Source organism: Hesperophylax consimilis, chromosome 25, assembly GCF_061612785.1.
Source record: "Hesperophylax consimilis isolate HC1 chromosome 25, BYU_Hcon_1.0, whole genome shotgun sequence".
Taxonomy (NCBI): Eukaryota; Metazoa; Arthropoda; class Insecta; order Trichoptera; family Limnephilidae; genus Hesperophylax; species Hesperophylax consimilis.
This window is the reverse complement of record NC_142860.1, coordinates 5,797,452-5,941,630: the sequence shown is the minus strand read 5'-3', so window position 1 is coordinate 5,941,630 and position 144,179 is coordinate 5,797,452. Positions and strand designations below refer to the sequence as shown.

General features: G+C 33.1%; 1 protein-coding gene and 1 non-coding gene across 2 annotated transcripts; both read left to right on the top strand.

Annotated features, from left to right (window-relative positions):
• Positions 1-30,013: 30,013 nt before the first annotated feature.
• On the top strand, positions 30,014-139,729 carry LOC149411473 (tyramine/octopamine receptor-like). Its single transcript, XM_089646663.1, has 5 exons — positions 30,014-30,154; positions 50,630-50,782; positions 52,793-52,941; positions 77,508-77,655; positions 137,802-139,729. Exons 1-5 carry the CDS (start codon positions 30,014-30,016, stop codon positions 138,405-138,407), a joined length of 1,197 nt encoding a protein of 398 aa, XP_089502789.1. The 3' UTR covers positions 138,408-139,729.
• On the top strand, positions 110,065-110,138 carry TRNAP-GGG (transfer RNA proline (anticodon GGG)). The gene has a single exon. It is a non-coding gene; the product is annotated as a tRNA-Pro (tRNA).
• Positions 139,730-144,179: the final 4,450 nt, after the last annotated feature.

Sequence of the window (144,179 nt, the reverse complement as noted above, 5' to 3'; positions counted from 1 at the left end):
CTAGATTTGATATTTTTTTAAAAGCATCTCTTTCAATTTCACTTTTGTTTTCGGTAATGAATGAATGGAAAAATTGAAAGCTGAAATTATCCCGCTTCCCGACATCCGATCGAGCTGAAAATCGACAGATAGACTCGTTTTTGATGACAAAGCATTATATAAACTTATGGTGGACATATACTAAATATCGACCGACGAGGCTCAGTTGTTAGACCAGTTCAGTTAAAGGACAGTTAAATTTATTTTAAACAGTTTTATATTTAATAAAATGAGTGTAATATTGCATAAGAATTTTAATATTTCCGTCAGATTTAAAAAATGCCAACTAATGATAAATCAAGTAAATTGGGACCTACAGTCCACAGCCTCTACACTCACTATTCTCTCGGACGACTAACCGTTACTATTATATTCTGTGACTTAGAGTAAGATCACCAGCAGACTTGTAGTTAAAGCAAGGCTTTGAGACCTGATGAAGGTTGTGATGAGAAACATTATTTATATATTATACGAAACCTAGGACTTTTCGGAAGATCAACACACCAAAACTTACAATACACCCACCGATGTGGCTACAACTATTGCTAATTATATTGTTCAGTTTGCGGCATGAGGTAGGAATTAGACCGTGAATTATTACCGAGATCAGCCATTCTTCTTCTCGTCCTTTCAGTGTTAGAAATTTTTATTTATCGTTTTCAAGTTTAATTTGTAGAACTCCAATTTAATTTTAATCCCAAAGCCAGATTGGTAAATTAGCCAAAAAATAATTTCATTCCTATATATGTTCAAGATGAGTTCAATTATTATAGTAGATACAAATATTGATGAGACGTTGAAGGATAACACTCTCTTATTTGACCAATTTTTGTAATATTTCACAATTTATTAATTTAAAATAATATATATTATACAGGATTTTTCAATAAGAGTTGTTATTTTAAATAGCCCGCTATTTCGGTATATGTTACTTTTAAAGCTGTTATTTTTTATCATTTGACAATTAAAAACTATGCCATTAATAAAAATGGAACGAAACACGCTTTAACAACGCATTGAAATTATTAAAATTTACTTGAGTGAATCAAATGCAAATCATCTTGAGTGATGAGGCCCATTTCCACCTCGGTGGCTTCGTCAACAAGCAAAATTGTCGCATCTTGGGCTCGGAAAACCCATAAGTTATTGTTAAAAAGCCTCTCTTTCCTCAACGTGTGACTGTTTGGTGCGGTTTATGGTCCAGCGAAGTCATTGGACCTTACTTTTTTGAAAATGAGGCTGGAGCAATAGTTACGGTGAATGGATTGCGCTATCGAGAGATGATTAATGTTTTTTTATGGCCGGAATTGGATGGTATTGATTTGGACAACGTTTAATTTCAACAAGACGGCGCTACGTGCCACACAAGCAACGAAACTATTGATCTTTTACAGTTGAATATCAAAATAACACCTCTTATTGGAAAACCCTGTACTTCCGGCACTTTCCAGAGCGCAATATACTCTCAGTATCGCCCTGGTGTAAGACCACGATTCAGAATTGAAACGTTAGTAAAATAATAAAAATCTGAATAGCCAGGTACTTTTTAACCTTTATCTTCCCCCAAAATCCTTACCTCCCCACTAATTTTAGCCTCACAACATACCCAATTGGGGATGCAATAGTCTCACTGGCTACAGACGGCTAAGAGCAGTTGGGACTCTTGTGCAGTATTCACATAAAAAGGTATTGACCTAGTATTAAATTTATAGTCTGACTTAATGTTTTACTATAATAAATCCCTGCATATTTTGATCATTGACTTCTAATGCTGCTCACATAACTAATAGTTTATTATCGAAGGAAGCAAACACTTTGTGGCTTGACATTATTACACAAATGAAAAAATATCTTTGTTTTAAACCACTTTATTACATTTATAGACGTCGACCGGTTTCATTAAGTAGACCCCACTACCTACTCCGCTGCCCTGATGCTCTCTCCCTCACATTTATATAATTTCTCTTTCTTTATTGTTTACTTAATAATCTTCCTCTGTATTATATTTTAGTTTATATTTGTACTGTCCTGATAAAGGTTGAGTTCAACCGAAACCGGTCGACGTCTATAAATGTAATAAAGTGGTTTAAAACAAAGATATTTTTTTAATAGTTTATTAATTTCATTAATAATAATTCGGATGATTTGTATAGCGCCGTTTTTAGTCAAAATCTCCTCAAAGGCGCTGTACAAATATACAATACATTTCTAAAATGATCTATGTGAAAAATACTAACTATAGACTAGTCAAACTATTATCAATTTGTGTCTAACAGATTGCACCCACCGGTAAGTCGATCACTAATACAAAGCTATATATACAATGCATTTAATTGATGAACGTGATGCTAGAATGTTCATATGTTATTATTCTAATTTATTTATATTTTTTACGGGCAGATAATATACAGGATCATACTTATCTGGCAGGGTGCTTGAAATTAACAATGCTAATTGTTTATTAGAGAAATTTAGACACGGTTCGTACGCACGCGACGTAATTACAAAATTGGACGTGATTGGACGATCCGGTATTTATTTTAATAATAAATATATATATATTAGCTTGTTTGGCGCCTTAAAATAGAAAGGTATTACTTTATTTGAAGATATCTTTTTTGCAGTAGGTTTATATAACACTTCTAGGGATTTTCTATTCATCGCATCGTACCTAATCACAATTAACCATAAGCAGGGGAGTGAATATATAGTTACTAGGAATTGAGAATGCCTTAGCCACCTCAACTCCGTTAATTTGCAATTTCTTATTAGGTAGTATCACTAAAAACACATGCTTTAATACAGGTTGTGGGCCTTTGTCGGGTACTGCGCTTTGCGATGAATGTAATTAATTCGCTAAATATTATTATTTCAATTATTATTTTTCTACATGCTGTAACAGCGCGTACCCGAAGTATTTTAACAAGCAATTTAATATTTTCAGCCAATTAATTTTTTTCTAAAAAACAAAACATATCTTTTTCTACCACGCTTCGCCTCTGATGACACTGCTACAAGTCGCAATGGATCGCGTGATGCGTGCTTTCTCTCATCTATTACTGTACTGATAGAACGAGATAGAGTGCGATCACGTGATTCGCTAGGCTATTCCCAATAACCCAGAGGCGAGGAGTGATGGAAATTTTTGTTGTATATTGGAAAATAATATCATCGGACAGCCAAATGACATGCACGTTTTTAACTCGAAATTTGGTCAGAAATCGCTGGTTACAATCCTTCGGGTACGTACTGTACGTATAATATAATCATTCATAACCAAGTAAAAACGTTTACCAGCCATAAGAATTTTTTTTTAATAATGTTTGCCGTTAAGAATCAGGTTTTCTTTGTTGGAAAAGGGCGCGTCAATGTCAGTACCTACCCTATTAAATTATTCTGAATTCTTTCGAAAGGGCGTTGATCTTATCTAAAATGTACGAAGAATTATGAATGATGGGTTGAAAAATGATTTTTTTGCTGGCCAAAATGAGAGAACTGGAGATCAAATTATTTTTCTCACTTCCTGGCAACACTTGATTCTATTATAAGGAAAAGGTTAAACTGTCGAAACGCAGAGTTAAAGTTCAACATTTAAAAGTAATCAATTAATATCCGTTAAAAAGTCCGTTGTTTCATAAAACAGAAATAACAACAGAACTCGAATAGAACCTTCACAGAACATGAAAATCAACTTTGTAATTGGATGAATTTTTCAAAATCCGTGAAACAACTCTTCCAGTGCTTGTAATTAATTATGATTTAAGGAAATATGATTACTAAAAAAAATATATAAATAAACAAATTAAAATTTGTATTAATTAAGAAGATAGTTTACAGTAGGTGTTTATCGATTTCGATTATTTTGAAATATCTCAGTTAGTAGAGAAATATTAACTGAAGAGCTAGTCTATTTACTTGGACAATATTTAAATAAATTAATATTATTTACTCGTGTAATATGATTGCTTAAAAATAGTAGATATATCAAGTTTAAAAATCCAGTAATTATCTAAAATATTATGAATATTTGGTAATGAAATCATTGAAAACGCATAGGCAAAAGCATCAAAATAGCTTAATAATATATCTGAAAATCATCTGTAAAATATCTGAAAATCATCTGTAAAATACCTGTAAATCATCTGTAAGATATCTGAAAATCATCTGTAAAATATCTGTAAATCATCTGTAAGATATATGAAAATCATCTGAAAAATATCTGAAAATCATTTGTAAAACATCGGAAAATCATCTGTAAAATATCTGAAAATCATCTGTAAAATACCAATCAGTATGTTGGTTTTAGATAATACGATGTAATACGTATGTAACACTATTTTTGTTTGTAAATTTGGTTTTGTGAATTTGCTTTGGGCCCAAGTATTTATAGTTATGTTGTGCAGCCGTCGTGTTACATTTAGGTATATACATATTCCCTGATGTTCTAGGTCTTACACTAACGCGTTAAGGAGGACATTTCGGATTCTTAAAAACTATTAAGATTATTCAAGAAAATTTACAACCGGTAGAACCTTAAATTTATCAAAAAGTTCACCGGTTGGAAAAACTCTTGCTTTTTTAAGAATAACTTTAATGATCATTTTTTCGTGTTATTCCTATCAGATACAAGTTAGTGTTATAATGCTCCTCCATGCAATTAAGCCGTACAGTAACACCAACGACCGAGAGCATAGTTAACCATTGCAATATATTAAAGTTACATATCTGAGTGGTATATATAAAGATGTACATTTTTTTAAATTTTCGTTTGTTTTACGTGAATTTATTCGGCAAAAAAAACTTTAATCTTTATTTGATTCATTCATAAAACTTATTGTTGTTCAAATGTCTTTCAAGGTACAGTTGTACGCATAAACCACCAGCACGATTTGCTTGCTTGTTTAATTTATGTCAAATAGTTGAATCGAATCACTTCAATAGCTGTAATAACATACTAGCATTTTGATGATAAAGCAAGTAACAAGTGACAGGGCAAACTTTTGTAGAGTTTAATATTTTATTCCCATCTTTTGCAAGAAATCGCGTGTTAGTTAGTTACTAAACAAGATATCATCCACAAAACCTGTCACATTTTAACTTAATACTCGTAAACACACCTTTCACAATAATAAATCGCAACTCCGAGAGATAATAATGGTGTTTCATAAAATAAAGGTTTTCTGGCGCTTCGTGTCCGTAACAGAATGTGCCAAGTAATATAGGGCACGTATTTTGAACATATTTCCCTGTTTAACCTTCGTCCAGCAGTATAATTTTATAACTCTTCAGAGGCGGTACAGGTACAATTGTACCTTCATAGATATCGTATGAAAATTATTGAAAAAAAAAAAAAATGCTTGTGGATTAAATAGGAATAAGTCGTCATCGAATCCGCCTCCTTCACAAATGCTATATTTACAAGCTGTTTCCCCTCACCACTCCAGTCTTGCAATTGAGTTGAATTGAAGTTATTTCATTACCTATTCCATCCTCCTATGCGTAGTTTATTTACTCTGGGTTGCCTCCACTGGGGCTCCTTTACAATAATAATAATGTTTCCTATAATCTGTATTTCTTTCTACATTTCTAGGGCAATGCTTTTTTTGGGACAAGAATTTTACAATGTGTTATGAAAAAAATATTTCTGTAAGTAAAAATGACTGTTTTCCTAACATTTCATTTCACAAGATTTTTTAATTCACGGTTTATCTTTATCCTGTAAAGTAGATTTATTGGATAGAATAGCATCTCCACTAACATGAAATGTATAGTGTTTTCAATGGAGTGTCCAAAACTTTGTGTGTCTATAAAATTTATTGATTAATTAAAAGTAACTAAACCAGACTCTGTATCTTAACTGCTTGTACATACACATGAAAGTTGTTAAAGAAGTTTATTATTTATAGTAATTAACAAGCTATATAATAAAACCATTAAAAATATATATTTATTAAGCGCTGAAATTATCACAGTGTTCATACTATTAGTGACCAACATAATCTAACTAAAATTTAGAGTGTCAATTCTATAAAAAAATAACGTGTTTAAAAACGCGAAAGTTACAATTGTGCCCATGCCGCCGGACAAGGGTTAAAACTTACATTAATGTTCATAATATTTAAACAGTGTCGTGCCTTTTTATAGCCTCCGTGACTCTTCAGGGGGTGAATAAAGCGGCACGCGTGATGGTTGAACACGCGTATCGCTTGTGGCACGCTATTTGCTCTGTCTTGCAAAAATTACCTGAGGGTGCACTAACTATTTAACAAATCATATTAGTTTGATTTTACAAAGAAGTCTGTGTAAAATTATTTGCTTAGTTACTTTGTCGGACACGGTGGCCCATAAGTTTTTGTTTATGATTATAAATACTATCGATCTAATAATGTTGCGGGAGAGACGTTCGTGGTACTAATACCTGCAAACCATTTAGATGGCGATTAAGAAGAAGCTACAAGCCAAAAACGTGTATATTCTTGGTATACCTTATATCGTAGGTAATAGGCATTAATATCGCTTGACAAACGGAGTCTAGAAACGTCGATTTCAAGCAAAAAACTGTTTTTTATTTATTTTGTAAATAATTTTATAAGAAAGAAAAAAAGTTATTCAAGTGAAACTGTCACAGATAAAATATTAGCTATAATACCGTATTTTTTAAAAGTTGTTTCATTTATGCGTTCATACATTTCTATTGAAAAAAAAAATTGTAGTTTGCATTTATATTTTTTAATGAGTAATTTATTATTTTATTTGTTTTCTACTCAAGCAAAGCGATAAGAAAACCTTCAATTTATCTAGAACATATTTTTTGCTATTCATAATATACCCCATTTCATTATAAAGATTAATCAAAATAGTGATTTGGCATTAAGCTTCGCCTTAAGCGTTTTAGTGTCAAAATTTATAATATGCCATACTAATTGTTTTATATGTTTTGTCAATTGTAAAATTAATGAAAATGTTTTAGCTCACTAAAATAGTTTTATTTATAATAGTATTGTTAATTAGTTTAACCAAGCAAACAAAAATTGCAGAACCTCTTTCAAACCTTTGAAAAACATTTTTATCGTTGTTATTTATACTGTAAAGCACTTTAACATAATAAAATTTAACTTAGACAACCACAACTCTTAAATGTATGAATTTTTAGTTGCGTTCTCAAATAACAGGAAAAAATATTTGAAAAAATCCCAAAAATGTAAATAATCATGAAATAATGTAATTATAAACAATAGCAAAAAACTCTCCCTTTATGTTTTGAAAATGGAAAGATTTGAAAATTCCCTCACATACAAAAAACAAGGTAAATACTTGGCAAATCACACGAAAGTTACAATTTTGTAAATATATCATGTGTCTATTTTTTATAACATATTATAAATTTAATTATAACATATTTTTCTGCAACAATATGGAGTCTGGTGATATTTTGCAGCAATATGCAGTTTGGTGATATTATTCAACAATATGCAGTCAGGTGATATTTTTTTTTTTTTTTTTATTAACAAAATTTTTGATACATATTCAATTCAGGTACATACATAGTAATATAGAATGAAAGAGTAACAAAAAAATCCCACAAAGGCGAAGCCTGAGCGTGGGTATTATAGTGTAAGGATAAAACAGTGGTGTTTAAAATATATATTTTTTTAAACTTGTTAAATGTATCTAAAGAGATCAATGTGATTGGTTTTTTTTTTTAGAGAAGCTTTTATTTTTTCTATATTATTCAACAATATGGAGTCTGGTGATATTTTACAACAATACGTAGTCTGGTGATATTTTGCGACAATATGCAGTCTAGTGATATTTTGCAACAATATGCAGTTTGGTGATATTATTCAACAATATGCAGTTTGGTGATATTTTGAATCCGGAAAATCTCGTAGACGATATAATTTAATGATACTTGCATAAAATAATGAAACAATTTCAATTTTTATCCATTTATTTTATTTTTTTACCATAACCGGTTTCAGCTTATTATAGCCATCTTCAGATTGGTACAATTATTCCTTAAACTATGGTTTATATACTTAACATTTTGGGGAGGGAGTGGGGGATAACAGGAATGGCATACAATGATTTTATTACAATTATATAGATTTTCCCTACCTTCGTTACTATGTGGTGTTTCACAGCTGAATTTCCAACTATATAATTATAACCAGCAGTTATAATTAACTTGGTTTTAGAAATTAATTTACTTTTTATTTAGGGAATACCTAAATTGCACAGTTTTCAACCAATTACAGTTGTCAGGCAGGTATGTATAATATGTATGTAATGAACTATAATTTAAGAAATTACATACATATTTTTGAAACATGTGATAATATTAAAATGGTTTAATTTTTTGTTCATCACAAAGTCACGATATACTTTTAAGTTAGGCGGGTTATTTTTTATGATGTTATTCTACATCGTTTTAGTCCTTTGTTGTCCTGTATTTAATTTTATTTATTTTATAACATACACGATAATTATTTAAATTAACATAATAAGTACATATTTCAAATTATAATTAAACATTTATTTATTTATATCATAAATTTATCATTAAGTGAGTCTAACACTCGTGTTTAAAGGGAAATCGACTTTTGTAGTTTTTTCTTCGATTTATATAATAATGATTGGATAGTTTGTATAGCGCCGTTTTCATGAGAAAATCCCCGCAAGGGCGCTTGACAACCTAATTTATGAATTTAATTTATTCCTATCACTTAGACTCATAACTTATTACTTTTGGCTTATAACTAAGTTTCATAGCTAGAGACTTATAACCAGTGGCTTATAACTTAGATCAATGGCGAGTGATTTACAACTATATTACAACATAATTTACGTTTACAAATATAGATTGTTACGATTTCTGCCCGTGGTGTCAGTGTTAAGGTATAAAATGTTAAAAAAAAAACAGTTTATACGTAGTAAATGGTTATAAGATTAAAGTGGATAGTCAAGGAGAAAAACATCTTGGACTGAGCTATGAAATACTACTGAGAAAAAAAAAACAGTCATTATCCTGGATACGACAAGTTGAAAAGGTGAGACTTTAGTTTTGCTCTGAATTCAGATGAGCTATCAATCTTTTACAAATGTGAAGGGAGTTTGTTGCAAGAAGTTGAGCCTGCTACTGCAAAAGCCCGGTCGCCAAAATTGGTATTACTGAATTGTTATTATTGGTTACTGGAAGTCTACCTATGGCTGTTGAAGATGCTGATCGAAGGGTTGCTTGCCTAACATTAACATCGTTTGGAATGCACAGTTCCAACAAGTAGGGTGGCGCCATGTCTTGTACGGCTTTGAAAACCATCCAGCAGAGTTTGAATTATTTATTTTATTTATTTATATTCTAAATGCATATTTACAGAATAAAAAATTCCAATAACACAGATACATTATACAAATACACAATCATAATTGTCTAATTAGCGATATAAATTTATTAATGCTCAGGTGGAAAATGTCGATGTCAGAGGCTAGTGAGTTTAGAAGGACTATCATTCTTCCGAGAGGCATTGCTAATGGTAAGTTATTCCTACATCTCGGAAGAATGAATGGTTTGTGTCTACGCGCTCTTGCAAAGTTATCAGGGACGTAAAAAAAAAATTATTCAAAATTTCTGGATTGTTGATGTGACCGTTCAACAAGTTATAGGCCATCATCAGCAACGCAACTTTCCGCGTGTTGACAAGACTATCGATACCTAGCATTCCGGAAAGGAAGGCTGATGGGTATTAATAGGGATAGTACCCGAAGTCTCTAAGATAAAGATAACGTAGAAACGTCTTTTGTACTTTCTCTACCATAGAAGTGTACGTTGCATCCCCTGGTCCCCATATTATTGAGCCACTTTCCAAAATACTACGTACTAGGCTAAAATATAGCAAGCAAACCACGGCAGAGCTGCAAAAATGCCTGGAGTTACATAGCACAAATCCAAGCATTCTCAAAGGCCTGCTGCATATCGTTTCAATATGAACGTGAAATGTTAAGTGTGGGTCAAAGGTTATTCCCAAATCTTCCGGTTCAGAAATATGTTTAAGAGAACATTGGGACATCCTATAGTTGAAGTAAATCACAGTGTTGTCTCTAGTATAGCACATTATGGCGCATTTCTTAAAATTAAAACCTAATTTGTTAATTTCACTCCATACCACGATAGCATTTATTTCTCTCTGGAGCTGTGCGCAGTTTTCTAAGGTCCGGATTCTTAAAAATAGTTTCAAGTCATCTGCAAATAACAAAAATTTCGCAAACTTTATAGCATGATGAATGTCATTAATAAAAAGGGAAAAAAGTAATGGACCAAGATTAGACCCTTGAGGAACCCCAGAGTTTGTAAAAAAGTACGTCGAGTTAGAAAAACCATACGTTACGTATTGCTGTCTACTTGATAAATAGCTCACAAATAAATTTAAAATTTTAACCCAGAATCCAAAACGGTCTAATTTATTTAAGAGTATCAGCGGGTCTACGGTATCAAAAGCCTTTGCGAAGTCGTTGTATGATACGTCAACTTGGTTGTTACCGTCAAGAGCTTGAGATACATATTCCGTAAAGACCATCAGATTTGACACAGTCGATCTGCCAGATCTAAAACCATGTTGTTCGCCTATTAAATAAGGTTCTACTTGGGCTTAGATATATTTATGAATTATTAGTTCGAACAATTTTGCCGGAGAGGATAGGATCGCTACTGGTCTGTAGTTAGAGACCAAATATTTATCTCCATCCTTATACAGTGGTGTTACTTTAGAGATCTACCATAAATTAGGAAATGTTCCCGTGCTAAGAGAAAAATTAAAAATGTAAAGTAGGGGTATTAATAAAGGCTTTATACAACCCTTTAATAAAAATGACGGAATAAAATCAGGTCCAAATGAAGTTTTCGCTTTGAGTTTTTTAACTGCAGCTAACATATCGGATTTTGTTATGTTGGGAATATCAACATTCTGCGCTGCTGATGATGTATAATTCCCCGGTATAAATGAACTTAAATCCGTAATTTGCTGACTGTAAACCGATTTAAAATAGTCCGCGAATGCTTCGGGAATATCAATTCCCGAGTGTGATTGTCCATTCCAAGTGACATGGTCGACAAACCCACCATCACTTCTTTTGGATGAGACATATTTCCAGAACGACCTGAGATCAGATTTGATGTTTTTTTCAATGATATTAATGTAATTTGTATGGGCCAATTGCATACTGCGTTTAAATTTAGATCTAAGACAACAAAACATTTTACGTTCTCTTACTAGTCCAGTTTTCTTCCATTTTCTAAAATGTCTGAACTTTAGCTTTATATCACTAATAATTTCATTGGAAAACCATTGAGGATACTTTCTTTCATTCTTCGGAATGCGTTTTCCTTTTGAAGCACATATCGAAATAATTATAAATAGTAGAATAGAAACAGTCTACGGCTAAATTAACGTTATTTAAATTCATCAAAAGTTGCCAATCGTGCGATTTTAAGTGATTATAAATCTGTTTAAAATTGTCATTTTTGAATTTCCACCCGTGCATTTTACTCACAAATTTATTATTATCATTAACTGGTTCATTTTTACATTTTTTTTTCATATATAGAAACTCTACGTCCAGTGATGGATGATAAGGATCTTCGCTAACTAGCGAAAAAATAGACTTGCACACATTCAAATCAAAGTTACTCACAATTAAATCTAATGAACATCCTTTCGAATTTAACACAAAGTTTTTGTTAGACATTGGAAACAAATCCAAAACATACGAAAATTCAGAAGTAGTGTTTTTGAAATTTAAACACGAGTAGAAATAAAAATCACCTATTAGCAGTATTTTTTTGTAATTTTGTAATTTGTGATTTGAGATAATATTTTCAAAGAGGCTAGTATACCTTTCAACAGGTGATGCCGGTGGAATGAAAACAATAAATGTGTTTATTTTCAATCCATTTAAATTAATTTTCAGCCACAAATTTTCTCCGTCAGTCTCGAGATGTTGAAGTCTCTCGGCACGAGGTCCATCGTTATTCCGCCGCAAGGCGACCAGTACCCCTCCTCCTCTGATTCTCTCAGGGTACTTGAGCCAATGAAGGTTACGCAAATATTGTGAGATGTGGGAATGTTTTTAAACACTGATTATCAGCCCTGCTGCAGCATTAAAAACTGATTGAAGTCTGTCAGTTTATATTTTTGGGATATCCTTTCTCGTATATTGTAGTTCTATAACAATGTGCATTTAAGTGTTAAAAACTTTTGATTTAAAGAAACACACAGTGAGAACGTTACAAAACTGTGTAAAATGTATGAACTAAAACAAACTATTCCTTACTATAGGTGCATTAACGTAAGTTATGACAAGAACACATTGGTGCAGTAATGAGGTCACGTCTCCAGGTCATTTTATGACTTCTGCTGCACTTTATTCCGTCGCGTCAGCCCGAATTCCGACCCCTAAACTGCAGATTTTATTACTTGCCTAATCGTGAGCTGTTTGCTGAACAAACGGGATGTTATTTTAAATTCAGATAGGGGTTTATGACAATTTGTAACAAAGTATTGATTTTTATTTAATAATTCTAGAGATAAGAAGTTTATGTGAGTTCTCAGTGATGGTAGCCAGTAGATTTACGGCACCCGTTAAGAGAATGATGTAGGTAGAATTTGCGAATCCCGCGGGATTGCGGGATATAAATTAGATATAGGGATTTTTATTATGCGATATCAAATTGAAATCATATCAACATTCTGTAAAGATCTTTTATTATTTGGTATCAATTATCTTTGATACTTGAATAATAAAAAAAAAATACATTGAAAAGGTAACATTACTCAAGTAATCTTACCTTTAATTTATCAGACTTTTTGTATCAATTATTTTTGTTACCGGTAATATTATAAAAATATGTTGAAAAAGACTTTGACATTTGAGATCAGGCGTCTTAGGTACTAGTAATATTTTTAAAAGGACGTTGAAAATGTAACGTAATAAACATTTTAAGAAGACTGATAAGAAAAAGATTGTTAAAAACATAGACTATGGAGAGTTTTGTCACCATACATTTAGTGAACGGACATATTTTGTGCACCGCAGCCCAGCAGCGGACGGTGTTTTCTTTGCTTCTACACTAGTTGATGGGACTGACATCGAGAAAATGTGTGCTAACGAAAACCTTCCTATACCTCAGTTCTAAAAAAGATACACATCTTTTTTTTTTTTTTCAAAATAGACTTGAACAAACAAAATAGGTTTGAAGTTTCCGCAACGTTTCAGCATATTTTTTAGGGTAGAGTTTATACTTTTTCAATCCCGTAATAAAATAATGCACGTAATTGCAATTCTGTGCGTGACCTAAATATTGACTTTTGGCATGGCTCTTGATTGTCCCATGTTTTCTCAGGCGTCCCCGATTTTTTCTACTTTCATCATAAGCCATGTTACATAAATAAAACCAACTAGTAAGTCCACCGACATTTTTCATAGATATCTTTTAATATCACAGTTTTTTTTTTTAAATGACACTTTTTTAAAGAAAAAAAGCTTAATATTTCAAGGGTAATTTCTTCACTGACCTTACCAAAAATCCTGAAAAAACATTATTTTGATAATTCCATAAACACGCATAATATTTCAGAAACTTTCCACGTAATTTCGTCTTGTTTCTGAATTTCAATAAATTCTAAATAATGCGTATTGCGGTATTTTGGTTTAACAAACTACCGACCTGGATTCGCATTTGTTAATTGGACGATATTGGATACAGTTTGCAATGATGATATTTACATATTTGATGACGATAGTGCCTTTTATGAGTGGCAACTAATGGCATCAAAAACGGCAGGTTGTTTGATGTATAAAGCTGATAGAAAATATTCTTAATATTGGTTGTACGGTTTTGTGATGGTTGGAATTATTTAGTTGCGGTGGAATGAAAGGTTTTAAAATGAGAATATGCTCAGTTCGTATCCAGTTTCTACCTATCACTTAAGCATGTATCAGACGTTCACTCGACTGAACGTTCATTTTTGTTTCATTCCGCGTTCACACTGCACATACATACACAATTAAATAGAAATAAAAGTTCATTCGTCCTTTTCCACTACGATGTCGTGCACGTTGTAATTCATTTCGTTTGTGCACATTTGATCGAAGAATTGACTAAAATGGAGCAAAGAAAACGTCGACGATGGTGGGTAATTTTAAGGAGAAGTATGTGTTTTGGGATGCTGCATGGAAGGAAAAAGGTATGAGGGTTGAGTAGAAATCTAAGGATCAGTGTATCCAGTAGTGACGTATAAATTTATTCTACCCGCTGCGGCGCAAGACGATGGGTCGAGAGAGCAGTTGAAGAGGTCAAAAGATCTCCCAAAACCAGCCTCTCCCGATCTGGTATGCCACGCAGATAGGCAAGCGCATCTTGGATATACCTCCCCCTGATGAACCTGGTCACCCCTATTAAATTACTAAATGTAGCGGATCACTTGGGGTGATCTATGGCGCGGGTGTTGGTTATCCAATAAACGGTTCCTGAGGTGGCGGCAACAGAACCCGCCTCCCAAATTGATGGGAGCTTCAAATACTTTGTTGAGAGAATTATCGGAGCAAGATACTTAATCATATTTTAATCATCCTCGAATGGATAAATTTGAAGAACTACTCTACTTGTTGCTCCGTCAATAAATAAAGAAGATTCTTTGATGAAAGAGAGTACACAAGCACGAATAAAACTGCAAATTTTACTGAGATATCTGAGAGCCACTTGTTAGTTAATGTCTTTAATTAAAGATTTAATAGAATAAGCATGTAGCGATCTATCTTTATATTCTCAAAGTTCATGATTTGAGAGGCATTGGTTATTCTTAAAATTTTGTAGAAAGAGCAGAGTGTTCTCATCGTTCCACTTAAATACCATTTTGTTGCGTCCGACGTGACGTTCGTCTAGCTACAGAAGCAAAACAGAATAAACGAGCGTTCATTCCGCGTTCAGACGTTTCGTTTTTCTTTCATTCCGAGCGCTAATGGAAGATGCCGGAATTCAATATCGACGGATCAGTTCACTAATCAATTCATTTGGAACTTTTCGTTCATTTTGTGTTCAGACGCTTCACTCCGAATGAAAGAGGCAAAATGAATAACGGAAAAGAACGAAAAGTGAACCGTCTGACTCCCGCTTAACCTAGTGCAAATTCGAGTGAATTTGTTTTGAAAACAGAAAAAGATTTGAACTACTTTGGAAGCAAGCTGTTGGTGTTTTTTGTGTACATAATCTCCATAAACGTAAAAACTCTGAATAGAGCATAAGTGCGTTTTTATATGATCGGCATTGAAGCCAAATCTAGGGTTAGGGGAAATTGCCTGGTAGCCACCTTGTATGACAAACTTTTGAAATGATTTGTACGCAAAGTGGTACATAATGAACGATTTTATTTTGTTGTGTTATTAATGCAGTTATAATGGCTCATGATTTTTATTAGTATTTGATTAGACGGGGAATGGGATATTGTACGGGACGTGTTTGCCTGCACAGGAAAAGACTGTAAATAATAAGCACCGGCACACATCAGTCCTCAACCTGGGTAATGATTTAAGTAAAACACCGTGAGGTGTTCTATCCAAACCGTCATAAAAAAAGACGATTCAAATCAAAATTCACATTTTAATTACAAGTATTGTATTGGTATACAGAACGTACAAAGGGGTGTAGCTTATAGGTACTTCCTATTTTTTACAGCCAGCCCAATTCACGAGAAATAGTTATATGTATTGTGGTGCATTTTTCAACTCGTAAACATTATGGCTTAGAAAAAGGGGTCATTAAACTTATCTAAGTAATCTAAGTAATTAAACTTGTAAGTTGAATATAATACATGTCTTCTTATTTACAAAATAAATAATAAACTCATACATACTAATAAAGAACTCATTAAAACGTCCCAAGTACACACACACTTTACACGGCAACACGATAAAATACATTTAAACACCATACATACTCACTATGGCAAGCAATCCATTGGTTACGAGGGAAGCAACATTCAGTTTTATGCTCAATCAACAAAACAATGAAAGTGAATAATATCAGTGTGTAATATATTTATGTGTAATATATATGTTATCTCTAGTTAAATAAGTGAAAAATGTAATTTTCTTTTATCTAGAATAAAAAATAAAAAAAATAAAAAAAAAAATTAAAAAAAATAAATAAAAAAAAGATCATAAGTGTTCAACCTTAGTCGCAATCGAGTCAAATGCAGTAAATCTTGTTTTCACGTTCGAAACAGATATGTTATTAAAAAAATTAAGTAGGTTTTTACATTTTTCATACGCCTTCCCCCTTTACCCCACGGCTTCAATTTTTTCTCGAATATTTCCGCACAGGACTTATTAGGTCCATGAGAATCTCGTTGAAAAGTAAAATATGAAGAAATTAATTATCTTGGAAGTGCATAAGTCGTTTAAGTACCCATTCGTTTGGTTGTGGCGATATCATCTCAATATATCGCGGTGGAACTCACTATATTGTGGTTGAGTTGTGCACTCATTCGCAGAGATAAAGTGGTAAGTATCATCCTGCTTTCTTTACTTTCATATATTTTTCATTCCTACACAAACTATCACCCAATTCCAGCAAACATTATTTACAATAAAAAAATATATAAATTTGTTTTAGAACACTTGCTACTTGTTTCTTGTCACTTGTTTTAGACAAGTGGTCAAAAACATTTTTTTATATTTTTACTGTAAATTATGACGAGCCAAAAAGTTAATGTTTATAACAAAAATTAAACACTATTTTATTTCGTATCGTTCAAATTATTTACAGTCCACTTTCATGTCCATCTGAAGCTGTAATTCCTTAGCAGTTTCGGATGCAACAAAATGACTTTTGATTATTTTGTAAATAATGTGTCTGTTAATATGCTCTCCTCTGTTATAATAATAATAATTGTATGATTTATCACGCCGTTTTTGTGAAAATCACCAAGAGTTATTAATTTAGTTACAAGAAGGATGGGAAGTACTTTAAAGATAATGCTATAAAATGTTTTCGGTGGGTCAGTGGGACCAACTTGCAGTAATTTTATTTTTCTTCGAATACGATTGGAAGTAACTTCTTACATGTTTTTTGGTATTTTTGTCTTCAGTATTGTTTAAAATCTTTAATATACACTGTTATGTATTTTTCAAGTTGGTAGGTCGGTACTTCGCATGAAATTAATAAAAGTATTACAAATTTAAAAAACCTTTTAGATTATTACATTAAGGCGATGCAGTAAGTCGTGTAATATTTTGAATTGAGCCGCAATCAATAACACACCTTACGTAGATGGCGATAAGGCTTAAATTCCCGCTTAACACCATCCACCTTTTTTGATTTATGCAAGAAAAAAACATGGCCAAAAAGTGTCTTTTATTTTATTTTGTTGATGTTCAGGCACAAATATTTAAATGTTTTTCGATAATTTTTAGGGTTGGTAAGCACGAGATTTTGAACTCAAAACAGTTTTCATAAGCCTTAAACATTATTTTTTTCTGGGCTTATAAAAGACTTACCTAAAAAATAGTCGATTATTTCAAAGGCCATGATGTATTCTACTCGCAGTATTTAATTAAAGCATCTGAAAAATTTCTAGGCGACCAAATTTTCAAACCAAAAACACGTGATTTTGCATTACTACGTAGTGCATCGCCTTAAACAAATTTCATTGGTTTAGGATCTAGAAGTCAAAAGTGTTATGCGAAAGTATGCACATTAGTTTTCTTCAAAATCTGAACAGATCGGATTTATTATATAACCCACCCCAATTTGTGTACTTTCTCCGTTCTGATACCGTGTACGCTCCGTCCACCCGCACGTGTAACAGTTGTTTATTTAACCTCAAGATTTGATATCGGGTACCGGGTGTGCCTACAGAAGAGAAGAAATAAGTGGACGATGGATAATGGGAAATAAAAGAGGACGGGTCCGCCGCCTGAAATAGGTCATACGTGATGGAGACGGTGGCGCTAAAAAACCTCTTGAAAACTTCGCACATACAACTTTTTGGTCAATTTATCAATGTTTTTTAAGAGATAATATTGCCAAGGTCTTTTATATTTTATAGTTGATGGTTTATGTCGAAACACCCTTACACATAGAAGTGAGAGGGAATACATCAAATGTGTTGACCTCTTTCGTATGGATGAAGTTACGTATGGACCAAAAAGCGTTTGCAAAAAGGTTTTTCTTTTAGCTTTGAATTGGACTGATCATAATATTTTGTTAAAATTCATAAAGAAAAACATAAGAAATGATTACTTTGTCGTATTTCGTGTTCGAAAAGTCTGATCAATCAAGCAATCAAATTAAATCTCAAATACGGAACTGAATTTCACTGCATTGTATTGGTATATTGTTAATTGTTTTCTTAGTATGGAATTCACATAAGATCGGGAGATTTCAACAAATATTTCGGCCCATCAAAGATCAGGAGTTACTTAATTATCGTAAGATAATATGAATATCTAACGAGAGAAGCAACTCGAACTTAGCTGCCTACCTAGAGATCGGCTGTACTCGTAATCTTTCAGGTACAGCCTACATGTTGTCTCGGTCAAGTAATTCTATGGAAATATCTTAAAACTACACAAACCAGATAATAATAACTTAGATCTACACACTCCACCGATATCTGGTAGGCGGGATTGAAACTACAACCAAATATCACTACAATCTTTAATATGAAATTCAAATGGGATGATGGTATACAATGTCATTCAAGTGTAAGGGAGACAAATCACCGTGCTGAGCTAGAACCAAACCTTTATTAGTAGATCAGTTTCGAAATTGATTTATATTAAAATCTATACGCAACACATTTCTAGTGTATTTTATCTACTCCATGGTTGAAAGAGAGGTTATACATGGGTAAACTCAAACCTCGTACAATAGGTTTAAAATTTAGACTGCTTAGTGTTTGCTAAATATTTTAAATTTGAAAAAAATAGGTTAGGTTAGAATTATTTGTATTTCTTGGGCATTAAATATGTAACAATTTCTAGATATTTTTGTTTTATTGAGTTTTATATTTCAATGTTCATTTGTTACTTAAATTTCGTTTACTTTGCTAACGAAATTTAAGTTTCAAATGAACATTGAAAAATAAACATCAATTTAACAAAAAGTTTAGGTTAGGTTAGGTGTAATTTGTTCCATGTGTAATTCTGGCAGGGGTGCGTCAAATTCACCCCTGTCGAGTCAATAAAAAAGTTATGATAGGTAATTTTTTTCGAAAGTCCATTTTTAAATAGGATTAATTCTATTAAAGAATAATTTCGTCCATATGTAATTCTGTCCGTGTGTGATTCTGGCAGTGTAATAAATATTATGTGAAATTCACGGTTGTGTAATTTTACTGACCCCGCATCATACACCAATTTCATATATAACTTTTGGATAGAGTAAAATAAATTAATATCATTAGATCGAAGAATTATTTTTGTCTTAATGTTTATGTTCAAAATTGTAAATGGTAGACAGCCCAGATTTAATTATACCCAAGAGAGCCATTCCTTCCAAAATCCTGTTGATGTAACAATACCTGGATTGAGCATTGCAAACACTAGCTTGTACTCGGATTACATGAAGTTAGTAATATATTCGCAGATGTGCCGGATCTATTCAACTGCATAGAAGGTAGGTACAAGAAGGCTATACTTTCATATATTTTTAATCGATGTAAATTTAACCGAAGTCAACTTATTCACAAATTATATTTTGTATGTACTGTATATCCTACTTTTCCTTCATTCTAGAGCTTGTATACATTTCATACTTTCTGTCGTCTTCATCTTTATTTTCTGCTATCTTTACGTATGCTTGCAAGATTCTTCCCGAATCTAGATAGGCAATCTAGATAGTGTCTAGGATAAACAAATCAATTTTTTTTTAATGTGCGATATCTATTGACTTTTCTACAAGTCTAGTAATAAATATTTGTCTAACAGGAAAACAGCAAAGGGGTGGTAGGATGGTACGTAATATAGAAGATTCATTCGTTCATTTTTCCTCTCACAACAACATGTTTATATTTACGTAGCGTAGAGATACAAGACACAAGTGGGCTCCGTAAGTAACAGAGCAGCAGAAGTGGGCGGTGGTAGTGTTGAACGTTCTGGGAGGGCTCAATTCTCAAGGACCTCATTGTTTGCATCTCATTAGCCAAGGGTATTACAGGCTCGGATACGAGTCAGAGGGTGTGGCCATGTACGATCTTTACGAGTCAAGTTCGCGAGGGAGATGCATTTTTTTATATAACTAAGTATGTTTTAAATAAATAAGAATTTTTGAATACGCGAGGTAAATAATCTTTATATTGTTCCATGACAGTTTTGTACAGTATTTAGATTTTTATTTAAATAACGCAATAAGATATTTATTTTATTGTTTCATTATTTTCAAGATAGTAATTTTTTGTAATGTTCATGAATATGACGCAATTTTAACTTTGTAAAGTTACAAATATTGCAATTAGATTAAATATTACGTTGGTGGGTATAATCTTACAAAATTAAAAGTAAATCGTACATTTCTACTGTTCAGTACAAAACACACGATCAAATCAACTATTCCACATCCCACACTCAAAAACTAACTACCCACAACGTTCATTTTTCAGAAGGACGTGCACCAAATACAATATTATCTTTTCACACACTTATATTTTCCATTTTTTCATTTTTCCATTGGTCAATTTGCTAAATGTATTTTGAAAAAAATATAGTCAAATTGTTTATTACGAACCCTTTACCTCTTTTGTGTGTAATTAATTTAAGTGATTTTCTAATTTTATTTACTGTCACCTGTACTAATAGATATATAAATACAGGTGACAACAAAAAAAAATATTGACATACATGAGTTCTACTTTTAACCATTGATGTTTTATATTTAGATGAACTCCAACTCTACCAACTCTCTAACTAAAATACCGATTCCTGTCTATTTCGGTTAAATCTTCCCCAAAGGAAAAACTAAACCCTTCCACACACTTTTCCTGAAATGATCATCTAGTCAATCCACATTAATGCAAGTGCATTATATAAGCATAATAAATATAAAACAATATTTATTTTTCGGAATAACTTTATTGAGTAAAACCTCAAATTGTAATATTTAAATATTGAAGACAATATTAGTGATTTCTAAACGAAAATCTGAAACAGAAAAATCAGAAAAGGAAACGGTCACATCTGGGACTCGAACCCAGGACCCTTGTCTTTCCGGGACAGTGCTCTACCGACTGAGCTAATTGGACCCTATTCCCCTCGGTCACTTTTAACTGTATCATACTTCGAGTCCCAGATGTGACCGTTTCCTTTTCTGATTTTTCTGTTTCAGATTTTCGTTTAGAAATCACTAATATTGTCTTCAATATTTAAATTATTTATAAAACAATACACTGACAACACGTCACCAGAGATCAAATGGAAAAATAATTCACCGACTCCAGATATTTTCATATCAGAGGGTTTGGCTAGGTAGAACTCCTAACTGAACAACATATTATAATAAAACAAATAAAAAACTTTATTCCACTTTATTTTATTTTGACCGTAACCGGTTTCAGCTCGTCAAAGCTATCTTCAGACTGGTACACAAAATTCTTAATCTACGGTTTATATACACAACATATGGGGGAGGGGGGAGAGGGGTAGTTTATAGGGTTTTAATCAATTTTATTTGTTACTAAGTCGTTTAAGATTGTGGAATTTCTATATATTTGGTAATTCCAGCAAGCTAATTACCTAGGGTTTGTAGCTCATTTCAATATTTACTAGGGAAAAAACCTCACAGGTAATATGCATTATTAATGACCTAATTTTATTGTCAAATCATTATTTATGATGGGATTATATTTGCTTTCCTAACTGAACCTTTAAATCCTACTGATCCCTATAAATATTTTAAAAAAAAATCGTTATCTTACTTGTTTTTAAAATGACTGATTTTTGCATTCTTATATATAAATTCTTGGACAAATAAATTAAATATTTTATTATATTGTTTTCCGACTCTTACACACACTTTTCCATAAACGATCATCTAGTCAATCCACACTATGCAAGTGTATTATATAGTACAACTATATCCGGTTTATTATGCCTAATCGTTCGGTCTGTTAGTAGACAGTCAATCAAGTTATGTTTAATTACCAAACTTCGGTGAATTATTTTTAAAACTTGATTTGCAACATTAGAAATTTATTGAAATAATATTCAAAGTAAAGTTGCACCCTTTAAAAATAGCAGAAATCTTAGACAAACGTCAATATTTCCTACTCCAAAACGTTAAAAAAAACAATAGAAAACTTCAATCATAAATTTTTCAACCAATTAAAATATATATATCAAATATATTTTATCATACCAGAAAAAATAAGAAACATGAATACTAAATTAAAAGAATTTAAAATCCACCTTAAAAAGTATTCTGAACACTTGAACTGAATCCTATCAAATTTAAACCAATATAATAACACCCCCATACACACAAGCCCTGCTTATTTATGGGGTTCATCAAATACATACATTATTTAATTAATAACGTTATTATATTATGTAATGTAATTCGTGTATCTTTCTGTTATTAATAAAAATACTTAAATGTTTGAAAGCGTTATATTACCACTTTGTATTAATACCGCTGAAATAATATACTATTAAGTATTATCACGTGCACACTTTGGTAAGCTCGGTTCACACTTCCTGCAATCAGGCCCCTTCCTGTCTCTGATTGTATAACCTCATTGCGGCATTTAAGTTTTGCAAGCTCCCCACCAGCAGCTAGCAAACCAACCTACTAACCAAACAACCAAAGAGCCTTCACAGGCAATTTGCAACAGGCGGGCTGCGTGCTCCGGCAATAGTAGCGTGCGGTGAGGCCAATGGACCGGCATCGGATTAGTTACTTCATACACTTCGTACCACGGAGGTATATATTAGTCAGTTATATCAGCTCTAAATCTTCACTTAATAAGTATTACAAGACGTCATTAAAACTTCAAATTTAAAGCAAAATTAGAAGTCTGCATCTGCCTAAATACCTGCCCTGGTAATGAACTTCGTTAAGCTGTTCGAACGTTACCACAAGATAGAGGAGATAGTGAAATTTCTCTGAACAACGTTTCGGCAAGGCGAAGGTCTTGGGTTCAAGACCCAGATGCGACGTATCTTTTTTCTGTTAAACATTTATGAATTAATTATTATAATTTGAGGTTTAACTGATCACGTTATTCCAACAAAAAATACTTTTGCTTGTAAATGGCAAAATATGCAAGCAAATATGCTAAAACGAAACTTCCCTCGTGGCCATCTTTGGGGAGGGTCTATTTAATGAAAGGAAGAAGATACAATTCTGGGAAGGAAAAAATGTATCAGGATTTGGTAGGAATCTAGGATCAGTGTGTCCAGGAATGACGGACGTATTTATCCATCCCTTTCACAGCAATGCAAGGAGATGGGTCCCAGTCCTGATGGAGAGGTCAAAGAATTTCCCTCAACCAGTCTCTCTATCGGTGGGCAGACGCATCCGTCACCAAGACCAAGACAAACCTCACCCCATGAACCCGGGCACTCTTGCTAGGTCACCAAACAAAGCGAACTACTTGGAGGACGTATGACAGAGGTGTTGGTTATCCAATAAATGGTTTCTAGGGCGATAGCACCCATACCCACCTCCAAAATTAAAAATATATCTAATTTTAATATATCACGTAGATTGTAGGTTTGTTGCGAATTTATTGCAATATGATTTGTATACATATAGACAGTTTTATTCCGACGTAAATGAAAATTTGCTATCTATAAAATCTTTCTCTAACTGAGCACCTACCGTAATAAATATTTTTCCTCCGAAAGATCGGGCTTTTCCCACACTTTGTTTCAACAATAACTACAAGAAACAACTATTTACATATACTAAATTGGTTATTAGATTCTTAATTTGGGTTGAATTTAGATTGATCCAAAATTTTAAAAAAGGTTAATTTTTAGTTTAAAAAAAATGGAATTATCCCGACGTAAATCATAATATCTTTTAACAATTAATTGAAGCAAGGTGTAATGTTCATACTACTTGTATATGCCTAAGTGTGCGGCGGTTGGTAAAATATTTACCACGCATTCTTTGTGTATTTAAATAAAAATCTTTTATGAATTTTAGCGGATCTAATACCTATGCATTTTATATCACTTAAAAATTATTTAATTAATGCATATTATTATACAATCAATTTATTCCAAACGCCTCACCATCCCTGCAAAGCATGTGCCTAAGTTCTACACGCTTAGCTTTCATGCTCGAACTCCCATCAGATTAGAACAGCTAAAGTTAGCTCGAATCTGCTCGGATCCGCTCGAAACTCAAAGGAGGGATCTTCAATGCGAGTCTTTGATTCCTTCTCATCCCCTTTGCCTCTCCACACTGGCCATTCGTGAGAACAAGTGAAGCACGAGTAATTACTACGCTTATGCAAGTTTGTCTAATGCACTGGAATAGGTTGAAAGTTTTTACTTTGTTGGTCTGGAGATACAGGAAGAAAAAGTACTGTGGATAGTCTACTTTGTGATTTATTCGATTGGAAGTTGGTTTTAATGCGGCAGTCAGGGCCGCATCTGTGCAGACGGAAATTGGAGCGGTCTGCTCCAGGCGCCGACTTGCCAAAACGCCAAAGAGCCAAGGCGCTGATAACAACAACACATAACACAGCACTCTTGAGGTTTTTACTAGTGCTAGGCGCCGTTTGGCTCAGGGCCGCCCTGGCCGCCGGTAGTGCAAGATTTTTAAATGAAATTTATTTATTCAAGTTGGTAAAACGTTTGTCCACATCTTCGCAGTGGATGTTTATTTTTTTTCAGAGAAAATCTATTCTTGTAGATGGTAGCTTTATTAAATTGAAGTTTAGTTACTGACTAAAAAACATCATTGCGAAATAAATTGGCGCCTAATAAACTCCTTAAATACATTTCTATTCACAGTTGCATGTTTTTATCCAAAATATTTTAACCGGTGGACAAAACAAACTAAGATTCAAAATAAATTTTCAAACTCATTTAAAAATTTCTTCAAAAGTATTATTAATTCAGCGGTTGAAATTTATTTACAATATCATTTTTTTTCATTCTATTTCTTTTTTATTAATTTGCGTAATGTATTTAATATTTTTTAAACATATTACCATTAAAAAATCACTTAAAATCAATTAAATTAATATAAGTTTTTAAGTAATTACGAACATTTTAGGACGGCTTCTTTCAGAGAATTTGAATAATTACTCAAAATTTAAAAGTCAATTTTTAAGTTCTGTGAAAGATTTTTTCAAATAGTTTTATTATTTCAGTTCTGTCAAGCAACAAGACTATAATAATTATATAATAACAGAACCCGAAAAGGAACATTTAAATTTGAACAATTCATCAAATTTCAACCATAATTTTCAAGTCCTGTAAAGGTCCTATTCAAGTCCGGCTATTATTTCAGTTTAGTGAAGCAACTGGTCAACTTGAAAATCAACTTGAAAATCAACGTGAAAATTGACGTTGAAATTTGATGAATCGATGAACCTTTGGAATGCAAAGAAAGTCCAGCTTCTTGTAATCCTGATTTACTCGGGTTTAAGTGGATTACCCGAGTAAGTCAAATTGTCTAAGATAATCACTTCATACAGCTCAAATTTCAATGTATGAGGTCTTTGTTTGTGAGGATGATTCCATTGACATGTACCAAAGGTGATCTACGCTCTGTTCCTTAACCAAATATCTTAATTACCGAAATCAACACTCTACTGCGACCATTATAATCGTATCTCATATTGTAGACACTGTTCGCAGCTGCCGAGTACCTGCACAAATTAATTGCACGAAATCCATAAGGACACTCTAGGACAAAATAAAAAGAGAGGTGATGCTCACACATTTACTGGTGTGTTCATTTTAATGCTTTCGGATAGGCACTTTTAGAATCTAGATTGGTTGGTAGTCAAACGTTTTTTTTTACCAGGTGTGTTTGCAATAATTTTAATTAATGCAGCGAACAAGTTATGAAAACAATCGTGCCTGCAACTGGGTATTCTAACAATCGTGCCTGCAACCGGGTATTATAACACATAATATTTGTGTAATAAACTGAAATAATGTATTTATTCAAACCAATCCACGGAAGCGAATTCTAATATAAAATTGAATTTGAGGATATGGGTGCCGCCGATTGGATAACTAACGCCTCTGGCAAGTGGTTGGCTACGTTCAGTAAGGCGTGTCCCTCTTGCTGCGTAGCAGGCCGGATCGCGAGAGGCCGGCTTAGGGAGAAATTGAACATTATTTTTTTTCAAATTCTAACGAATTGGAATCGCGTTCATATGATTTTTTTGAATTAGCAAATTAACTATCCCGCAGCCAAGTGGGGGAGTAGGTAGTACCCAAAATTACCATACTCCTTATATTAGCTTAAATATTTGACATATCATCTTAATATTTGTCGTATTCCTGCGCAAATACATAAATTACCATTAATAATTGACTAAATACTTGGGCTTTCTATAGTTTAAAAGCCCACAAGACAGAAACATGAAAGGGGGTCGTCGAAAGACCCACTTGGTTACAGATGTTTTGTTTGGCATCTTGGCCCGTCAAGAGTTAACACACTTTTTGGAGGCTAAAATGATTTATTTACGTTCAAGGAAATTAATGTGTTCCAAGCGTAAAGAAATAATAAAGTTTATTTTTATACTTAAAGAAATAATGAGTATCGTAAAGAATATATTGTAGAAATAATTTTTATGTAAATCAAAAACGGAAAAATTAGTTGCATGATAATATTGTTTATTCTAAATTTGATATATGATATCGAAAAATATGATTTATAATAAATAGGTATTGATGGTCGAGTAGATAAAGACGTTGTCACGGTATGACAAAGATCTTAGGTTCGATTTCCAGTTGATACCGTTATCATTTTATTTTCTTTGTCTTGTTCTTTTTTACGTTTCGTTTTGATTTGTTACTATTATCTTCTTCTTCAATAAAATAATAAACAATCTCTTATTTGTAATAACATCTGAAACATCAAATTCAACTGGTCCCACTTCATTTATATAATCAAAGTATTCAGTTTGCCGATATCACCGCAGCCATGTTGCAGTCATGATTGAAACGTGTTGATTTAATTACTACAATCCCTCATCGCCTATTTGATAATATAATTAATCAAACATCAGCGCCATTATAATATGACTGAGTTGATCGCTTGATGTAATTAATTAACCGATCAGGGATGACGAGGTGCTCTTGGCGCCGAGCCGACGGACAAAATTACTCAGGCGTAAATTTTGTGGACAAATAACATAACACACTACAAGAATTATACACGGATGGAACTACGCATGGACGAAGACGTCACAGATGGAGAGAATTACACCTAAAAAAATAAATTTTAGAACGCTTAAGGCGATGCCATACGTAGTAATGCAAAATCATGTGTTTTTGGTTTGAAAATTTGGTTGCCTAGAAATGTTTCAGATGCTTTAATTAAATACTGCAAGTAGAATACATCTTGGCCTTTGAAATAATTGAGTATTTTTTAGATAAATCTTTTTAGAAGCAGAGAAAAAAATAATGTATATGGCCTATGAAAATTGCTTTATAGATCATCTCTCCTTCTTACGAACCCATTTTCGGTTATGATTTTATTGCATAGTGTGGCAAATTAAGTCATCTATAAAATGATCGAAAAAAATTAAATATTTATGCCTGAACATCCACAAAATAAAATAAAAGCCACTTTTTGGCCATGTTTTTTTCTTGCATAAATCAAAACAGGCGGATGGTGTTAAGCGGGAATTTAAACCTTATCGCCATCTACGTATGGGTTGTTATTGATAGCGGCTCAATTTAAAATATAACACGACGTAGTGCATCGCCTTAAGAGGAACGGCTGAATGACCGTTTTCATGCAAAACTTAATTTTGGATTTCAGACCAAATTGATACCAAACCAATAGGTTTTTTTTTAAAATAAAATATAGAACCGATGTGAGCTGTATCATTTATTTATTTTACAAATTATAAAATGATAAATGAATTAACTATAAAATTGGATTTTTTCACGATTTTATAGACATTTTTGGCAATTATTTATAAGTTATTGATAATAATTTATAAAATGATTACGATTAACCTACTGTACAGAATGTCCGGGAGAAAACTTCCTTTTAAGGTAGTCTTAGAAAAAGTTGAATTGTTCGTTTGGAAAAATATATATTCTTCTATGGAAAAAAGTTTTTTACACTATTTACTTCGATCACCCTCTAGAATAATTTCCCAAAGTTGGCGCACTTTATCCCCGGACATCCTGTATAAATACGATGAAATATAAATGTAAAAATGTAAAACTTATTAAAGTAAGCTTTTTCCTTGCCGCAAATATAAATAATAAACGACTGATTTATGTTGGAACATAAATTTGGATTTTAAATATTAACTCTTATTACTAAACTATTTTTAAATTTTATATTTCATTATAAACACAGCATAGAATAAAGAATAACTTATTTATTATATGATTTGCACGGTAGTTAGAGAAATATTATTTGTTTAATATTAAAAACACGGGCAATAGCCTAGTATTGTAGTTAAAAAAATGTAACATGTAAACATTTATTAAATAGAAAAAAATAAAAAACAAATAAAAAATTCCAAAGCAGTATCTAAATTAATGAAAAATTCTCATTCTTATAATTTAAATTAAAAATACTTAAAATAATCCACATTTTTAATAAAAATATTTCTTATACCTTTTGATTGTCAAATTACTATTCAGTTTAGTTGGGAATTTTGATGGTTTATGACGTTCCTCTTAAGTTAAGTTAGGATACGTTTTTTTTATGTGAGTAATTCCATTATGTGTAATTCTCTTCATGTGTAATATCGTCTTTTTTTAAATTCTATCCGTGTGTATTTCTAGTAGTGTGGATAATATTCGAATGTGAAATAATTTCACGTGTGTGTAATTTCGGCATCTAACCCTAAGTACCACCCACCAAAGGTTCGGTTTCTGGGGGTTGTGCATTGTGTTTATTTCAGCTTTCAAAACTGAATACAAAATCAATCAACACGTGTGACTTAAATAATTGACATCAATTTAAACTCCCTATCTATTTTTCTTTGCCCAGAAAAAACAATGAAGGTAATTATTCGTTCAAGAAAAAAATTGATAAAATTTTTCTGTGAACAGCAGATCTGGCATAAATTCTATTTTTTTTCTTATTTAATAAATCGAAACCAAAATTACCCCCGAAATCATGAAATACGTAAGTATTAAACGCCTTAAGGCAAGACCAAACCGCCGCGATCATTTTGCGTCCGCGATGGCATGCACGGTGAGCGTCCTGTGTGCGTGCAGAACCGTTCACACCAAACTAGCGATCAACTAGCGATCAGCTGGCGTCCGTGGCACTCGTACGTTCGTGTCGGTTGTGTGGTAGGTATAGCTCGGAGCGGGAACCATTTAAATAATCATAATCATGTTTGGAGACGAATCTGGTTTGGTTTTTTGTACGTATCTCTTTTCTAGTACAATTTTTGTGAAAAAATTACTGATACAATTTTTTAAGAGAAAATAATTTCTAAAAGAGGCGTGTTTTTTTTTTTTTTTTGTAGTTTTGTTCACTGATATAATATTGATATTTACTCAAGTATAAACAAATATCGCTAGGTGAAAACAGAAGATGTTAATTCGTGAAAATTTTAATTCATAAAAATGTATGTCCTATAAAAATAAATATATTTTTTCTAAAACTTACCACTTAATCCCAATAATTCCCATTTCTTTCCAAACTTGATACTTCTTTCTATTATTTTTATTTTCTGGATGTAAAGTGTCATAAAGTAAACGATGCTTGCTAATTTCGTTGATCATTCTCTCTGTATTTGTATCCGACATCATGAGAAATACCACAAACTCAGAGATAATTACGTTGCGTACAGCGTGCAGATCCTGCAAGCAGCAACTGATCGCGGACGCGAGCGATCGCCGCGTCCAGACGCTGCACAGGACGCCGCGGCCAATCAGAGAACGCTTCGATGTGAACACGTTGCTACAAGTTCATACACAACATCTGATCGCCACCGTGCACGGGATCGCGGACGCGCTTTGATCGCGGCGGTTTGTTCGGGCCTTTACTTATTATAATTAAAAGTTAACTATAAACCATATATTTTCTGTAACATTTTTTTTAATTTTAAAATAATTCATCTTTTTTCAAACTTTCTTCAAGCGGGTAGGTACAATAATTATGAAAAAATGCTAACAAAAATTTCCAAATAAACATGATGATTTCACATTTGAAAAAATCATCTTTATTGAAACATTAAAACAGCCACCGTCTTGAAATGGAAAAGGAACGTACAAATACATTTACAGACAGACGAAATACATAACAGTTGAGTTAAAATAGAACTTCGCAAAAAAAAAAAAAAAATTTTAACTTCGAACTCAGTCAATTATGTACCGAATTATTCGAGATATTTATAGTAATTTAATTTTGGGGTATTTTGAAAAAAAAATTTAAATATTAATTTATCATTAGCGTCACAACCGTGTATTGCAGGCTACCGGTATGTTAGTTTTTTTAACGTTCAAGATAAAGTATCAACAAAGATAAAGTCCACCACATCACGGGCATTTGCCTAGCTTGATGGTCTTAACACACCCAACAATTGTAAAATAACCAAAAAAAAACACTGTTTGAAAAAAAAAATAAAAAAATTAAACATATTTTATTTCATTTTTCATTATTTGCATAAAAATTTTTGCTGGTCATAATTTATTTTTCATTGCAAAGCTTGTCTAACAAACAATTTTAAGTAATTCTATGAGCAATTAACAAAATCTAAGTAAATTTTTGTTATCACTAGGGCCCAAAGGACCGCTTAACTTCTGTCTTTATCATGTTGTCTTCTTTTCTTAGTAACATATAGAGATAATGATATCCTCACTGGGATCTCCCGTGCTGAGGATTTCATTAACATATTATAATTTAATTATAAGAAATTAATATTACAACAAAGTAACATATGAATTTAGTTATAAACATATATCATGTGGTATAACTTTTTTTTTAAATAATTTAAAAATAAGTAAGATAATGTTTTTTCATATAGTTCAGTTTAGTAGATTCGGTTTTAGTCTGTGTTTGATATCAGAATATTTTCTATTTCAGATCTCCCTATATTAAGTATCTAGCTTTTTATTTGAGATTTTAATGTTATAATGTTGAGGTTTTTGAGTGAGAGTGGTATTTTATTGTAGAGTTTAATACTATGATATAAGAAGCTTTTTTGCCCAAAAGTTGTATTAGTAGTTATTTGTTGGATAAGTTTTTGACAATGAGATCTTGTGTTTCTATTGTACGTGTTTGTTGTTATTTCTTGGGTTTTGTACTTATGAATGTAAATGAGTATAGTTTTAGAATATAGTTTTAATTGACATGATGTTAAGATTGGTGAAGATTTCGTCAGTGCTAGTTCTCAAAGGAACTTTCAGTATAATTTTCATTGTGGCTTTTTGAGTTTTAATTTGTGGATTTAGTATATTTTTATTTGCACTGATTGTAGATTAGAATTAATTAGACTCTTCTTTTAAAGATTTTATGCTAAGCTAAATTGGTGATATTTTTTATAAACACCTTTATAGACAACACCAGTAGACGCAAGTGAAAGTTTTCGCGGTCCCCAAAAATAACAAATTGTCAAAAACTTGTATTTAATAACACTCAAGGACTTCGCAAAATAAAAATAAAAGTTGTATCATACCCGTCCTGTCGTTAGTTTTGATAGCTTAAGTTTTTTTGACGTTATCTGTATTGCTTCTGTCGGGGGTGAAATTAATTTGAAAAAGTTTTCCATCCACGGATCAGTTCCCACACATCAGTCAAACTTATCTTTGGAAAAAATACTTATAAACATGAAATGATATCGTTCAACTTATCTATCAAATCATAAATAAAAATATTTTTTTAAATTTTTACTAACCCCAAAACACCAATCATGTGTCAATTTGACTAACATTGCTGTCAACCTTCACTAAATGCTGTTTTTGTTTACGAAGGGTTCGAATACTTTTATGAAACAACTTTATATGCTTTAAAAAATCATAATAAAATCAGGTTTATAGATTATAGTATTTATTAAAATGGTATTTACTTTTAGAGATCAAAATTAGTAATGACATAAATCACAAGAAAATTAAAAACAAAAAAGTATTTTGCTACTGAATAGAAATATCTATTTCTTCTACTTGACTGAGTTAGCACGGAGAACTAGCGCAATTAGTGCATTCCTTAAAGAGATACATCATAAATGAACGCAGTATTAGTCGAAATGACGGAGAGTAGTCTTATAGGAATAAGAATCTTTACTATTTGTGGTACAGCTCTGATTTAAAAGTAGTTTTTGTAAAATTCCATTAAGTAGTAGATTATATCTGTATCGCCTGGTGAAAGACCATTATGAACCAAATCGTTGCTCAAAATGGCTTTAACTGTGATTGGTAACCAGATCTAAATATCCAGGTATTTACAAATCTCATTCCATCCCATCTCCTTCCTTTCTCCTCTCCCGTCAATCTCACAACATATCCCTATTGTGATGCCTTAATCGATCTAGATTCGAACAGTGGAAGCAGTTGATACTCTTGTACGGTACTAACATTAAAAAAATAATGTACCTAAATGATCACAAAATCTTTCGAAGATTAATTTTGCATGTTTTTTTTGTGTGTTTTTGGTTTAAAAACATTCAAATGATATCATAAAATACGATGCAAGAAACAAATTATTTAGATTTTGGAATGTCAGAAAATGTTTACGACAACAGTATAGTATGTTATATGTTTTATGACTGTCTGCCGCTCCAAAGATAGTGATAAAAAAGATTTTCTTTTCACAGTAATAACAGCTGAAGGGTTAACTGACAGAAGTGTTCTGTGAGCATGTCTGCACCTTCAAAGTTAACTCACTTTTGAATTACTTTAGGCAATTCTTTACTTTATTTGTTAAACATTTATAATAACTCTACACAGAGGCGTGATAAAAATTATAATATTGATAATGGTCGAAGAATTCATAATAAATTTACAAGTTAGGTTTTTATTCGTGAATATTTCCAACAGTATTTATCTCGCAGACTTAGTTTTGCCCTGTTGCTAGCTGTTGCCCCTTTGAAAACTTACTTTGATAATTAACTGCCTCTCGGGAAACGTCAATTTTTTCCACTTGTCATTCAACAGTTAAGCACTTAGTCTCCTTCAATATTTTTAGTATATGTACCTACAGATAATCTTTTTTTATTCTACATTATTTACTCTTACTCTATTTTTTTGTAATTTTTTCGCTCTTATAAAGTTTTTAAAATTTTGGTACATAGAATATTTTTGAAAAAAATTTATTAACAAAACCTTTGAATATTTTATAATATGGATAATTTTAAAATTAAATAATTTTGATAATTTTTTGTTTCAAAATTTCGTTTGAGAATCGCTATTATAATCTGCAATAATTAAAAAAATATATATATTAATAATAAGCTTCCTGATTATTATATCACATTTGGGGATCCGGTCGAGAGAACTTTTTTAATGAAAAACAAGAAGTTATTCTGGGTCTCGATTAGATCTGTGTTGTAAAAGGGATGATACACAAAGTTCGACAAATCATTCCACAACCGAGCCGGCGAACACGGGAACGAGTAGTAAAATCAACCGAGCCGGTGAACACGATAACGAGTATTTAAATAAACCGAGCCGGTGAACACGGGAACGAGTAGTTAAATCAACAGAGCCGGTGAACACGATAACGAGTATTTAAATAAACCGAGCCGGTGAACACGGGAACGAGTAGTTAAATCAACAGAGCCGGTGAACACGATAACGAGTATTTAAATAAACCGAGCCGGTGAACACGGGAACGAGTAGTTAAATCAACAGAGCCGGTGAACACGATAACGAGTATTTAAATAAACCGAGCCGGTGAACACGGGAACGAGTAGTTAAATCAACAGAGCCGGTGAACACGATAACGAGTATTTAAATAAACCGAGCCGGTGAACACGGGAACGAGTAGTTAAATCAACAGAGCCGGTGAACACAGAAACTTGTAGTAAAGTCAACCGTTTTGAAGTGGTTAAAGTCAATCGTGTACAAATGCGTAATTTTTGTGTGTTTTCCGGGGTTGATTCTTGACGCAAGTACCTCGGATCATCTTTTTAATTGAAATACCGGTAGAACAGGGACAGCATTCTGATTCCGTCTGATTTATGTTCTTCAAAGATTCTAATCTATTTGCTAAGATACGGGAAACTATCAAACGAACTATGCACCCGTAACAATACCCAAACTTCTTCATTGTCCTATCAAAGGCATAATAGTCGAAAAGACTAATACAAATCAGCGAAAACAGTTTCGCGTAAGTTTAAATCGGTATTCATTACATTTCTATGGATTATCTGTTCAGTGCCAAAAACACATCAAATTCTTTGAACGACTGATCAATAATTCTACGGCGAGATTATAGCAAGTTTGGCACACTAAAACAGCTCCTCTGAACTTGGGTCAATAAAAACTTTCTGGCTGTGATAAAAGGGTTAAAGTTTGCCTGAAATTGACATTGACTTTCTAAGCTACTTTTAGGGTTTATTTTAACATTTTTATTTAACGGAGTTTGTCAATTTTGATTTGAATTTTTTTTTTTGTAAAAGTTACTTTATCAGTTTTGGAGTTTTTACATTTACAATATATATTCGTGGAACTGATTTTCTTTTTCTCGTATTGTGGAAAGGTTAAGTGACTTTGGGAAGGTTCTGGATCCAAATCGCTGCATACAGTACAAACAAGTTTATTCAGGATCCAGATCGTCGCATGCAAGTCTATTCAGAATCCGGTTTTGATGTATGCATGTCTCTACAGTATCCAAATCAATGCATGCAAGTCCATTCTGGTTCCAAATCGTTGCATGCAAGTCTATTCAAAATCCGAATTAATGGATGCAAGTGTATTCTGGGTCCGTATAGTTGCATGCAAGTCTTTTCTGAATCCGGATCACTGCAGAAAAGTGTATTCTGGATCCGTATTGTTGAATGCAAGTCTTTTCCGGATCGCTATAAAATTGTCTGTTCTGGATCCAGATCATTGCATGCAAGTCTTTTCTGAATCCGGATCGAAGTACTAGAGTCTATTTTGGATTCGGAAGTTTATCTTTCGCCAATAGACTATTTAACCTTCGGCTACACGCGAGAAATTTTAATTTTTCATATGGCTTGTTTGTTAATTTAAACTGTTTTTGAGACCGGCATCTTTTAATCAAACACCTTACAAAGTGCTTATAAATCACTCACCCTGTCACTACCCGCCAATCGTGTTCTAGTTTTTTATATTTATTAATCCTACGGTTTCACATATTTGGATCACAGCAAGCCTAGGAACTTCTCATGAACATCCTTGCCAATCTTATTCTCAGAAATAGATGCCTATTAATCAATGATGGAACCGCTTAAATCTTACAAACTCCCACATATCACCAGGGTATCACACAAACTCACACACACGCTATCTAGACCCAAATCGCAACTTTTCCACTGATAACGCAGTATTTCGTAAGCCTTAATAAAACGTGCAAAATAAATCGCATAAAAATCCCCGATTAATCAATTTATTTTGTCCCAACAAGAAAAATAAAAGAATGCTTAGATGATTTGAATCGTGCAGTTTGATGTATCGCATTTTTACAATTTTGATGGTTTCCGTGGTTGAGGAGTGTTGTGTTCCCACAAACAGTTCTCCAACTCGTCGTGGAAGGAGATTGTAAATAATTGGTTCTTTGTGATAAATCAGCGATTTATTAGTACTTCGCGTATTAAAATGGTGGCTCGATAGTCGAGCTAACTAGAAGCTGGCTAATTGAAATTTGAGACAATAAGTTTGTCTGGGATCATTCTAACTGTTCCTGGCGACTACTGGCTACTAGCTGCCATCTAGCGGACTTCCACGCAAGCTCTATGCACTGCCATCTATGAGTGCATCTGTGAAGCTTTCCCAACAAGGAGTAAGACTCTCGTCTAGCAATCCGAAGATCGCGGACCTAAATAAAGCAATTAAGTTAAAATTATATAGAACGAAAGATACTTAGGAAGTATCACCCTGGTCAAAGACCACAATTCGGAATTGAAGCGTTGTTTGAAATGGCTTTAGACGTATTTGGTGACTAGATCTGAATAACGAAGTACTTCCACACTTTCCTCTTCCTCATATCGTTATCCTCAAGCCCCACAAGATACCCCGATTGGATTTGCCATAGTTTCGCTGGTTCCAGACAGTTGGGACTTTTGTGCGGTATTCACGTATTTTATTTCGATTTTATCTCAAATTTGAACGGTAGAAGATGACGGGGAGGTTCGGAAAAGACATGGCATGAGAAAAGATATATTAATTTATTTATACTGGGTTTTACAGATGTTCTCAGGTATCTGAGAACTATCCAGTTACAAAAACACAGTTAATTTACAGACAAAAATCTACAATTGCATAAAAATTACGTACTGTAAAATACAGGTAAAATGCAATTAAATAGAGGTTACGTACAATTGAAAAAACAAACAAATAATAATACAATATTTTACATAAGCCCAATAAAATGACAAATAATACTAATAATGACTAAATAAGAGATACGAGAGTTACAGTGATACATAATACAGGGTTTTCCAATAAAAAGTGTCATTTTGAAATTCAATCGTAAAAGATCAATGGTTTCGTTGCTCGTGTGGCACGTAGCGCCGTTTTGTTGAAAGTAAGCGTTGTCTAGATCAATACCATCCAATTCCAGTCATGAAAAACCATTAATCATCTCTCGATAGCGCAATCCATTCACCGTAACTGTTGCTCCAGCCTCATTTTCGAAAAATTAAGGTCCAATAACTCCGCCGGACCATAAACCGCACCAAACAGTCACACGTTGAGAATAAAGAGGCTTTTCAACAATAACTCTTGGGTTTTCCGAGCCCCAGATGTGACAATTTTGCTTGTTGACGAAGCCACCGAGGTGGAAATGGGCCTTATCACACAAGATGATTTGCATTTGATTCACTCAAGTGAATTTTAATAATGTCAATGCTCTGTTGAAGCGTGTATCGTTTTTTTTTTTAATAATAGCGTAGTTTCTACTTGTCAAATGTTAAAAAATGACAGCTTCAAAAGTAACATCTACCGAAATAGCGGGCTATTCATAATAACACCTCTTATTAGAAAACCCTGTATAATTATCTAAACATATTATTTTGCAGCAGAAGAACTTTTTTTTAATCTGTATTGATTATCGACGAAAATATCTACTTCAGACAAGATAAGAAATACTTAAATAAATACTTCAATGTCCGTCTGAGGAAAAAAATAATGATTTGTGTGAATGAGAGTGGAGCAAAGAGTGTGTATTGAAACAGAGTTTTGCAGCTGTCTATCTTCTCAATCATTTTAATGGATGATTTTTACGGCGAGGCATGTCATGACTCTTTTAAATGATAAGTAAGAAAATATTTCATTTTTTAATATTATTTTCCCTTAATATGTAGGCGAATCCAATACAATTTATCTGCATATGGAAAAAATAAAATTAGTATTCACCTTGGAAAGCCTCTCTTGCGCTGCTAAACAAAATATTTTTATTGAGAGATGTACGTCATTAGGTTTCCAGTAATTAATGACAATAAGACACCCTGTAACCATATCGTGTGTCTTCATTACATTTGATATTACCTCTACGAATATTTTTAACTTCATAATTAATGACATTAATGTCAGGATCTTTCCTATCGTTGTCTTTCGTCTAATGATAGTTTTCAAATAAAAAGTTCGGTCCTCTAATGATAAACTTTCCAATATAGTTCGTTTTAAATTCAAAGAAAAAACTCATCACTTATATTTTGATGTTGCTGATGATCAAAACTTGCCACAATTTGGACATTTTATCAAGAAAAGCAGCCTTGCGGATGCCCTAGTAAATTTTGTCTTTTTATCATTTACTTTAACAAATTTTCATATTGCGTTCGATCAATCAACGTTATATTTATCTGATGCCATGTTCTTTTGAATAAATCAAACAACCTTGTTCCTCTGACTCCAATTTTTCATTCCTTGCCTCATAAATACAAAACTATATCGTGATAAAACTTAACCTACCTACCCGTACCAAGTTGGAAACTAGTCATTTTACCAAGCTTATTTACCTTTAATCTGTAAACTTACACAATGCCATTATAGTGATTTGTTTTTGGGGTACTATGCCGTGTTGCGCAACTTCCTTCTTTAGCCAAGGTTTCGGACAGCATTGCAGTGTCCATCATCAGGGCATATGAGTAATTTAATTTAATTTTAAGATCTGTAATAATAAATTACACATCTTTCCTGATGATGGACACTGCAATGCTATCCGAAACGTTGGCTGAAGGAGGAGGTAGTCCAGCACAGCATAATACCCCAAAAACAAATCTATATAATACTTTTGGCCGTGAAAATCTCAAATCATACCCTACAGTATGTCAGTCTTAAATTAATTAAACGATAGTTATATCGGACGTGATAGACACATGTGTATTGATTTTACAAAAATACTTAAAAAGTGACTACTGATGTGCCATTTTTTTTAAATTTATTTAGATTGTTTTTATTGCTCCTGTAAATAGTAAGCTATCCTTCTTCTTCTTCTTTCGTATGGTGGGGGGTCAGAGGGGGACATCTAGATCTGCGAGCCATTTTAGGGCCTCAGGCGTCGCCATGTGGACCTCATCAATCCCGCCGGGGAATGAATGGAGCGGGCATTCGTTGACCACATGTTCGGTAGTCTGCACCGCACCACATTCACACATCGCAGACTCTTTAAGGCCCTAAGCTATATGTAAGCTATCCTAATCTTACGATAATACATCTTTGATAAAATACTATCATTAAAGAAGTGTGAGACCAATGTAATTAATGTTGTTTAATTTTCTGCCTTATCGAGCATTTTAAAAGAATGTGCTCGACTATCTCGTGCATTGCTGTGAGGAGATAATGATATGAAATAATTACCCCTAACAAACATTTGTGAGAAATATACAATATTACCCGCAATAATAGAGAAGTGACTGTTACAAGCAGTCATTTCTCATCCGACAGTACTCGGGAAAAGTAATACGTTGTTTTATTGACCATCTTTCTACTGGTTCTACAAAGCTCCAGCTGCCTTTACAAACTGGACTCTACCTGAACGACTCAAGGATCAAGGTGTTCATGTGTGCCGGTGTCTTTATGTACGTTCTTCTTCTTGAGCAGTGACCCCCGCTCCAATAACCCCTATTAACCAGGCTTCTCCACACCTCGCGGTCCTAAACTGCATATCCTGCTGCAGACATCTAAATTACGGGTGTCTGTGATATGCAATCAGTCTAAAGCATCTTTGTTATTCTTCTGCATCTCCTGCTTCTACTTTACCAGTTTCCGCACAGCTGTGTTTGTGCCAGCCGCCAGCCGCTAGCCAGTTGGCCGCGAACCGTCGTTAGATGTGGACCCCTTGCACGTCTCTTTAGCATCTGCCGATGCTTTTTTCATGTTTTCAGTAATTAAATAACAATTATTATCACTTTTGATATAAAATATAATAAACATAATCGATTAGCAATGAATATTCATATTTTTCCGATATTAAATCGCTTATTTTGAGATGTGTATTGACTACACAGCACCGGAACGCGTGTATTTTTTTAGCACAGTAAGGAAAAGGTTAATATTATGTTCTCGTTTATAACTAATTGTATATCTTGTATACTTGGACATCTTGAACGCCACTTTAATATTTTTAAAAGTTATAATTTTAAATTAAAAGTTTTCAAACTTGAAAGCGTAAAGGTGAAATCCACATTATCCGCCGAGAAATCATCAAGTGTATCATTCGTCAGGCCGACAAATGACTATCATTAGGAAAATTCAGACAATGGAAAATACCTCGGAGAAATTCGCAAACTTAACTGCCAACTTTCGACACGCGATCCGAGCGGCAAATCTGACTTGGCCCGCGTGAAAATAAATGGATAAATGTTCCGTTTTAATTCCGCGCTGGAAACTAAACTTCTCGGGAACTAACTTCTGCCCGAAGAGTAACAGACACGTCAGAACTTTCGCTTTCGCTTGCGTCAGACGGATTGCGTTAGTCTATTGAACATCAAAATGGATGATTGGTTGTTTAAGCAATCTAGACAGGCTGAAGTTAAAATTGTATAATATTCTTCTACTATCGGGGTTATATATAACGCTACAACAAACCCACAAAAAAATAGATTGAAATATTTTTTAAATTTAAAAAAATCTTTTTAATGTTTTTAGTCGATAAATCGATTGATGGAGCGCTTAATTAGATAGGTCCTTTTAAAAATTACTTTTTCAACAAATAAATGTCTGTGCTATTAGAATCTCATGATTTACAGCCAATCTTTTACTAAAAATCATGCATGGCTGGCGTCAAGTGGTTTTAGCTAGCATCTTCTTATTTGGAGCGGAAGAAGAAAGGAAGGAATCTTAAAAAATAATAATACATTATCTGACGCGTAAGAGGATGGAAGCAGATATCGCCAGTGTTTCACAAAGGCAATAAAGTCAAATGCTTGAGTCTGATCAATACAAAGTCGGAATCACAAATCATGGAATTAAATCGATGAATTTTAATTAAAGAGAAAACGGTTTTCAGAATTTTTTACATTTACTCCACACAGGCCCTGAGGAAATTAATTTCCCTCCCGGCCTCTTTCATCTTTGGGATTTTGTGTGAAAGCTCTTTTTAAAAAGAGTAAATTCTGGGATGAAAAAATGAACGAGGGGTGGGTAGTAATTTGGGGTCAGTGTATCCAAGAATGACGTACGTATAAATCCATCTCTTCCACTGTAATAGAAAGCAATGGGTCTGGAGAGTTTGGTTGGAGAAGTTGGAGAGTCAACCATCGTATCCCGATCCGACCTGCCACGCAGTTGCATCTGAACAAATCTCACCCCCGTGAATCCGGGCACCCATGTTAAGTCGCCAAGCGTAGCGAACCACTTGGGGTAAACTATGGTTCCCGGGGCGGCGGTGCACAAACCCGCCTCCCAAATTAACTTACAGTTACACCAATCATATCAATTGATGGCTTGTTGGGAAGATTGCTTCCACTGAACGAGGCTAGATTGTCATTTCGATCCCTTTTAGATATAATAGGCGTAAACGTAACAAACCACTTGGGGTTACTATGGCAGAGGTGTTGGTTATCCAATGAATGATCCCCGGGGCGGCTTTACCTGTACCCGCTTCCCACAACTCCAAATTGGAGTTGTATAACGTGCCACCCTAACAGCTTACTCCTTTAAAAAAATATATTTAATATCAATTCAGTGGCTTAGAGCTAAGAGTAACAGTCTGTTTTCTAAGTATACCTAATCTTCAAAAGTATGATGCTTTGTTCTTCAAAATCCAACTCGTAAATATATCAATTTTTAAAAACATACAAGACGACAACGCCAAGGTAATACTTAATATTATGTTAAATTACTTTTTCTCCTCGCATTAGTACTTTTACATTAGGCTACAAAATGACTTAGTTAGTTAGATAATTAGTTTATAGGTGTTACTTTCACTGGAAATACGTCAGAATTTGTTTCAACTTCGTTTTTTGTTTGGTGGATCATAAAAACTTCCTTACTAGAAGTACAGTTGAGGGGGGTTACTGAAGAAAAGTTGCAAAACTAAGGGGTGGAATTATAAAAAGTTAGAGAATCCGAATTTACAACAATCCAATGTACAATATGTAATGCGCTGAACAGATAATCCCTAGAAATGTTTGAAAAATTTATAAATATTTGAAAAACCTGATTACTTAGGTAGAGATTAGGTGAATAGATATCTTATATAAATAAAAATCGGATATGCTTATTTGAGACACTTTCTAGTTTATTCGAGACGATATCGAGTTTATTCGAGACACTATCTAGTTTATTCGAGACAATATCTTGTTTATTCGAGACACTATCTAGTTTATTCGAGACACTATCTAGTTTATTTGAGACACTATCTAGTTTATTCGAGACACTATCTAGTTTATTCGAGACACTATCTAGTTTATTAGAGATACTATCTAGGTTACAAACCAATTTGAGACACAATCTAGGTTACAAACCAATTCATTACAAACCGGTGGATGCAATCTGTTAGCCATAACTTGATAATAGCTTGACTAGTCTATGCTTAGTAATAGGAGAGATTATTGTAGAAATATATAATATATATGTGGAGAGCCCTCGAGGTGATTTTTCACAAAAACGGCGATATTCAAATAATCCAAATAATACTATTATTACTATACATCCTTTTTAAATATAAAAACATGATTGAAACCAACACTTTTATAACCGTATTCCTTCAAAATATACGTGGTTATCATGCTGTTTCCGTGTTTAAACATGAGCATAATAAGAGCACGGTGTTCGCCTTTGTGGGTGCTTCTGGAATAATATAAAAACTACACTGTTATGAAACAATCTACGTTTATTACGCTTCGCATGGAAGCTCCCAAGAACACTAACACTTGCACCCCGGTGGAGAGTAACCCTTAAACACGAAGCCTTCGCAACAACTACTGCCTACTACAGTGGTCTTCAAACTTAATAAACAATTAATTATTTTATTTTTTAAATTTTAACATTCGATTATTTGGAGCCAGTGATACCGTGACTTAATTTGATACGATTTCATACGACGATACCTGATTTGGGTACGTTGTGCAGCCGAAGGATATTGGATGGGTTAAGAGGAAGCTACAAGCCAAAAATGTGTATATTCTTGGTATAACTTATATTGTAGGTAATAGGCATTAAAATCGCTTAACAAACGGAGTCTAGAAACTTTTTTGTTGTTTGTTTTTGGGGTGTTATGCCGTGTTGCGCTAACTCCTGCTTTAGCCAACGTTTCGGACAGCGTTGCAGTGTCCATCATCAGGGCAGATCCGGTAGATCCGAAGACATCATTCACATCTTCGGATCTACCGGATCTGCCCTGATGATGGACACTGCAACGCTGTCCGAAACGTCGGCTAAAGAAGGAGTTAGCGCAACACGGCATAACACCCCAAAACAAACAACAAAAATGCTTTTGGCCGTGAGAACCTAAAAACTTACCGGAGTCTAGAAACGTTCGATATCAAGCACAAAACTGATTTTTATTTATTTTGTAAATAATTTTATCAGAAAGCAAAAAAGTTAATCAAGTGAAACTGTCACCGATAATATTAGCTATAATACTGTATTTTAAGTTATTTTCTTTCGTAAATTTCTATTGAATTTTTTTTTTAAGTAGTTTATATTTATATTTCTTATTGAGTAATTTATTTTCTTATTTGTATTCTAATCAAGCGAAATGATAGTTAAACCTTCAATTTATCTAAAACATATTTTTTGGTATTTATAATGTACACCAATTTGCTATAAAGATTAATCAAAATAGTTATTAATAACATTAAGCTTCGCTTTAAGAGTTGTCTTTTTTTAGGTTGGTTCTTGTGTAAAGTATTTTAATTTGACATATTTTAAAAGAAAATATATATATAGGACGTCTAAATATGCAGATATAGACCATAAGTAATCAGCTAAGACATAATATTTAAATATTTCCAATTAATATATGTTCAACAATAATGCTCTACACCATATTAAATGTCGAAATTGGTCAACAGTTTATGAGCATTATGCCATTCTAAGATTGGGGCCACGTCCTGTTCAAACTTTGACGCCTCAGAACACGGTAAGGCGAAGTTAGAACCCTATCCAACCAAAGTGAATAACTACTAAAAACTGTGGTTTAAAGTGATGTTGGAACCATGTTAATTAAATGGAAGCTGAAACTTTCCTAGTTGGACAGGCAAAGCATCCAATATGTAATATGTACTTTCTTTTGATAAATAAATAAATAAATAAATAAATAAATAAATAAATTAAATAAATAAAAGCTTTTTGGGAAAACTTCGTCATATAAGTATGTATCGAAATACTACTCAGATGGTCCTGAAAATAATTTTGGCTACATAATTAAGCAAAATAAATGGTTTTGTTTTCACAGATTATCTGTCAAAAAAATGTCAGTTAGAACCTTGTCCAATTAAGGTGACGATTTTAAGATTTTTTTAATGGAGGTTCTAAAACTTTGTGCGAATTTTTGTACTATTAGAAGGAGCTGGACTTTGTTCGTGGCTCTGTACTTTGTTGACGAGTTAAGTTGACGTCAGTAGCGGTCTGGCAATCGCTTCAGTTATTGCGAGACGTAGATAACTGTACCTTGTTGACGAGTTATGTTGACGTCAGTAGGGGTCTGGCAATCGCTTCAGTCGTTGCGAGACGTAGATAACTGTACCTTGTTGACGAGTTATGTTGACGTCAGTAGCGGTCTGGCAATCGTTTCAGTCGTTGCGAGACGTAGATAACTGTACCTTGTTGACGAGTTAAGTTGACGTCAGTAGCGGTCTGGCAATCGCTTCAGTTATTGCGAGACGTAGATAACTGTACCTTGTTGACGAGTTATGTTGACGTCAGTAGGGGTCTGGCAATCGCTTCAGTCGTTGCGAGACGTAGATAACTGTACCTTGTTGACGAGTTATGTTGACGTCAGTAGCGGTCTGGCAATCGTTTCAGTCGTTGCGAGACGTAGATAACTGTACCTTGTTGACGAGTTATGTTGACGTCAATAGCGGCCTGGCAACCGCTTCACTTTTGAACTTTTGGACTTTGTTCGTGGCTCTGTACTTTGTTGACGAGTTAAGTTGACGTCAGTAGCGGTCTGGCAATCGCTTCAGTTGTTGCGAGACGTAGATAACTGTACCTTGTTGACGAGTTATGTTGACGTCAGTAGTGGTCTGGCAATCGCTTCAGTCGTTGCGAGACGTAGATAACTGTACCTTGTTGACGAGTTATGTTGACGTCAGTAGCGGTCTGGCAATCGTTTCAGTCGTTGCGAGACGTAGATAACTGTACCTTGTTGACGAGTTATGTTGACGTCAATAGCGGCCTGGCAACCGCTTCAGTCGTTCCGAGACGTAAAAAACTGTATCTTGTTGACAAGTTATGTTGACGTCAGTAGCGGCCTGGCAATCGCTTCAGTCGTTGCGAGACGTAGATAACTGTACCTTGTTGACGAGTTATGTTGACGTCAGTAGCGGCCTGGCAACCGCTTCAGTCGTTCCGAGGCGTAGATAAATGACAGCATGTCAATTACGGAGAGTGCGTTTATTGACATAATGATATCAATTATTTGTATACTAAACTACTGAATTACCTTACTAATGCTGACGATTTTTGTTCTCCGTTGAACTCCAGTAGTGTGTATCAAATCTCCATCGCCTTCCGTTGAACTCGATCGCTTTGTCAGCGATCTTGGAAAATTCCACCGTCAACGAGATAGATAGGCGCCGATAGTCATCCAGTTAATTCTTTAAATCAGTATGTTTATATATTTATTTTGAATTTCACGCCCACCTGGCAAAAAAACAAAATATTTTACAACGCAGGGTGGAAAAACAGTAAATTGGGATTAGTACAATGAATAAATTGAAATAAATCAAAGCAGAGCTGGGCAGTTCTGCTTGGATGATTAAAATTCTACTAAGACCTGTTTTTATTTAGTGATTGATGCGTTAAATTTGTCATCAACATTCTTATAATCACTACCCAAATTCTATACAGCAAACAGAAGTGTACAAGTGTGATTGCGTATTGGTTTTGTCGCAATAATAAGGTACACATTTGTTTATTGAATTCGATGAATTCGAAAACCTTTTTATAAATATAGCAATAACGATTATGCACTGATACTTCTAATTGATCTCATCATGTTAATGTAAATTAGTTTATTTAATCACGCCGGGTTTCAAACCATTAGGTCGGGAATAAAGAGCTCACCTCTCTGCCACGAGCGATATTCTTTAATTAATTATATTGATTCTGAAATGGATTAAAAAAACTGACCACTTTAGCTCTTATCGTAATTTGTATATTTATCTTCTTTCCATCTATCTATCTATATAAATAAAAAAAATAATATTCGTTTTTTCAAAATCTTAAATCTCCGAAAGATCTTCACCGATTGCTTTGAAATTTTGAGACAACGTTGCATTCGAATACGCGTGTTTTTACATTTATATATTGCATTCGAATACGCGTGTTTTTACATTTATATATTGCATTCGAATACGCGTGTTTTTACATTTATATATTGCATTCGAATACGCGTGTTTTTACATTTATATATTGCATTCGAATACGCGTGTTTTTACATTTATATATTGCATTCGAATACGCGTGTTTTTACATTTATATATTGCATTCGAATACGCGTGTTTTTACATTTATATATTGCATTCGAATACGCGTTTTTTTACATTTATATATTGCATTCGAATACGCGTGTTTTTACATTTATATATTGCATTCGAATACGCGTGTTTTTACATTTATATATTGCATTCGAATACGCGTGTTTTTACATTTATATATTGCATTCGAATACGCGTGTTTTTACATTTATATATTGCATTCGAATACGCGTTTTTTTACATTTATATATTGCATTCGAATACGCGTGTTTTTACATTTATATATTGCATTCGAATACGCGTGTTTTTACATTTATATATTGCATTCGAATACGCGTGTTTTTACATTTATATATTGCATTCGAATACGCGTGTTTTTACATTTATATATTGCATTCGAATACGCGTGTTTTTACATTTATATATTGCATTCGAATACGCGTGTTTTTACATTTATATATTGCATTCGAATACGCGTGTTTTTACATTTATATATTGCATTCGAATACGCGTGTTTTTACATTTATATATTGCATTCGAATACGCGTGTTTTTACATTTATATATTGCATTCGAATACGCGTGTTTTTACATTTATATATTGCATTCGAATACGCGTGTTTTTACATTTATATATTGACTTCACCTGTGATAGGTAAAAACATTCATTTTTGAAAAATAGTGACATCTGTTGGAGAAACATGCTTTTTCTTTAAACCGCACCATCGGAAAATCAACACGCACTATTGTTTATCGATCTGCACAGACAGAATGAGCAACAACAACGCGTGGCGGGGTAGGTTCATCTAGTTTTATTAACAATGTTATGATCGGATAGTTATATTTTACGTAGTAATATCTGGAATTTATCGCAGCGAATATTTTGGCAGTCACTGGAGTTGCTACACTACCTTAGGTCGCATCCCAATCATCCTGCCACCCCCCTAACCCCCCAAACACCCATGCGGGTATGCAGAGAGCCGTGTGCAGCGGTGGCGAATAGGGGCTGTTGTTGTTAACTACCTGCAACAGCACGTCTCGGAAGGTATATTTTAAGAACAAGAGATACTGTTTTATACTCGTAAAAGAAAGACTGACAAGTAGTGTAAATAACGAAAAGAAAACTAGTGAAAATGAGCACATATTGGTAAATATGCATAATAGCGGCGCCCGAGAAAACACAGGTAAAATTGTAGAATTTTATCGGTACCTACAATATTTTTTACATATTTTAAAATAAGATATTAGTAAACACTTTAAAAAACTTCCTTGGCCTAAAAATAAATATTAGATAAATAAGATATTAGTGAACACTTTAAAAAACTTCCTTGGCCTAAAAATAAATATGGATAAATAACTTTTTTACTCATACTATCATCTATAATCACCTTACGAAGTTATTGCATTTTGCCTCGGGCCATCTTGAAAATAACTACACGGAGAAAAATGTGTATTGCGAATGTATTAAGAATCTCTTCAATTTGTTGGTAATCAGGTTAAAATCGGGATTTCAGGGCGTTTCCTGATAAACTTTTAGTTTACTCCTAATATATCGGAACACGTGTTCATTCACTTTTGCCTTGATAATATATAATGACGAAATGCAAAAATATTAGGATTTTTTAACACGTGATAGCACTTTCGTCATAGCACTTTCCTATTTTGCTAAAAGTTTATCAGGAATCATTCGTTAAGGGCCTGAAATCCCATTTTTATTCGGATTACCAATAATTTGAAGAGATTCTTAATTATATAGCAATACTCATATATTTTTCCGTACATATCGCGGATTTTACAAGACAGCTTGAAAACCCAAAATATGCACAAAAAATAGAATAAATATTAAGTCACTCTTTAAAAACGTATCAAACCTTCCTCCATAGAGTTACACGAAAACCCACTTGTTTCTAAAAATAGCTGTTTCATTCAAAAACGTGGAAGAAATTCTAGCCAGTCGGATTATTAACGTCGTGGGAGTAATTTGTTGCTTTTACATCATTCGAACTCAAACCAAAATATTCTGAGATGAATTTATAAATTTTTTTGTAGCTGATTTATTACTGAATGTAATAATGTTTTTTCGTGGATTAACTGACTAAATTTTCGGAAAAAAAATTACATTTCAAAATCAAATAATCAACTTAGAAACTAACTTAAACGGGTTGTTTCACAAAATATGAACAATTCATCAAATTTCATCAAATTTTCAAGTTCTGTGAAAGTTTTATTCAATTTCTCTTTTTATATCATTGATGGCTAGTTGCTTCACAAAACTGAAATAATAACAGAATTTGAATAAAACTTTCACAGAACTTGAAAATTAACTTTAAAATTTGAAGAATTGTTCAAATTAAAATCTTATTTTTAACTCGACAACAAAATACAAAAAAATTTGGAAATCAGATGATGTTTTATATCAAAAAATTACATTCATGTAAATATCTTTTCATAGTGCTAAAGTGATGCCATTATATTTTACGTTCACTTGTAAATTAATTGCATGTCATGCTATGAAAATCATTGTGTCCTATTTGGTTAATTTAATCGCATTACAACTGAATTTGGTCCTTTTGGGTCTGTGATTTAATTTTTTTTTAAAGTATACCAAAAAAGATTAATAATTTTTATATGTACCAAAAACAGTTATCACACAGATTCATTGCTTACATACAGCACGTTGCACGTGTTATTCAACTTAAGAAATAAAAATAACAGCGAAAATGGAAAATTGAGATTTTGTAAAAAATAATGAAAATCGTTTCGAATAACCGTCACAAAATTTTATATTCTTGATTTTACTCTAAGAGCTCATCCATAGACGGCACTCGGAGTAGTCTAATAGTTTACCCATAGATGGCGTTAGCTTTTGAGTCTTGTAAAAACTGAGGGGATGATAAATAAGTGGGGAACCTCAAGGTCAGGATCCAGATTATCCCAACCCAGTCCCAATGTAAATTTAACAGATTTAAAGTCCATGTATTTTATAAAATCCAGCGTTTTTTTAATCGGAGAGACTCCGTACGCTTTTCTGTTTTTCTAATTCTATGAAAGTATGTATATACTTTTGTCGGTTTCTAGCTAGTAAAATATAGGCATAATCAAGACAAATCGCTGTTTCTCAGTAATGCTTGGTAAGGACATCACTATCGCAAGTGTAAGCGCAAATACACAAGTTTTAATTATTACAAGGTTATCGCACACATCACCGTCTCTCCAGTAGCTTTTTTGTGGCGAGGGACACCGGTACGCTGCTGATATTAAGCACTAATGCGTTGCAGACTTTCACATAAATAATTCTGAATGGCATGAGCTGAGGCGATGTTGATCTAATGTTCAGGATATATATGTGAGACAACTTTGAGGGTGGCGACAAATTACGCTATTTGCATCAAAACGTTTTTCATAGCACCATATTGCTTGCCATACAATCCCAAACAGACCTGTCAAACCTGATGACACATTATAAGTGTGACGATGATAATATACCATGATCTGCTAGCCAAGCGATATTTGAAAATGATAGTACCCCCTCTCTTGTCTTACGGAGCGCTGTGATCTCGCGGCTGTCAGCTATCAAGATGATAGATCATATTGACAAATGATTTTCCGCGGCAGTTCTCTAATTAATCTGACCCCCTCTCCTGCCGTAAGAAGAGGAAGATTATTGCGTAGTGTGACTCTCCGACATATAATATGTGTGGGCTACGCCAAAATAAGCGTTGATTTGTACAGCACAATGTGTCTTAGTCTGTAACTGCATCAACAACAGAATGTTCTTTAGCAAAGTCAGACAAAGACAACTTTCTCTTGGTATACGAGATTTTGTATAAGTCCACAATATATTTTCTGATAAGGTGATCACAGCAAAAATTTCAGTCCATATCATACTTTGAAAATATCGATGGCTTAGAGCTAAAATTTCGTATATCTGTAAATCAAAATTTAAAAAAAAAATTATATATATGTAGCAAACCTTCGAAAATTTTATTTTCTGAAAAAAATAACTTTTAGATTTCACGTTATAGATCTTCATTTAGCATAGAAATAAATTAAATTTGTGCTAATTAAATTTGTGCTAGGTCATCGATATAGACAACATTAAAAACATAATTTTACCTTCACACAAAAATAACTAAGTTCTTTTTCTGTTTGTTGCAGCTATCTGAAGACATTGGCTACGTGATATACTCCGCGTTGGGCAGTTTCTACATCCCCTCGTGTATCATGGTGTTTGTCTACATCCGGATATACTTCGCCGCCAAGGCCAGAGCGAGACGGGGGATCAGAAAAAACCCAAGACCGAGGCCTCAGGTACGTTGAACATCATCCACTAAAATTTATCGAAATGTACACGAGTTGATACCAAAACCATGTATATGTCTTCCTAAGATATCCCAGTCTTCAGAGGCCCTTGCACAGAAAAATTGACAACTTAAAAGTATGGTGGTCTGTCACTTATAACTCAGCTTATTTTTGTGGAACCACTTTTTCCAGAATTGAAGCTAGCCTGCGAAGCACAACTCACTCTAGAAGTTTGTACATGGTACTTAAAGGCTAGATGGATTGGTAGCTTTTCGGATCCTCTGGTGGCTTGTGGAGTTTAAGGATCGCAATAATTTTAGTGTGAAAAAATTTCACCGGTTTTAAAAATTTATGTAAATAGTTTTGCGATCCGCAGTTTTGTCCGTAGCCTCAAACATTTTGGAAGAACTTCGTCACATCCAGCTGTTTTTCCAGATTTCGTTGGCGTTGTCTACATCGTTAACTGTAACGGTGACCACAGTTGTAACGCCTTTAGAGATTTATTGACTTGATGGCTTATATTAGACTTTGTTGCCTTTTTTGAAGTACGAGTAGTAGGTAAACAACAGCATTTGGTGACACGGGGCGTTGTTTCGAGTGTTTGCCACCTTTTTCTGCTCGAGTGTTTCTAAAATTCGATTCTTCCATTATAATTTCATTCCACCGTTTTATCTTAGATCAGGATGAGTGTCTGAGTCGTTCGTTCTCTCGAATTCAGCTAAAAAGCTATGAGCTCCATGTTGGAATACACATTTTTCTGTAGACTCTAGAAATGAATTTCATCGTGGCTATAAACACTGATTCTTGGCTTATTTGCTAGTAATGTCCAACACAAATCAGGATCTCTTTCATAAGCTTGACGAATTAGTTGTCACTATAGCTGTTTTTTTCAAATGACCCCATTAGTAAATCCCATTTTAATACGCTATCGCTTGAAACATATTATTACCTCTGCATTTCTTGCTTCGTCTGATAGTTCCATGCCTCACAGACCTGCATCAGTGTTGATACCGAAATCGCATTGTGATTTACTTTTCTCATTTCCTTTAAATTTCGAAACCTCACAATTTTGAAATTTTCCTTCATTCACTTTTCTGTCAACCACCAATAAACACTTATTGGCGGTCCTGTCTAATACACAAACTAATGATATGTAAACATTGAATGTTTTCTCACAAAACTATTCTCTCCGTTCCATTTTTCCACTCGCTTCTACTCCTTCATCAATTCTTCCGCCGATTTGGCTTTGAACGATGTTTAATTTTTCCATGCTAGAGTTAGTAATAAACAATGGTTGCCAAAAATAATTACTCACGTAACTCACGGTTAACAATTGGCACAAATCAAATAAAATAAACTAGCAATCTGGAAGTCGCGGGTTCAAACCCCGGCGTCAGCAAGTAAATTTTAATTGATTAATTTGTGTTACTTCATATTTTACTCATTTAAGTAAAATATATTATATTTTCTGTACGTTCCAGAGTGAAATATACTTTCAGTATCGCCTTGGAATAAGAACAACATTCAGAATGAATACGTTGCTTGAAATGGCTTTGGCCGTGTTTAGCGACCAGATCTGAATAACCAGGTACTTTTCAACCGTCCTCTTCCCCATCTCATTCCCCTCTCCATTACTTTTAACCTCACAACATACCCCGATTGGGGATGTCGTAGTCTCACTGGCTCCAGACGGTTGGGAGCAGTTCGGACTCTTGTGCTGTTTCACATAAAATAAAATAAAATAAAATATATTACAAACAATATAATTAAAATATTTTATTTTTATTGTGAGTATTAAACATCGAATTTTTAGTACAAAAATGTTGATATTAATTCTATATTATTCGTATTCTAATGAATGCGAGCAATTTTATTTTTCTACGAAATTTGACCTGTAAACGGTGACATTGATACAGGTCTTTTTACTTAATGTGTCGTGTAGGTACTTTTAAATTGACTAGACTCCAATATTATCCAATTCTCATCGAATATTACATAAATTTTATATTTTTATTCCAGAACGAGCAGCAGACCAGCTTCACGACGGGCCCGGGCAGTGGCTCGGGCACCCGGCCCATGCCCCAGGGGCCCGGAGCACCCGGCGGCCAGAGGTGCGCCCTCTTGCAAATCACACTTGATAGAAACGCCATTGCTAATGTAGCCGCAAGGTATTGTCTTCATGTGTAGACAGTGGAGAACCTCGACTCGTGCAAACTAAATAGATTCTATACTAGATGGCACCAAGCACTGAACAAAAAATAAGTTTTTATAAAAAATATATATATATACAGGGTGTATCGGCACGTACCCGACAAACTTTAACCAGCTAATCCTTAGCACATTTGGAGTAAAAAATGTTTTGTGAACTTTGCTGTCCGGTAACATTTTTTTTTCAATTAGAAACAATAAAAAAGAACTTCTAACTCCATCGCTGTCATTGGCATGGCTTCTCGTGTTCAACAGCTGTTATTAGTAAGTATGTCGACAAACGTCTTCGCTCTCTCATACACACTAAATAATAAAGTTAAAAATGAGACGAATGGTGCCGTGCTATTTCGTTGTGATTGTAAAAGCGCGCCGAACAGCAATATGCCTTTTTTTACTATATGTTCTATTCCATATATGGTCAGGAGTCGCTGGTTAAATTTTTTTATGTTAATATTTCGGGTACGTGCTAATACACCCTGTACACATATGCAGGCATAAAATTAAAAGCTTCGTAAACTTTCTCAACCCATAAATAAAAGTATTTTAATTATAAAACATAAAATATATATAAAAAATTCTTTAAAAATTGAAAACAAAAAGGTAATACTGAGGATTGAACCTGCGTTCCCAGGAACTGGAATCGGCAACTCTACCATCTTCGCCAAATGCCTTTACAGACCTGTATGTAACACGTATATGTTTACGCATCTGCCCTGATAATGTACACTGTACTGCAAATTGCAGTTCTGCGCACTGTAATTTGGCTAAACAATTAGGTAGCGAACGGCATAATACCACAAAAATAAATAACTACTTTAGTTCTTTTGACCGTGAAAATCTCAAATCATTAACGAAATATAGTTATTTTGTGCAGTTTAACCTTTAAGTAAGTACTTTAAAATATAATTACATATTTGAAGACAATTTTTTTACATTTTCCGGGTTGTAAAATATTCATATGAAATTACCTCTACAGAAAAATTTTGTTAAACTCCGAAACTTATAAACAACACAAATCAGTCTGTTATTTAACATGTAATAGGTACGAAAAAATACACAGAGTTTCTTTAAATGCTACTTAAGATTTTAGAAGTATAAAAAGCAAGGCCTTATTAAATATTTTGGTTATGTTTATTACTTCAATTAGTTTTTTTAAATAATAATGGTTCGATTATTTGTATAGCGCCGTTTTCGTGAAAAAATCACCTCAAGGGGCCAAATTTTAGAACGTCCCCTCTAACTGTTAGAAGTAGCGATCTTCTTCTTCTTTTAGAAAGCTTACTAAGGAGGCTAAACGAAGATATTAGACTAATATAGCCTCTACTACCTATATACTTAAAGTTTAACGTTGCGTGTGGCAATTTTTCGTTGGGTGAAAAATTTCCGAGTTTTTTGAAAAAAGAAACAACGTCCACTTCAGTTTTCTTTTGATTACATTTCCAAAATGTATTCAGTGGTTTAAAAAATGTCGCCACTTCGATAGTCAGTGGAATTTAAAATATTAATTAAAACCTACTGTAAACATCATATTCTCATGTCTATGGTAACAATATATTTTCGGTTAGCGATGGTTTTGGTTAATAGCATGTCACCGCCACTAGGTTGTGGCTATATATTAATGCGTTGAACTTGTTCACAAATAATACTATAAATTTCAATGGAGAATATTCAGTTTTTTTCTGTCTAAACTCTCGGGTAACATGACGTTTAATTACATTTTTATGATGTGTTCGAATAGCACAAGTTCAATTTCTGCGGTTTGTAGTAAGTAGATATCTAACTTCTACCTAGCACACTAACGAAAATTTCGGATACTGTTTATTATTTGGAAGATCTTTGGCTTGAATTTTCTGCAGTTACACGAAAACTAAATTGTGTCATCAATTTATTCATATATTTTGATTTTTAACGTGACAGCTTTATAACAGAACTACTCGTATTTACTTCTTGGAAGAATATAATAATATTGATGTTAAATTAAATTGTCAGGAGTTGTTCCACAGTACGTTTTTAGTTCTAACATGATAAAATAAAAATGTTTATATTTATTATTCCCTGATCTTTCAAAATCTTTAGAATTAAATCTCAGTCCTAAAACACCGCTATTTATTTATTAATACTATAAATACCTAAAATATGCGAATGTAAATAAAAACATTCCAGATTTACGAACACCCTCATAAAATTTTGAAACTTTTATATTTTTTTAAGATGCACTTCAGTTTTATTTTCCTGCCACAAACAGGCCACTAGAATCGAAACGTTCCTTTTAATCGCCTTTAAAGGCTTCAACACTGGATCGTAAAGGCTCTCACAGGCTGTGGAAGCCTGTGGGAAGGCTCTATTGGGTACAGTACGCCTGTACAGGACTCGTTAAAGCTCTGCCGCTCTAGGGAATATGCAACAACAGATACAAATAGGAAGAAATGTCTAAAAATCATAAACCTTTTCCTGCGTCAAACTTGATTTATCTGAAATGCGAATGAAACCTACTGGGAAATTATGGCATAAGGAGCATGATAATTTTTTAGAAAATTTGATTTTTTTATCAAAGTATATTATTCAATATGTCTTCAATAATATTCATGAAAAAAATAAAATTGTTGCCGTAATCATTTTCCGGAATCGAAAAAAATTAAACGTGATTCACGCTAGAGCCTTGTTTGGTGGATGTAAGGTTATTATTTTTTTGACATTTATGAAACTTTATTTAGTCAATGAATCATTGAAGAAGAAGGTAATACTAACAAATGTAAACGAAACACGTCACAGAATAAGATAGAAAATAAAAAGATGACGGTGTCAAATGGGAATAGAACCCAGGATATATGGATATATGGGATAATGCCTTTAACCACTCGGCCATTGGGCCCTGAATTAACCTGTTAACATATTGATCTGTTAATTATTTTTCTATGTTTTTTTCTGTTACATGCTTTTTTATTTGTAAACTCTTCTTCCTCGATGTTTATGTTACACTGATGGGCATATCCTTCGACAGTTTTAAAAAGAAAAGTTATAGTTAATAATCTAATATACGCATATGACGCGTTTCTACATTTTTTCTTGAGTTAAACAGCTCAACTTTGGCCACTGTGTTTCCTCCATCCTTAAACATGGGTCTTTTCAAAACCCAGGATCACTGTTTCCGTTTTTCAAAAAGACCTACCATACAGCATCCCTAATGATGTCATAGGCCTTAGAGGGAACTCATTTTCCTCAGAGCCTCCCATAATTACATTTTTATTATGTGTTCAAATAAAACGGTTCCATGATAACTTAACAGAGTGACTATACAACACACCTTTAAACGATGGAAAAAAAAATTAAACCTTACCTAACCTAACCTACTTAACCCAGTTAGAATTTTTTGTTTCATCACTTTCCATGACTTTATATAACTTTTTAAAGATGTGATGAATTATTATTTTGATGATTTATCCGGTCACCGAATAAAACACGTTTAATTTTTGCGATTTGTTGTAAGTAGTTACCTAACTTCTACCTAGCACAGTTAAAAATATCGGATTCTGTTTAGTTCTTGAAAGTCCTTTAAAAAAAATACCGAAATTTTTTGGTTTTTAATTTTCTGCAATACAACTAAATAATAAATTGTGTCATCAATTTATTCATATCGTTTGATTTTTAACATGACAGCTTCATCCAGCCAAAGAAATTTTTTACTATAATTTATCTTTTTAAGATATTAAAAATAAATATAAATTATTTGACTGAGGATTGAACCTTTCTCCAAAGGGACTGGCTCTTAACTGCTGTGAACTTTTAAAATGTCTTTTAAAACTTGAAAAAAAATTATTTTATCAGTATTTTTAAAAAGTGTATAAATAAACCCACAGTAAAATAAAATGTATAAATAAACATAAAAATTTAAATAATGTGTTTGCTCAAAACGAGCATAAAATAAAGAAACTGCGAATAATTGTCACAAAATAATTGCACAAATCGGACAAACAGGTTCTCCACTCTTTTTTATAGCGTTAGTTGCATGTGTTTTTAGTAATATTTATAATTATCATTCAAATTAGTAGTTTTGTTTCCATCAACTGTTTTTTACTTATTCATATTTACTTGCTATTGATCTTGTTGTTTCCTACTTTGATATTTATTGTAATTTGAGGTCTTACATTTAAAACTAAAAAGCTGATAGTCAGTTTGCAATCTGGAGCAGGAAAAAGCTCTAACGACGAGCTTGTAAAATTTACTCATCAGCAAATTAGAACTACTTTCAATGTTACTAACAATGCCAAGATGTCAATTTGTGGGTATTCTCTCGAAATTATTATAATTTCTTTTTATCCTATAAACAAGATAAAAATCTCTAAATTAATGAAATGTGTTATTACTATGAAATTATCGTGTTATCGAGTAAAAATATATGTTATTGTAGAAAGCAATCACTTTGTGGTTTGACATATTTAATAAAATAAAATACTTTTTTGTTTTAAAACCACGATATTTATTAATTTAAGAACCTGTACCCCTGTAACCCCTAACCTGTAACCCCTTTGTCTTCTGTACATTTTCTTCCTGAGGAGATATCCCTATTGGCAAAGGGATTAAAATATAACCTTAAATACTCGAATAATAATTTTAATGCGGCAATAGAAGAGGTAGCAGTGGATATAGACACAGCTCTATGTGGTAAACCGAAAAAATTCTGTTACAAAAGTGCTTAAACTTTACAAAAAATAATACCTAAATTTAAACCTAACCCAAATCCTGAGTTGACTATAGTGAAGAATATTCGTGCCAAACTAACAGATGAAGATTTGATCCTCACGAAAGCGGACAAGGGGAATACAGTGATCATACTCCCTCGAAATGAATATAATTCTAAAGTGGCGGACTTCATTGACAGTGACAATTTCGCAATACTTGCGAAAGACCCAACCAATAAGTTCCAAGAAAATGTGAAACAAACACTTCAAGCATGTAAAACTAAAATATTCAAAGATGAATCATATCACAAAGTTAAATTTTTAACTAAAAATCCCAAAACTCCTAAATTATATGGGTTCCTTAAAATACACAAGAATAATTGCCCCGTCAGGCCAGTGGTTTCATGTTGTAACGCCCCAAATTTTAAAATATCATCCGTTATTACTAATGTGTTTCAAAATACCAATGTTTTTTCACCTAAACATACCCTTAAAAACTCTTTTTCATTAGTAGAAGAATTGAAAGATATGATTCTCCCTAGTAATTCTACACTAATTTCTTTTGACGTTGTAAATTTGTTCCCCAATGTTCCCATAGAAGAGAGTAAATGTTTAATTTCTGATTTATTAAATAGTTCCGATCTCTCTATAGATTTGATAAAAGATTTAACTTCCTTGTTTAATATATGCCTGAATCAAAATTATTTTCAATTTAATAATGTTATATATCAGCAACGTGACGGCCTAGCTATGGGGAGCCCTACCAGTCCTCTGATTGCTGATATATTCATGGATAACTTAGAAAATAAAATTTTATCTAGTACCTCACATCTTATTAAAAATGTCTTGTACTGGAAAAGATACGTTGATGATGTTTTGTGTATATGGACAGGGACTAAGCGTCAACTGAATTCCTTCCTCAAACTTATAAACTCCTTTCATAATAAGATTAAATTCACATTAGAAATAGGCATAAATTCAAACTTAAATTTTTTGGACCTTACCTTATCGATCGTTAATAACAGAATTAATTTTAACATTTTTCGTAAACCCTCCTATACTGACGTTGTCATACACAGCACCTCCAATCACCCTATTTCACATAAGCACTCCGCATTCCATTCAATGGTCCATCGTTTAGTCACAATTCCAATGTCCGATAGTAATTTTGATAGTGAACTAAAACTAATTAAAAACATAGCAGTAAATAATGGCTATGAATCAAATTTTATAGATTTAATCTTAAATAAAAAGCTAAAACAAATAGCCATTAATCGCTTCCTCTTTGCTAGTCCTTGTCCTCAAATCAATGATAATAATATTAATTTTCAATGGCGGCGAATTTTATTTATTAATCACTTTTCTACCTTAAGTGTAAAAAACCTTCCTTCTGAAGTCAAACCGGCCTTTTATACTAATAACAATATAGGTAAATTTCTAATTAATTCTAAAGATAAGGACGATAAATGAAGTCATTCGGGGATTTATAAATTAAATTGCAATAATTGTTCGGCTTTCTATATCGGTAAGACATCACGTAATGTTAATATTAGGATAAAGGAGCATCTTCGTTGCCTCAATAATAACGGGTTTTCCGAATTCGCAAATCATTTGATCGATAAAGATCATACATTCTGTCATAGCACCGGTGCTAACATCTTACATAAAAACGGGCATGGTAACAGACTAAACAACTTAGAGGCACTAGAAATTAAAAAAGCTGTAAAAACCAAAAGTCAGATACTTAATAATCAATTAGACATATCAAGTAGTCCAATATTAGGTCTGTTTCCAATAAACCCATAAAAAAAAAAAAAAAAAAATCCCAGTTCTCCTTACCTCCTTACCACCATGCCAGTTGATGCTTTGTTTCTCCCGATTTATTGATATAACCCATTAGTCTACATAATTATCTAGCGGTTTTTCCATTACTTGTGCACTTATGTTAATGTATTTTATGACCGTCTTTGTGTTGCTTATATTTGTATCATGTTGTCTCCCTCTATATTTTGTTATATATATACACACATTATGTACTTCTTGTTTAGTATTAATTTGTACCCTGATGATGCTTAAGTAAAGCGAAACCGGTCGGTTCTTAAATTAATAAATATCGTGGTTTTAAAACAAAAAAGTATTTTATTTTATTAAAAATATATGTGTTTTTTTTCCAACGATCGTATTTTAAAATTAAAGTATTTCAATTTATAAATATTAAATTATGTATTTCAAATACAAACAAATTAAAAACCAATAAGTATTTTCAAAAAAATGGTTTTATTTTCATGACATCTTCAAAGAGGTTACATAATATCTATACATACAAGTAATCGACTGTTGCGAACTTCTGCAACTCATAAACTTACGAATACCTACAATAACAACACGACAAAATACACTATTCCACTGCAACACACATAAGCGAAATTACATTGCGAACTCCCCAATACAACGGTTTCACACTATGGGAAACCAATACTTAGGTGATGTCGATATATTTAACATTAACTTTGCGAATTTTGTGGATTATGTAAAAGACCTATTTCAATACTATTCCTAAATGGAAGTTATATTTTTGTAAACCAGTCAAATCGCTGTATTTTTTAATTTATGTTCTTGATATTTTTAATTTTGTTTCTCGCATATACTTATGTAATTTTATTTTTATTATTTCTTTCTTTTCTTTCTTATGTTTCAAAACTGTCATTAAATTTGTACCACCCACATGTAAAAGCCCTCTGGGCGTTAAATAAATAAATAAATAAATAAAAATACCTTGTAAATCTCCCCAAATTCGATGAGAAATTTCAATTGCATACAGCAAATAAACTACCCTCTTCCGTTATACAAACAATGTGTATAAATTTTTTTAGCTGCTTATCATTTTAGACAATGTGAGTTAATAAGTTAGTTAAGTTATTATTATTAAATTACATATATATATTTTTTTTAAAGTCGGAGGCGGCTTACTTACGTTCCCCGCGAGCACTTAGGCCATAGGCCCATTGTACTATTTCCCATTTTACCTCATTCCCTTGCCAGTAACCCGGTCCCTTTTATGAAGTTCACCAGGGCTGTCATTGGATATGTGGCGATGTCTTCTGGTTCCATACTGTGTCTTCCCAGGTATCTGAGCCTTATTCCCAGCAGAGCGGGACATTGGCACCATAGGTAAATTGGAGTCTCTTCCTCCTCTTCACATTTCCTACAGATGTTGATGTTTTCCACTCCCAACAGTTGCATGTGTCTCCTGAGATGGCAGTGTCCCGTTAATAGTCCTACCAGTTCCCTCAGTGAGTTTCTGTCCATATCGAGTAGTTGCCTGGTTCGGTAAGGATTAAATTATTAGTTAGTTAGTTAAAAATATCTGTAAGTGGTTTCTCAGTTAAGGGCACAAAAATATATAAACCTTATTGTAAACTGTTGATTTCCCTGAAAAATCAATAAATTATTAATATCCATTCCAAATAATGTACTTTTGGAATCTAATTATCTTTTAAAATATTCATTATAATAATTAAACTATTTGTATTGTTTTCAATATGAATTCGAATAACAAAACCGTTATTGTCTAATATACCACGTTTATGACATTATGTTCACAATAAACATTTTTTAATGAACTCATTAAAATATAAAATGAATTTAAATAAAGTTAATGCATTAACTCGTTCATCGTGTTCGTGTTTTGTGGGAAAGAATAATAATTAAAATGAGGCAAAAGCAAAACGGACACAGTACTATAATTAATCATGCAGTTGGGTTGGTCAGATTAAATATAACAAACGTAATGTTGCTAGACCTGTTATTTACTTGTCGCAAACTGATGTGTAATTCTCAGTGTTGCTCGGGGACTTATAAATGGTTTGAAGTAATGTTTTGAAGTTGTTAATTCTAGAGTACGTTTTTACGCTAACCCCATGTTATCTTTTGGGATGCTGTGTGGAGAAGGGGGAAAGTTCTAGAAAGGTATTGGCATGAAGGTTGGGTAGGAATGTGTTCACGAGTGACGGACATATGAATATAACCCTTCCAGTGCGGCGCAAGGAAATGGGTCGAGAGACCAGTTTGAGAAATCAAAGGGTTTCACCAAACCAGGCTTTCGTTCTTAGGTTAGGATTAGTTCTTAGGTTCAACAGCTCGGCTGTGGAACGAACTGCCGGCCTCTGTGTTTCCTCCCTCCTACAACTTGGGACTCTTCAAGACCCATTTTCACTCCTTCCTCTTCACAAAAAGACCCTCCACAAAGCATCCCCAAAGATGACATGGCCCTGAGGAAAATTATTTTCTTCGGGGCCTCCTGTGTGGAGTTAATATAAAAAAAAGGTTCTACCGATCTGGCACGCCTCTCAGTTGGTGGGCAGGCGCATCCTGAACACACCTCACTCGATGAACCCGGGCACCTCTCCAAAATCACCAAACGTAGTGAACCAATGACATAGATGTTGGTTATCCAATAAATGGTTCCCGGGGCGGCGGTACCCAAACCCGCCTCCCAAATTTAAACAATCTGACAACTGGGTGCATTTTTAAGGTATAAATAATATTGTTTTACTGTAATAAGCATTTGTTTCACTTGATGGTGCTTTGTCTTCCTCGGGCATCCTCGGCCTCTTCAAACATTCACTTCCAAGTCATACATTCTCTTTACACTTATTTCTTCGTTCATCATTTTAGTCTCATTTTACCATGAATTTGATTCATGTCATTTCATTGATTCATGAATTTGATTCATATCAATTCATTGATTCATGAATTTGATTCATGTCAATTCATTGATTCATATCAATTCATTGATTCATGAATTTGATTCATGTCAATTCATTGATTCATGAATTTGATTCATGTCAATTCATTGATTCATGAATTTGATTCATATCAATTCATTGATTCATGAATTTGATTCATGTCAATTCATTGATTCATGTCAATTCATCGATTCATGTCAATTCATCGATTCATGAATTCGTGTCTTCCTCGGGCATCCCCGACTTTTTCTACCATTCACTAAATGTAATATCATGAAATCCACACTTTTACTGTTAAAAAACTACATTAGGTAGACTTTAATTCTACTCCGTATCTCATTTAAGTGCAGAGCATTAACTCTCTTAACACTCCTGGCATTAATAAGAACAAACTTTGAATTTTTCAGTTAAATCGGATGAATGGTATATGAATGCTTGCGGGACAAACAAATGAAAGTTAATTTTTACAATTATAAAATGAAAAGCCAATAAAGTAAATTTTTTCATATTTTTATGTCAAGCAACCTAATTTACCGACTGAATATATTTATGCGCAATGTCTATAAATTATTTTTTCTATATTAAATAAGTCACAGTTTTCCAGTAAATCAACATATCAGAGCATAAAACATATTTCTAAAACAAGGACTTTAAAGGTTGGTTTTTAATAAATCAGACTGCTAACACGCACAAACTACATTTGGAAAAATATTAAAATTTATTTTTGTAATAACTTTTTGAGTAAAACTTCACATTATTGTATTAAATAATTTTAAACAATATAAGCAATTCTTCAACGAAAATTAGAAACATAAAAATAAGACAAAGATTCATAGATAGCATAGAAGGTATTTAAAACAAATTGAGTAAGTAATTTCCACATAAATCGTGTGAAGGAGAAAATTACCCCCATAACTGGTGTACTAAATAGGCTTCAAGGATAACTATCCATTTACTTATTATCTTTGATGTATTATGCCATGGTACATTCACACTTATCCTACCTCTGATGTATCTAGGGCTTTGCCTCAAAGAAACTGATAGCTGACCTGCAGGTGGTTCAAAACCGAGCTCTGTTTTGGAAAAATGTTCTTGATCTTCAATGGGACACACGTATCAAGGACATCCATTCAGTTCCCTGTATCCTTCCAATCATAGTCCTTCCCAAACATGAAATCACAAGCACCATCCTACAAATTCCCTTACAAATCAACCCACACTTCATCAGGATACTTCAATCAGGACATCCAATACCACAATACTTGTAATAACAATACAATCCTCCAACACACACTACAAAGTATGAAATAAAATCTCTTTACTATATTGCGAACACACTCTATAACTCTCTTCCAGATATGTTTAAAAACAGCCAGCATTTTGTTTAAATAAAAATTAAATAATAGTTTTAAATAATTAAAAAATAAATCAAAATTCTTTTCGTGTTCTTGTTTCCTTTTTCTCTTCTTTTCTACCCCTTGTATTTGTAATTGAGCATTATCTATTTATATCAATGTATTATTGGTTTTGAAAATTCCTACCTTGGCTTTATGCTTATGTGTATGTCCCACATAATAGTTTGTTTTCTTTTTAGGTTTTTTTTTGTTTGTTCTACTTAACCTAAATATTTCTATTTCCGTTTAATTTTGTATGTGAAACATAGAAATTGGATAAATTTTTCTATTTTTGTACTGTTCTGTATTTCGCTTCAAGCACCTACAAATACACTCCCATATAACACACACTTTACACTTCACATGCCACCCGGCAATTGTTCAACATACATACCAAAACAAAAGAGTATTTAAAAACATTACCAAATAGAAATACAAAAATAATCTATTTATTAGAACTAGTAACATAATTTACATTCAAATAAGTAGTGTTATCTTTAGTTTGGGGTGAATAGGTTTAAGAAAAATTATGTGGCTTTATTTTTTTCCATTCTGTGATCTGTTTATTTATTTTGTGTATTAGTGAATTATCAGTAGGTTGTTTCAAAGTAGGTGGCAAGCAGCTATAGCATTTATGGAACAGTATTTATAGGATCCTTGTCGTGGGTGGAGTGTTTTAGTGAGATGTTAAGGGTTAGGTTTGTTGAAGATCTGGTTATTATTATTGAGGACTTAGATTGTATGGGAATATGTAGTTTGTATTTGAAGAGGCGAGGAATCGACGCTTCAGTATAAAGTTGTCTAATTGGCAAAACGTTGGGCAGCTTACAAATATTCAGAGAATATGCATCGTATGGTACTTGAAGAATTAGTTAAAATATTGCCTTTTGTACTTTTACTAGTGCATCCAGTGGAAATATTATTTATGTAGACAGGTATACATTTAAAAATTAAAAAAATACAATAAAAATTTTAAAATAACTTAAGCATTCCTCATTTTTACGCTCAACATTTAAAAAATGTAATGTCAGATAAGAATATTAATTGTATATAAATCTTTCTAAATTTACGCCAGGGGTAAACAATACAGATTCTACACATTAGCAGAAAAACCAACTTCTCTCGTAGGGATATCTTGGCACAAACTCTTTGCTGCATTCACATTTATTCATGAATCACAAATCGTCTTCTGGTATATTGACATAACATGGGACTGTTATTCTTTCAATGGTTGAAATAATCAATACTGATCGTCGTAGCGATGCGAATATGTCAAATATGATGGTCGTTAAAACAACTGTCATTGCGCTATATTTAATTAATTTGTACAAATTATTTATGCAAAACATATTTTCACATCAGAGTGGTAGACACACATATTATCGCATTATCACTTTAACGAAATACCACAACTGAGAATTGAAAAGTTGCTTGATAAGGTTTTAACCTTGCTTGGTGATCAAATCTGAACTTCCATGTCTTCTACCTCCCCATCTTCTTCCCCTACAACTCCCCTCATCCTCACAATAACTGACTGACCACTGGCTTCGAGCACATGCAACTCTTGTGCGGTATTCAAATTTTGAAAATTTGAGCTTTTGTTGTTCACCCCTATTCGGAAAAAACATTTTTACAGATATCCCTACACTTGATTTTAGTTTCGGCTATAGTCCAATACTTCCCAGGTAATTCGCAATAATAATAATGATGGCAAGTTGTATTTGCTATTAATTTGCGAGCTTTCCGAGTAAAGTTGCGCCAATCCTTAATAAAAACATCCAATTAGATTATCTGCAGCTCCTCGGCTGTTCGCTCGGGAGTAATAAATTGGCGCACTAAATCAAACGTAGGCAGGATACTTTCAGGGGTGAAATATTGACTTTACTACAAGCAGTATTATATATAGTAAGCTGGGTGTACTACACAGGAGTCAGTGGCGTGCCGCACGTTTTGAGTAATGGTAGTCAAGGGCCGACAGAAATAAAAACGTGTGTGGTATGAGAATAACACAATCGTTACTAGTTAACATAACCAATAAGCTAATCAAATAACTTTACAAAAGAGGAATTCATTTCGTTTTATTAATTTCACGAACATTATTCATTTTATATACATTTTTTCAAGAAAAAAAAAAAATAAAATTCTTAACTTCAACTATTAACAAAATTACAATTTTATGAAAAAAGTTTTCACCCTGTTAAGTTAACCCTCGATCACCAGACCCGTTCCGAAGGGCTAGATGTGTGAACTCAAAAGTGTTGCAAGCGATTCTGTAGGGGTTTAATTTAACTCCTTTTAAAAACGTGCAGCCGGCCATTTCCTAATAGAATGTTAGTACTTTCGGAACATATTGGAACACGTGTTCACGCAACTGGGTTAATATATAATAAGAAAAGCGAAAATTTAATATTTTTTTATGAACACGTGTTCATGAACCTATCAATTTATTAGTTTAGTGCCTTTATCTCATATTTAACAGGATTACAAATAATTTTAAGAGATTTGAAGAGATAGTAAATTGGCAAAATTTTTATCAGTAAGTTTTCTCCGTGCAATTGGAGTCAATACAATGTATCTCCTACAACACAAATGTATTTTTTCGTGTTTTTTTATTAACAACACAAAGAAGTGTTTTCTTGAATAGTTGATTTTACCCAAATCACCGTTTGACGGCACGCCTCTGCGGTAAACCCAAGGGTAGTCAGGAGGTATGATAAATGTACTACAGGTATACTACCTGGCTGAATGTATCCCACCCCTAAGTGAAACAATGCCTTTGTTTTGCTAACCCGCTGCTGAAAGAATAACTTGATGGATTGAGTAAATTGTGTGTTTTCGGCAAATTTTGAATGCTTCCGTTTGAAGGTAGCATATTCATCCATTAAACTTTTTTTTTGTACTTATACTGTCATTATTTAACAAAGTAACTAACTATAAACGCAGTAATTCACATATGAGTCATTCTCCAAAAATTTTAAGGTTTTGTTTAATATTTAAGCATATTTATAATTGCCCAATGTACTGATTTTTTGCCAAAACGTTGAATACTTTTTTTAAATTAACCCCACACATGAGGCCCTGGGATAGGAAGTCTGGGAAGGCAAAGGGTATGAGAGTTGTGTAGGAATCTAGAAATCTGTGTGTGCGGATATATAACTATATACTCGTACCTCCCGTTGTGGCACAAAATGATGGGTCGAGAGACCGGTTGGAGACGTCAAGGGCCTCAATACCAGCCTCTCCCGATCTGGCATGCTACGCAGGTGGTGGGCAGACGCATCCTGAATACACCTCACCCGATGAACCCAGGCACCCCTGCTATATCACCAAACGTAGCCAACCACTTGGGGTGACCTATGGCAGAGGTGGTGGTTATCCAATAAATTGCGGCAGTGCACAAACCCACCTCCTAAAATGGAATAATAAACATTATCAAAATTCTTTCTTATGCCTAATCAATTTCGTTTGTTTATCTGAGCCTCAGGAATAGAAAGGTTTTAAGTAAATTCTAAATTGGTGAATTGAAGATACTTAAATATTTTAATTGATTACCCTTCTAGGAATTTTCAGTTCGGTGTTAACAGGTTCGCTGCCACTTGAAAAAGTTATGATCAACTGGGAGGCCAAGTATATTTAAAAAATTTAAAATTTCAACCGCCGTGCCGGTACGAACACAACGTACTTAGCCCGATGCCTAACGAAACTGAGCTTATGAATCTCGACCTCACCGGTGCGTGGTTGGCCCCGCGTATGTACTCCTCACACCGCACCGGTGCGGGGGTGGCAGCGAACCTGTTAAACGAGGTATTTCGAACATTTTACCATATCAAACAAATCCTTTATACAAGTTTATTTCATAGGATTCTATTTTTGGTAACTTTGTTATACCTTATACTTATATTAAGAAACTTTCATAAATGCCGACATTTATTTCGTATATTTAATTCTTTAATGCCATCCGATTTCAGAGAAACGCGTGTATGTCCACGTGTGCGTACGTTATTTCCAAGTAGATAGAATACATTGTCATCGACGAAATTATCTGCCGAGTTTCAGCTCGTTCGTATGTCAGTAAGTGGGTTAATTTCCGTTTTCAAGATTTGCATTCATTCATTAACAAAAACAATAGCAAAATTCAAATAAATGTTTCAAAAAAACAACTTTAAGTTAGGTTCTGAAAAACTATTTATTTTCCATCTGGAGTATGAAAAAATACAAAAATATTATTTTTGATGCGAATATATCCACTATTATTTATTTTGAATATTGTAGAACAAATAAAAGTTTTAATACCAATACACACAATGAGATTTGGGATAGATTTTCTCGAAGAAAACTTATTAAACTTTTAAATTTTCGTCAACAAAAGCTGAATTTCAAAGGTAAGCATATCAACTCTCTTTGTTGTAAATAAAAGATGCTGAAATAAATATGAAAAATAATACCAAAATTTTCACCTTAAGGATTTTCTTTTCATCAAAAAGTTTAAAAATAGCTACATATTCCCTGTCGAATGTAAGTAGGTAGGTGTTTATTCGCTGCCGAATATAAGTATGCAGGTGTTTATTCGCTGTCGAATGAAAGTAGGTAGGTGTTAATTCACTGTCAAACGTAAATAGGTAGGTGTTTATTCGCTTTTGAATGTAAGTAAGTAGGTGTTTATTTGCTGTTGAATGTAAGTAGGTAGGGGTTTATTCGCTGCCGAATATAAGTAGGCAGGTGTTTATTCGCTGTTGAATGTAAGTAGGTAGGTGTTTATTCGCTGCCGAATATAAGTATACAGGTGTTTATTCGCTGTCGAATGAAAGTAGGTAGGTGTTAATTCACTGTCAAACGTAAACAGGTAGGTGTTTATTCGCTTTTGAATGTAAGTAAGTAGGTGTTTATTCGCTGTTGAATGTAAGTAGGTAGGTGTTTATTCGCTGCCGAATATAAGTAGGCAGGTGTTTATTCGCTGTTGAATGTAAGTAGGTAGGTGTTTATTCGCTGCCGAATATAAGTAGGTTATTTGTTTATTCGACGTAGAATGTAAGTAGGTAGGTGTTTATTCGCTGTTGAATGTAAGTAAGTAGGTGTTTATTCGCTGTCGAATCTAAGTAGGTAGGTGTTTATTCGTTGTAAAATGAAAGTAGGTAGGTGTTATTCACTGTCACGCGTAAATAGGTAGGTGTTTATTCGCTGTTGAATGTAAGTAAGTAGGTGTTTATTCGCTATCGAATGTGAATAGGTAGGTGTTAATTCGCTGTCAAATAAAAGTAGGTAGGTGTTTATTCGCTGTAGAATGTAAGTAGGTAGGTGTTTACTACCAATGTTACTATGTGATTAACAACACAAAAAATGTTTTGAGCTATGGCATCGTGAATTTTGTTTTTTGCAGTTTCTTGAATCGCTGTCAAATGTAAGTAGGTATATTATCAATGCAGTATGTGAATAATAGCACAAAAAATTGTTACACTAAGGCATCGTGAAATTTTGACTCTTTTATTAAGTGAAATTTTTTGAATCGCTGTCAAATTTAGGTAGGTATATTATCAATGTAGTATGTGATCAAAACCACAAAAAATTGTTGAGCTATATCATCGCGAAATTTTGACGTGTTTTATTTTCTGCAATTTCTTGAACCATATCAAATAATATTTCATATTATTATTTTTTTATACATTAGCTTCACTCAGGGCCTGTGACATATTTGGGGACGCTGTGTGTAGGGTCTTTTTAGAAAAGGAATGATAGGAAGTTCTGGGAAGGAAAAGGGTATGATGGGTGAGTAGGAATCTGGGGGTTAGTGTGTTCAGGAATGATGCACGTATGAATCCACTGCGGTGGAGGGCGAATTCCCGAGAGAATCCTGGAAAAAAGTGTCCCTCAGAACCTCACATCATGATCCCGGGTCCCCCTGCTAAGTCACCAAACGTAGCGAACCACTTGGGGTGACCTATGGCAGAAATGCTGTTGTTATCTAATAAATGGTTCCCGGTGCGGCGGTTACCAATACCCACCTCCCAAATTGATGTTCTTTAATCTCTTGATTTTGTACAAAGTGATGATGCCAATAACTGCCCAAATTTATTAACTTAAGGCGAATATAAACGCCAAACATATTTTGGTTTCTACCCCTTCCAACAGAATATAAAATGTGCACATTTTTTGGTCTTATCTGCACGAGACAAGTAATTGCAGTAGCCGCGTACTATGTACCTGCAATAAGTAGGAAGCGCCCGACCAGGTCTCCCCGTTCGCCAATGCTTCCGTATACCTACTAATACCTTTTTAACTGGTGGACGATTATTATCAATCTTATTTTGACAACAGCGGCAGAGCTATGACTGCCGGATGGACTCAAACTGTGGGGATATTAGTGATTAATATAATAATTACGTTTAATAATAACTGTATGCATTATTAATACATATAAAATATTTGTTAATAATACGTTACATTGAAATGTCACTTACATATATTATTTAAAAAAAATTGATACACTTTTATCAAATTTTTATATTTTTTATATTAACTCTACACAGGAGGCCCTGAAGAAAATAATTTCCCTCAGGGTTTATGTCATATTTGGGGATGCTGTGTGGAGGGTCTTTATGTAGAGAGGAAGGAGTGAACATGCGTCTTGAAGAGTCCCATGTTGAAGGAGGGAGGAAACACAGAGGCCGGCAGTTTTTTCCACAGCCGAGCTGTTGAACTTATCGTAGAAGCGACCCGTTCTCATGTGACAAATGTCAACCATGTACAAATGTTGGGCGCGCGTTTGGCGTGTATCCCGACTACGCACCGGTACCGAAGGGATCAATGACGCTAGTTCCTCAGAGCATCTTCCATTGTAATACCGATAGAACAAGGAAAGCATACCTACCTGACGCCTGTGCTCTAAAGATTGCAGTCCGTTTGTTAAGATTGGGGAATCTATAAAACCTATAGGACCGCCCGTTTTTGCACAGAGTCAAGGGTTTTTTTCAGGTATTTAGGGGCTCCGGACCAGAGATGGCTGCCAAATTCGACAGTAGGGCGCACTTGCGATTTGTACAGGGTCAGTAGTTGTGTACTATTTAAGTATCTGCGGGCCATGTACAGTACGCCCAGCTTCTGAGAGGCCAACTTTACTCTGGCTTCGATGGAGCTCCCGTACCTGAGCTGGTCACTTATAGTTACACCAAGCATATCAATGGAAGGCCTGTTCGGAAGATTGCTTCCGTTGAAGGAGACTAGATTATCATTTGGATCCCTTTTAGACGTAATCAGACAGGATTGGGTCTTTGAAACATTAAATTATGACGAGATTATTTTTACCCCAGGAGGAAATACGTATTATATAGTATGTTGCTAATATATTTTTTAAATTCAATTGACAAATAATTTTTGAAGAACAATCAAATTACCAAACAAATATCCAGTATTAGAAATTATCAAAAAACAATTGTGTTCTTTTTTTCTAAAAATAGTGCATGAGTATATAATTCTACATGCATGTTAATTGTAGCAACTATTAAATATATAATGTATATCTGGTTTTATGCAAAACTCTCCATACTCAACATCTTTTCGATTCATGTGTCGCTGAATTCGATTTTTCTTCCGAAAATATCGCAAAGTAAGACGAAATTTCGATAGTCTGTTTTCTTCTGATTTTTTTAGTCTGCCTCCAGGAGTTTTCCCTAAAAGCTGTTTATGGAATGTATACAGTGGTTTTCGAGAGTTGTGGGATACAACCGCTGCATAGCATCGCCCTTGATAAGATTGCTTATTGGAATAATTTATCCTTTTTCCACCTACAAATTTGGCTATTATTCCGTTAAACCTCTCTACAACATTATTTCGTTTTATTCCCCATCTTCAATAAATTATAGACCTGTCGCATTATTAGTCAACATAAATGCAAACGGAAAGCATTTTTCCGTAAGAAATAAGTCATTATTTTTTTTAAATAATGAATAAAACTATACATTCAAAAGTATTTTGAGATATTTGGTTCTAACTAAGAAGAATGAGCGAGCACTGGACGTTTTTGAAAGGAAAATTTTGAGGACATTAACTAAGAAGAATGAGCGAGCACTGGACGTTTTTGAAAGGAAAATTTTGAGGCGCATCTTCGGACCGGTTCTAGAAAATGGATTTTGTCTATACTCTGATTATCTCTATACTCTGTTTAAGGAGCTAAACGTCACAAAATTCATAAAACTGGGAAGACTTCGGTGGCTAGGTCATGTGGAGAGAATGACCGAGCATCAAGAACCAAAGTCCCTGCTGCGCACAAGACCGATAGGGAGAAGGAGCCTGGGAAGGCCAAGGTTAAGATGGAGCGACAACGTCCTCAAAGATTTGTCTGCCTTGGAGCTTCGAAACTGGAGAGAGCTGGCGTGGGACCGAGATGAGTGGAGGAAGACTCTTGAGGAGGCCAAGACCCACCAGGGGTTGTAGAGCCAAAAGTGATGATGATGATGATTTTGGTCATGAATAATAACAATATCACACAAAACTCCCTCACCGTTTGAGAACTAATAATACTCGTAACCAAAATAATGCCGACAAGAAAAAACCGTCGAAAAAACTGTCACAAACCGACTTCCGTTCCGTGCCACGTTCCGCGGACTTCTGTACACATCCTAGAATGTTTGCGTCTTATATCACCACGAATAGAGGCGACAATTGCTTGATCAGCGGAGTCTGGATATATTTGACGTAAGCGCCAAAGTGAGTTTTATTTATTTGTTGAATATTTTTATATGAATGAAAAAAAGTTAGTCAATAATAATTATACACAATAATCTTAGCCATAAAACGGTATTTTTATAAAGGTGTTTCTTATATGAGTTCTTAGTTACCTCAAGAAAAAACAAAATTATCAGTGGTTTACGTTTATATTTTTTGCAACTCAACCAATAATTTTATTTTAATTCCGATCAATAATAAAGAAAGAAAAAGCTTCAATTTATGCATAGTATATTTTTTGGTATTCATAATGTATACCGATTCGTAGCAAAGATTAATCTAAATAGTGATTTAGCATTTACCTTCCTCTTAAACAATAGCATCAACATTTTCTTTCTTGTTTATATTAATTACCTCAGACTTATTTAAAATCTCGGTTTATCGCATTTCGGCATTTATTCGATCGATCAGTGACTGAATTGGCAATGTTTTGCAATGGGTTTCCACCCAAACATCACGAGTTCAATTCTTCGGCATCATTACACAAGCAACATCAGGTAGTAAAAATATCTTACCTAACCTAACCTAACCTACGTAACCTAGTTTTTGTTTCATAACTTTTCATGACAATATTTCTTCTTAAAGGTGTGCCGAATTGTCATTTGTATCAGTTATCTGACTTATTAACAAATATAACTGTATCGTTCTCACTTGAGAACATCTCTTAAAAAGCAGTAAAAAATTATAAATAATTTATATCACGACGTTCTTCCGATAACACCATTAGATATTGATGAATAAATTAAATTATTAATAAGAATACTTACATAAATAATGTTCATCTTCTTCCATAAAAGAGTAACATCAAAAAAAAATTCAAATAAAAATGGTGAAAACTAATTTTTATGCATCATTATTGTAAGCAAATATTATTATTCATTGTAAACTGTTTAATTATTAAATAAAAAAATAAATAAACATAAATAAAATAAAAAAAATAATAATATTTATTTATTCTTATATACGCCCATGGGGCTTTTACATTGGGTAAATAATGTTTTTTTACGCTATTGAAAAACTCATGCCAAATAATATAATGTTGAAGTTTCAACCAAGTCTGAAAAATCTTTTGCTCCCCCAAAAGGAAAAGTTGCTTGGAAGTTGTTAACACACGGAGTTCCAAAACCACTGTTTTAATCCCGTGTTTTATTTTTCTTTTTAAAATATTGAAATTCCAGGAGATTCACATAAAGGATTTGGGTCAGGTTACATTCTTATTTTCATTTTGTATTCAGATAATATTTTTGATGTTGTTAACGTGGGATTAGGTGACGAGATTCGATATAAATTTAAAAAAAGCAAATGTTAGTTCGTTCAAAGTGTTCGCTCTCCAAAAGTTCTTCATTTGTTGCTTCGAAATTTTGTCACAATGTTGCATTCAAATACGCAAATTTATATACTTATATTATATAGATGTCGCCTGTGACAGGTAAGAACATGCCTTTTGTCACATGTGACGGGAAAAAACATACTTTTTTGTCAAGTGTGACAGATAAAAACGTGGTTTTTTGGGAAACAGTACTATATGACAAACACGATTTTTTTGAAAAACAGCTCTATTCTTTGGAGGTAAAAGTAAAACGCCGATTTAATTAGGCGGAAAATAGTGCTTTTGTTGAGATGGAGGACTTTCCAGCCGAGAATTCAACACACTACACCTCGGCTAGACCCAAATGCGATGTCATCTCAGCCACCTACCGATATTGTTTCTATATCTGCACAAAAAGACACCAACGCATATCGGGGTACAACTAGTATTAAATAAAAATTATATGGAACGTACAAACTAATCTTCAATAATAATAATAATCTACTGAATGAATCATGTATTACATTTATATAATTATATACAAATTTCGACTACCATAATACGGACATGTGTCTAGTGTGGTAGTCGAAAAGCATGTAAAAAACCTGTATCTAAATATATTTTTATGAATAAAGAAAAAAAAAAAAAAAAAAAGAAAAAAAGTATTTTGTCAAGGTTAGCTACAATGAAGCCACGAGGACTGCAATACAAAAGATTAGCATCTGATCTGTAAAGGATGGAGTTTTTGTAAACAGTATGAGAAAAGCGTTACTCATTTAAGATTTATAATGTCAAATATTGCATTATAAATGTCAGCTCTCTGGCAAAAAGAAAGGGCATACTTTGATATAGAATGGTGTGATAACGTTTGGAGCGTGGTTGAAGAACACTTGTTCACAGCAAATCATCTCAACAAGATTTCAACAAATATTACTCTTGGTAGTTTTAGAATACCCTTATGAACTTATATAATATTTGGATTCTCCATGATGAATGCTCCAGATTTTTAAAACAATATGGTAATGAAATTATCGATCGGATTCGTCGGTCTCCAGCCAGAAGGGTGCTCGCTGCTCAGGGCCTCGATTCTCGATGAAGTCATTCTACTCGAACAACGAGTGGTTCGACCCACTCGTTGTTCGAGTGGAACTGTGACTTTTGACGTTTGGCGGATAGAATTGTGTACCTTTGACGAGTCTCAAGAATAAAAATGTCGACCAATATATGTACTTTCAGCGGCGATTGCGAGCGGCCTGGATTGGAGAATCGATACCCTCGGTTGTTGAACATGCGAGTATGTTGCTCCGATTTCAACACTTTTTTTTTGATTTTGTGATTCGATCGCAGTTTTTGCAACCGATGTGTCCCAAAAATATCCAGGGTTGGCAAACTGTCCAACGCACAATGGTCAATGAGTAAATTTATTGCTATGGTCAAATAAATTTTATTTGATTAATTTATGTTATTTCACAATTTATTCATTAAAAATAATATAAAGTATACTTGAGGTACGTTCCAGAGTTGAAGATACTCTCAGTATTGTCCTGGTGTAATACCATCATTCAGATTTGAAGCGTTACTTGAAATGGCTTTAGCCGTGTTTGGAGACCAGATCTGAATAGCAAGGTACTCTCCCACCTTCCTCCTCCCCATTTCCTTCCCTTTCCTATTATTTGTCAGCCTCACAACTTACGACAATTAGTGATGCCATAGTTTCACTGGCTTCGGACAGTTGCGAGCAGTTGAGACTCTTGTGCAGTAATCACATTAAAAAAATAAAAAAAATTAAATTCTGGAGGTGCTACACACCGATAACAAAGACATAAAATATGTAGAAGGTTCCACTAATCTCGTTACAAATTATTTGTGTAACAATTTTTCTTTGTCGTAATATACTCTTAGAATTGTACTTTTTAAAACAAAGTTTGTAGGTAGTGTTTGTTACTCTATTACTGTTGTTGAGTAAAAAATTCGTAGTTTTAAAAAAAACAATTACTAATCGTTTTTTAAAATATCTACTGATAATTTTACTTTTGGCTTATTCATTTTATAGCTATTGGTTTATTCTTCTTATAAGTAATTTTCTTAACTTACCATTTCATCTTTCTGCATGATCTTCAAATGTTTTAATATAGTACCTAATTTAAATTAATTTTATAAAAAAAAATTATAGTTTGTTCAATCCATCTGCAATTGCCTAAATGTTGCATAAATTAACTTAATTTGGTACCTACTTTAAATTAATTTTATAAAAAAATACTTATAGTTCGTTCAATCCACCTGCAATTGCCTAAATGTTGCGTAAATTAACTTAATTTGGTACCTACTTAAAATTAATTTTATAAAAAATACTTATAGTTCGTACAATACATCTGCAATTGCCTAAATATTGCGTAAATTAATGGAACGTACTATAATTCAGCAGCTTAACCAGTTGACTGTGGTGACGTCCGTAACCTTGAGAAAAAATGATATGCATAAAAATCGTAGAGAATTTATTCCAAAGCAGTCAGAGAAGCTGCATACATCAAATAATTAGCGAAGCGATTCTGAACTTATTTTTTATTCAGTTCCTTTTTACATAAGGGGTAAAATGGGTTGAATTTTTTTCATCGACTTAAGTATGAAGGACATCGGTGTCTTATTCGCAGTTGACAGGTTAAGCAGGTTGGCAATTATAATCCATTTACCAATTTAAGAAAAAGTTTAAACATACTCACCAATATAATGAAGTCGATCAGTTATTTATTTATAATTTTATAATTACAATAAATTTGGCTAGTTTATATAGCGCCGTTTTCGTGAAAAATCACCTTAAGGGCGCTGTAAAATAAACAAGTTAAATTAAAGTTAAAATTTAGTAATTAATAACATGTTTGGCTGAACTAAGAAGTTTCGTGTTTTAGAAATATTATATTAGATTATTGAAGATGTCAATAGCTTTGTTGTTATGACGCTCAACTATTTTTTTGACTTGACAAATTCTATTCGAGCTTAGGAAAATAAACCGTTATTTTAAATTATCGTAGGTACCGCCTAAGGAATTTTTCTGTAAGGTTTTTTATAAAGAACTTCTGAAACTTCTTAAAAATGATTTTTGGTGTAATATGTAAGCCGTGCTGCAATTCTTCCTTCTTTATCCAACATTGCCGAATATTTGTACATGGTCGACATTTGTCACTCGAGAAGGGATCGTTTCTGCGATTCGTCCTCGAGTACAAACGCTTGGCTATGGAACAATTTATCGGCCTCTGTGATTCCTCCCAACTACACGTGTTCACTCCTTCCTTTCCTTAAAACGATCCTCTACACAGCATCCCCAAAGATTTCCATACCCTGGCACAAATCGTTATCCCCAGGGTCTCCTGTCATTCTAAAAAACAAGACCGAAATTCAAATATGTGGATGTGTACAAAAAACCATGTATCCATGGAAACAGGGTAAATTCAATACAAACAGAAACTGATAGAGAACACTGCACTGTTGTCTGATACTGCCTTTTGGCTAAAGGAGTAGGAAAAGCAAAACGGCTGAATATCCAATAAATCAACACAACACAACAGAATACTTTTGGATGAGAAAATCTATTGTTATTCGTTGGAATATATAAAAATTATTATATTTAATAAATTTACCCTATTTTTGAAGGCCTTTCTAATGGTGTATTTGTCCTTTTAGGGACCCCGAGAGACAGATTGCCACCATAGAGTCCCACCAGCCCATGGCCATCCCCATAGTGACATGCGACTTCGCGTCTGACATCTCGACGAGCGAGGCCAACGAGATGCAGTCGCTTCCCATCGAGGCCCCCAAGGATACTCTTAAGGTAGGTCACGCTAAATAACTAAAGCCTTTGTAATCGTGTACTCATTTCAAACGATAAATAATATATCGGAACCTCTTGTGATGGTAAAAGGTTGACGGTTTTACTACCATGTCAATCCTTCCGAGGCATGGAAAAATGACAACACGTCGATTATGTAGTGTGTTTATCAACAGAATAACATCAACTGTTCAACTTCTGAATTACGTGAGCTAAAATTTTGCCTTATGTAATACAAATCCCTCGATCAAGTAATGCCTCTTACGAGTTTTTTCCACCGTGGAACTCTAATTATATGTCTTGGATTTTTGTCCAAATTCCATCGCCCTCTGTTGAGCTCAAACGTTTTGTCAGCGCTATTAGGAAATTCCTCCACACAGCAAATTGATTTCTTTGATTATTCGATTATTAGTTCGATGATTTCGAAACAATTCCTTATAAATATAGCAATAGTGCATGTGCACTATTAACTCTGTAACTAAAAATATCCCCACTCTCATAATCACAAAAAAACTAATGTAGGCCAATCTCTCGTTGTTATAATGCAATATTTTGAATTATCTTTAATAATACCTTCTTTTTGAAACCGATTTAATAATCGTGTTCGGCTCTTCTCTGTATGCATCTGATTGTGGTTTTTGATGAAAAAAGAGCGAAAAATATGAAAATTTGATGAAGCCAGATCAGGAAATTAATATTTCATTCATTCTTACAATTGCATATCTTCTTACCTTGTAATATAAATAAAACGTAGATTTTTTTCAGTGTTCTCGAACCAAAAGCATTGACTTTTTTAAATTGAACATAAAAGTGATGCCATATACGACGTAAATGACCTAATCGGGATCGGATGAGGGAATCCGATTTCATTGCAAGAGATATAGGCGTAATAAAAAGAATAAGGAAGCGACGATTGGGTGGTTTTAACGCATATAGCGGATGGGGGGGAGGAATGGAGTGTCAGCAAAATAAATGACCCGGAAGATGATGGAAGAAATGGTCGGGGATTTTGTAGAAAGGCACGATCAAGAGAATTAAATAATTTAACTGAGCCATATCATTAGTTAATAAAAAATATATAATATAACCTTTTATTGAAAATAAGAGGTTTTTGAAATGAAACTTCTTTACGCGCGTTATGCATTTCCGAGGACCGGAGTAAAACCGACTCATGACCGTCACGAAAAACCGTGATCATTTCGCTATAGGAGCCTAGCTAATATTATATACCTAGTTAAGGTCACTCTCCAAACTCAGCTTCGCGGTTTAGAGGCAGAGCGCCCGACTGTCGTCGTGAAGAACCGAGGTTCGATCCCGCTTTATCTATTTTTTTTTTCTTTTAGTGATTTTTTTAATACAAGGAAAAGTGATAAAATGCTCTCGTGCTGCGACTTTGTCAGGCATACATATAAGAAGATATCTACATGATTTGTAATAATGTAGTAAAAAAATACATAAATTTGTTAATTTTAACCGAGAGTCTCCCGAAATGTCTAAATCCATTTAGTGAGACTCTAGACCGGCAGGTGTTCACTCGAGTAATTGGCTAGAAGTAACAGTCGGTACCTATAAGATATTTTGGTCGAAATATAGCTTACAAATCGAGCCGGTGGAGTCGCTCGGTATTATTTTTATTTTGAATCATTACAATTACTAATCAATGCCGATAACGCGACTAATTACCTTCGCTGACGTGTTTGACAAGTTTTTTTAGTAAAAAATACAGCCGTAAGTGAGTTCTCCAAAATTTAGAAATGTTTTTCAAATTCAGACTCCATACGTGTATGAGACTGTTAAAACACGATAGATCTTTTCAAAAACGGACAAATATACGGAAATATTTTGAAAAACGATAGATATGACTTCACACTGCCGATATATTTTCGATTCGACCCTATATAAAGCGTTAACGAGACGTTATGTGATATTATTCATTTGCCGTGTTTGAAAACGAAAATTTGCGCGGGACAAGTCAATTGAGGAGTACACGTTGCGAGATACCTCTTCTCGCGGTCTAGAGGCAGAGCGTTCGACACTCGTTATGCAGGACCCGGGTTCGAATCCCATATTTTTATAACTTTTAATTTTTTTATCACATGCTACTTATAAATATGTCAATATTATGAATCTAGTTAAACGTTCATTTGTTAACAACACGCCTATAAATAAATTTATGCTTTTTATAACTATAATGTACAGCATTCTGAATAATAATAATATGAAATGAAAAGAGAGAGAGAAGAATACTAAAAGTTTCACTTCCGTCGTGCGTAGGCTTGCCACACACTGTATTTTATTATCTATATATTTTTTGATCGTTATTACTCTCTGCCAAAACGGATAGTCCGTTAGATAGATTCACCCATTTTAACAAACGGATTACAATGTTTAGAGCACGGATGTCGGATGGTAATTTGTATTTGTTCTACCGGTATTTAAATGGAAGATATTCCGATTGATTCCTTCGGCACCGGTCCACAGTCGATAAACATGTCAACATTTGTACACATTTGACACTAGTCACATGAGAACAAGTCGTTTCTACGACTTAGCTGTAGAAAGAGTTGCCGGTATCTCTTTTCCTCCCTTCTTCAACATAAGACCCATGTTCACTCCTTTCTTTCTACAATACGATCCTCCACACAACAACCAAAAGATGACATAGGCCCTGAGAGAAATTATTTTCCGCGAGGTCTCCTGGGTGGATTTTATGTAATATGTATACACGGTGTCCGGAAACTCGTAGTACAAGTGGGAAACTAGAGAATCTACACCACATGGGGAACCCAAATAAATATAAAGTTTTTTGATTTGAGCATTTTCACAAAAAAAAAAAAAAAACCAAAAAAAAATTTTTTTCGGCTATTTTAGGGTTAAAGTTATTTCTGGTGTTTAGGGTTGAACAAAAGACGTTTTAACCCTGCAGAGCAGAAATATTTTATGACTACACCGGATTAAATGAAGGGTGATTTCAAAATAATGCTTCAAATCCGAGTTTCTTCATTTGTTTTACTTTCAAATAGTTTTAATTAGTTGGGTACTTTGATCTTCAGTAATAATTTATAAGAATTTGATTAAAAAAAATAAACTTCTAACTCGATTTACTCGATAACGAAAGCTCAAATCAAAAAAAATATATACTACAAAATCGACTCCAAATGTGATGTAGATTCACCAGTTTCCCGCTTGTACTACGAGTTTCCGGACACCCTGTATATATATAGTACATCTTCATGGCAGGCAGGAAAATAGGTATATCAGTAGCTTTCAGTCCATTTTTTTATGTCACGTTCGTTCTAAATCGATAAATTATTTTTATAGTATGACAAACTCATACTTTTCAGTGGGTTTTTCAGTATAATCAGAAATTACTTCAGCCGGATTAAACTACCTGCATTCCTAGAAACAGCAATTTGATAAATGCAAGTAATATCTTTCAAGCCGAATTTAAAATGCAACTGAAATACCGGATCTCGCCTTAGTAGGTAGGTACCTAACATAATAAAATGGACTTTATGAAATATTCAATGCAAAATAATTCATACCCAATTTAGGTTATTGAACAATGGATGCCACTGTGATGCAGATATATATTTTTAAATTTGAATATTTATCGCAAAGAGTCCCAACTGTCCTGACGTTATATAATCCGTGATGAGCCTCACCGAATGATATGCGGATTCCCCTCGCACGGTCGCACTATTGATATCCAAACCGATATTGATAATGCACATCGAAATACGCGGGCAACACTGGCGCATCTGTCTATAAATAAACATTCATAAACATCAGACGGCTACATAAAAGTTAAAAATACTAATAATTTGAATTGGAACAATAAATTCAATGTATATTGGCAGTCCGTATGTACTTTTTGACACTAAAAAAGGAATTATTTCATGAGGTATTTAGTCATAACAAAAAACTATTATTTTTCGATTCTGGAACGGAATCATTTGTACGCGTATAAGATTAATTGATTAAGTCTATGAATCGTTTCTACGATTTATTTCAGTTTTAAGACCTTAGTTAGTTCACCCCCACTCATTCATAAGCCAGTTATTTTGCATAACGAACGACATTATCAAAAAAGTTGTGCATATTGATAGCTTATAACATGCCTTGGAGGCCGAGCGAATAATTGCGGCTTTTGTCTACCGACTGTAGGATTCATATTCTGACCGTGCTCGCAAAAATCGCTGTCTAACTTTAGATGACGAATTTTGTCAATCGATCGATTAATCTCTATGTCAATACGATATTGACATAGGACTTAATCGATCGTCCATGCTAGACCTTCTGATTCTGATGTAATCTGAAAAATGTTATATCCAAGTGATGATTTTTAATCCTGACGTCATGTAGCACCACCCAAAGATAGATCTTTAAATAAATTATAAAATCTTTTCCTTCTCGTATTTGAATCTGTCCTTTAAAACAGTTAACGACCTAGAAGTAATGTTTGACCCCAATCCTTGGTCCCCAAAAACACTTAGGGGAGTAGGTATCTGTGAGAAGCTACGAGGGTTGTAAAATCCTCTGAAGTTTGCCATTTCGATGCTCATGTCCGTGTTTAAAATAAATCAAGCGGAATTCAGAGTTTTGACATAATTTAAATTTTTATGGTTGTTTTTGTTTTCGAGATTCGGCAAATTCAAGAAACATATTATTTGAAGTAAATATGTAGATGAATTTAGGTCTCTTGCAACATTTTATTTTTATTTATTCACGTTTAAAAAATCAGTAGGTATTGGGTGATTGCACGGCAATAGAAGTGACAATAGAAGCTTCAATAGTAAACTTTTAAATGCAAAAATAAAGCTTGGTATTTTCTCTCCTTAAATCTGTTTATATATTATGTCGGACCATAATAGAAAAGGAGATTTATGCGGACGTGGAGAGATTTTAACCGTCATCAAATTTAGTTCCCTGAAAACAATCTTATCATATTATCCTATCCACTTATCTTATTTTTGATAATACAAGATTACAGTCTACACAAAAAAATTATATAAGCCTCTTATGTCCATAAACAGATGGTTTTTATTTTATCAGTGCCTACATTTCGGCTATCTTTTTGTGTTAACACGGCTTTACTGCTTTTTTACGTTCTATGTACGCCCTTTATCCCTTTTCTTGGTGTTGGTCTTATAATAATAATAAAAACACCCAAATTTTCGTATTGTGAACCAATTCAATCCGTATTATTTTCAGTCGGGGTATCGGGAGCACATAATACGAGAGAGAGTAGTATCTCCTGACGATCTGCAGAGATTATTCCAGTAATGATTTGGTACCGCAGATATTTTCGGCTTACGTCTCCTCGTTTCTGTTGTAATCCTGGTATTTTACGATTGGCTTTTTATTTCCCTGCGAAAATCGTACTGATTTATCTTTATCCGAATTTCTTACATGAAAAAGAAAGTCTATTTGACCATCCCATATTATATCTAAGAACTGAACTTAAATATTAAGACAAGAGAAAAAGTAAAGATGTCGATCTAGCAATATTTTTGCCGTAGCACTTTGAATAGTAAAAAAGCAATATAAACTCTGAATATTTTTTAAATTGGGGGAAATACGAACTTTAAGCACATTTCGTCATTTCTAATAGAGTGACAAATGGCTGAATTGAATAAAGCTGGTATTTTATCAAACTGAATTTTATTTACGTGGTGGCCATCATCCTAGAACTGAAGTGAGGTTTTTTTATTTCTTTGTTTTTTTAATTTTAAAATATAAGTCATAATTTTTTTTATTTTGCTACAATATTTTTTAACATTTCATAGTTATCCAGTAATGTTGGCGTCACTGGGAGGCTTACCCGTGCTGAGGTCTTCATTTTATAATAAACATAATACATTTAAAGAGAAATATACATAATCTTGTGTGTTTGTGAATGATGTGTGTTTTATATTGGTTTTGTGTGTTACGTGTAGGTTTTACTGTTTTATGTTATGAAATTTTGGTAATATTGTCTTTTCTGTTTTTTAATCCATTTTGTAATTTTGTGTCTGAATTTATTTTTGTTTTCCTCAATTTCATTTTCAAGTTTTAGACTGTTGAATGCTTGTATAGCTTGGTATTGATAGTGTCTTTGTCCAAAGCTTGTATTTACTTTCGGAGTTTAAGTTTATTTAAGAGGCAACTTTGACATAGAGTTAATGAGAATTAATAATTTAAAAAAAATGATGAATTTTCTACAAAAATTTTAGCAAATTTAAAATAAGAAGGATTGAAAAGTATTTTTGATTGGTTTAAATTTATATTACAAACGACCGATTTACGTTAGAATTGAAAACTTCTCGTAAACCTATAAAACTAAATTTACATTGCTTTTTATGATTTTTGATTCTAAATTTATATAATATTGAATATAGTAGGTTAGGCAAGATTATTTTTGGAATAATTTATATCAACTCACTGAAAGTTTTACCCAAAATCACGTCAAACCGAATTATTTAAAATTAAAATTTATATTTTAAAATTTAATTAAGATCAAAAATATGTATTTTTTTAAAACAGTAACGTATTTTACAAAACATTTATCAAGATTACTTACTTTGTAAATAGAAGTTTCGTATACATTACTTATTTCATCTAGAATGGATAAAAACCGGATATTCACATTATAATAATATTTGGCTAATTTATATAGCGCCGTTTTCGTGAGAAATCACCTCAATGTTGCTTTACATCTCAAAGATGACTTGGAGTTTTCTTATAGATTGATTTTTCTTAGGTATAGCACTTTACATATGTATACGATAGGCCATCGACATTTACAAAGAAAAAAATATTTTATATGCTTTAGTATTTTCGCTTCAAAGTCTTGTTAGAAAAGGGTAGTACTTTAACGGTGAAAAATAAAAACGAAACAACATTGTTGTTCTGTTTCTGCACGGAATAAACTTATTTACTAAGAATTTCTTCAAATTATTGGTAATCCGGTTGAAAACGGAATTGAAACTTTCAGTAAAACACGAGTCTGTTACCTCAACTTTCAAACACGTGTTCATGAAAATTCTAATATTTTCATATTATAATTATACCTATATTAGAATATAAACGAAACATGAAACAGAAAAAGCTGGGAAACGAACGAACCGGGAATCTCTGTCTTACCGGGAGATCGTCTTTAACCACTCGACTATTAGGACCCTAATGATGGTTATAACCACATTAAAAATATTAACGAAATTCGTTCAAATAAAAAAATATATATATTTAATTAGACTTTTAAGAAAAGTCAATAAGTATTCCATGTAAAGAAAAATCGGATATGGTTATTCGAGACACTATCTAGGTAACAAACCAATTCTTCAGAACTTCATTAAAAAAAAGGTAGGTGCCAAAAATAGGTAGTAAAAATAGTAGAACTTTGTTCATTAAAAAAGGGTAGGTGCCAAAAATAGGTACTAAAAATAGTAGAACTTTGTTCATTAAAAAAGGGTAGGTTCCAAAAATAGGTAGTAAAAATAGTAGAACTTTGTTCATTAAAAAAGGGTAGGTGCCAAAAATAGGTAGTAAAAATAGTAGAACTTTGTTCATTAAAAAAGGGTAGGTGCCAAAAATAGGTACTAAAAATAGTAGAACTTTGTTCATTAAAAAAGGGTAGGTTCCAAAAATAGGTAGTAAAAATAGTAGAACTTTGTTCATTAAAAAAGGGTAGGTGCCAAAAATAGGTAGTAAAAATAGTAGAACTTTGTTCATTAAAAAAGGGTAGGTGCCAAAAATAGGTACTAAAAATAGTAGAACTTTGTTCATTAAAAAAGGGTAGGTGCCAAAAATAGGTAGTAAAAATAGTAGAACTTTGTTCATTAAAAAAGGGTAGGTGCCAAAAATAGGTAAAAAAATAGTAGCAAGAAAATATTTTTAATTCCGGTATTGAAATATGAGATCGACAAAGTTGTCGTATAATCATTAGGACCCAATGGTCGACTGATTAAGACAAAGATCCTGGGTGCGATTTATAGTTGTGACCGTTATCTTTTTATTTAATGTGTCTTGTTCTGTTTCATGTTTCGTTTAGATTTATTAGTATTATCTTTATTCTTCGGTGATATATATTACATTCAAAGTATAGATAACCTCAGTGATATATAAACTTCTATATATATATATATATACTTCAGTGATATATAACCTTGAAAAAAAGTCAAAAGAAAAAGTTGTTCTTATAATGTTTCTAGTTTGTGGATTTTACATATTTATGAGTGATGGTATATTTTGCAGAATCTGAGTTAACCCTGAATTAGCCCCTAATTCTAGATCACGCATTATATAACAGCGTTGTTGTTAATTCTTGTTAGCCGATGAATAATGGCTTGTGAATACATCTCGCTGCCATCGCAATCAATTAGACGAGAAACAATTTCCATGTTATAGATTTGAAAGGCGGTAACCGCACAGTGGGTTAACTTGCGAAATTAGAAGCCCGAAAATCCGGATCTATTTATATCTAAAATATTAACAAACATTTTATTAATTTATATTAGCAATTTGCTTGCCACACGAAAATGTGGTATAACGACATCTTTAATTGTGTTTTCAGATGTATATAATTTCTTCCGAGCTTTATATAAAACTTAACACCATAAAGAATAAGGAAAAAATGTATTCATAGATTAAGTGGGTTAAACCCTTGTATTATGAAAATGTGAAAAATAATAGCTGTTTAAAACTGGTCACAAAATACGGCAAAGCCATTTTAAGCAACGTTTCAATTCAAAATCGTGGTCTTATACACCAGAGCGATACTGAGAAAGGCGATAACGTGCCGTAAGTAGGTAAACTATATATTATTTTAAATGAATAAATTGTGAAATAACATAAACTCACCAAATAAAATTTACCTCTCCACGCCTGGATTTGAACCCGTGACGTTCAGATTACCAGTCGAGAGCCTTACTCTTTGACAACAGAGGCCATTCGATAGACCGATAATGCGTTTATTGACCAATTAAATTAGTTTCGCGTCCCACTGTGCGCCGTAAATAGCATACCGCGTCATAAATCACGTTTTAAAATGAATTATTACGCATGCCAATATCAACCAAAGGATTTGCGAGGAACTATTAATGGAAGCCTTATTCGGGATTCTCTTTAAATGAAGACGGCTTACTGTGGGAAAAGTTTTGGATTTCGCGATAATGCGCAAGTCATCCGGTAAAATTTGCCATTTACAGACTTTTCTCGAAGTTTCTACCGCAATAATTAGAAGTCGTCAAAGTCGGAGGCAAAACAGCCGTTTTAATCTGAGCTTTCTCCACTTAACACGGTCTTTATTTTTAATGCTTTTAAAAAGCTCGGAATCTAAGTAATTAAGTTGAGATTATGAGATGAGTGGCATCATTATGCTATACCAGCTGTGATTTAAATTTACTTAAAAATATAATTATCAAAATTGTGTTATTATCAAAATTATACGCCATTCTTGACATTGCTTTATACCGGGTTTTCCAACAAGAGGTGTTATTTTGAATAGCCCGCTATTTCGGTAGATGTTAATTTTGAAGGTGTTGACAAGTAAAACTACGCCATTAATAAAAATGGAACGATACATGCTCCAACAACTCATTGCAATTGTTAAAATTCACTTGAGTGAATCAAATGCAAATCATCTTGAGTGATGAAGCCCATTTCCGCCTCGGTGGCTTCGTCAACAAGCAAAATTGTCGCATCTGGGGCTCGGAAAACCCAAGAATTATTGTTGAAACGCCTCTCTATCCTCAACGTGTGACTGTTTGGTGCGCTTTATGGTCTGGCGGAGTCATTGGACCTTACTTTTTTGAAAATGAGGCTGGAGCAACAGTTACGGTGAATGGATTGCGCTGTCGAGAGATGATTAATGATTTTTTATGGCCGGAATTGGATGGTATTGATTTGGACAACGTTTACTTTCAACTATACGGTGCTACGTGCCACACAAGCAACGAAACTATTGATCTTTTACGATTGAATATCAAAATAACACCTCTTATTGGAAAACCCTGTATTATTTGTTTCTTATCACTATTATGTGCGTTTTTTGAAATTTTGTGTTTGTCTTTATTTATTTTAATATGTACAAATTCTGTGTGAATAAACATATATTAATTTTAATTAAAGACCAGTCGGTGGCCGAGTTGACATTGTTTCGTTTCCCAGGCGTAGTGTGTTAAATTCCTCGGCTGGCTAAGTCCTCCATCACAACACAAGCAACATTTTCAGCTTACTGTGGTGGTAGTAGGAGATTTTCAAATATTTTCAGGTTTTTCGTAACATTCATTTGTCTTTTATTAAAAAAAAAATTACATAAAAAACTATTGAAGACAATATTAGCGATTCCTAAACGAAAATCTGAAAACGAAAAATCAGAAAAAAGATACGGTCACATCTAGGACTCGAACCCATGTCCCTTGCCTTGCCTGGTCATCATACTTCGAATTAGAACTACCAACATTCATTCCGAAGGAGATAGGGTCCTATTAGCTCAGTTGGTAGAGCGGTGCCCCGGCAAGGCAAGGGACCTGGGTTCGAGTCCTAGATGTGACCATATCTTTTTATGTTTCAGATTTTCGTTTAAAAATCGCTAATATTGTCTTCAATAATTAAATATTACAATTTGAGGTTTTACTCATTAAGTTATTCCAAAAAATAAAAATATATTTATTTATTAATTCAAACGCCCTGATGGACGTGATATGTATCGTGTTTATATGATACATATTTTAAATGATTTACTGCATAATACAGTGCAAATAGAAGGTTTGTATTTTTAAAACAACGAAAAATAAAAACATATAAATCAAGTATGTTCGTACATGCAATACAGTCATTAATATGGGTGTTAAAAACAAAATAAAGGTAAAAAGGAGCATGTGATGTACTCGAAGGTAAGTACAGATACAAGATTTTTTTTAAAGACAATTAATGATATTTGTTAATAACGAGCAAATAGGTCTTAAATTAGTTACCTTTTGAAACCCACAAATTATTAACACCAAATATATCAATAAGTTCACAGTATTTGTTTGCGCGGTGATAAATTCTTGAAATTGGTGAATAGAGTTGATAGTATGGAGGTTATTGTTACATTTAAAAGTGTATTTGCTTTGAGTTAATCTGGCAGGTAAATTCATATAAATGAATTTCAAACATTCAGGGCTCTCAATTAGGGCTTTAATAAATTTTAATAAAAAAAACACTTAAAATTCTCTGATTATTAATCCGATTGTTTTCGGTACGTAAGTTATAATAATTTATAAATTCGATAGAAATATTCATTTTAAAATTGATACACCGAAAGAATAGTATTATTATTATTTGTATATATTTTTTAATAATTGTTTCAGAAAAATAGTGGTGTAACTCCAGTTATGTAAGTTTCGAGATAAACAGCGTTTTATTAACACCCTTGAATCAAATAAAAACCATTAATATTATTTGAAAGTCTTCATCTATTTAATAGATAATTATTTTGCATTTTCTTAATGAAACAAAACTGAATCGTTGTAAAAATAGTAGTTATGTTTAGAGTAAAATATTTATAATAATAGAAAGTGGTATTTCAATAGTAAAAATGTATATGAATAATACAGAAGTGTTTATACATAAAATAAGTTTTTTTTAATAAATAAATGATATAAAAGTTGAGCAGTTCTGTTGATTAATTAATATTTGGGCTTCGATAAGCAGAAGTCCACACTTTTGGGATTTATACAAAGTGATTTATATTTTTAAAAAAAAATAAGTAATCCATCTTCCATTTGAAAATACATTGAAATCATCTGGTAAATTGCTGATTCATACTCTCACGGCTGAGATGATTCTGTAAATAATCCGAAGAAAATATAAGAAGTATTCTATATTGTAGAAGATATTTCGAGTGTTGACATGATTGGAATATCTTGTACAACATAGAAAATATAACAAATATTCTATATTGTACAAGATATTCCGAGTGTTGACATGATTGGAATATCTTGTACAACATCGAAAATATAAAAATTTTTCTCTATTCTACAAGATTTTTAGAGTGTTTACATGATCGAAATATCTGGTACAATATAGAAAATATAAGGAGTATTCTATATTGTAGAAGATATTTCGAGTGTTGACATGATTGGAATATCTTGTACAGCATAGAAATAATAAAAAAATTCTCCATTGTAAAAGATATTTGGAGTGTTTACATGATCGAAATATCTGGCACAATATAGAAAATATAAGAAGTATTCTATATTGTAGAAGATATTTCGAGTGTTGATATGATTGCCGCTACTATGGTACGACTATTTTTAACTTTCTCAAATAGTAGTATGTATATCTACTGCAGCATTAACTTTGGTTTATGAAGTCGCAATATTGTATGTGAATCAGTTTGTGGTTTAATTGTGGACTGTAAACAATATTTGACACAATTGTGGTAGCTTTGTTTAACATTTAGATTAGGAAAATATTCTGAAATACCCTTGATCTTTTTGATCGGTATTATGGACTTGGGGGACACCTCTTGGTCATCATTCACAAGCTTCCGTAATAGACTCAAATTAAACGCGCTGAAGTGACATGTAGATTGTACTGGTTTTATTAACAGACTGGTCATGTATAGCAAATTTTTGCAAATGTCACCGATGTAGGTACTCCACACTGTCAGACAGGGACAGGTAGTTGGGTAACAAATTGTGTAGGGGAATGTAGGAATATATGTTAGAGTATATATAATTTCGTCAACAGTCTAAGAAATTTGATCAGTTTTGTTTATATAGTTACGAAAATTCGACAGAGATGGGGAAGAGGAACGTTAGGAATTACAATTCTGAGAAAAATTCAATTTGGCGGCGTCCGCAACTTCCTTTTTCACTTCATATTTAACTTATTTAAGTGTTTAGTTGTGAGATTTTGCGTTGTATGTATGCCAAAATTTAAAAAATAAACTAGTAAATGGAATTTTGCCATAACCTTTTTGAACAAGCCAAGAACTAAGAAATAGCGCGATAACGAGGGTGAGGTTGTTAAATTTACAGCCTGCTTATTTCGGCGTAAAAATGTTTATCGTCGTGCGTAAATTTCTATGCATATAATAAAAAGATGTACATTCAAACTTTATGTAAAAAATGCTTTGGTTCAAGGTTTGAGGATTTAGGATCCTAATCGGGACCTTTCAAATATCCTCGATGTCCTACAAATGTAGGGACATGTTCAGGCTTTTTTCTTTGTCCCACTTTTGTGATTTGTTTGCTTATCAGAGAACCCTTGAAATGCGTTTTCTTAAATCTCCCGGCTTGTCTCTCCCTACTTCTAAAAGGGTTCGAACGATATATTTGAATACGCAAGGATTGATGGTAGAATCGACATTCTCAAAATAACAGAACCTTAAGGTTTTAAAATGGAAACACTTTTTCTTGAAAGATATTTTATTTTTAACAACTTTATTAGATTTATACGAAACAAAACGTAAACATTTTTTTAAAACAGCTGTATTTTTTTATTTACGCTGACCAGTTTTGGAATAACCGTTCCTTCTTCAGGACAAAATATTGAAAAGAATAATATTACAAAATGATGGGTGAATAATGTGTTGAAGTGGGGGTGGAAGCGAGACTAACAATTAATGAAGAGTGGGGGTTATAAATAATGTAAGCATTTGTCTAGAACACTTAATTTTTTTAAGTTCCTTAAAAAATATATGTCATTTTAAACTATAATATATATACATTGTAGAGGTGAAACGGTAATTATATTAAATTCACTTGATAGAAAAAAATCGCTAAGTATGTAACTGTGGGAATTTAGTTGAATAAAAAATGAGTAATTAATTACAATAAATTATAAATACCTTGTTTTATTAATTAGTCTTCAATAAACCTTACGTAAATAGAATAAATCATATTAATTGTTGTACCTAATTATTTATCAAATATTTTATTACCTTCTAAAACATCAAAGAGATAATTAATAGCCACTTTAATATTTTTTTATGTATGAGCAAAAATAGCAGTTATTTTTATGTGGGTAACCTATTTTTTCGATCTATATAATTTACTAACCTAAAAAAACCTATTTCAGATAAAATCGATAAAAATGTATGAAAGAAAATCAAAGCGCACAACTAACGCCGGTAGGAGACGCTAGTGTAGCATGTTGACATCAGAATGTATGGAAAATGTCAGAAGTTGTAGGTATTATAATTAATATTAGATACAGGGTATTTGGTAAATTATTATTATTAGTATTAGGAAAGTTTTGCTGAAACGGCCTACACTAGTTTACTACGATGTAAATTCAATATCTCGTACTCAATTCCCTGAGTAAAAAGAAATACATGGTTTTAAAGTAATACATGGGAGATATAAAAGTATTTCAGGCTCGATGCAGTGTTTTATTAGCCCCATTGTCTCCTTCTGGGGGAGGATGAAAGGGTAGGAATTTCCCTTATGCCATTTCCGCTTCCGTTTAAAAGGAAGCCTTGAATGCAGCCTGCTGAATTCTACACAAAATTAAAGTTTTGTTGAGTTGAGTTATGTGAATAGTCAGCCTGTGAAAGGAAAGTATTATTTATGAGATACACAATACGCGATTTATGATAGCATGATATGGTTCAAAGAAGTTCAAAAGATTTGCTTGATAATTTATATAAATGCGTTAATATTATACTTCTTCAGTTGGAATATAAATTAATTAGTTCCTTTTATTGTATATTGGGAGGGTCTAGGGGTAAGTTACTTGCTTGCTCATTCTATTACACCCCAATCCCGTTCTTCAGCACTAGATGTCGATAATAAACCGAGTACAAAAATTTCTTGTAATTGAAACGTTAGAAAAAGTTCGTCGAGACGACGGGTCATTTTTCGTCCATATATGGCTCATAACGAATATCGCTTGAGGAGAATCGAGCCCCAGGGTTCGTAAGTGTTGGAAAATATATTTTTTTATAAAATCAACTTTATTATGATAATTATTTCATATAAACAAATTAAATATGGAAGCCATAAGAATAATTTATAATAACATACGTGAATTAATGAAAAAAATGTACTGAAATGGTAAAATACATGGGTTATAGAGCAGGACAAATTTAAAACACTATAAATCCATTATCATTGAAAATAACCATAGTTTGGAAAAAATACAGGGATATACATTCTTCATATTAATAATAAAGAAAATGCCTAGAAAACTTAGAAGCTTTAGAAATAAATAAAAAATCGCTCCATTACATATGAGTCCCAATCTTAAATCTGTTCCCTTTCAAAGTCGGTTCTTTTTCCTCCCACAACACTTAGTAGTACATTGTACCCTCCCACTCTTTTGTGATTTTCAAGTCAATATATGTTTGCCCTGAGGAAGGAACGGTTGTTCCGAAACCGGTCGACGTTATAAAATATATTAGTGGTTCTAACAAAGTTATATTGTTTCTTTTAATAAAAAGACAAATAACTTTGTTATATCAACATATTTCGTGAACAATGTTCACTTCTTCAGGATCAAACGTATACTACGTATACGTATACGTTTGACCCTGAAGAAGTGAACATTGTTTACGAAATATGTTGATTGTGTACAAATTAAGTGATGTAAACAAAGTTATTTGTCTTTTTACTAAAATAAATAATGACATCACAAAGTAAAAACCTTTCCGAAGAAGTTTTCTTCGAAAAATTAATTTTTTCATGGATACTGTACGCCCAAACGGGCTTTTATAAAATGTTTTATGCATAAAAAAATTGTGAACAGTAATTATAAAGTTTAATTTGCCTTGAAAATTATATAGAACCCATGCAAAAGAATAGTATTATGCTAACGTTCATTATTATTATGACTGAAGTGTGTTCTTATAGCCTTCTTGTAACTACATTCGACGCAGTTAAACACATCTACAATTTCTTCGAAACTGCATTTAACCTAGGTACTAGCGAGTATATAAATGACTCAGTCCTGATATTGTTCTTGAATTTAAAAAAATTCTATCGAGTAGTTCTAGTTGGTATGTTGAAGGTTATTAGGCTCAGTAAATCAGGGCTGTCTATAATTCCATAAGTAATTTTTACAAGTTAATTCGGAAACAAGTCTTCGAGCAAGTCTAAGAGTTTATAGTTAATACAGACGTATCTAAGAAATTTATCCTTATTTTTTTCGGAATCGAAGAGGATTTTAAAGTGAGGTTTATGTTTATAATAGAGTATATGTCTCATAATGCAATTTTTCTAATTAAACATTGAAACATAAATGTACATCATTCAAAAAGGAAATTAAATTTAAAAAATGCTTGTAAATAGCACAAAAGGGTAGCAAAATGTTAAACCGAAATGTCTCGTTTTTCCTATTCTGTTCTCAATTCTAAAACGATAAAGCTTTTATTTTAATTTGAAACACGAATCCAAATCCCTACTAAATCCATCCACATGTCGTCATAGCGCTGCAATTTGTTCGATCCTTTTAAATTGGTCCGCGTCTCGGATAAATCAACTCTGAACGCCTCAATACGCCGTCAATCCGGAAAACATACGACATCTGTTATCCGACTCTGGAAATGAGATGCTAATATTATTGAATTCGCTGGTACACAAACTGTTTTTCTCGAACTACTGTGTTTGCCATACTTGTCTATTCAAAAATATTGGTTTTCAAAAACTTCTAATCTACAAAGAACTATTTCTAACCTCCCACACTAAGTAAATTTTTTTAAATGTGGTCATTTTTTGGCACTTAGTTCCTTTTTTATTTCGTGTGGTCAAATAGCATTTTTTTTTTTTTTTGTGTAATCATTAGGTAATGATGAACAAGGTCATACATTATGAATTTCCCGAACGAACTCAAAAGTTTGAGCATCGTTTATTACAAGAAAGATCTATAATTTAAATACTATGTTTTAGGTGTTACAGTACAAGGTCAAAATATGACTATTTATAGAGGGCCTTGGTGACCATTTTTACATAAACGTATACTGCTCGGGCCAGTTATTGTTGCATAGTATTTGGTTCGAGTTGTTTCCCACCCGCGTTCCGCGCCTTTCACCTACATGAGTCAGTTGTTAAAGTATCGCGCCGCCCGCAATTACAACCGCTTTCTGCATAACCTATCTTGAGTTATTAAAACCACCGCGCCGCGCTAAAAACGGCAAATGTTATACCGCAAAGAACGCCGTGAAAAGTGCATAAAAATAGCAATCTATAACGCATTGAACCATTTCGCAATTCTAATATCACTATTCCTTTTCCTTGACCTCCTCCAATACTAACAATTACCCCCACCGGTGATTAAAGCAGAGCAAAGTGGAAGGTGCCGACAGTTTGGAGATATTGGTAAGTCAATCAAACAATATCACAAATACCGCAATTACAGTCCAATCAAGCCGCAACATTTGGTCACTTCGAGCCGCATTATTTAAATAGACAATTACATTTGGTCATTTGAGCCGCATTATTTAAATGTAGTTTTGTTCCTATTCAATCGCATTCATTTGTGCAAGGATTCAGTTAGCAACACTCGTCCGCTATTTGAAATTACATGCCTAGGTATAGGTACTCTTTGATATTTTGGGTAATTAAATTATTTATCGATGTTGTTGTAGCAAATTTATTCAGTGCAAATCGCAAAGATATTACAGCGTAATATATATTCGTCTATGTGTATTAATGCCAACCTAAGTACGTACGTAAACATCGCTTTGAGGTATCGGCCAATATATTTAATTATTTGGAAAATAACTTCTCCACTATAATTCGTCAGTACAAATTGTCGCCCAGTACACTTGTGTTTCTTGCGCATTATTTTATAAATAATTAAACTTTTAGTTTGCAAATAATTCTAAAAATGGAAGACAAACTAAAAAGACAATTAGTTTTACTAAAAGGTAAAAGAGATATTATTCTAAAAAGGGTTCAAAATTTAGTTTTGCTTGCAAATAATTTGCCAATCAATTTCGACGCGTCACGCTCAGGTGAAGCATTTATGTCTGAATCTGAAAGTATTTTAGAAATTAAAAATAAATTTGAATTAATTATTGATCAAATTAACGAGAATACTCTTACGTCAGACCCGAATTCTGAACCAGATTATTCAAGCTGGGAACAGTTTGAAGAATTATACACACGTATTATTCGCGCACGAAATAATTTAAAACCAAATTTAGCTACAAAACCGCAAACATCTACATCTGCGTGTGCTGCTACGACTAATAATAATAATTTTATTAAGTTACCCGCTATAGAATTACCTACGTTTGATGGACGGATGGAAAATTGGCACATATTTTATGAAACATTCAAAACAAATGTTCATTTAAATTCACAACTTTCTGATTCGTAACGCGTACAATATTTAATTGGAAAATTAACTGGAACCGCGAAAAATGTTACGTCAGGTTTAGTGCCAACTGGAGACACATATAAAATAATCTGGGATACGCTAGTCAATAAATATCAAGATAAGCGATCTCTTGCCACTTATTATCTGAATAACATATTTCATTCAAAAACCGTAGCTCACAACGCAAACAATCTGACAGTTTTTATAGAAAAATATTCAGCATCTATCGCCGCACTAAAACAATTGGGAATAGAAGACCTTTCGGATTTTATATTACTACAATGCGCTTTGCAGAAGTTAGAGTCGCAAACTGCACAAGCATTTGAGCTCTCAGTTCGAGAAATTGAAATTCCCACCTGCAAGCAATTGGTGTCGTTTGTGCAAGATCAGGTCAAAATTCTGCAACGAACTTCAACAACTCGTGGACCTAACACCGGCAACAAACATTCAACCAGTTCCGGTGGAACTGGTCGCACAGCTCAACTCCGCACACATCATACTTACACGAGTACGCAATCAAAATGCCTTTATTGTCAAAATGAGAACCACACGCAACTGTACACTTGTACACAATTTTTAAAATTATCACCAAAGGAAAGGTTTTCCTTCGCAAAGGAAAAATCTTTGTGTTTTAATTGCTTGAGCCCGCAACATACATCTACAAAATGTAAATCAAAAGGCACTTGTCATAAGTGTCATGGCAAGCACCATACTTTTCTTCATTTTGATAAACCCAGTCAAGCAAACGCCTCCACATCCAATGGAGAAACTCAACCTAACGATGCAGAACCGCCGATATGTACTATGTCAGCAACCACGCGACAAGGGGCAACCACTGAAGTTCTTGCTACCGCCAAAGTTAACACTGTTGATCGAAACGGTGAAGAGAATACCGTCCGCTGTCTTCTAGACCCAGGCTCACAAAAGCATTATATAACTTCACAATGTTGTGAAAAATTAGGCCTGACAGTCAGTTCAGGAACGCGCTTCGCAGTCCAGGGTTTAGGTGGCAAAACGCAATCAATAAGAGGAAGTGTCACATTGACAATTCAATCTAGGATTGATCCCTACTTCAAATACTCCATAACCGCTCTAGTTTTAGAAAAAATTACCGCTCATTTACCTACTTGCAAGGTGGACTTGACGTCATATAAATTTATAAATGTTCCGCTGGCAGACGACACCTGGGCAATGCCAGGCCCAATCGATTTGCTAATTGGCGTCAGTCTGTTCTCTCAACTGTTGCTACCAAATAAGATAATCACCCCCGGTTTTCCAGTCGCGATTCAAACCACATTAGGTTATGTTTTTATGGGTGACGCCCCAGTAAATTCTCAACCAAACACCGCATTCACTTTCTGCGCTACGCACGAAATTGAAAACTTAATGCAAAAATTCTGGGAAATCGAAGATATTGGTTCGGAACCAGTTCACAGCCTCGAAGAAAAAGAAGCTGAAGACATTTTTAAAGGCACCACAACTCGCCTCGAGGACGGTTCTTATGAAGTGGCTTTGCCATTCAAAAGCAACCCTTGTGACTTAGGTGATTCATTGCAAGCTGCGCAAAATTGGTTTTATGCACTAGAAAGAAAATTTAATCATCTGCCAGAACTAAAACCGCTTTATGATGAAGTGATAAGAGAACATATTCATAAAGGTTATCTGTCCCAGGTGGAAGCCTTTCCGTCAGAAAACGCATACTACATCCCGCATCACGCAGTTAGGCGTGAAGATAAAATGACAACAAAGGTGAGAGTGGTTCTGGACGCAAGCGCAAAGACAAAAACTGGTTTATCTTTGAACGATATTTTACACACGGGACCAAGCCTACAGAATGATTTATTTTGCATTCTTCTGAATTTACGCCTTTTTCCTATCGCAATATCCGCAGACGTTCGTCAAATGTATTTATGTATAAATGTTCGCAAAGAAGATCGTCGTTATCAACGAATTTTATATAGATTCGATCCGCAAAAGCCGCTTCAGGCTTACCAATACAATCGCGTAACATTCGGTCTTAAATGTAGTCCGTTCTTAGCCCTTCGAGCAATCAAACAATTAATGTTAGATGAAGGCGCTCGCTTCCCTCTTGCGAAGGATATTATTAATAGAGATGTTTATGTAGACGACATCGCTAGCTCTGCTTTAAATGAGCAAGAAGCTATCCGCGCGGCTGAAGAGTTGATTGAGCTCTTCCAGTCAGGAGGTTTTCAACTCGCTAAGTGGGCATCCAATTCCAGCACAGTTTTAGAAAACGTTCCATTGGAACTTCGCCTGTCGCAAAGTGTAACTTTCGATAATGATGCATCGCTAAAAATCCTTGGGCTACGATGGCATCCTTCGGATGACATTTTCGCATTTGAAGTTACTCCAGACAATCGAACTTGTACGAAACGCAATATTTTATCATCTGTCGCTAGACTCTTTGACGTGATGGGTCTGATAGCACCTATAATTGTACAAGCCAAGTTTCTAATAAAGGAGCTGTGGAATTTGAAAATCGATTGGGACGAAATCCCACCCGCAAGGATATCACAACAGTGGCAGCAGTTCAACGCGGAATTGCCGTCAATATCGTCGATTCGTATTCCACGTCATATAGGAGTCACGGAAGGATGCACGTTAATACTTGTTAGATTTGCGGATGCCAGCGAAAAAGCATATGGAGGAGTGGTATACGCTCATGTGACCACTCCTGATAACCGAATTAAGGTTCAATTAGTTTGCGCAAAATCAAAGGTAGCGCCGCTAAAAATCGTTTCCTTAGCACGCCTAGAATTATGCGCTGCATTATTGTTATCGCACCTGTTAAAAAAGGTAATTGATAATTACTCCGCTAGGTTTACTATTCATTCAACATTTGCCTTTTCTGATTCGACTGTAACTTTAAGTTGGATTCATTCATCACCTCACCGCTGGCAAACCTTTGTTGCCAATCGTGTAGCAAAAATACACGAAAATTTAAACAGTAGTCATTTTTATCATGTCGCAGGTGCTGATAACCCTAGCGACTGCCTGTCAAGAGGTATGCTACCATCGCAATTGATAGCAAATGAAATTTGGTGGAATGGTCCAAAATGGCTTTGCCAGCCGCATTTCGAGTGGCCTATTTCACCATTTAAGCACGCAAATTCAGAACAGTTACCGGAATTGAAACCCAATCAGTATGAACAGCCAACTACTTTTGGCTTGTGCTCTCATGTAGCTGATCCACCCGAAATGAAACCTAAAACCGATAATCGCCTCAAGACAATCGTGTCACCTTTATTATGCACGTTGGCTTCTCGCATTCATTCGTGGTCGAAATTAATTCGAATTGTCATTTACGTGTTTCGCTTCATTAGGAAATTGCCGCGTAAATTTGAGTTAAGCCATATTGACATTGCAGAAATCGCTATTATAAAGGCAGTTCAGCAAGTACATTTTTCCGATGATATGAAGTCAGTGAACGACGGCAAGAAAGTACGGCAAGTTCTTGCTAAATTAAATCCATTTATTCAGGACGGTCTCCTAAGAGTAGGAGGCAGATTGAGAAACGCCGAACTCGAATTTGATAGTCGTCATCCTATTTTATTACCCGCTCATGATCATATAGTTGATTTAATAGTAGATTATTACCACACTAAGAACTTGCATACGGGACCCACCTTACTTATGTCTCTGTTGAGGCAAAGGTTTTGGATACTTTCTTCGCGCAATTTGATTCGGAAACGCGTGCATCAGTGCAATACATGCTTTAAAGTCAATCCCAAACCGCAATTCCCAATAATGGGAGATTTACCCGCTTGCCGTGTCCGCGAAGCTAAGGCTTTTCTGCACACGGGGGTCGACTACGCTGGGCCGCTTCAAATAATCCCGCATAGACGTCGGGGTGTTAGAAGCCAAAAGGAATACATTTGCTTATTTATCTGTCTGGTGACCCGCGCGGTTCACATTGAACTCGCTTCAGACCTCTCGACTGAAGTCTTTCTCAACGCGTTCAAACGTTTTCTATCCCGTCGGGGGCCTGTAAATGTAATGTATTCTGATAATGGGACAAATTTCGTAGGAGCTAAATCGCATTTGAAGGCTTTATTCGAACTTTTAGAGTCACCGGACTACAAGAAAGAATTCTCAGAAAATTTGTTGGAAAACCGTATCGAGTGGAAGATGAATCCTCCACAAGCACCCCACTTCGGTGGGATCTGGGAGAGTAACATTAAGTGCATTAAATGTTACTTAAATAAAGTTGTGGGTACATCTCTTCTCACGTACGAAGAGATGCAAACGGTTCTTCATCAGATTGAAGCTATTCTAAATTCACGCCCATTATCAGTGCTCAGCGTTACCGATGTTTCGGCTCCATTGCCTTTAACACCCGCGCATTTTTTAACGCTCACTCCATTACAATCTTTACCCGCTGCTGATTTGTCAGATGCGTCAGTAAATTTGCTGCAACGAAAACATCTTGTCGATCGTCTCGTCCAGACTTTCTGGAATCGATGGCGAATGGAGTATCTGAACACGCTGCAATCGCGTCAGAAATGGAATACAAATTCGAATCCAATAACGAAAGGCACCGTGGTAATAATTAAGAGTGACAATATCGCACCACTACAATGGCCTATTGGCGTAGTGGTAAACGTCCACCCCGGCGTAGATGGGGTGATCCGCGTTGCGGACGTTAAGACTAACTCCGGAACATTTCGCAGGGCAGTCGTTAAACTCTGTCCCCTGCCTACACAATAACTTTAACGTTATCTTAGATTTAGTTAATTTAGAATTTAGTTCTACCGCGGGTTCAGTATTGTTTATTGAATCCTTTCATAACGTGTTTTTGTTTTTCATTTTTTTTCTTTGTTGTATTAGTTACTTTGACCATTGGTCAAGGCGGGGGGCATGCTCGGGCCAGTTATTGTTGCATAGTATTTGGTTCGAGTTGTTTCCCACCCGCGTTCCGCGCCTTTCACCTACATGAGTCAGTTGTTAAAGTATCGCGCCGCCCGCAAGTACAACCGCTTTCCGCATAACCTATCTTGAGTTATTAAAACCACCGCGCCGCGCTAAAAACGGCAAATGTTATACCGCAAAGAACGCCGTGAAAAGTGCATAAAAATAGCAATCTATAACGCATTGAACCATTTCGCAATTCTAATATCACTATTCCTTTTCCTTGACCTCCTCCAATACTAACAATTACCCCCACCGGTGATTAAAGCAGAGCAAAGTGGAAGGTGCCGACAGTTTGGAGATATTGGTAAGTCAATCAAACAATATCACAAATACCGCAATTACAGTCCAATCAAGCCGCAACATATACTATATTTGATCATAATAGCGTATTCATACTTCGTAGTACTATCGTTAAAACATGGAATTGATGAAAAAAAAATTGAAAAATTTAGAAAGCGATTTAGCGATGACTCTAAATAAGTTCATAAAAAACATTTTTTTTTTGTAAGGAATGAAATACTTTGTGGTGTGACAGTATATATTAAATGAAAAAAACACCTTTGTCATATACCACTTTTTTATTGAATTGATAACTGACAGCCCATCAGAATCATTTAATGGAAACTAATCACTCGTTCGATAAATCCTCTGGAACTAAAATATTGCATAAAAATGATTTAAATTAGGTTAAATAATTTAGAAGCCGTAGAAATTAAGAGAGAGGTCAATAATAACTCCAACATAATTATAATAAAAATGTATTAAACTGATAGTTCCATATTTAATTTATTTATAACTTTTCTTTCATTAATCTCCTCTGAAACTGTTTTCCCCTACCTAGCCTTACCTACTCCTCATATAATATTTTGTCTCCCTCTTTTTCTTCCAATAAGATAAGATCTTATTTTTCTCTTTCTCTCACTGTATTTTCTTATATATTAAATATGCGTCACTATGTATATATAATTAGTAAATATAATAGCCCTGATAAAGCTTGAGATAAACGAAACCTATTTGACTGTCAGTTATTGATTCAATAAAAAGTGGTGTATTACAATTTTTTTGTAAATAATAATTACATTTTAATAAATAAAAAAATTAATACAAGATTTCCGGACTTTTTTGACCGATTGAGAGTTTATTGTTTAAAAAAAAACATATTTTTTCTATTTTGTATAAGGTAAGCAAGTTTGCGATCTAGATTTTATTAGTAAAAAGATTCCCGTTCAACCAAATCTACATTTCTGAATACCTTAAAACACTAAAAATATCCTGCCCACCAACCACCCCATCTATATATCAAACCAGAGTGTGAGTTAGTTGTGAAATTGCTTTCCCTGAGAACTTCAAGAAACGTCGTAAATCAATCGACGGCTGACGGCTTAGTTTGCCTTATTGCAACAAACACCGTGGCTTTAGCTGAAGCCTTCCTTCACCCCCCTCAGCCTTCTCTCCAACCCTCGCAGCCAACCACTCCCAACACACATCTCACAGCTCACAAACAGCATCCAGCCAGCTTCCTACAACCTACAGCATCCCGTGCGAGAACTCCCTGAGAGTAAGGTTGGGGTTTTTGTTAATCTGCCAATATGAACATGGCTTAGAAAAAAGTGAGAAAATAATATTATATTATGAACTTAATATTATATAATTGTACATAACATGAAAAACATACCTAACAACGATTTAGTAAGACCGTGTTTAATTTTCAGGTCTCTTCAATAGTTGTTAATTAACACACAGTTGACTGCATTGAGTTTTATTTTTCAATGTAACAAACGCATGATGATTTTAAATATCTTCACTAAAAGGGGCCAGTTGGTAGTGGAAGAAGAAAGGTTCTAGTAAACCCATCATATTTTTAAGAACAGTGACTTGACATTTTTCATGTACAAATTTTCATGTTACAAAAGTTATCTATTTGTTGTCCTTTGAGCAGAGCCCTACTTTTATCATCACCTAAAAATAGTACAGATTTAGTCAAATTCAAAACCAATAGCTTAAAGATTACACCAACAGAGGACAGCAGTAGCTACTTTTTACAGAAAGTATTTAAAAACAAAAACAAGAAAAGACACTTTTTCTAAACCTAGAATATTAAAAGTGTTCGTATTATTTCCAACAACAGATGTGCACTGACTCGGTATAATTATTTCTCTCCATAAGCATTCTGGGCAACGAGGAATACATATGGTAGTTATTACCAGAATTTCTGCACTGAAATAAATCCAGCTTCTAGTATTTCGTATTGGAATCCGAAAACATATCAATGCAAACAATTCCGGACAATCAAATGCACCATTTAGAATTTCATATAGAAATACTAAGTCAGTTAAAATCCTTCCATCAGACAATTTAACCATATAAGGTTAATTTATAATAGTGTTAATTAAAATCGATTCAAATCATTTATCTATTCGAGTCAATCTACAAAATGCCGAATGTTTGTTAAAATTATCATTTTTGATAAAGAATGTCTGAGGGTAAGTGCATTAACTTCTGGACATTATTCTGCAAATACGTGAAGGTATTTCTTATGTACGGGCGCAAACAAATAATTTATCTTAATATTTTAAAGCATAACTTGCAAGAAGTATTTTTCTTAAAATAATTAAACAAGCGCCATCGGTAAAACCGCAGGTTACGAATTCTTTTTGAATTTTATTTTATTTTATATTATAGAAACAATCAGTACATGATTTGCATTGATGAAACAATATACGGAAATTAGATACTTCATTTTGGGTACATTTTTTTAAATTTTTTATTATTTTAATATTGATCATAGTTACATTAATACATACATATTTTGCAAAATATAATGTATTATGTTTTCTTGTAATGTCTGCTAGGTTGTATGTTTATTCCATAATTACCAAGTGACGTATGTAGTATATAGGTGTGTGTGTATGTGTAATGTATATGTGTGTGTATCTGTATGTATGCGCACTGAACAGTTTATATTATTGACATGATGCCACGTTTGAATTTGGGCAGTGAATCCGAAAAACTGTCAATGTTTGAATTAAGACAAATATTATTTAGAGTGTAAAGAGCTCGATTAATTGGCAAATAAGATGCTGCATTGGTTTTGTTATTAAGCGTGTGGAATAGCACTGTATGTCGTGTGCATCTCAAAGGTATGTTAAAATTAATAAGTGACAGAAGTTCGGTACAGTCGATGTTAGTGTTTAAAATTCTATGTATAAATATTGAGTCAGCTACTACTTGCCTTTGCTGCAAAGTTTCAAATGTACATTCAAAGTTATGGTTGAATTTGGAGATAATATATTTTATAAATTTGTTTTAGATACGGTCTATACTATTTATTCAAAATTCATCAATACATTTAAAAAATCATCTCTAAAGATCTGAATATTGAATATTTCCAAAGTTAACGCATTTCCACAGCATTATTCTAATCCGGTAAGCATTTCCCGAAAACGTTGCTACTTGTAGATTTACCCAATATGTTTCAATCTTCCTATTCTGAAATTATAATAATAGCTAGATGTGGAAAAGCATAACTTAAGCCCACCTTATCGCCCACGATATTATTTAACATATTACGCAAGATCTGAATATGATAAAACAATTAATTACAGAATATTCAGAATAAAACATCAGGTTTACGTAGACTAATGTACATAGGTTTGTGATTAATACGCACTCAATTTCCCCATAAATTTAAATAATATCCGAGTAAATGAATATTAAATTTTAGTTTCATAAGAAATCTATATTTGCTACTTTTTATCATCTTGCCTGAGTAGTAGACATCGCTCCTATAAAAAACCTCAATTCATCATCAAACTGTTGGTAATAGTATTTTTATTTTGTTAAATTTTATTTCGTTTTACGTCCAGATAGGCTTTTATGAAAATTTTATGAACAGAATATACCTAATGAGTTATTGAAAAGTATACACAAAGTTTTTAAAGCATCTAGTAACGTTATACTGATAAACTAAATATGAAACAATATTATTAAAATATGTAACAGTAACATAAACTAACTTCATACTAGAAAAATTACTAAAACTAAATTACAAAAGCTACTATATTTGTGGGATTCGACAAAGTGCCGGTGTAGATTACGCTCAATTTTATAAACGGAGTCAGTAAATAAACCAATAGTACACCCAAACTTATATCCCAGATCTTGCATTTTATTGGTTAGTGAGTGTGTCTGATAGTTGCTTGTGTATGTATTGCAGAAGAATGTTACTTTTGTCTTGTGTTCCCAGTCGAAACTTGGAATTTAATAGTGGCGATGATGACAGGACTGTCAATTCAGTTGTTAATGACTCTGTGTAATACAACCAGGTCTAACACAATACTCCCGCCAGACAAGGTTATTAGATGCAATTGATTCTCCAAACTGACATAACTAATGTATTCAGTTGTAATTTGAGCTTAAAATTTATGAACTTAAGAAATTTGTTTTGAATTCATCCTATATTGTTAAAGTGAACTTTATAAAAAATATTTATTGTTTTTGTGTTTAATTCGTAGAACTCCATTTAATTTTTTTATAAATTTAATTTAGATTAAATTTGATAATATTATTATTAAGTTCTGCAAGTGTTTTAGTTTTTTATTATTGTGACAGCTGTTTCGGCTTACAAGGCCATTTTCAAACTGTGGTTAGTCCACATTGAGACGACGTTTTTATACTATTTCAAATGTAAATTTTGAAGGTGCATACATTGATTTATTACTGGTTACACCGATGACATGATCTATTGTTGGTTAAACCAATCTATGTTTTCCCCTCAGTAAATGGTAATGGGTTCTTAATTATTTACTAATGACTTTATTGCTATGAATTATTTGGGTGCATTATACTGCTTGGGTTTTGTGAAAATACTAAGAAGTGGTGAGTAAATTATTTTCCGTACTTTATTAATTAGTGTTAAATTTGGGTCATTCGTTCGTTTATTGATTTCTAATTGTTCAAGTAAATTTAATCTAATGCCCTTTTTTTCTATTTACTACTTTTACAGATACAACAATAAATTCAAATTCAAATCATCCTTGGTCTCATAAATTATCAGCGTACCATTCAATGGTACATAGACTCATTAACATTCCCTTAGACAATAAAGCTTATGTAAAAGAAAAGGAAACGATAAAAACGATCGCGATTAATAACGGCTATGAGGCAAATAACATTGAAAAAATAATAAAAAATAAGAAATATAAAAATAAAATCAATTTAATATATCCGGTAAATAACAAAAATATAGAAAAATTTGCATGTCTCGAATTCCTCGGCCCAATATCTGAAAAAATTGCAAAAGAAATTAAAAAATGTGGTTTAAATATAGCTTTTCGAACAAACAATAATTTAGGAACAAGCCTTAAAAACTCTAAAAGTAAAATCCCTATACTCAATAACAGTGGCATATATGAATTAAAATGTGACCACGCCGATTGTAACGCCACTTACATCGGACAAACGGGGAGGGCATTCTCAACTAGATTCCAAGAACATATACGATGTTATAATAATAAAAACACATCCTCAAAATTCGCAGAACATCTCTTGGTGAATAATCATAACCCACTTAACAACAAGGGTCCTAAACCATTGCATATAGAAAAAAAGGGCATTAGATTAAATTTACTTGAACAATTAGAAATCAATAAACGAACGAATGACCCAAATTTAACACTAATTAATAAAGTACGGAAAATAATTTACTCACCACTTCTTAGTATTTTCACAAAACCCAAGCAGTATAATGCACCCAAATAATTCATAGCAATAAAGTCATTAGTAAATAATTAAGAACCCATTACCATTTACTGAGGGGAAAACATAGATTGGTTTAACCAACAATAGATCATGTCATCGGTGTAACCAGTAATAAATCAATGTATGCACCTTCAAAATTTACATTTGAAATAGTATAAAAACGTCGTCTCAATGTGGACTAACCACAGTTTGAAAATGGCCTTGTAAGCCGAAACAGCTGTCACAATAATAAAAAACTAAAACACTTGCAGAACTTAATAATAATATTATCAAATTTAATCTAAATTAAATTTATAAAAAAATTTATAAAAAATGACCAAATAGGTGAATCATATTCCACTTCTAACTTATGAAATATAGAACTTTCTCACACAATCCGAGGACTTAAAACCAAAGTTCTGCAAATGAAACCTTTATAGGATTTATATCATTGATGTTTGCAATGAATGTTATGTTATCATCGAATATTACACCCAAAGTCACGAATTTGTACACTCGTATTAATTAAATTCAAATTAAAGATCTGTCTTTCGAAAACCATTATAATATCTTGCAATATTATACAGGGTTTTCCAATAAGAGGTGTTATTTTGAATAGTCCGCTATTTCGGTAGATGTTACTTTGAAGCTGTCAATTTTTGACATTTGATAATTAAAAACTACGCCATTATTAAAAATAGAACGATACACGCTTCAACAACGCATTGAAATTATTAAAATTCACTTGAGTGAATCAAATGCAAATCATCTTGAGTGATGAAGCCCATTTCCACCTAGGTAGCTTCGTCAACAAGCAAAATTGTCGCATCTGGGGCTCGGAAAACTCAGGAGTTATTGTTGAAAAGCCTCTCATTTCTCACCGTGTGACTGTTTGGTGCGGTTTATGGTCCAGCGTAGTTATTGGACCTTACTTTTTCTAAAATGAGGCTGGAGCAGTTACGGTGAATGAATTGCGCTATCGAGAGATGATTAATGATTTTTTATGGCCGGAATTGGATGGTATTGATTTGGACAACGTTTGCTGTTAACAAAACGGCGCTACGTGCTACACAAACAACGAAATCATTGATCTTTAACGATTGAATATCAAAATAACACCTCTTATTGGAAAACCCTGTACTATCATATCTAATGACTAAATCTAATTTAACAAATTGAAACTACAAACATGTTAATGGACTCTATTTCGTTGATTATTGGGTGTGGAATTTTATAGGTAACCTGTAATTAATAGCGTTTACTTTGGGGAGTATTTTTTATCAAACATCGGCTTGCTTTAATTAAAACTTTGTGATTTTTACTTATTAAGGCGCGTTAACGTTTGCGTCATTTTTGACAGCCTGACGTTATATCAGGAGTAATGACTGCGGGTAATTACATTTTTAGGTTATGACTGTGTTATAGTTACGATCAGCGGGGTGTGGTCCTACCCTTAATACTTTGTAGTGTTATATTATATTATTAATTTCTTAATTGAGGGGCTGTCGTGTTCGAAAATACGGCGAAGCTTTGTTCGTCTTATCTTTTAATGTTGGATGTCAAGTTCATTATTTGATAAATGATGTTAATGCTGTCACCTCTTAAGAAATGTTTTTGAAAATGTTCTTTTGATACTGTTTTTACAGTTAATCTTTCTTTGTTTCTTTCTCCTCGTCAATTGTTCTCTCAACCACTGTATGTAACGGCTAAGCTCATATATTCTACGTTCTTTTGATAGCGTGATTATGTTTTGGTAGACTCACAAATTGAGAAAGGAATATCGTTAAATGTTGCGTAACCACCACTTCTAATAAATGAAAAATCAATTTCCACAACCTCACAACTTTTTACCACGTATTGTAACAAATGTATAACTATAAGTTAGGTTTATCGTGATATTAAGTTAGGTTTTGAAATTTTCGATTAAAACTATAGTAGGTTGATAAAAAGAAGGCGGCTGTACTAACATTTAATACCGTCCGCTTTGTAATGAAAAAGATACGCCTTTCAGGTGTTAAAAATTATGAAGTTCAGACAAAAATCGTCATTCTACGTTATAAAGTATAAGTTTACCTATTATACAAATTTAATCTATCAAAAGTGAATGAGTATAAAAAGCTTTTTTTCTGTTTTCACTTTTAGCTGTGTCTGAATCAATATATAAATGTTAGGGCACAACATTTGAAGTTTTTTCGTTAAAAATTTGGATCCCGAGAAGAAATTTTGACAGGAATTCAAAGATATTGAAGGGTTTAGAATAATTTACAAACATCACAAGTCAGTTTGAAGAAATTTTATTAAAAAAATTCCAAATTTATTCCGTTCGTATTACATAATACACACGTCAAAATTTAACGTCGATGGTCGGAAAAAAATTTCAATGAATGACAACAAAGTTTTTTTATTGAAAAGTGGAAGAACATACCCGCTTTTATGGAATATTTGTAGTGTTAAAACTGTTTTTTTTTTGTTAAGCGAATACTAAGTTATTAAAAATCTTAGACACGAAAGACTTAATTGAAAAAAGAAGTCATTCCTTAATTCAGTTCACCGTACAAACCTGTTTAAATTATATTGCAACAAATAATTAGTGGCAAAACAATTTAATAAATTATTAATGTGTTCGGTGGATTTTGAACGCTTTCACGCCAAAATCTCTACCCATTACTTTTAATAAAAATCCACCTCAGTTCAATCAATCTTATAAGCAACATGTTGCAAAGACGCGGGGGAAACGTTAATTAATTTATATTATAAGAACTGATTACTTCCCGGAATTTTAGCCGTCTTAATAAGAAGGATGACTGTAGAAAAACAAATTTCCTAATCAGTCATATTTGAAATAAATTAGTGATTTATTTTTATTTAGCTAAACTTGAGTTTTTCTTGGATACTTTCTTACTAATGATTAAGCCAGTTCCCTTAATTAATTAATGAAGATATTAAATTTCTTTTGTGATTGTATAGCATTGCTGCAATTTCGATTTTAGGGCAATTTATCAATAACGTTGTGGTCGATGGTTACAATTCATCTGGACTCGTTATTGTATCACAAACTCAAGTTAAAATGTGGCAAGTAATACACTTTAACGTTTCCAGTAAATTCTTAATTCAAACGTTATTCAAATATGACAAACATTTAATTGATATGTGCGTAACGAAATAAACGTGTTCGTATTCGCATCGAATACTATACTGTACATCACGGGTGTGACTGATATAACGAGATAAGCTTACTCGTTTACACATAAAAGACGATCACGGAATACTGTATGAGACAATGAACTATTTTCTGTTGGTTTTCATTTTTATACTTATGTGTTTCTACGTTAGCCATCTCACTTTCTCTAAAGGCGCTGAAAATCTTCGGGAAACAACCAAAATAATTGAATCTTTAATAATCATTACATAATTTGTGTATAAACTCTTGTTGCCGGTTGGAAATAAGCCGACATAGCTCAGTGGTTTCAGAGCAGCTGACCGGGCATCAGAAGGCACGGGTTCAAATCCCGTCGGCGGCATTTATTTTTACTCGGGAGATGTTTTCAATTTGTATTAATATTTCAGGCGACTCATTATTGTTTTTAATAATTTATGTGCGATGCATAAAACCTTGTCTTATACACATTAGTTTATCATTAAAAAAATAACGTAGATCATTGTAAAAATTTATTATGTATTTGTAGAGCGCCCTTGAGGTGATTTTGCCCAAAAATTGCGCTATACAAATCATCCAAATATTATTATTATTTATATTAAGCAAGATGTTCGTCCGATGGTAATTACATGATGTAATAATGTAACATGTGAAGGTAATAGCGGGGTATTAAATATTCCTTTTCATGTACGTAGACGTTATACGTTATTCTGTACCCTTTTTTGATGTTGAAAATAAATTCAGCGTGATTCGAGGCATGGCGAATGCCGTGTAACATCACAATATTGAAAGCAATATTTTTTGCCCCGAAACCCCGATTTTTAAAAATTGTAATATCACTAAAATGCCTGAAGTTCCAGAGCCAGGAGAACTACGGCATTCGCGTTTTTGAAAATATTCAGAAAGAATTGAGGCAGGTAGAGGGCAGAGAAGGAAGATCAAAAATTCTGTAAATAAAATATACTTTCTGATTGACTGACGACCTCTGTGGTAGGTCGATAAGCTCTCTGGCTCTGGTCACAGAAGTCTTAAAGATTATTTCACTTTTGTGAGTACCGCACAAGAGTCCCAACTGCTCCCAACCATCTGTAGCCAGTGAGACTATGACATTCCCATTTGGAGTATATTGTGAGGCTTAAAGTTATGAGAAGGGAAGTTCCATGATAACTCAACACAGTGACAATTCAACACACTTTTAAAAAGTGATATAAAGTCATTAAAAACGATAAAATATATTTTTTAACCTAACCTAACCTAACCTAACCTAACCTAACCTACTTAACCCAGTTAATAAAGTTTTTATTTCATCACTTTCCATGACTTTATATAACTTTTTAAAGATGTGATGAATTATCATTGTGATGATTTATCCGGTCACCGGGGAGGGAATAGGAACCTGACTATTCGGATCTAGTTAACAAAAACTGAAAAAGCCGTTTCAAGCAACGTTTAAATTATGATAGTCTTTCAATAGGGCGATACTGAAAGTATCTACCACTCAGAAATGTGCCTCAAATGTAGGATACATTATTTATAATAAATACATTGTGATATAACACAAATTAATCATTAAAATTTACTGGGATTTGCGAAACCCGTGATCTCCGGATTCATATTCAAGGATCGTACCTAACCACTCAATTATGTATAAAGTACAGTATATGTATTTTTCTTTCTCCTGTAGCCATTATGAAAAACAATCATTCATAAGCAAATAGTTGATTTAAATTACTTAAGCTATGTTTAGTGACCATATTTTGAAAGTTATATCCTTCCTACTTCATTCTGCCCAGTATCGGTGATGACATAATTTTGAAAAAAATGCTTCTTCTAATATTAATCTATTTTTTTTACACTTTGACTTTAATAATATTTTTTGTGAGTTTTTGTCAATATTGGAATCTTGTGAAAATTTTTCTGCCTCCCCAGTTATAACTACATACAAAATATTTTTGCCTCCCCGTTTATAACTATATATAAAATCTTTTTGTCTCCCCAGTTATAGTTACATATAAAATATTTATGTCTCCCCAGTTATAACCACATATAAAAAATACGTTACCTTTAATGCCTGAATAGGAGACAATGTTGTTCAGTTGTTGGCATGCGCGCGTATTCCACACTACCAACTCCCAAATACAAGCAATGTGTCCAAATAACATGTTTAAATATTCGTAAGCCGGTGTGACAGAGAGCTAAATCGTTAATGGAAATATTTTGATATGTTACACGAGACCAGCGCCATTTTGTCGATGAATTCTTTATACAATGGCGTCACTGCGGTTTTTGCACGTACATAACCTCACTTATTGGGTATAAAACACTGAACTGATAACCCATAGAAGAGTGCTTGGAACGACTGTGCGACTGATGTCCTGTGTAAAAGAGACGAAATAAGAAAAGTGAGAAGAAAGGACTATAACATAATGTAAACGGTTGTCTTCACCATATTGACTAATATTCCAAAATTCTAATTCTAAGCATATAAATATAATATTACAAAGTGATTTATTGGCAATTACAATCATCTATAGCGATTTCAAAGAAAATTAGTTTCACCATAGATATCGTAATTAATAGACAAGCCAACAAGGAAAGGAAAACAACCCAACTTCGGCGCAGATGTCGAACTACGTATCGGGTAAACAAAAGTTCAGGCTGTTTCCAAAAGGTTATATTTTGTTATAATATTTAGTTAGATACTTTAACAATGTGTTAAACAAAACATAAACATAATATAAACATAACATAAACATAACATGAACATTACAGTAACATACCATAAACATAACAGTAACATAACAGTAACATAACATAAAATAAACATAACATAAACATAACATAAACATAACATAAACATAACATAAACATAACATAAACATAACATAAACATAACATAAACATAACATAAACATAACATAAACATAACATAAACATAACATAAACATAACATAAACATAACATAAACATAACATAAACATAACATAAACATAAACATAACATAAACATAACATAAACATAACATAAACATAAACATAACATAAACATAACATAAACATAACATAAACATAACATAAACATAACATAAACATAACTTAAACATAACATAAACATAACATAAATATTACATTTATAACAGAAATATAAAACATACACAGAATAAGACAATAAAAAAAATAAATTCGATACATGAAATTTTGGTAAGGAAAAACAGAGCTCAGTTCAGGGCGTTCGGGCACAAGTACACGCCTAAAAGACAATTCTATTGGTTTCTCCCTTCAGTGTTAAATGTGAACAAACATAGGTAATAATTTTCGAACCACTTTTGTTCTCTTAAATAAATAATTGGGAACGATTGGATTTTTATCCCGGTGTTGCAAGGGCGAAAATAGGAAATTTGGGATGGTGAAATGTTTTTATAGTAAAACGTTAACGATAGTGTGAACAAATAATATTTGGCTATCTGGTATTCGACAAAATGTTTTTTAAAGTTTCTTGTTCAATTGATTTTTTAAGTAAAACTTGGGCTAGCAGTCCAAATTAGTGTGATTATTCCAACCGTTACAAAGAAAAATTTATCGGGAATGCAATACAATATTTATTATAAAGTTTTCGAAATGTTCAAAAAACTACTTTTAAATTTTTAAGTTATGCCTCAACGTTGTGAAGTTTAATTTTTAGTACATAGGTAGTGGAATATTATTTAAATAGTTTTAGAATAGACGTATTTAAAATTTTCAAATAATAAAAATTGATGTCCTCGTATGTAAGTGAGACAATGTTGTAAAATTGAGATTCCTGAGGGGTGTGTGTTGTAAAACCGTTTAGATCCAGAAATAATGCAAGGTTGGTGAAAGTGTAATGAATATGATTAAAAGTGATCGCTTAGATGGTTTGGACATGAACACAAACAAATTATGAGTGTAAGGAGAAAATGTGACGCGAAAGTGGATGGTAGAAGATATCAGAGATGGCCGAGGAAGACATGGCACAATCAAGTCAATCAAAATTTTGACGCGCGCCATGTAGAGTCAGAAAAACAGAATAATTTTTTTTGTGATTATGTTAATAAGACAAGGTTTTTACAAGGACAAAGAATAAAAAAATATCTCATTAATAAAAAACCTTCTCTTATTTGGCAATTCAAAATATTTCTCCAACAAATGTTGATATAATATTTCTCGACGACATCTAGTGGGAAATTTAGCACTAACAAAGCCTTTACCACAAAAATTAATTTGGTTGTTTACAGGTGAAAAAATATAGTAAGCCGTAATTGTTGACTGAATTACCAGTACATATTGAATTATTTGGAGGGTTGCGAATAAAGTAGTCCATAGCACCTGACCGGAGACCAGAAGGTGCGGGTTCAATTCCCGTCGGCGGCGTTTATTTTTACTCGGTAGATATTTTCAATTAGTTTGGATATTTCAGGCGACAAATTATTGTTTATAATAATTTGGAAGAGAATGCTTAAGACTAATTTTGGTTCAACTGTCAGAAAAGAAAACTCTTTTTACCAATCTTATACCACTTTCGTATTATTGTCTTCCATTCTTTCCATCTATTCCATGTAATAGAATTCCTGCCCCCAACTGCCGACAACGTCTGAGGGTCGTTTTTAACCATCATTTTTAAACAAAACAAATAAAGACACAAATCTTAATAAGTCCATCAAGTTTCGTTCATCTTTCACGACGACATTCAATTCCAGCAGGCTTTTCCTTTGCAGTCTTAATTTAATATTTGGCCTAAACATGGCGGCCTTTGGATATTCGACTGTTTCCGTGTCCTCTCGCAAGGAGGCGCTTTTTTAGTAAAATTAAAAACAGGAGTGGCTGAAGGTGTTTGGATAAAGGATCTGTACTTTATTATTTAAATTAATATACTTTGAAGGATGGGCTTTTCAAAACATGCTACAAGGGCCTGCAAGATAAACACGTAACAAAATTTGAGATATTTTTTTTTTATTTAAGCGACTGTTTAAAACATTATACATACAAATAATATTATGATGATTTTACGTAAATATATATTATGGAACGTGGTGACGTATTCAGTTCGATTTTTATTCTTGATATGTGCTCATTTAATTTTTCTGTTAGCTTTATAACTGAGGCAAATTTTTGTGGAGTTTTGTTGCGTAATAAATGTAATTTCTTCGTCCGAATGTAGTTTTATAACTTGGAATATTTTTTATGTTATTTTTTATGGATACACGGTCTGATAGAAGATTCTGTATTTTTAAATTACTTAAATACTTACTTCAATTTATTTTTGGTATAATATTTGTTCGTAAAAAATATTGAAAATTTGAATCAAAGGCGTTCTTATGGGTAATTTCAGTATGTTTTTATATGATTGCTTTATGAATTGTATTTAGGTAATGTACGAGTATGTACCTAGATAAACCAAAACCCCATCTTACATTGCCATAGAATGACATTAAGGTATGTACTTAGAATGACACTTAGTACATGCGTAACCTTAGTGTCATTCTCTTGCATTATCTTATAATGCCAGAGGATGACACTAAGGTTATAATGATATACCAGATTCCAATGCTATATTGCCATATAATGACAATACGGTTATGTATGTACTTAAATAAACCAGATCTACATGTTATATTGCCATAGATTGACAATACGGTTGTGTATGTACTTAGATAAACCGATCCCCATTTTATAATGCCAGAGAATGACATAATGCGTAGTAGACTATTTTCATATCCTTGTGAGTTATTTCCGTAGTACCGTAATTTTTTTTTTTATAGTGAATACCTCACAAGAGTCCCAACTGCTCCCGTCTGGAGCCAGTGAGACTATGGCATCCCCAATTGGGGGATGTTGTGAGGCTGAAGGTAAGTGGGGAAGCGAAAGAGGAAGGTTAGGAAGTACCTGGCTATTCAGATCTAGTCACTAAACACGGCTAAAGCCATTTGGAGCAACGTTTCAATTCTGAATGGTGGTCTTACACCAGGGCGATACTGGTAGTATCTTCCACTCTGGAACGTGCCGCAAACATACTATATATTATTTTAATTAATCAAATAAAATTTATTTGCGCACGCCGGGTTCGAACCCGCGACCTTCGGAATGGCAGTCCAATGCGTTACCACTGGACTATGCCGGCCGTCATTTAGATAAATTGAAGGTTTTCCTATCGTTCCGCTTCAGTAGAGTACAAATAAAAAAATAAATAACTCAATAAAAAATACAAATGCAAAGTACTAAAAAAAAATATTTTTTTAATAGAAATGTATGAACGCATGAAACAACTTTAAACAATACAGTATTATAGCTAAGTTTATCTGTGACAGTTTCACTTGATTAACTTTTTTGCTCTCATAAAATTATTTACAAAATAAATAAAAAGCAGTTTTGTGCTTGAAATCGAACGTTTCTATACTCCGTTTGTCAAGCGATTTTAATAACTAATACCTACAATATAAGGAATACCAAGAATATACACAATTTTAATTTTAAGGGATTTCTTCATTTCTAACGATAAATCTCTGGCTCCGATCTGTCATGTGATTTGTTTAGTAACGTTTTATTCGCTTGTTTCCAAAATCTTTAGCATCTTAAGTAGCCCCACTTTCCTAAACAATAAAATTACATCAAAGTAAAAACATTGAATGTTGACGAAATAATCATTGTATTTATTATTAAAATATATATTTTTATTAGGGAGAAAAGAGTGTGAACTCACACTTTTCCAAAAATAAAACGAACAAAATATCAAACACATTAAGAAAACAAGAAAATAAACAAAACTAAAAAAACCAAACAACAAGTTAACATCAGTTAACTTTATAACTTTTTGCTTTTTATCATTTATAATAATATTTTTTTTATTTATCATTATTTTTTAGTTATATATATATTTTATATATTTTTTCTTTTAGTTATGTATATATTATATTACTTTTCTTTTTCTTCCTTTCCTTTTTGTTTTTGTTCTTACAAAATATGTATGCGTGCATGAATACTAACTCAATTTTGACTGTCCTAAAACGGGAATTCCTCCTAGTTGGGCAGTCAAAGTATTTTAATGTATATATACATGTGTCATTGTATCATCACCTGTACTAAATAAATAAAATATTTAAGTAATTAATTTTATGTCATTCATAAACCAATATTTTATATTTTTTAAACAAACGAATTAAATATGTAAGTAAGTGTAAGCTTGACTTTAATGCCATCGTGTCCTGGGGTCTAGAATATTTTTCACTATGTCGACCCTTTTCATAACTAGTCATTTACTTAGGCAAACTCAATCCAGTAGTTTGGTTTCCTTAAATTGAGAGATTGCTCATTCTTCACCTTTCTGTTGGAAAGAGCCTGTGCGTTCGAGCAGTGTTGAGCCAAAATTTCGGCTCAACAGTTGATCAGTAGGATTGGGAACAATGGCCGTAAGTCTTTTTTTTTCAAAATATGACTTATTTAAAAAATACATTTCTAATTTAAATAGCGCCATTTTCGTGAAAAAAAAAACACCCCGAAGGCGCTGAAAAGACCTCAACCTTTTATTTTAGAACAAAAAGTTTCCGCAATGCTGGATTAATTTCTAAACTGTTTCTACTGGGCATCCCATTGTCCATGGCTTACAGTGTCCTGTCATTAAGGATTTTTGCCAGATGTCCAGCACCATGCAGCATTTGAGACCTATGAAACCATGTTATTGTTTCATGCTCAGTTAGATTCTCGATTTTTACATCCCTTATTTAATTTAATGTACATCATCTGGAAAATGAAAGGAAAGGAATAATGTAAATTTCAGAATGATCTGAAATAATTAGTAAGAAGACCAATCGGTTCGAACCCATTTCAAATGCGGAACAGGATTAGTGGCAGGTACCTAATTATCCCTTTATAATAAACGTGTTTTAATTTTTACAGAACTGATAAAAAAAGTATTTTAACGTTTTATTAGTAAGACCATTAATACTTATTCGACTTATTTAGTTGGAATTACAACACGATCATTTGTTTACATTATAATCTTTGTAATAATTTTTTTCTTGTTTTCCTCTGCAAATGAAATAGGTTTATGGTATAAACTTTTAATTTCTTTCGATCGAAAGTTCAAAATAACTTCTCGGGAAAGAGTACGTATCAAAGATGTCCTAATATCTTGTGAGGTTCCTCTGAGTTTTTTCGGTTGAAACTTGACGCTATGATTACAGACAATCTCTGATGGTAGAGAACACCAGAAAAAATGTGATAACTGCTAAAAATATTGAATAATTTTCCAAGTTTGTCTCATACACGTTCCTATACCATTTTTTATTCCATTAAGACTTAATTAGTTCCAGGAGTATTAAGAGAGTGGTTTGAGTGGTAGCAAAAGTTAGGAATGCTATAGAAAGACGCATCATCTCTGCACTAGAATTTGATACGGAGTCGAATTAAAGCAATTAAGTGACAATGTTAATCATGATATTACATGAAGCGAATTCCCGATTATGACATGAAACAAATAATTATTTGTGGTGAAATGAGACGTACGTGATGAAGAAAGAAAGAGTTGTAACGAGAATAAATGACTTGGAAGTGAATGGTTAAAGAGGTCGAGGATGCCCGAGGAAGACGTGGCACGATCAAGTGAAACAAATCTTATTCACCCTTCACCCCCAGTTCACCCTTCACCATTTATGAGTTAGTAAGTTTAGAAAATTATTAAAAATTTAAAAATCACATGCATTTTTACATAAATTCATGCCCCAACACCAGGGATGTGCAAAATGGATACCCAAAACCATTTGAAATGCAAAATGGAAATGGGTCAAAACTTTTCCATTTGAAAATGCAAAATGCAAAATGGTTTTTAGAAAAGCATTTCAAATGCAAAATGCAAAATACCTATTTTCAAAATGCAAAATGCAAAATACCTATTTTCAAAATGCATTGAAAATGCAAAATAGTTTCTCAGGTCAAACAATTAAAATAATTATAGAATTTTTAAACAATTTTGTCATTTAACAATGGACATCAATGTAGAACATATTACATGATGGTAAATCCAAAAACACCACGACTACAGATTATGAAACCACAAAAAATTTGCGCGGGACTAATAGTGCCAACGTAAAAACATAGAAACTGCTATCTAACATTTAATATTACAGCGTCATGGCCCCATGTTCAGTATTTGAATCAGTATTTTTTGTAATGGTATCACTCAATTGCCAGGGCTCCTACCAGGGAGCAACTTGACAAATGTAAATTATCTCTCATAGTGAGGTTGAGGACCGACTGATATTTGAGGCTTATTAAAAAAAGATGAGTGGAGAAAGTAGGAAGAATGTTGCAAAAAGCATTTAAAATGGAAAATGCATTGAGAAAAGCATTTAAAATGCAAAATGCAAAATGGTTTTCAGAAAAGCATTTAAAATGCAAAATGGAAAATACCCATTTTGCATTTTGCATTTCCATTTGAAATGGATTTATTTGAAATAAAGCACATCTCTGCCCAACACACACACCTTATTCGTCTATTTACTGAATACGGGCCTGTTTATTTTATTTCGCAAACAAGCATCTTGCATTATTCGCCATTTCGCGACAGCCAATCCTTGAAATGGAAAACGTCCGCCATTCATTTGAGCATTTAGACGTGTTCAAGAATGGAATTTTAAATTATAGCACCGAAACAGGAAGTACGTAATCTGGCCTGTTTCGTAGGACATTTAGCAAATTGACAAGAAGGGTATAATTTGGCGCTTGCGTTTAAGATAAAGCAGTCTCGCTGAGAGTTGATAATGAAATATCTGTTACGAAAGTATTCCGTCCAATCTCTCGTCCAATCGCCGCGCTCTTAAGTATCTACCTAATGGAATATTAAACGATCTCTCTTGATTAGTTTTTGATGAATAATTTTTTGGAATTTCGAGATTATTTAAATGTTATTTTGATGAATTTTTCATAAAATGTTTGAATATTGATGTTTGATGATCTCTGCGGCAGTTTGGTAAACTCATTGTCTATGAGAACGAATTTCTATGGTTTATGGCTTTGGCGTTATATCTCCGATGTTTCCCTGATTACTTTCCATTTCTATATTCGTATTCCAAACATTTCTACAAATTATTAGGGATGTTAAAGTTCTACTGGCTCCCGGTTGTTGGGACTTTAGAACGGTATACAAAATACTCACCAGATTTTCTGGAATTCATTTATTCTCGAATTTCTAAAGATAATTTTTCAGTATCTTGATCGGAGTGGTAAAAATTCCCAACCGAAAAAGTGACCGAATCATAATAACTGGGTAGGTAATTCTCCACCTTTCTCTTCTTTTTCTCCACCTCATTCACATCTCCACTCTCTTTATCCTCACAAAGTAACCCAACTGGGGATGTCTTAGGCTCCAGATAATTAGGAGAAGTTTGGACAATTCCGTCCAATATTCACATTTTGTAGCGATATAGCTTTGATAATTAGGAGAAGTTTGGACAATTCCGTCCAATATTCACATTTCGTAGCGATATAGCTTTGATAATTAGGAGAAGTTTGGACAATTCCGTCCAATATTCACATTTTGTAGCGATATAGCTTTGATAATTAGGAGAAGTTTGGACAATTCCGTCCAATATTCACATTTTGTAGCGATAAAGCTTTGATAATTAGGAGAAGTTTGGACAATTCCGTCCAATATTCACATTTTGTAGCGATTTAGCTTTGATAATTAGGAGCAGTTTGGACAATTCTGTCCAATATTCACATTTTGTAGCGATAAAGCTTTGATAATTAGGAGAAGTTTGGACAATTCCGTCCAATATTCACATTTTGTAGCGATTTAGCTTTGATAATTAGGAGCAGTTTGGACAATTCTGTCCAATATTCACATTTTGTAGCGATTTACCTTTGATAATTAGGAGCAGTTTGGACAATTCCGTCCAATATTCACATTTTTGATATACCTTCCGTTTTGAAGATAAAGCGTGTATTACACAAATCACTAAATACAACTGTATGTTTGTATAAAATCAAAACTAAATCGCTACAACTAGACTCTCTTTTTTGCTTATTTTTTTTCTTATTGAAATTATAAACCAAACATACAAATTAATAAAATGTTACATAAAATTCTAAATTAACTAATTTAATTACTTTAATCAACACTATTATAGCTTTTAAAAAGTAGATAAAAATAAAAAAAATCCAATATAACATTTGAAAATAAAGGAACTAGCGAAAAAATAATCAATCCGTCTGTTTTGGAAAAAAAATATTTTTTAAAATTGGAATGGATTTTCCTCTTTTTATTACGCAAGGTAAATAGTCAAATAGCTCTCGGTCTATGTATTCTTAAGGCGATGCACTACATCGTGTAATATTTTAAATTAAGCCGCTATCAATAACAACCCTTACGTAGATGGCGATAAGGTTTAAATGCTCGCTTAACACCATCCGCCTGTTTTGCCTTTTATTTTATTTTGTGGATGTTCAGGCATAAATATTTAATTTTTTCCGATCATTTTATAAATAACTTAATTTGCCACATTATACAATAAAATCATAACCGAAAATGGGTTCGTAAGTAGGAGATTTTGAACTTTAAATCAGTTTTCATAGGCCTTTACATTATTTTTTTCTGTTACTAAAATACTCGATTATTTTAAAGGCCAAGATGTATTCTACTCGCAGTATTTAATTAAAGCATCTGAAACATTTCAAGGCGACCGAATTTCCAAACCCAAAACACATGATTTTGCATTACTATGTATGGCATCGCCTTAACTAATTAACCATCACGCCGTTTCTCCGATGGGGTAGGCAGAGAGGACAGACCGCAAAACAACTCTAATACTCACACTCCTCGCCTTATTCACATTCATACATCGTCTTGAATATACTCTTCGTTATTCTCTTTACACGACCTGATTTGGTTTACTTGATCGTACCACGTCTTCCTCGGGCGTCCCCAACTTCTTCTACCATTCACATTTTCCTTACACTGCTTTCTTCGTTCATTTGCTCTACATGCCCAAATCATCTAAGCGTCCTTTTCTTAATCTTACTCATTACGCTTATATTAGCCTTGCATTCATTGCAAACAATGGCATTTCTCACACGATCATAGATGGTTATAAAACACATACGCCTCAGGGATCTCATTTCAACAGCATTAAGTGTACTTGCATTCTTCCTCTGCTAGTTCCACGCTGCACTGCCATACATCAGCATAAATATTAGCACTCTATTTTGGACGGCTAGCTTCACTTCTCTGAATTGTTTTTGCTAACGCGAAACACGTTCAGTTCTCCATTAATTGAGTCACCTTCATTTACCCTGATTTCAATATCTCTAATGCTATTGTAGTGGCAGTGATTTCTACTTACAAATCATCATACAAATCATCATACAAATCATCATACAAAGCATCATACAAAGCATCGCCACTACATTCTTGGTCGCGAAGTAAGAAGAAAAGTAAAAAAAAAACAACTATTTGAAATCACTTGAGTTTATTCCGCAATTACAAATATTCGACACAAGAATTATTTTATAAGGAATTGAGGACTAGTAACACCGTGTCAACCTAATAAATTGCTCAGCCAGAATGAATCGAGTTTAGTAACCGTAATCGAGGCAAGTGATTTGAGTCCGTTGTGACATGTAAAACGGTGTTGCCAGGAACATTCATTTTCAACCATTGCACGCAAGAAAAAAAAAATTTGGTCGATTTGTGTAGTTCTTTCTCAATTCCCCATACTATTGATAAATATACAGATAGATAGATGACAAAAATGTCTGACGATCATATTGATTTTTTTTTCAGAATCTTCTCTCAATGCAAATTGTATTCCAGAGCTACCATACAAATGTATTTACTGTTTCAGAAAACAGATTTCCGTCTTAAAATTAACACAAATAAACGCAACCCCCTATTGAAGGCAGCGAAATAACCCTACTCTCCTGCCATTATATTAATAGCGTTTTCAGCCCTCTGCAATAATGGCTGTTGTTTTTTATATCGATTTTTCAAAGGTCCAGTAGTCCTTAAGACCCCCCATTTTCATTAGGCCTCCCATCTGAGGGCTGACCTCATACATTTTTCATGGCTGAACCTCTGAAATTGTAGTTTCGTCCTTGTTATTAACTGCGCCCCAGAGGTCCGGCAGCCGCACTGCCTCAAATCCTTATAATACAGCCTGCGATGCGATGGGACCTCGGAAATAAAATAGGACTTATACAGTACACACTGACCAGACACATTCCTAGAAATGTGATCTATACCGACCGCTATATTTGTAGATGGCCTTCGTGGTCGAGGGGTAAGTCTCTCGACTGCGAATCCGGATATCGCGGGTTCGAACACCGGCATGCGCATGTATCCATCTCCTTTCCTTCTTCAATAGCTTCCGCCCCAAATACCCAATTAGAATGGCTATAATCTCACTGGCTCTCTTCGGTTCGGATCATTTGGGACTCTTGTGCGGTATTTATTATTTGTAAAAAAATATCGATTTGAATGAAAACAGAAGTCCCCAATTCTCATATTAGACCTTTCGATGATTAAAACTCAGATAGGCCAATAGAGATGAAGATCTATATATTTGTTTAATATGAAACATCACAAGAGTCCCAACTGCCAGTGGAACTATGGCATCCCCAATAGAGGTATGTTGTGAGACTGAACAGATTTGAGATGAGAAGAAGATGAGGATGAGAAAGTTTGAGAAGTACCTGGCTATCTAGATCTAGTTACTAAATACGGCTTAAGCAATTTTAAGCAACAGTTTGACCCTGAATACAGATAAATATTTTACCAGAGCGACACTGAGAGTATACACCACTGTTCAAGAAATAATTTCGATGGTTGAAAAAGTTTCATCATAAGTAAGAGAAAATAAGTTCATTTCGGGCACACAGACACGCTCACAACACATTACTATCAATTCACCCCTTCACTGGACGAACAGTATAACAAGTTATACGCTGGGAAAGCCGTTTTATAGGGAACGTATGCGATAAAGCGATTTATTTACAGGCGACACCTTAATGGATTAAGGATTTTCTGTTTTTTTGTAAATGTGGATAGTTGAAATGTTGTAAATTGTTGTCCTGTAGACCACGATCGGGTAATTATTTTTTTTTATAAAATTTTAGATACTTTTCCATATTATTTTTAAAAATCACATAAAAGTTGATTTTTTATTTTATCTGATCACGTTGGGTTATTACCAAAAGATATCTGCGCCCAAAACAAAGCTACAACTACATCATAAAAATCTTTCGGTGAGGTTAGATAATGTAAAGATAAATCTTACTTAACATACATAGTAAAAAAACTAGTAAAATATATCTTAATTTCACTCAAAAAATTTACACTCAAAAAAGCTACAACTACATCATAAAAATCTTTCGGTGAAGTTAGATAATGTAAAGATATATCTTACTTAACATACATAGTAAAAAAAACTAGTAAAATATATCTTAATTTCACTCAAAAAATTTACAACGAATTCCTCGCATCTGTTAGGAGGAAAGTTTTTGTTTCGTGTTAAAAGCTCTCTGTAGTAGCTTTCCCGTTCTAAGGGATGGCTGGTTCAAAAGATAATCCATCCTGCGCTGTAGCCTGTGGAGGGAGGGAGGGTGTCTTCTGTCTGCAGGGGTGGATTGAAGAAACATATACGTTTACGGATTTTTTTAAATACAATTACACAAAGTATTTTCATTAATTTTTGCTTGTCAAATCTGAAACAACTGTAACGTTACTCCATTAGTATTGATAGGTAACCATTCGTATTTGAATAGCGCTACTCTCAAATTTATACATCGGAATAGATTTATTTCTCTAGTAAGATGGATATTATTTTTTGAGATAAATCTCTTTTTAATATCCTTGAGAACTTTTTGTGATATTTTTACTTTATAAATAATCGCAAATACACATTGTGGCGTCATTTTGAATTGAATAAAATAAATAACTGTTTAATCGAAATATTCCACATGTTTAAAAACCAATAGTTTCGTAATAATAGTATGTATGATTATAAAAATACTTAATTTTACGTTCACCCTGACATTTTTGAATCTTTTGTTTTGAAACATGTCAAGTATTTTGATTAAATAGTAGATAGTTTATTCAAAGTTATTTATTTTATTTAAAATAAAATGGTGATGTTCTGGATTGTAAGCCACACATACCATTAGGGAATAGTTAATTCCCTATAAAAAAAAAGGTTGATTACAAAATTCACTCTGCAGGCAGCGTAAAAAAATATCATCCAGCCACCAAATACACAAAACAGAGAATTCACCGAATATATCACTCGCATTGAGATTGGCAGCAATTCATTAATCTCCAAATTCAGCAGCGGACGGCAATCAGCACAATAAAACTCGCATTCGCACCATGGAATAATGATCTGTCACGACAAACTCTTAAGAGAGTAGAATTTTGAATGATATTTGAATTGACACATTGTAATTCAAAAATTGTAACTTTTCTTGTGACAAAAATATTTAAATCTTTTAGTCGTAAATCGAACAAACAGGAATAGTGGTGCCCTTTTTTATCAAACAACATAATGCAGATGAATCCAGCTGTTTAATGCACAGATGACTGAATTTTATTGTCACTTACCTGAGAGCAAAATCTATACAATAACTGATCAGAGATGCCTATCCTGTCCACTTCTTTTAATTTTAATTTTCAAACTTTAAGATAACTAATTATAAGTTAACTGCTTCACCATAAAGTTTTGAAATCAATTAAAAATTTAAAAGTACTCATATGTAAAATTATTAAATGACCTATAATGGAATCTATATTAAATATCCTAAATATGCTAGTAGTTCTGTCAACACTAGTAGGTCTCGAGTCCAAAAAGTGTGTTTCTAATTTTATCTTATTGAATATTGAAAAATGCTTTTTTGTGAGTTTTCAACACCATTAAAAATATCTGAATTTCCCGCAAATTAGTTACCAACCTAAGCTGTGTATGCCTGGTATAAAGGAATTTATAAAGAAATTGGTTTAGACATTATTGATGCAGATATTCACGTGACTCTATTACGAACATGAATTAGTTGCAATAGTACAGAGCTGTCAATAAAAACATTAAGGTGAGTAACCTTTAAAGGTGGTGCAATCAATAATTTAATCAAATTAAAATAATTGGAGAAGGCAGAATTAAAAATTCTTAAATCTGTTCAGGTCAGTCCACCCCTGTGTATAGCGGGTATCTACCTAGGGGTAGATTGAAGCCGGGGTGAATTGTGGGTAACCCGGACCCATCAGTCATTCCGCTGAACGGGGACCTAGCTGTCCACCCCAGGGAGGACAATTTACCCTAAAAATAGCCAACACACCCCACCCCAGCCTCCCTCTGCCCAGATCACAGGAAACTGAAGAATTAGATGGTTTTTTTTGTAAATTAGTGATTTTGGAACATTGAATAAATATAAAGAATCAATTTGAAACTCGGTTTAGTAAAAAAAATTGATGTTGGAATCAATAGTTCTTTTTATATTTTGTTTTAAATATGTAAATGATAGATTGTTAAAAGATGAATTAACAAATGCTTGAACTATTTTTGATAATTTGAAAAAGAAAATCAGAAAAAAAGAGTCGGTCCCATATAAGTAATGCCAACGTTAAATATGACCTAAAAAGGTAGGGTCGGATTAGCTCAGTGGTCAAAGCAAAGTCCCAAGTGTGAGTTCATTTCTCAGATGTGATCGGATATTTTCTTGTTTACATCGTTTATTTTAGAAGTTATTAATAATACCTTCAATTAATAAAGATAAAAATTTGAGGTTTTACTCAGTGAGAATGATTTGAAAATCATTCTCATTGAGTAAAATAAGAAAACTTGAAATGATAAATAAAGTATTATTTATCATTTCAAGTTTGCTTTTTATTTGATCGCAATTGCTAAAAAACAACTGACCAAACTAATCTTTCACATTATTTAAAACTAAGAACATATGAACTTGTGAATATAATTCCTTTTATAACCTGTCATCTACAAGACACAATTCTGACTCCTCCGGCTGCATTGTTTAGTTTGCATATAGGTTTGTGAAAAATACAAAGTGTCTATTTCAAGCATCCCAAAGTGGTCAATATCGTCGACCTACAGGGAGTCCATGTAAATGAAAAAAAATTGTGGTGCATGAGATGGAAATGGGAGTCCACGAGAGCCTCTTAAGCCACATTTTTTTGGGAATGTCACTTTTTGTGGTTTCATATGGAATAGTTTTCGAAGTACAAATATTCTAATGAAATTCTCGAAACATTCAAACTATAATATTTTTTGGGAAATTAGTGGATTCGAAAATTTTGTGTGTACTGAGAAATTAAGAAGAAATTGGAAAAAGTTTGTGAACCTTTGATTTAAACCATCTTTTTGAAAAATATGGAAAATCGGTTAGAATATTGTCGTGAATATTGAGTTGATAATTGATATTTAAAGCTTCATAACCCATGTTAAAGTTAATGTCGTTATGCGATGAAAATAGCTTGAATCATAATTGCGTTAGCCTATAATTTTTAAATACTAGAATATAACCACTAACCACGAACCGCTCCCAACTATCTAACAAATAATAATTGAGCTGTCAAAAGGGCAAGATGAGCACCAAAAATGACCGAAGAATATTTTGTTTCTTTGAAGTAGCTGCATTCATTTGCAGCAAAGGGTCAAAGGAATGTATGACTTGATTCAGTCCCGATGGTGTAATCGTTTTTCCTTTTTTATAAATCTGCAAATTGGCAAAGGGATTTTTTTTATCAATAATGCAGATCAAGTAAATGAACTTAAATAATAATAACAACACCATTTTATAAAACTGGGTAATGCCATCAAAATGGCTACTCCTTTTATGGAAAAGCTCGAATACACTACTGTAAAAATATGATTTAAGATTTAAGATGGACAGTGCAACGCTGTCCAAAACGTTGGCGAAAGAAGGAGGAGCGCAACACGGCATAACACCCTAAAAACAAATAACAAAAACACTACTGTACACTTTTTTCCCTCTGTCGATTGCTTAATTTAATTATTTGTGTGCAAGTTTAGAGCGGCTGCGTATCGTGGCGGTAAAGTCATTCAAGAGTTTTTGCTGCTTCAAAACAAGCAATTCTCTATTAATAGTAAAGATAAAATTAAAATTGCCATTATCATGAAATATGCATATTTAAAACAAGTACCTCAAAAGCCTTATATCTCATTTAGAGAGTCCATTTAAACATCGAAAGCCCGATAATAATTAAATCTGGTGGTGTTAAAAGGTAGTGTTCCCACCAAAATCCTAATTATTAGTGCCCACTCCGTATCGCCGGGTACAACATAAAGATAACCATCAGATTATCCAGGACAAAGTTTTGGGTGTTTCTGTAATTAAAATATGGCTGAATACAAGTTAACTTCTGACACTGAAGAAGTTAACTAATAATAAAAGTGATTTGTTTGCATATTTATAAGGCCGGAGTAAAGTCAATTACTACCGACTTTTTGTGAAATTATCAATTTTTTTTCACAGAATAAAATAATTTTCCTCAGTGACTTTGTCATCGTTGGGGATGTTGTGTGGTAGATCTATTTGAGGAGAGGAAAGAGTGAACGTTGGTCTTGAAGATACTCATGTTACAGAAGGGAGGAAACACAGAGACCGGAGATCATTTCACAGCTGAGCTATTGAACTCAATAACGAATCGGAGAAGCGTTGACAAATGTCAACCGTGTACAAAGTATGTTGAGCGCGCGTTTGGTCTGTTTCCCGACTATGCATCGGTGCCGAAGGGATCAATGACGCTAGTTCCTAGGAGTATCTTCCATTATAATACCGGTAGAACAAGGACAGCATACCTACCTGATGCCTGTCCGCTATAGATTTCAATAAGTTTGTTAAGATATGGAGAATCTATCAAAAGTTTCTGCGCAGGGTTAAGGGTCTTTTTAGGTGTTTTGAGGCTCCAAACCAGAGGTGGCTGCCGATTTATATAGGGTTAGCAATTTTTTACCATTTAGGTATCTGCGGGCCTTGTCCAGTCCGTTTATTTTTGTTTCATTAACTCCACACATGAGGCAATGAGGAAAATATTTTCCTCCGGGGATGATGTGTGGACGGTCTTTTTGAGGAGAAGGAGGAGTGAGTATGAGTCTTGAAGAGACCCATATTGTAGGAGGGAAGAAAAACAAAGGCAAATTAAACAGATTTCAATTCAATCAATTTATTTGGGTTGTGAGTAAATTTTTGTAGGTTATATGGGTGGGCATTTTTTTCAAATCGGTATAGATCACACTAATTGGGATTATCAGTTCGGTGACTTCTTTCTGACCATAGATTTGAGTATTTTGTTTAGTGCTTATAAGAGTTTATTATTTTGCTTTTATATCGTTTATAGATAGGAATCAGACTATGGTCGTTGCTCCGTTCTTTGCTGAAGAATTATACTGACGATAGTAGCTGCATTGCTACCGCATCAACTTTTCTGAGGCGTGGAGAAATCACAGTACGTCAATTACGTAGAGTGTATTTATTTATTGACTCAATAAATTCAACTGTTCATCTACTTAACTGCTGTATGCGTTAACTAAAATTACGTCTTATACAGTAAAAACCTCTCATCCCACTATAACTACACACGAATTTATGACGTAGAATCTAGTCCAATCTCCATCGCCCTTTGTTGAACTCTATTGCTTCTACGGCGATCTTGTAAATTCCTCCATCTAGCCGAATTCTACCAATTTGGTACAGATCCTCATGCATGTAGCTATAGTGCGTGTGCACTGACGCATGTTTAATGACCTTCTCAGATGTATATGATAATAATACATGTGCCCTTTTCCAAATCCGTATGGACATTTGAGCCCTCCGTAAAATGACGTTAAAAATTGATTGATTTGAATTTTAACTGCCTTGAGTATATTGAATAATGGTATACTAAGTTAGAAAGATATTCCAAGGAGGAGAAAGAGAAGGAAAATAGGAAGCTTAGAAGATACTTTGTTTTTCAGATCTGGTCTCCAAACAAATTTAAAGCCATGTAAAGTGTAATTTAGATAATTTATAGTGATCTTTTACAATGCCGATAAGAGTTTCTCTTTAGTTCACTACAAAAGTATGAAAAAATTAAAATTAAAACAGTAGTTAACATTTATGGATAGCGAAAATTTATGATTTCGTGGACTAGCGTATATACTCATTGGTTACGCTATTTACTAAATACACATTAAATTTACAAAACCTACATACAGACAAGAGCACTATACTTTTATGATGGTATTTTATTATTTTCCGTAATTTACAAAATAACTTGTCACCCTCCTTCCCTCTCACTTCGCTTCTCACCGCTCGTACGAGCTCTGTGCATTTTTAGCTCTCTCTGATTTCACATTTTATCACTAAATCACACCAATTTACCCATGGCCTTTTCACAAACAAGTCTCAAGATTCACGCGTCATTTAATTGCAGAGAATTTACGCCAAAATGCATTCATTGGTGGGTCCTTTCTTCATTTGCAACATATTTGTCTACTTTGTGCAGTGGTCCTTCGATTACATACATAATTACAAAATTCACAGATCACTCATATCAACTTTTGACTAAAACGAGATTTTAATCTATGAGCTGATACAAATTAAAAATATCTCCCTATTAAAAATAATAATATAATATATAGGAATAAGCTGAAGTAGCTCAGTGGTCCAGAGCACCTGACCGGAGATCTGAAGGTGCGGGTTCAATTCCCGTCGGCGGCATTTATTTTTACTCTGGAAATATTTTCAATTTGTGTGGATATTTCAATCGAGTAATTACTGCTTATATTAATTTATTGCAATTTTCATTCCAAATTTTCCAATGAAAAAATCTAAAGTGATTTTGAGAGCACGATCCCCTTTGAAGTTCCAACTAAAGTAAATGTAGAGAGTGGCATACTGTTTGTCTTTAAATCCTTATTCAATATCGAGCATTCTGAAACACACATCAAAGAGGCAAAATATTTGGCCGGGGCAATCAATTGGGTTCAGATGGTTATGGCGTAAAATATGGCGATCCCATAAAACAATAAAAGCCATTGAGCCTTCGCAGAGGGAAATGTGTGACTTTTACCAATACTGGAACAACCGGGAGATATTCCTCGTCGGAAATTGCAACTATTGAATCTCTGACTTCGACAAGCTACCATCTGGAATATGGATCCGGGTTCTAGTTCCACATTCAAGTGCCTTTTCATGGCTGGAAATCTTTCAATGTGTTTATTTTATTATATTTAACTTCGACACTTGACCTTGCTAAGTTAACCAATGCGTCGGGTTCCTACCCAGGCGTTGTGGGTTTAATAACTAATTCCAAGTCATCATCCTATATTTTTAATGAAAATTAAAAAAAAAAAAACATCCATCATCTCTTGTTATCTTAGTACTATTCCTCAGATTAACTCACATATCTTGATAACACCAATAAAAGATAACTTTACCAAATTCATTGCACAAGAATAAATAAGTTCAAGAAGACTGCAGTCTTCTAAGAAAATAATGTTTGAATAATGGCCAACCTCCGATGAAGAAGGCACTAGATGAAAAAGATAGGCATGAAAACTGGGACAAAGAATTGGTCAACTGAGATAATTTGAAAGACCAATTAATTGTTTTGAAGAATATGTAGGAAGAGACTAGGAAAGCCAAAAAAATTCCACAAGAAACACTAAAAAGTAAGAATTACAAAGAACAAGAAAAAACAGAGAAGAAAGGACCAGAAAACCCAAAAAGAACAAAAAAGTACAAAAATAACCAAGAAGAGACCAAAAACCCAAGAAGAGTCAAAATAGCCAAGATGAGACGAAAAAAACCATGAAGATGCAAAAAGAGGCAAAAAATGAAATACATAAATAAGAAAGAAAAACAGCAAAAACAACGGCCAATAAATTCATTTATTTATGCCCATCTTATGTTCCAATGATGGCTTCTTTAGTTGCCATGTAAACCGGTCGATTAAACCTCCTACCCATCCTCAGAGTACGTATTCCAAGTCTTAACAAAACATTGCCCTCTAATGTACCGGTCGCACCAGGATGGGAGTACTCCCGGATGATCCATTCGTATCGTATCGTACGACGAATTAATAATTTTGCATCGGTAAAAATGTAGATAATTGGATTGACTCCATCCACCCTCGTTCTAAAATCTTTGGATTCCCATACCAAAATCTCTTTCATCGTTATATTTTATGTGGGAAAATCACTTGGTTCAAAAGAAATTGTTTTTCCTTATGGTCATAACACTCTCAATAACATAAGTGCTTTACTTACTGTATACAGAAGAGTATTGTTATTTTTGGGTGCCTTAAATAAATGGTTTTCGGGTGTAAATAATATCACAGTTTATTCGTGCGTAACTACCCACACCTACACGAGAAATAAATTACTTTCTGTAAGTTTTCACACCTTTGTTTTTGATCGAATTTCTGCTTTCTTTGTTATTAAACCATCAAAATACTCGTGGAACCACGTAACGTATGAAAAGGGAGAGTAAATAGAAATTACAGAAACTGTGTAAGTGTTTTAAATACATACTTCCAAAAAGGTTGGAGTAAGTAATTTGGAGTAATTAAGTAATCCCAAGGTAATTTATTTTTAACTTCATGTTTTTTCTCGTCGTGGAATTGTCTAAATTTGCATAATTAAACTTGGTATTATATTTATGGAATCTTAGTTACATTTTTACGATGATAATTTTACTCTGCAACCATACAGGGAAAGATCTATAAACGATGTAGTAGAGCAGGGGTTCCCAACCTTTTTGTGATCACATTCTAAAATATCGGTAGGGTGGCGGGCACCACCTATTTTTAATCGACAAACTTGGGGCAGCAATCGCAATCAAAATGACAACAACGCAGTTCCAGGCGGGGAATGCTATTTGCACATCACTCCTTGTACACGCCAAAAACCCGAAGTGAGCCGATGATCGCCGAACCGATCGGGACGTTGTGAGCACTACTGTCATTTTCCGCTGAAGAGGGCCAGAAGAAGAAGGTGCTCGCACGAAAGCCAAATTATGATTCATGTGTATTTCTAGGTAGGAGACAACAATGAGCAGTTCCTGATCACGATCTTCCGGGAGAAGGTTTACAAAGACACTCACTTCACAATGAACTGATAAAAATAACTAAATTGTGGTTGGACAAAAAACACTGCACTGTTAACATAAAATCTAGTTGTTTCATTAGAGTTTAACCTACATTATTTTTAATTTTAAAATGCAGGACAAATCGGTGTTATTAAAATATATGTGTTATTTTCAAAAAATCATCTCTCGCATCTTGTAGATGTTTTTTTGCGTTAGCTTAGTAATTTATTATACCTTGTAATTATGATGTACACTTCTATTAAGCACCTTGTCGCTGGTGGAATAGGTGGTAACAATTAATAAAATTGATTTGTAAAATATAAACTAATGTTCTGTTAGGGGTTAGGTTTTTGTAAAAAAGAAGGGAAGATTTACGCATTTAAGATTTATATTCAATAAAATTGCATCCCAAATTTAACTCTTTGGAAAAAAGGAGCTGGCTTAAATATAGAATTATGTGATACCGATTGAAGCGTTGCTGAAGGCAGCTTGCCCGCAGCAACTAATATCGGCTTAAATTGACCTTGTCAATCTTGTTCCCGAGAAAAGAGCCCGTGAGAGTGCAGGATAGGAAGATGTTTTTCGATTACTCACCGTCCAAGTTTTTTATTAATGATGACAAAATCGAGCGGGTCCGTCGGTAACCAGCCAAAAAGATCCCCACTTCTTTGAGCCATAAATAAACCACTCATCTCCAAGCTGTTGAACAATGAATCCGAAGGAATCCTTCTTGCTTCGATTTGAACTCGTCAGGTTTTGTGATTCGATCGCATGTTTGGCAACCGTCTTATGTGTCCTAAAAAATTCAAGGGTTGGCCATCTGACCAATGCATAATGATTAGTTAATTAATGATTAATGCGTAAATACTGAAGGCGCCACACACCAAAATCATATATATATAAAATAGGAAGAAGGATCCACATACCTTGTTAAAAATCCTTTATGTCTTAACCTTAATTGACTGAGCGTAGCAAAGTAAGTTTGTAAGTATTTATTCTGTTTCCGTTTCAAGATGATGGCCGTTTGAATGGTTCCGTAACGATTATTTTTCAAATATAAAGTTGTGGGGTGTATTAGGATTGTTATAAGCCTGCAAGAATTTTTTTTTTCATTGAGATGGTATCATTTCTTTTGGACAAAGTGCATAATTTTTTACGTGAAAAAAATAAAATATAAAGATAAACCAATACCCGCAATCCTATCCATGTACGTACCGTTTGGATCAACTGTAATTCGGCATTTCTAAATGGGCACTTGGCAGAAAACAATCTTACGATAAAAATAAATTTTGTTACTTACATCATCGAAAAAACTAATTTCTGTTGTGGGTCTGTCTGTCCGTGTAACTGTGGCAATAAATTCGATTTTGCTTTGAATTAAAGTGTCGTCACCAAAATTGGAAATCATCGTTTGAAGAATTCCGATAAGCCATGAAGTACCTACCTACCTGGAATATGATATTTTTTACCAGACAATTGTTTTAATTCCACATTTAAAATGTGTATTTGTTTTGTTTAAATTTCTTAGGCTTAATCTGGGGTCATATATCGACGCGCAAATATTAATCCTACAATTATTTTTATAACATCCTGTGATTTTTCACGGGTCTACGCTACTAAGATTTACAATAATTGTACGTGTGTTTTGAAAACTATATAGTTAATACAAGATTCCAAATAAAAATGGTACAATCTTGAAACGGGTTTATCTGTAATTTATCTTTCTCTTAGCTCTGTATCACACTACAATCTCAAATTACTTGTAGCGTAATATAACGTAATACAATACTAAATAAATGCGTTATACAACGTAATAGCGTAATACAACCACCAATAAATAGGATAAGTTTGTAGTACAACACACTATACAGCTTGGTTTGCTAAGCATGTCAACGAACTCCCTAAGGCACAATACAAAAATATGTGCACGTGTGTATATATGGCAAGACAGATAGAAGTAAAGGACATCCTTCGAAGATATGGGAAGGTCAAGTCAAAGTTATTCGAGCCGGGCAATGCCGGGACTGATATTATGTACTGGAGTGTCTGTTACATAGTACCAATGTTTGTGACGCATTGTAATCTGATTGAGTGTTTGCAGAGATGGATATATCTTAATACATCGATGGGGTTTATCCCCAGACATTCTTTGAGGTGAGGTAGAACTCTCTGGCAAATACATAAACTGATTATAAATAAATATTTAAGTGTGATGTTTTGTCATTGATTCTCCAAAAAAATGAAATGATATTGAAAGATCTGCGAAACGTAATTTTAGAAGAATTTGCGAATATATTTTGAGGTATTAATCATTAATGGAGGTATCACCAATCATCACTCTTTAAGGACTGTATGGAAAAAAAATAATATCTTTATTCCAGGATGTAGGGAGGTGAATGCAATCCCACACATCTCATAGAGAGTATAAGTATATAACTGAAAGTAACTGGTAAATATGAAACTAAAAAAATAAGAAAATAGAAATAAAAATAAATTAAAATTAAAAAATAAATTTAAAAAAATGATTAAAAATTAAAATGAGATAAGCAAAGAATCACAGTAATCCATCGGATCTAAGATTGTGGGAGCAAGTATCTTTCTCCAATGGTCTTCAATGCTCGATCCTGAAGTCAGACGGGATTCTATGATGAGAATATTTCTGGAATGGTTTATCCTTCCCCTCAGTCCTACAATCCTCGTTCTTAATTTTATTTTATTTATTTAATACATGTTACATTGTTTTGAAATTTACATAAAGTAGATATAATGAATCACCATACTAGGCGGCTGCCTGTTTCATGGTGACCAATTGAGTGTAATTACTTTGTATGCAATATGAAATCTAGTGTAAACATATGAAATTAGTAACTATAGATGAAGCTAAAATTTTGGAAAAATTGTAATAAAAAGTAGAAGATAGAAATTAGAAAGGAGAAAGAAGTAAATGAGCATTAGATTGTAAAAATGTACATAATTATATATATAATTTTTAATATGTGTGCATGCAAGCACACATGTGTATATAGCAGCAGACATACCTATATATATATAACAACACATTGTATACATACACCCATATGACGCATCCTCACGCATATAAACAATATATACACCTCTATCTGAGTACTTGGAATAGGCTACTAACACTATAACAATCACACATCAAAAAATCCCCGAGCGCTTTCCTGAAACTGTCGTATTGGGCTATTGATTTTATTTCTAACGTTAAATTATTGAATATTTTTGGAGCAAGAAAGTTAAATTGTCTTTGTGCCATTGATGTTTTTATTGGGAGAATAGTATAATTGGATTTGTTGGAATATCTTGTATTATGGGTCGATTCAAAAATATTTTTTTTTCGTATGTTTGAATTTATAGTAGGAGGATATGTTTTTGACGTATAAGGATTTTATGTTGAGTACTTTGAAGTCGTTAAATAAGTCCTTCGTGGGGTGAATATAGTGTACTTTGTAAATGGTCCGCATTATCAATTTTTGAGCTTTAAATAATGGATCTAATATCGTGTTAGAGCATCCTCCCCAGACTACTATACCGTAAGATATAATTGATTGGCATAAAGAAAAGTATACCGTTTTTAGTGTATTTTTATTTAGAATATTTCGTAATGACCTGAAGATATATGCCAGTTTCCGTATACGGTTTGTAACATTTACTACGTGATCTTCCCATCGTATTTTATTGTCAATTATTACACCCAAATATTTAATGGAATCTACTCGTTCTAGTGGATTGCACAGACAACTAGAGTTATCTCTACAAGAATGTATTTTTAGTGTACGATTGATTGAAGGCTGACTCGGAATATTAAGACTAAACGTTATATATTTCGTTTTAGTTATGTTTAGGGTGAGTAGATTATCATCCAACCACTGTTTAATAATTTGCAATGTTAGATCCGCTCTATGAAATGTTTCTTCCCATGTCTTACTTTTTAGTACTAGGGCAGTGTCATCGGCGAAAGTGATTATATTGCCATCAATAATAGATAGTTTACATAAGTCAGTGATATAAATGAGAAAAAGTGTGGGACCGAGTACACTGCCCTATGGCACACCAAAGTTAATGCTAGTTGAATGGGATGGTTTATGCGATGGTAGCTTAACACATTGCTTTCTGTCTGTGAGGTACGATTTGAACCAATCTTTATTTATTATTATTATTATATTTTAGCCTTATTCTTTATTCCGATTTTTTTGAGCTTGGCTAGAAGGATAATTAATTGAGTTGTAAATCCTGCAACTCGCTCTTCTGTAAACATTGAGGAGTTATGCGTTATTGTATTACACTCGAAGCCTTTCCATTGTTTTTTTTTTGAAGTTTGCCCAGAGCTTGCATGTGTACAGGGTGGTGAAAAAGACTAAGAAGAGCGTCAAGAGCGTAAAGACATTTAAAAAATAGATGCATAATAATGATCTGTGGGCTTACTTATTAAACAAATCCTCAGCTTTATTCAGAAATTTTGAACATTGACCTTCAAAACTAGAGAAAGGTTGTTGTCAACATGAGATTTAGACAAACCATCCCATCTCCTTTTCCCATATTTTAAGGCAAAGTAAAATCCAGACAAGTACTTCAGGTAGTAAAATATGAAATAGGCGTATTCTATTTTCTTTCTCAAAATATTCTTTTATTAGCTTAAAACAAGCTGCATTCCGGGTCGTCAATTTCCAGACGAGCAGTGACCTTTTATCAATGTAATCAAAACAAATACGATGAAAAGATATGCAAATAATTTATTGAAAAATAGTAAACATACTTTGAATTTTACACAACTGATAAACAAACATTGATGTAGGATTAATGGTTGTTTGTCAGTTGTGGAACATTTAAAAACAAGTTAATTATTAAGGGGGTTAGTGTTTCTTTACTCAGCCAGGCTCAGTTCTAATACTTAATTTTTGTTCCAGGTATCAATTGGCGGAGCCGCCCCAGCCGTCCGAAATCAGCTGGGGGGCACAGGAATCCGAGGCTCCACCCTTTCAGTCAACGGGGAGCTCCAAGCCACGGCTCGAGCGCGCGCCCCCTCAGTAGGCATCGACACCGACATGGTCTCAGAGTTCGACCCGTCCAGCTCTGACTCGGGCGTTGTAAGCCGCTGCGCAGTTGTAAAACCCCTCAAACTCCGATTGTGCCAACCCATATTTGGACGGAAGCAACAAACAAAAACAAGAAGGCAAGAAACAAGCAACCCTTCACCAGCAGAGCTAGAACCCGCGTTACCAAGGATACAAAAACCTAGAGACCCTGAAAGAGAAAAGAGACGCATAGCAAGAAAGAAAGAAAAGAGAGCAACACTTATACTAGGTCTCATAATGGGCAGTTTTATTGCTTGTTGGTTGCCTTTCTTCTTCTTGTATATCTTGACTCCTGCTTGTCCAATTTGTAATATCCCTCCCAGTGCTTTTGCGATAGCTTTCTGGTTGGGTTACATGAACTCTGTATTGAATCCAGTGATTTATACCATCTTCAACAAGGACTTTAGGAGGGCGTTTCGCAGAATCCTGTTCAAGTGATGTTTGGCCTACGTGTGCTGCTATCGATGTGTCGCGAATCGGATTCGCATGGCGCAAGAGAGGGCAGCACCGGGCCTGTACAATTTCCGCTAGTGAATCTTCACAATTCCTTCGTAATAGACTCTTCAAAAAATTATGTATACAGATTCTTCAAATAAACGATACAGACTCTTCAAATAAATGCTATACAGACACTTCTTATAAATATTTAAAAACGTTTTAAAGGTGATCAATTCATGTTCATTACACGTGAAATAAAACAAGAACTTGATTTAAACCATTTTTTAAACACCTGTTACAAGTTGGATTGCCAAGAATATCGATTGATTTTTTTGATATTATTTAAAATTGTTTGTTAAGATTGAATAAACCAATAGGATTATAGTTATTTCGTTTAACCACATTCAAAATAATTGAATGAACAGAAAATCAATTTATGTCTAACCATCTCGACTAATTTGACTGTAAATTGTGTTTTTGGCTCATTCCGCAAAAATAAATGAAATTGCAAGGAAAAATATCAGGACTAATACATTGTTTTGTGGAACCCCAGCTAGTACAATTGACAATCGTAACCTTAGCCCGTCGTCCTACGGGTCAATAAAATTATCGACATATGCTGAATGCTGCAAGACGCTACGTAGAAAATTTTCACAGCAAACTGTAATGCAGACTATTACCTTACTATAACGAACTTAATTTTATCGACCCTTGGAGAACGACGGGCTTAAAAAGTAAAACTTTGTTCACACTACAAATTTTCGTGAATAAAAAATATATAATAAAAAATATATACTTGTTCATAATTTATAAATAATTAAGTACCATGAAAATCTATCCCTGATATTTCACAGTATGAGCATTCATAACGACGATAAATGGTCATGTCGATGTATTTAGGACAGATAATAATACTATATAAGAACAGTGGTTGACAACAAGTGATTTAAAAATGGAGTTTAAAACAAAGTTACTGTTTTATTTTGCGTAATGAAAAATGATAAAAACATTTCAAAATAAATAAATTCTTCGAAAGAATAACACATTCAGACTCTTTGAATAATATGTACTGCTTTACCCTACTATTTAAAATTGTGAAATGTTTTAAAAACTCTTCGATCCAATTAGTCTTCGTCGAAAACCCAGTGTGTATGTGAAACCATTTTAATTAGTTTTACCCAGTGCTGATCTTCGACTTTATAATTATTGCTATAAACAATCCATTATTAATACAGTTTGTTTATATATTTATTAGATTTTATTTTAATAGTTACCTACCTTAAGAGATCAAAACTTATAATAAGTGCCAAAGATAGTTTTAAATCAATGATAATTTTAATTATATATTACAATGTTTTGTACGCATTTCAAATAATTTAATTATTGTGTTTTACCAATCAGAAGTTTTACTACTGCTACAAATATTCTAATAAATTTTATAAATCAGTGTAATATTGAAAATATATTCAATTAAATAATTTTCTGACAATCTATATTTAATATTGGTAGAAAATTTCTATAAACTGTAACAAAATAAAAGTTTTTCTTAATAAAATAAAACAATGATATTTACATCAATTTTTCTTCTTGAAGTGTTGAATTGAAATAAATCTTTTACAATAGTTTCTACAAGATAAATTTGAGAAAAAAATGTCAATCTTTTATGGCTGTAACATATGTTGTGACATATGGTGTTATAAATATGTTATTTTATACTATGAAATAACATATATGCTGTTACATACTATTTTGTAACATATATGCTGTTACATATTATGTTGTAACATATATGATGTCGCATACTATTTTGTAATGCTGTTTCATACCATGCTGTAATATATGCAGTTACACACTAGGTTGTAACATATTTGTTATTACAAATGTTGCTTCAATACATATGTCATGACGTATGTTGTTACATATTCCTAGCCCTTGAAAATATGTGACTACTTTAATGTAAGGATATTGAACAAAAGGAGAATTTATGAAAACAAATAATTAATTCTTCTGTGTAAATGATTTGAAAAATATTCACCACTTCTGCTGAAAACTAAAATAAAACTATATTTAATATTTGTGATGATAATGGTCACAACTTCCTTTTTAATTCTAAAAAATATCGTTATATAAATAATTATTTTGTAATACCGTGCCTACATAAGCACCAACTAATTATAAAAATACAATTTGTATAAACTTGCAAAAATTTTTATTATTATTGCAAATAGTTTTAGAAACGTAAGTTATGTATATCCACTTTGTATGTATTTTTTTCAATAGGAAACATTCACGATGTTTTATCAGTAATGCTTAGAAAATCAAATTCAAAATTTTATTTCGTAACATAAAATTAAGAGATAATAACGCCTAAACTTTAAAACCAAAAAAATTATGTGGGAAGGCACCAATAATTTATTATGGTTTATATAAAATAATTTTTACTTTATCTAAAACTCAACCAGGAAGTCATATTTTCCTTATTATAGAAAACAACCTTTAAACATTGATAAATCAATTCAGTATTTTTTTTCAATGCCACGTTTTTCATCAATTTTTTTCCTTTTTAAGGAAATAGAATAAGCGAATTAAAATTAATGGTGTCTTCCAAATTAGGTTTTTAGAAATTTGAACGAAAGTTTGTAAGCATAGTTAATTTTCGCAAAATAACACACTTAGTTTCCTATTAGATTGTTTTTTATAAGAATGAAGTCATTGTACATAGATATGGTAATAAACGGGAAGCAATTGAGTCGTTTAATGTTTACTAAATGAATATAGCTATGATACATAAATTATATTACACTATGATATACCTACGTATATTCAAAATTAACAATATTATCTCTTAAAAATCATTTTTACTCGCCAATAGGGAAAAAATCTATCAAAATTAAAATCCGTAAAATAATTTCGTTTTCATATTCGTTGAATTTTCAAAATCCCTTTAAAATGCCAATTATTGTTTTCAATAGTTTTAAAATTAACCCTGCAACGAATATGAGAGGTGCTACTTAAAATTTGGATTCTATTTCATGGAATTTTTTTTAACTGAACACATTTTTTGCAACCGTCCCAAAGTTACCGTGAACCAAAATATTAGTAGGACCATAAAAATGTTTGGGAAATATCTCAATTTATTTAATATCTTTGTATAAACTAATTTAATCCCTAAATCGGAGAAAACCTCTAATTATTTAAACCAAATTTAAAAAAAAGGACTTCAAATTATTATCCAGTCATACAAAATTCTTGTATTAACTATGTAGTGCATTCTTTGAGCATAGTTCAACACAGACTATTTTCTCAGACTTAAAAATAAAATTTAAAATCTCCTAAATTGTCACATTACATTAACCACATATCTGAGGGTAAAAAAATATCATAAAATTTCATTAATATTGTATTTAAATGATTTTTTGTGTAATATTTAATGTTTTTGAAAAAAAATTGGCATTCGTGTATTTTTGATTGTTTCCCACTCTAAAAAAATATTTATGGATATTGCCTGAGCCCGTAATATCCATAATAAATATTTTGAAATGCTATTTACAAAATCTTGAAAGCAACAATTGTGTTCGCGTATAATTTTTTATCATTCTTTTTTTTTATTATTGTTAAAAAATTGTTTGATATTAAATTTTTGTATTATTAATAAACATGTTGTTTTAACAAATCGATGACAGTGGTGTTTATTTTCTATTTTGAAATCAGTTGAATAAGGATTTATGGATATTACAAGAGCCCGTAATGTTCATAATAAATGTTTTGATTTCATTAAAATTTTATAAAATAAAACACATATTATAATCTACCTCCTAGTTCTCATTTATCACTTGATTCGTTTTGTAACCACTAGAGCGTTACTCGACTTTTTTTAAAAGAGATAAAAATATGACATGATATTATGTTGTTATGAGAACAAATACATAATATTGCTGTCAAGACAGGATTGCTAGGATCATTTTATTTATCACTGAGATAACTTTAAAATATTAGTTATTTTAAATTTAAATGTTTATTTTGTTGATTGTCTTATCAATTGTTCTGAAAATATCACAAATATTATTATTACTTATTATTATACAGTTGAATTATTTAAATTACTGTACATATTCATTCAAAAATATAATCTGACTGAGTAGGTAGTTTGTCTTTAAAGTTTTAGATGTTTACTCTGATCGTCCTTTTTACTATATAATAAAGTTACATATTTTAAACGTTTATATAAATAATATAAATTTTAGATAAACACCATGTAGAGTTGTTCATAATATTGTGTTACATATAAATGTATAGATTGTAATATAGCGCAAGTAGAAAATTTTAAAATTTTAATTAGTATTTACATAAAAATTATTAACAATTCTTTACGAGTGAAATGTTTTATTTGAATGTTGTAAATTATTGCGTGTATATTGTTCAACTATTGTTATTAAAATAGAATCTGAAAAATAATGTTATTATTTCTAATGTTAATAATATATTTTTAAATTTTAATGGTTTTCCATTATTATATTCGCATGCTTGTAAAAAGCGATTTTATTATGAAAAAATATCTATTAACGTGTTTAATGAAATAAAATAATATACTTAATAAAATATCAGTAAAATAAAATTTTAACCAAATTTGAAATAAAATATAAGTTATATTTATTTTAATTACGTGTTATTCGTACAATATTATAATGATTTTTTAGATTATGTACAAAGTATAATAACTTGAATTATTGAAAATTAATAAACAATCATTGATCTTAAAATACTTATTTGTTTTATTATCCAAGAATTATTCACCACTTTTCTAGATATAGTTTTTTTAAACACATCTATTTTGATTTTGCTTTTGTTTTATCCGTTTATTTAAACGCCATACAATGGCTTTTACAATAGAATAGAATGATACATCGAGTTATAAGCATATAGTGGTATACAGGAGAACATTAGTAATAAATTACTGAAATAGTAATGTGTACACAAAATATTATAAGTGATACAGTTGTTAATAGAAGTGATATAGTAATATGATAGTGACGATACATAATTAAAAGAAATATCTACTACTGTAAAAATAGTTCAATGAATACTTGGTTTGTATAAGACCTGACATACATCGAGGTATGATGTATTTATGATAATACAGGATTTTCCAATAAGAGGTGTTATTTTGAATAGCCCGCTATTTTGGTAGGTGTTAATTGTAAAGCTGTTATTTTTTGACATTTTACAAGTAGAAACTACGTCATTGATAAAAATGGAACGATACACGCTTCAACAACGCATTGAAATTATTAAAATTCACTTGAGTGAATCAAATGGACATCATCTTGAGTGGTGAGGCCCATTTTCACCTCGGTGGCTTCGTCAACAAGCAAAATTGTCGCATCTGGGGCTCGGAAAACCTAAGAGTTATTGTTGAAAAGCCTTTTTATCCTCAACGTGTGACTGTTTGGTGCGGTTCATGGTCCGGCAGAGTCATTGGACCTTACTTTTTTGAAAATGAGGCTGGAGCAACAGTTACTGTGAATGGATTGCGCTATCGAGAGATGATTAATGATTTTTTTATGGCCAGAATTGGATGGTATTGATTTAGACGTTTAGCGTTTACTTTCAACAAAACGGTTCTACGTGCCACACAAGCAAGGAAAGCATTTATATTTTACGATTGAATATCAAAATAACAACTCGTATTAGAAAACCCTGTAGATAGTAATTAATATTAAATAAGTTTCATTAGGTATAGAATTTTATAATAAAAAAGAATATTTTTTTGAA

Excerpts from the sequence above, each read along its gene's own strand:
- LOC149411473 (XM_089646663.1), top strand. The coding sequence starts at position 30,014 with ATGAGAAATACCACAAACTCAGAGATAATTACGTTGCGTACAGCGTGC. Across the intron at positions 50,783-52,792 it reads ACCCAAGACCGAGGCCTCAG|AACGAGCAGCAGACCAGCTT; the intron begins GTACGTTGAACA and ends TTTTTATTCCAG. Across the intron at positions 77,656-137,801 it reads CCCCCAAGGATACTCTTAAG|GTATCAATTGGCGGAGCCGC; the intron begins GTAGGTCACGCT and ends TTTTTGTTCCAG.